Genomic DNA, 115277 nt, shown 5'->3' with positions numbered 1-115277 from the left:
ATGTAGAGAAGGAGCTGCTAATGAATTATTTCAAAACTCCTCCTCTTTTTAGTGCTCACTTTTTTTCAGTCTGTTCCCAAGTGTGCTTTCTTGTTCTGTAATTCTCACTTCTGTATATATTGAGATGTTCAGAGCAAATAATGTGAATTGGAATTGGAATCACAATGCAAGCTCTGCCTCTTATATACAATGGGTTGCTTTTGTCCCCTGAAGATGTCCTATTTACCATTTACAGTACATAGGCCTGGGACTCCTCCCACTGTGGTGAGAGAACAGTGGAGGCCAGCTGTTATTCCACATGGTTTCTACCATCTTTTTTACCATCTTTATTACAGAACTTTATTGGACCCCTACCCGGATACCAGTTCCATTTGGTCTTTTTGGTTGATGTATTTGGCGGCTGAGCTAATTGCACTGCGAGATACCCCCCTCTCGCAGATGTGGCCCTCCACACTATTGAGGGCCTACCTCAATGACGGGTGTTGGGACCCAGAGAGGTGGCATGTGAAAAAGAGGGGGTTGAGGGTTTTTTTAAAAAGGGTAGCAGAGACATTTTTAAGGGGACCCGGGAGGGGGGAAGGGGGCTGTAGAGATGAACTGGGGGGTCCATAAAGCCTCTGTGCGGGGTGGTGGGTTAGATGGGCGCAGCGGAGGAGAAGGGTAATCTGACAGGGGTGCCAGGGAGCGAAACGAAGGGCAGTTCCATCAAAGTGGTAAGTGGGAGGGGCAGGTATGACGGGCGCAGGGGGCCATATCAGGTTCTGGGGGTGGGCACGCGCTGTCTCCGAGCGATTGCACACTCTGGCCCCCATAGCATGGCTCGTGTCCTGGATTGCACAGAGTCTCAGGCCCTGGGTCCTCAACTGATATTATGTAATGCCAGGTCGGTAATTAATAAAGCCCCCCTCATTTGTGATCTTATTGTGGAGGGGGGTGTAGACCTGGCTGGGATTACGGAGACCTGGTTGGGCCAGGAGGGGGGTGTCTCTCTCGTTGAAATGTGCCCTCCAGGTTTCTGTGCATTTCATCAGCCGAGGGCTCAGGGGAGGGGTGGGGGAGTAGCAGCAATTATTAGAGAAGGTCTTTGTCCGAGGGAGGCCACTGTTCCTCAGATAGCCAGATGTGAGTCCCTTTTTGTGAAGTGGGGTCGTGGGGTGCAGATGGGTTTGCTGACTACGTACCTGGCTCCCTGCCACGTGGCGGAGACCCTGCCTGAGCTACTCGATGTGATTGCCGGGGTCGCGGTTGATACCCCCAGACTTATTGTTATGGGGGATTTCAACCTGCCATCCATCGGTGAGACATCAGAGGTGGCTCGGGAGTTCATGGCTTCCATGGTGGCCATGGACCTAACCAGTTAGTGCAAGGCCCCACTCACACAGGGGGACACACTCTGGACTTGATTTTCATCTCTGGTCAGTGGCTGAATGATCTTGGTAGAGGGGACCTAGACATTAAACCCTTGTCATGGGCAGATCATTCGCTCCTTCACTTAGACTTTCAAGCCGCTTTCCCCCGCCGCAGGGAGATGGAACCGATTAGATGGTTCCGTCCCAGGCGCCTGATGGATCCCGAAAGGTTCCAGATGGAGCTTGGGCCGTTTCCGGAGACTCTGGTACACGACTCGACTGAAGACCTGGTGGCCGCCTGGGATAATGCGGCAGCAGGGGCTTTGGACCGTGTCGTGCCTTTGCGGCCTCTGACCCGATGCCGATCTCAATTGGCTCCTTGGTTCTCCGAGGAGCTGAGAGAGATGAAGCACTGGAAAAGACGCCTAGAGAGTGTTTGGAGGACTAGTCAATCCGAATCTGACTGGACACAGGTGAGATCTTATATCAAGACTTACCTAGTGGTGATAAAAGCGGCAAAATCTAACTATTTTTCCGCTGTTATCGCATCTGCAGAGAATCGCCCAGCTGCTCTGTTCAGGATGACCCACTCCCTCCTTTGGGTGGAAGTGCAGGAAGATCCCTTGCAGGGTCGAGCTGAGGATTTTGTGCAATTCCTGCATGATAAAGTCGCTCAGATTCGAGAAGGCTTGGACTCCGACTGGGTGAGTCCGGGGAGGGAGGCGGAGGTGAGTCTGGAGAATTCTATCTGGGAAGAGTTTTACCCCGTGGCTCCTGAGGACGTGGACAGGATTCTGGGTAGGCTTGGTGTTGCCACATGTTTATTGGACCCGTGTCCCTTCTGGTTGGTATTGGCCTCCCGGGAGGTTACACGAGGCTGGCTCCAGGGGATTATAAATGCTTCTTTGAGTGAGGGTGCCATTCCCGCCGTCTTGAAAGAGGCGGTGGTGAGGCCCCTCCTCAAGAAGCCATCCCTGGACCTGGCTCTATTAGCAAATTATCGTCCAGTCTCCAACCTTCGTTTTGTGGCGAAGGTTGTCAAGAGTGTGGTGGCACGACAGCTACCCCAGTACCTGGAGGAAGCTGTCTATCTGGACCCATACCAGTCGGGCTTCAGGCAGGGGTACAGCACAGAAACGGCATTGGTCGCGTTGGTGGATGATCTCTGGAGGGCTTGGGACAGGGGTTGCTCCTCTGTCCTGGTCCTATTAGATCTCTCAGCGGCTTTTGATACCATCGACCATGGTATCATGCTGCAGCGGTTGAGGGGGTTAGGAATTGGAGGCACTGTGTTACAGTGGTTCTCCTCCTACCTCTCTGACCGCTCGCAGTTTGTGTTGGCAGGGGGGCAGAGGTCGACCTTGAGGCGCCTCGCTTGGGGAGTGCTGCAGGGGTCGGTCCTCTTGCCCCTTCTGTTCAACATTTATGTGAAGCCGCTGGGTGAGATCATCCGTGGTTTTGGGGTGAGAGTTCACCAGTATGCTGATGACACCCAGCTGTACATCTCCACCCCAAATCACCCCAATGATGCCCTTGAAGTGATGTCCCGCTGCCTGGAGGCCGTGCGGATCTGGATGGGGAAAAATAGGCTCAAGCTCAACCCTTCCAAGACTGAGTGGCTGTGGCTCCCGGCGTCCCGGTATAGTCAGCTGGTGCCATCGCTGACTATTGGGGGTGAATCTCTGCCCCCCACAGAGAGGGCTCACAATCTGGGTGTCCTCCTGGACTCACGGCTGTCTTTAGAAGAGCATATGACGGCCGTAGCCAGGGGGGCTTTTTAACAGGTTCGCCTGATCCGCCAGTTGCATCCCTTTCTGGACCGGGACGCCTTGCGCACGGTCACTCACACTCTCGTCACCTCCCGTCTGGACTATTGTAATGCTCTCTACATGGGGCTCCCTTGAAGAGCACTCGGAGGCTCCAACTGGTCCAGAATGCGGCCGCGTGGGTGGTTATCGGCGCACCTCGTTACGCCCATGTAACACCTCTCCTGCACGAGCTGCACTGGCTCCCAGTGGTCTTCCAAGTGCAATTCAAGGTGTTGGTCACCACCTTTAAAGCGCTCCATGGCAAGGACCAGGATATCTACGGGACTGCCTTCTGCCACCAACAGCCTCCCACTGACCAGTTCGCTCCCACAGAGAGGGACTCCTCAGGGTGCCGTCAGCCAAGTTATGTCGGCTGGTGACATCCAGGAGGAGACCCTTCTCTGTGGGAGCTCCTGCCCTCTGGAATGAATTGCCCCCGGATATTTGTAACATCTCTGACCTCCGGGTTTTCCGCTGTGCCCTCAAGACCCTACTGTTCTGACAGGCAGAGCTATCAAATTGAATGATTTTAAATTGTGTTTTAATTTTGGGTTTTAAAATTCGGCCAAACTATTTAATGATTTTAATTAATTTTAACTAGATATTGTATATTTGTATTTTAATTCTGGCTGTACACCGCCCTGAGTCCTTCGGGAGAATGGGCGGTATATAAATAAAATAATAATAATAATATTATAACTATATTATTATTATTATTATTATTATTATTATTATTATTATTATTATTATTATTATTATTATTATTATTATTATTATTATTATTATATCAGCATGATGTTGCCTTCATCTGAGGCCAGCCAATTGTGGAGGCACTTTGAAATAAGTCCTGCCTTATAAAATATGTATAATGGCTCACTGCACACTACATTGCATTTGAGATTGAACTTTTTCAGATGCTTGTTATTTATAATGAAAACACTACTATTTTGATGCTAAATAGTTCAAAGGAATACTCAGAAATGCTCCAAAGGATACCTTTACGCAAACTTTCAGTGTTAAATTGTAATTTTATGAGGTTAACATGCTGTTTTATTAGCAACATACACTCGATTCCCAACTTTTAAAACACATTTTCTTGTTTGTGTGTTATCAGCATATTTCACTTGGTTCTAGTACTTCTTATTATGTAATATTTACAGTTGAATCATTCACCTTCCTCTCATGACAGATGACTAGTATTATACTATTATATAATGGTTTATGATCAGCTAACAAAAATGTTTATCCTCAGAGATAAGTATTTAAAAAATATATAGTCCACATATACAGTACCAGTTAACAGTAAAATGACAGAACCAGCATAAAGCATAGAATGAGGGCAGCACAATTTAGGCCAGCATATTTTTCTACTAACATACAGATAGGATAAGCACTTGTTAATACATCTGTGAGGAAAACCCAACTGGCTAATTCAGTTGGGGGTGGGGGGGATAGTGCATTTCCTAGTTTCAAATTATGAAAGATAAAGAATAGCTGAAAAATCATGCCAAATATAAGTATGTTAACATTTTCTTCATCAAACCATAATTGTATCTTTAGGGCATAGGGTCTGTGCTTCAAGAAAATATAATTATGATTTCATTGTATTTTTAGCCCAATGTTCTATCCAGGATACAAAGTTTCAAGTTCCTTTTACACAGAAATTCACAAACATTACTGTCATATGAATATTTCTTACCTTTAAAAAAAGATATTATCTCTCATCACTAGCAAAAAGTAAATGGTAATATTGTAATATTTAGATGTGTATATTATATTATTATTCATTGTCAATATTTTTTTATGTACAGCTATTATTTCATACATTTCCAACATTAAAACCTGTAGTTAGTTCTAACTCTACCATGGTTTTACTGCTGCTGTTTCTCCATCAGTCTGCTTTCATTTAGCTCATATTTTTGTTCATGCAATCCACCAAAGTATAATCACAACAAGGATTTACAACACACTTTTTAATCATAATTACCATATTTTTCGTTCCATAAGATGCACTGGACCATAAAACGCACCTAGGTTTAGAGGAGAACAAAAATATCAAGTGGAGCCTGAGAGGACCACAGATAGGTGTCAATAGTGCTCTGCCTATTTACTCCTGCACTGTGGAAAAGAGACAGAAGAGGTAGGGTTCAGCACTGTAAAAGAAGCCTGCGCCGCAGCCCAGCAGCTATTCACCAAAGGACCGGCACCGTTTCCACCCACTTTGGGGGGGGGGGGAGAGTGGATCTTATGGAGCGAAAAATATGGTATATATTATTTTTAAAAAGAATGCCTTGTGACAAATTACAGTTGCATAGAATGGCATGAATTATAATGCTAATCATGTATTTGGAAATATTTTTACTCTATCATAATTTCAAACATAACATAATTTTCAATGTGTTTTTGGTAAATCAGTAGTGTTACTAAATGGAAATTGGCCTAAATGCGATTTTATATATCCTGGTGTGTTTGTTTTTAAGTTATTCACTTACCAGTTGTAGCAAACTGTAGATGATGTATTTTAAACATTCCTTCTTTCGGTGTTAAGTGAATTTTGTTGTATGGGTATACTGTGTATACACATACAATGACAATAAAGTTATTGTTTATTATTTATTTGCCAAAATTGTGTAAATTTTTATTAGAATGTTAATTCTAATAAAATAATTCCGAAATTGTCAAAATCTGTGGGCAGATAAACTAGGATTTTCATCTAGTAATAGGTTTTGGCTGATAAAAAAATCGCCAACAATACATTCTGTGACCTTCAGATGGTCTTCTATCAAGGCCAACCATTCTGTACAATATAAATTATGTAACTAAATAAAGATCAAGGCCAACTCAAAGTCATGACCAGACACTGATTCCCAAATAAGTATTCAAGACACATACCAAGTTTGTGGGAACACATGCTTTTCAGTTATTTTAGTCAGATATTATTAGGAAGGTATTTTAAGAATAAACTTTAATATTCAAACAAGATTTTGGAAACTCAACTCTAGCACATTTTTACCTACCTTAATTAATAGGATGACTTCTTTGTGCAACCCATAAAATTGGGTCATTCAAACATGTTTTAAATATTTATTTAAAATATTTACTTTGTTCATTATTTACTTTAGCAGAGCTGCAAAATATACTTCTTAAATTGTTGCTGACATTTGGAAATTTTATCTCTCTGAATATTTTATCAGTTATTAGAATACATTTTTAAATTCAGAATTCAAGAATAATATTTGTGGAAAATTTAAAATTTATGTCCTGTTTATTTGGAATGTTAACTAAGAGGCTTCTTTTTATATGATCTGATTTTCTTTAGCATTTTCTTTTTACCGTATTTTCCGGCGTATAAGACGACTGGGCGTATAAGACTTTTCCTGTTAAAATATAGGGTTTGGGCTATACTCACCGTATAAGACTACCCCTCTTCCAACGTACACCAAATAAAAATTAAAAAACATCAACTGACTCACCCACAATGTAAAAGCAGCTGTGCTAGACCCAAAATGGCCCCTGCAACAAGCAGGAACCTCACACAGCCACAAAAAGCCCCAAAAAACAACTTTCACACTTTACACACACACAACACAACTGGCTCACCCACAATGTAAAAGCAGCTGTGCTAGACCCAAAATGGCCCCTGCAACAAGCAGGAACCTCACACAGCCACAAAAAGCCCCAAAAAACAACTTTCACATGGAGAAACATGTTTTTTGAGGCAGGAGGCAGATTCACTCTTAATAGCCCCCACCCTCCTCAATAGCCCACAGCAGATGTCAGCACTTAAGAGATAAAAGAGATGGCTAGGTCTATTCATAAGCAAATGCCCTCATCTAAGATCCAGCAAAGGTAGGATTAGTCCTCAGCCACAATAGGAATTGCCCAAAGCCCCTTCATTACATCACCCAGCAAGATTCAACCAAGCCTGGGACAAAGACAGCCTACAAAGTTAGCTAAGACATCCGCCCCTGGGAGTCTGACAGCCAATAGGATACTTGCCCTTGCCACAGGAACAGGAAGCTCAAGTTCAAAGTCCAAGAGAGGGTATGAATAACACTCACTCTCCACTCTGTCAGCTACCCAGGACTTCAAAGCTATGTGTTCCTGTTCACCATTAAACCATCCTTCCAAGCAGCCTCCATATTTCCAGTGTCTTTCTCCCCACTTGGAACTGAACCCAGATAGATATTTCTTCCAACACTTTATCACCCCAATGGCATCTGTGGCCTCCTTTCACTTTCCTAATGACAAAAGCAATCTTGTGCCATTAACCTCATCTCTTTGGAGCCTGTGTGTAATAACATTACACATAAAAAGAGGGTGAGGCTTGTGATGCTTTTGTCATTCTAATCTTCTTTTCCCCATCCCTGGTGTCATCATAACATGGATAATTGATGAGAAAGTTAAAAGTTGTTCAGCTGCTGTAGAAAAGATTTTAATATGAAAGAATTGAATTTTAATTCAAAAATTAGATTTATTCCTATTGTGCCTCTGACACCCCCCCTTTGATCAGTAACATGACCCACAAAGCAGACTAGAAAACCATGTTGCAGAGTACAGTAATCCACTTCTTCCTCTGATAATCAATGATCAGAATAAACTAATTACCTGCACAAATAATAGCAGATAGAGAAAATCCCTTCACAATACAGTTTCCTTGGGTACAGAGGTGCATTGAAGCCAGTAGGCTTACATCAAAGGGAACAGATCTGCATATTCAGCAAAGTAAGATAAGAACATTTCCACCAGAGCTACAGATCCACCAAATTGAACATTACAGAGGGAATATTCACACATGCACCCACACACAAAAAAACGACCCCCTCCTATAAATATTTCCAGTTTGTACCCCAATCTTGTAGCTACTTTCGAGCCCTATCCTTTGTGCTCTTGAAATAAACCTTTTCCTCTTCAAGCAACGTGTCTGCATTTCATTCTGATTTGTTCTTGTGCAACCCCAGCTCATATTGGGACCTCAAATGCTTCTAATATTGCTTTAGTTTCATAATCTTGTTTCTTGTACATAAATCTGCATATTATCATTCTTCACATTATTTACCTCCTATCTAATGTAATTGTAATGTTACTAATGACAAACAGATATAATAAAAACTCAGAATATAAACCTAAGAAGTAACCTTAATCTCTGTGTAGTCATGATTTATCTACCTGCAAATGTATGGGAATAGAAGACCTATTGAGATAGGGCTACTGTACTTTCGCTGCCAGAATCCATACTGTGAATAGATGGCTGCAACACCTAATCCAATTGGTCTTCAGTATTTTGTAGCCCAGATAAGGTAGCCCCATTAATAAGAATTATCTTTCTACAGAAATTTCTCAACACATTCCTGTTTTTAAAAAGGCTGGATATTTTCTACTGTTGTGTTCCAAAGTGCTTAGCCAACAAAAAGTAGCTTTTCAAATATGCCAAATATTTATTATGAGGTACCTAGCTTTTGTGAAGATGAAAATCAGCTACTTCATTCTACGTGAAACTTGGGAAAGCTACCGCTCAAAATATTACTGAACTATAATTTCCAGAGATGTTGAGACCAGAAAGAATGTAAAATTCTCCACCCCTATCCTATTCTTTAACATGAACAGGGGAATAACTGTGGAAAATAAATGTTGGGAATTTTAACTTTGTGAATCATGTTTCAATGGACTTATTTGTGGAAAAATAACATTATACACCTACATAGCGAGGTGATGCAGAAATAACAATTACTTAAATGAACAATTCTAGAGGCAATGCAAAATGTTTGTTGCAATATTTTCAGGATCAGACTCAATAAAGATAATAGAAGTTAAAGCTTTAAATATATTTCCTTTTAATTATGATAGGCATTCTATATTCACTGAATATTCAAGGTAGAAGCAACGAGAATGGTGAGGGTGGCTCCTTATATATACAAGGGGTGGAGCTAGGAATGGGAGTGGTAAGTTATGAATATATTAAAGTCCAAAGAATAAGTTAACCTCTGATGTTCCATATATACATTATTTACACATTGGAGAATAAGGCATTTACATCTGACAAATCCCCCTCTAAATGCCGGTTCGTTACACAACACCAATTACATTCTGATTCAGGACAATATAATACATATAATTTAGAAGTTAAATATTTGTGTTGTTTAGAAGGTAAGGGTTTTGTTAATATGTCAGCTAATTGTTCAGAAGTATCGCAATGTATTGCTTTAATGAATCCGTCTTGAGACAGTTGTCTCACATGCTTAAACTTTATATCAATATGCCTGGACCTTTGTCCAATTGCATCGGATCTGGATATTTCAATGGCCGCTTTATTGTCTTCATGCATAATAAATGGTAAGGTGGGTTTCTTCCAAACATCAGTGATCAGATCATTGAACCATACAAGGTTATTTGCAGCTTTGGACAAACAAACATATTCCGCTTCTGTAGTAGAAGTGGCTACTAGTTCTTGTTTACCAGTATACCAGTAAACTGGACAATCATTCAATAGAAAAACATAACCAGAAGTACTCTTTCTGCATGATGTATCACCAGCCCAATCTGCATCAGCATAACAAGTAATTTTTGGTTCTCTGTCATTATTGGGTTCCAACATTAAACAAAAATCTAATGTACCCTTCAGATATCTTAGAATTCTTTTGACAGCTTCCCAATGATACAAGGTTGGTTTACTAACATATCTTGACAATAGATTGAGAGGTAATGCAATATCTGGCCTAGTCCAATTAGATATATAAAGGAGTGAACCTATAACTGATCTGTAAAATGTGTTGTCTTTAAACTCAGGGGAAGATTCATCAGTGTTTCTAAGAAAATCAGTTTGCATAGGGGTGTCACAGGTTTTAGCATTATTTAAGTTACATTTGTTTAGGAGTTCGATGATTTTATCTTTCTGTGTAAGTTTGAATCCCCTTTTAGTTTTGTTAATTTGCACACCAAGGTACTTATTCACTTTACCCAGAGATTTCAGTGAGAAGTGTTCATTTAACTTATTTACAAAGATTTCCCTGCTCTCTTTATGCTTTCCAATGTATAAAATATCGTCCACGTAAATTAATACAAATTCAATATGATCATTACTCTTTTTTACAAAGAAACAGTTATCAGCAGTGGTGGCGTTGAAATCCATGGTCTTAAGTACTTTTACCAAGCAATCGTACCATCTTTTGCCGGATTGCTTTAATCCGTACAGACTCTTATTTAATAACCAAATTTCGTTCTTATTAGTGTATTGACTGTGTGGTGCTCTTACATATATTTCCTTATCTAATTTTGCATGTAAGTATGCGGTCTGTATGTCATATTGGAATACGTCCAGATTGAGTGCAGATGCTACTACAAGGGCTGTTTTGACACTCTCAGTTCTCACTGTGGGTGAATATGTATCAGTATAGTCTTCTGGATATTTTTGTGCATAGCCTTGTGCAACTAGTCTAGCCTTGTATAAGGTATTGCCTCCTTCTAAGTTCTTAATTTTATAAATCCACCTGGTACCTATAATTGTTTTATCCTTAGGTGCGATCGCAGGTGTGAATACATTTAATCCTTGTAAACTTTCCATCTCTTTTTCCATAGCTAGTTCCCATTTTTCTCTTTCTTCATGTGGAAGTTTCAATACTTCTTCATATGTATTAGGTGTTATTTGTTCTCCATTCATATGCATTATGTAATCTTTGTATTTATTTGGTATTTGGTTTCTATTGTTTCTAATAGTTCTTTCAGGCTTGCTATGGTTATCATGCAAATATCTAGTTTCCTTTTTTGTTAATGTGTCTGTCTTTATTTTATGCTGACTATTAGTCCAAGTTTTGGTTTTGTTCTTACTTTTGTTAATATTTTGATTTTTTGTTGTTCCTTCCTCGCAAGATATCGTATCTTTACATTTATTAGGAAATATTTCATTAAGGTGCAATTTTGACCAATTGGCCTGTTCATGGAACACAGCTGTTCTGGATACTATAAATTTGTTATTACTATCAATAAATCTGTACCCTTTGGTTCCAGTTTCGTATCCCATGAATCTTAATCTCCTGGATACGTTTTCTCCCTTTCTCCTCAATTGTTTAGGTATGTGTACGTCTGCAGTGACTCCAAATATGTGCATGTGTGATAATTTGGGTTTTCTATTGTACATCACCTCATATGGTGTCTTATTCACAATACTGGACCAGGTTCTATTTTGAGTGTAATTCGAATAATGTAATGCCTCTGACCAAAATTGTTTGCCTAAACCAGCATCCTCTAATGTGCACCTAATCATGGTTTGTAGTGTGGAATTTTTCCTCTCTGCAACTCCATTTTGAAATGCAGAAAAAGGATTGGACGTGAAATGTAACATTCCTCTATCCTTTAACCATTGGGAGAATTCTTTAGACATGAACTCACATCCCCTATCTGTCATAATTTGCTTTATTCTGATATTATGTTGTGTTTCTATACGTTTGTAGAATTCCTTAAATTTCTGAAATGTTTCATCCTTGTGCTTTAATGTGTAAACAAAACCATATCGGCTGTAGTCATCCACTATAGTTAGGAAGTAACGTTTTCTATAGGTAATTGAGGGACTTAATGGACCAACTAAGTCCATATGTACCAAATCAAAAATATTGTTAGTTGATCTGTTAGATTTTTTTGGTCTGGGACTGGTTTTTAGTTTGGTGGACTTACATACTGAGCATTCCAAATAATTTTCACAATTTTTTATTTTGACACCTTCTGCGTGTTCAGTCATTTTTTGTACTACAGGAAAGCTTGCATGTCCTAACTTCCTGTGTAAGATGTGAGCACACTCATCATGAATTGGTTTACCTATTTTTGGTTTCTTTTCCTTGTATGTATTTTTGTGATCATGAGTTATTCTACACTCATCATTGTCACTGTTACTGACATTTTCATCATCTGCTTCAATACAATCTTCCATATTTGAATCAATGTTATGTAAACATCTTTCTTTAGTTATCAGATAGGGTAGACCTCCTTTTATCATTACAGTACCTACATTTGTTTTGTTCTTTTCTATAGTTGCTTTCCCCTTTGAGAAAACTATATTGATATCAGATTCTCTGCTTAATTTTATGGCACTTAGTATGTTGTGAGGTATTTCTGGGATTAATAATACCCCCTCTATTTTCCCTAGACCAGGCAAGGTCACATTTCCTTTGCCTAGTACTTGAACCTTTTCTTGATTAGCTACCTTTATCACAAACTTATCTTCTATGAATGAAGATAATATACTTTTGTTGTTGGTGGTGTGATTTGTTGCACCAGAATCAATAAGCCAATTGTTATTCTCATCCTGCTGTGTTCTGGTGCTGTCTTGTTTATTTAGCCCATTCAGTGACCCAGATTTCCTCTCTTTTGAATTTTCTCTACCCCCTCTACCTTCTTTGTAATTTGGTGGGCTTCTATATTTGTGTCTATCTGTGGAAGATTGTCTGTAATTATATTTGCTCCTATATTCTGGTCTATGTCTCTCTCTTGAGACTTTGGGGCAGTCTCTTCTACTATGTTCCCTGGATCCACAATTGTAGCATCTAAATGCCTCATTATGTTTATCTTGAAAGACTACTTTCCTAAAAGGTTTGTGGTCTGTTTGGTTACTGGATCGATTTTTTCTTGAATTGTCTTCTGCTATCAATTTGTTAGATAGACTTTCTATGGATAAATATCCCAAATTAATGGTATCTAAGTGTGACATAAAGCTATCCCATGATGGATCAAGTGAATTGATAATAACACTTTTCATTGTTTGATCTGAAATCACTTCCCCCCTCAATTGTAGCTCAGCTCTTATTTTGTTTAGATTTATCAAATGCTCACTTATAGAAACCCCTGGTTTTACTCTAGAGGAAAAGAAATCCTTAGATATTCTTGTGGTTGTAGCTACGCTATCGCTGTGAAATAGATTAAACATGCATTGAATTATTTCTGATACAGTTAGGTTTGGTTTGATGCTATGATACATTGCAGGAGACACGCTAGATATTATTATGAAAAATGCTCTATGATGTAAACAATCTATTTTTAAAGTCCAAGGTCTTCTTGGAGGGCTAGTTATAAAGAATAGTAAATTTTCTTTCATGAAAATAACCTGAAGCTGTTGATACCACTCTTGTAAATTAATGCCATCAATTCTAAGTTTTGGGAAGTCACTGGGTAAGTTACCTACATTATTCTGTCCATTACTTACAACCTGGGGCAGTCCGTGATCTCTCAAGTGCAGGAAATTACAGAACGGCATTGGGATGCTTGCAATGAGTCTGCGCGGTTCTCTGGCCAGTTCAAGTCCTTCTGGGTCATCTACGTAGTTTCGCACATGCGCGTTGCTCATTTCTTCTTTGGTGGCGTCGTGGAAGGTTCTCTCCCTTTCAGCTCTCTCGATCCGCTCCTCCTCAGATGAGTCGGTCTCTGGCTCGGTTTTTGGGGTTCTGGTGGTGGTGACGGTTCTTTTCTTCCTTTTGTGTGCGTTGGTATTCGATTTTGTCTGTGGTGTAGGGCGAAATCGGCATGGCTCTCTGGGCTCGGGCGTCGTCGCTTTCGAAGTCAGGATGGGAGCGTGCAGGTCTTGAGTCGCCGGTTTGATTTCTTGCTTCTTCGTAGATGTCTTGGTAATTTTCAGTCTTGGCCCAAAAGCAGCAAAAAGCGTTTTCATTGCTGATTTTACTTGAGATTTTGTTAAATCGTCTTCACTTTCTGATTTTGGATCATCTGAAGAGTTTGAGACTTCTTTCTCACTTTCTTCGTCTGATAGTGTTTTTCGCGCCAGAAATTTTGAACTGAGCGTTTTGATTGGCTCTGCTCCATTCTCTTTTGAAGTTCGTTGAAACCAAGATGGCTGCCATTCAAAATTTCGCGCGGGATCACATCTTTTCTTTTTAACAACTATTTTCTCAGTAGTCATCTCACTTACGATTTTTTGATCTTTGGGTTTTTCTTTAATGACGTTTTTCTCTCTCGCTGCTCCGCTGTTCTTCAGCATCTCCTGGAGGTCCGCGATGAGACTTTCATCATTCTTTTGGCTTTTTAGTATCTTTAATATCTCTGACCTGAGTTCGTTATTTTCTATTTCGATTTCTTTCTGGTCATTATTTTCACTCATTAGTTCTTCTTCTTCAGTGGTGTATTCTTCGGATTCTCTCGAAATCGCATTGGTGGATTCGTTGATCATCTCTTGATCAGTTTCTATTTCTTTGCTGTAGGCCCTGGTGTTGGGCCTATCTTTCTTGGACATTTTTAATTACTTATTGAGTCAATTAACCATCCTCTGCTACCAGCTTGTTGCAATATTTTCAGGATCAGACTCAATAAAGATAATAGAAGTTAAAGCTTTAAATATATTTCCTTTTAATTATGATAGGCATTCTATATTCACTGAATATTCAAGGTAGAAGCAACGAGAATGGTGAGGGTGGCTCCTTATATATACAAGGGCTGGAGCTAGGAATGGGAGTGGTAAGTTATGAATATATTAAAGTCCAAAGAATAAGTTAACCTCTGATGTTCCATATATACATTATTTACACATTGGAGAATAAGGCATTTACATCTGACAATGTTTTTCCTGGTGCAGGAGCTGATTACACTGCAGAATCAATTGGTTTATCTTTATAAGATAACTGGAAGCCTGTCATGGGAAATGTAAAGTTCCTCCAATCAGTACAGGTAGTCCTTAATGTAGAAACACAATTGAGTCCAGAATTTATATTGCTAAATGAAAAATTTGTTAAGTGGGTTTTGCCCCATTTTACGATTTTTCTTGCCACATTTGTTAAGTGAATCACTGCAATTGTTAAATTAATAACACGGTTGTTAAGTGAATCTAGCTTCCCCACTGACTTTGCTTGTCAGAAAGTCATGATGATCACATGACCCCAGGACACTGCAGCCTTCATAAATATGAAGTTGTCAAGCATCTGAATGTAAATCACATGACAATGGGAATGCTACAATGGTTATAAGTATGAAAAAATGGTCGTCTCTTTTTTTCAGTGTTCTTGTAACTTCGGTCACTAAATGAACTGTTATAAGTCGAGGAATAGGCCTTAATACAGGTAGTTCTCAACTTACAATAGTACAATAGTTCATTTAGTGTCAGTTCAAAGTTCAACAGCACTAAAAAAAGGGACTTACAACCATTTTTCACAACCCTTGCAGAATTCCCATGGTCACATGATCAAAATTTGGATGCTTGGCAGCTGTGGCAAGAAAAGTCGTAAAATGGGGCAAAACTCACTTAACAAATGCCTGTTAACAACAGAAATTTTGGGCTCAACTGTGGTAAATTGAGGATTACCTGTATTTCTATAGCTTTTATTGCATAAGCTGGAATTTAAAGGACAGAAAAGAATGCAAGGGGAAAAAAACTACTCAGTTTCCTCACTAAACAGTTACATGTGGCTATTCCTCTCTTCATTATGAAGAAAAACACTGCTTATATCTGCTCGAAAACTGTGTTTGGTATAATTACAATTGTATAAATATAGAATTAAACAATGCAATATAGTTTTGAACTGGATATCGAAACTACAGTAATTCAAATAATACGATAGTTAAATAATGGAGATGGGTAACAAGAAGGCGAAGCCAGCGCGTTTCTCAGTAGTCTTTTAGCGCCGCTTCCCGCCCGCCAGGCGGACAGCAGTTCTTCAAACCTGCCGAGAAAAAAACCGTTGATTTGTCATCCCACATGCTCCGCACCCCTCCCCTCCTTTTGTGTCAGCCATTTTGGTTAGCCGCGCCTCCTTCCTCTGCGCTTGCGTGTAAAGACGCGACCGAGCGTGGGCGAGTTGCGCGCATCGCCTCAGCCACAGGATCCACAGGCGTGCTGTCTCTGCTCGTGGCCTGAACGGGAGAAGATGGCGTTGCACGTTCCGAAGGCCCCTGGCTTTGCCCAGATGCTGAAGGAAGGAGCGAAGGTGAGCGGAGATACTCGCGGGGAAAGGCAGGAGGGCGGCGCTGGGGAAGAGGGAAGGTTCCAGAAGAGAAATCGCAGCCTGCGTTCTAGGCACCGGCTCCACGCGCCGATCAAAGAGGCGGGGCTATTGGGCCTCCCCGCCGTTACTACGGCTCGCGCTGGGGGCTGCGAGCGGCGCGGAGTTGATATGGAGCTCACTCTCGCTCGGGGGATTGTTCTCGACTCCGTTCTCAGCTCCGAATATGCAACTGCAACGCCCAAGGCGGCCTATCGCGGCATGCCGGGAATTCTGGAGTTGCGTTGCAGAGCCTGCTGACACCAGCAGGTCGGAGAAATCTCAAGGAGGCCATTCGATTTCTGCTAGTCTTTCTAGCTGTTTCCACTCACCCGGACGTTTATGGTTGCATGATTGTATTTGTTTCAACCTTGGAGCAAGTATTTTATTAAGAATTAAGGAATTGCTGTGAAAATTGTAGGACGGTTGTAACTTCGACTGGTTACTAAATGAATGATTGTAAGTCGAGGATCACATGTATTGGAAACTTCCTGCATCATCCAATATCTCCATGTTTCTTAGACATTTGTTTAGAACTCAAATGATTGGAAAAGAGCCAGTCTGATATTGGTTGGATGAATAGGCAAGTATAAAGCTCTCAGAGAAACAATTGGTGATAGTCACACAGCTTTTCTCTGCTTCTGTAAATTTAGCTGGAAACTAATAGTGTAATAGAGACGTTATCGTTTTAATATTTCCAACAATATTGGAAATTATGCAAAAGGATATTGGGATTTCTGTTTAATTGGCAGAATAACTCTTGAAAAAGAGATAGCATGGTTATATGTGATGTTATGGGGAAAGTAGCAGAAACAAAATAGTTTTGAAATGTGACAATCAGGTAAGAAAGAAACATGTCCATTAAACATCTCTCCAGATGTATGGCAGTTAAATTGTCTCTTGAAAGTCTTGCAAAGCCAAGTCCCTTTTTTCTGGTCACATTATCTGATTGCAGCCCTTACATTGTTGTTTTCCAGAGTATACAGAGATGCACATATACCTAAATCTTCACAGAGGCAATATAAGGGAAGAACAAAAATATGCAGAAGTGATATGTTTTGAAATAATAGAAGTGATGTGTTTTATCCCTGCCGCATCTTTGCACCCAAAGTAATACCTAAATAGATTTTCATGAGCATACATTCTCATTAGGCATTCTTTCAGAGACACAAGTCACTTCATTGAACAGAATAAAATACAGAAGCCTACAATGGTTGCTGCTGAAAAACCGAGCTGCAAGAATATCAGAAATAATGGTTTCGCTATTATTGTTTTAAGATATTTCCCTCTTAGTCTTCTTTTTTAAAAAATTCTGACAGCATTTAGTCCTTTTTGTCTTAAAATAGAATCAGAAGTGGTACTGTGTTTCCCCGAAAATAAGACCCTGTCTTATATTTTTTTGAACCCTGAAATAAGCACTTGGCCTTATTGCCATACCCTCAAAAGCCAGATTGGGTTTATTATCAGGCAATGTCTTATTTTGGAGGAAACAGGATAGAAAAATGGAAAATGAAGAGGGATTAAGGCACAAATATATAATTTTCAGAATTTTTATAAAATTCTGTATTATATTTCATGTAATCATCTCTTAATTCTGGCTTAAATTTTGTATGTCTAGCATTATTCTGGATTGGAAGAAGCTGTGTTTCGAAACATTCAAGCATGTAAAGAACTTGCTCAGACAACACGCACAGCCTATGGCCCAAATGGTAAGATGTCAATTTTTTAAAAAAGTGTTTAATTTTCTATTTACCTAAATAGTTCCATTACTAGTATTAAAAATTAACTGGGATTCTGTAAAGTTTAAAATTGTTTTATTATTTCTCAACTGCACTTTATTTTATTACATGAATAATATTCAACGCATTCAGTGTATTGGACAACTCACATAAAAACCCAAAACAAAAAACATCTAGAAAATAAACGTGTCTTTTGTTAAACTTTATCAAATTGTCCTATTTTATATGTTTTTGCTTGTTTTAGGGATGAACAAAATGGTTATTAATCATTTGGAAAAGCTTTTTGTTACTAATGATGCTGCTACCATTTTAAGAGAATTGCAGGTAACTTTATTGATACTCAAATTATCATTTATGATTACATTTTAATATATTTAATTGTACATTATTTCTTCATGAATTCATTTGCTAATGCAAATGAATGCTAATGCAGGCTTTTTGGGGGAGAGGTACATTTTTCTGTGAGATTCTGAAGTAATTAACACTAGAGAAGTGTGCTGGTAGTCTATGAGAGTCTGAAATTACTCTCAATGAAGATTTGAAGTAATTAAACGATACTACAGATATATGCTGGTGGCCTGCAAAAGGCAAGTTACATAGCATTTTTGTCCCATAAAAGATTCAGGAATAGTAACTGATATCTTGAATATGTATTATTAAATATGTTTTTTGATTGATTTTAATTGGATTTTAATATGCGTTCAATTGTTTCTTCTAATATAAAATATTCCATAGGTTCAGCATCCTGCAGCAAAAATGATTGTCATGGCTTCTCATATGCAAGAACAAGAAGTTGGTGACGGGACAAATTTTGTTCTTGTTTTTGCTGGTGCTCTTCTTGAACATGCTGAAGAACTTCTAAGAATGGGACTTTCTGTTTCAGAGGTATGGACATTTTGTTAGATAGAATTACATTTGTTAGTTAAAATTGCATTTCCAAAAATATTCCATTTCTAGATCATACAAAAATTAGTCTAACTGTTAAAGTTTATTACATATGAAATTTATTAAGTTTATTGGGGCTAATTTCCAAATAAACAGGAATACGATTATTGCTTCTGTCTTATTTCTAGTAATTAATTTAAAAACTTATTTGAAAATAATATCTTCTAATGCTGCCCCATACAAAGTAGAGTACCACATACATTCAAAATGTATGTGGTGCTCTGACAGACCACAAGCTTTTAGGAATATTTATGTGCTACAGAATAAGCATTTGCCTATATTTAATTGTAGGTGATTGAAGGCTATGAAAAAGCTTGCAGGAAAGCATTAGAAATTCTGCCTGATCTTGTGTGCTGCTCTGCAAAAAATCTTCGGGATGTTGGAGAAGTGGCATCCTTATTACAAACTTCAGTAATGAGTAAACAGTGTGGTAGTGAAAGCTTTCTAACACAGCTTATTGCTCAAGCATGTGGTAAGTAATTTTACTAGTGATCTACTTAATATATTGCTGGTATGGACGGAATATTTTTTTTTACCATAAACAACCAATGGAAAATCATTTCCAATCTTGTCTTAACTCTAGGAATTCCGGTTTTTGAATGTTTGGTTTTCAGATAAGACATCTACCTCTGCATCATTAGATCTGCAATCTTCCATGTAATAGGAAAATAATACACCTTTTATATTAAATAAAGCATATTTTCAATGAATCAATTTCCATACATTTATTCCAAATTAGCATATAATTTAAGATAGAAAAATAGAGATCTGAAAGCTAATAAACTTTACTAAAGTTATGTTTTTAATTCTTTCACAGTATCCATTTTTCCTGAATCGGGTCAGTTCAATGTTGATAATATCAGAGTGTGCAAAATCTTAGTAAGTTGTGATATTTATTTTTGGTAATACATAATGCAGATGTTCCAAACTTTCTTGAGACCCTTAGTGTCTAAGTAATCACTTCACAGTCCTCGTAGGCTAAAAGAAATAATAGCTGTTTATTAAATAGTTAGATCCAAATTTAAAATATCCTATATTATCTTCGTGGATTTAATATAAAATATGGAGTGCACAGTAGGAGACCTGTGGGGAGCTAAATATATTGTTTCCAGCTTCTGGCAAGTTGCAGGAATACTTTGAGGAGAGGTTTTAATCCTAAAACTCCCAATTTTAAGAAAAATGTTTCATTATCCAGTGTTGTTTTATTTATAAATTGTGATATTATTAAAGTTATTAAAGTTGATGTCATACATTGGATAGGATATGAAAAACAGTTTCTTAACATTCTTCAGGAATTACTGTTCCTATCTTTAAAATATTTGGTATCAAATTTTTGAAGCAGTGACAAATTGTATATTGAATGAATAATACATACATGACAGAAAAAGACAGTTCTAAATCAGCAAACAGTCTATATTTTGTATGGGTAAATGAGTCTAATTTGGAAAAAGGAAGAGTTTAATGTATTTATTCCTAAATAAATATATTCATTTATTTAAAATGTTAGCATTAAAATTGTTTTTAATTATTTAATTGGTGTGATTGTTATTTGTATTGTTTTCAGGGTTCTGGTATTAATGCATCCACTGTATTGTATGGCATGGTATTTAAAAAAGAAACTGAGGGTGATGTTACTTCTGTTAAAGATGCTAAAATAGCTGTCTACTCTTGTCCTTTTGATGGAATGATAACAGAAACTAAGGTATGTTATGATTAACTTTGAGTAGTAATTTTTGAGCTTGACAGGAAAAGCTTCTGTAATAGTTTACAATTAGTAACAGACAACATTTCTGGATTTCAAAGGACAACATAGAAAAGAGGAAAGCAAGAAAATTCAAGTAATTATTTAAATTCTGAGGTATATATAATAATCAGTTACATAAAGAAAGCATTGTTTTATTATGTGCTCCTATAGTGCCAGGAGTAATTTGCCTTTGATTACCAATTGGAGTAGGAACATTCTCATAGACTAAAGAGTTAAAAGCAACATACAGTGCCTTATTCAGTGACTCTTTGATGGTAATAATAAAAAACCATCATGATGGTGTTGAAAAACGAATATTAAGACCAATGCCCACATCTATAATTCATAATGTAACTGGGCAGCTTGACTATTTTATATCATTGGTCACATTTCCTGCATATCTTTTCTCTTATAAAATATTAAGTTCACCATTAACCTACCAAAAATGGACCATTCTTAATTTAAGTAACAAAACAAATACCGCTAACTATCTGTTAGCAATTCTTCCCTTCCTTATGAGGGAAGAATCACTCTGATCTGTATCCTTGTGCCTACTATTCAATTACTTCGATAAAGTCATCTCTAAGTTACATTAGCAAGGGAATGGATTAAGGGTTATTGCATGTTATTGCAGCTGCTATTCATCTAGTATTTCTGGAATATTTTATTTCCTAGTTCTCTTTTGCAATCGCTAAAACATTGAAAGGTAGTCCTTGATTTATGGCCACAATTGGGACCAGAATTTGTCCTAGCTTGATGCAATTGTAAATTTTATTGGCAATTTTACAGCATTCATTAAATAGATTTCACAGTTCTTAAGTGAATCTGGCTTCCCCAACTGATGTTGCTTGTTGGAAACTGGCTGAAAAGTTGCAAATTGTGATCATGTGACCACAGGAAGCTGCAAGCAGTTGTAAATGTGAACCTGCTTCCAACAGCCAAAATTACAATTGTGACTACGAGGATAGTGCAAGGGCCATATCTTTGAAGAAAGGTCATAAATCATCTTTTCTGAGGGCATTGTAACTTTGAATTGTCATTAAATGAATGAAGACTAATGAATTCTATCCGAAACAGGAAATAAACGATTATTTTTGGTAAGGCAAACATATAGCATACAAGTTTAATGAATACTAGGGAAAATGCTTTATTCTTGCAGGGCACAGTACTGATAAAAAATGCTGAAGAGCTGATGAATTTCAGCACAGGAGAAGAGAACTTAATGGAGCTACAGATCAAAGCTATTGCTGATGCTGGTGCAAATGTGGTAGTTTCAGGTGGAAAAGTGGCAGACATGGCGCTACATTATGCAAACAAATATAACCTTATGTTAATCCGGTAAGATTTACTAAAATGAGAAATCTAAATTTTCCATTTAGTTAAAATAGCACACCTTAAAAAAATCACATTGCCTTATGATTTCAAGTTACAATACAGATATGACTTAATTTCAAAAGCTAAGTTTTAATTTTTTTAATCATTTTATAACAAATTAATGCGAAATCAAAGTAGAGAGTCATGACTGGGAAGAATCAAATGCTTTCTTCTGTACCACTTACTTATTTTCCTCCTTAAAATGGTATTTCCTATTCCTATTTGGAACTAAAGTTAGATGTCCATTTTCAATTAACTTGATATAAGGTTTCTTAAATAATTGAAATACAAATTATAAAGAAATACGCACACCCTTGCAAAATGAACAGTTATGATATATTATTCGGTGCTTAGTTTTCTTACTCTGAGTCATGTACATTTGGAAAACTTCGATTAATGTTACATAATATAAATAGTGTGGAAAAAGTATTTTTGTATATCATGAGAATATGATGGGCACAATAGAAATCTGTTTACTAAAATGAACATAAATATTCCTGAAAAGTTTTATGTTGTAATAAGAATTTTTAAATTATAAAATGTTTTCCTTTTTGAAATATTCATATATTTTAAAGGCTGAATTCCAAATGGGACCTCAGGAGATTATGTAAAACAGTTGGTGCTACAGCTCTGCCCAGACTGGTATGTAATTAGCACTAATGTCTATTTCTAATGTGATAATAATTCTCGACATAACCATATTTTTTCTTTACTGTCACAGATTCCACCTAATTTAGAAGAAATGGGCCACTGCAATAGTGTGTATTTATCAGAAATTGGAGAAACACAAGTTGTTGTGTTTAAACATGGTATTTTTCTTTTTTTTAGTGTACCAGATTTTTTTTTGTTCTTAGAATTACATGTAGTCCTCTACTGTAGAGATAATACCTTACATACTGTATTTTTCATTGTATAAGACGCACCTTTTTACTCCCAAAAAGGGGATGAAAATCTGAGTGCGTCTTATATGCCGAATGTAGCCCCGCCCACCTACTGGCCCCCACCTTTCGGCCATTTTCAGGCAGTTCCAAGTGGCAGGGATCTGGATCGGGGCACAGCCTGAGGAACAACCCTCTTCAGGATGGTCGGGGGGGGGGGAGAAATCTGCCCGGCAGCTTTGGGGAACAAGCCGGGCGCCACGGTTTGCGGCTGGTCATCCCTCTGGCCGCCCAGCGGGCAGCTTAGGGCAGGCAATGGTCACAATGACTGACTCCCCAGCAATGTGAGAAGCCGCCGCCTAAGCCCTCTCCACGCCCAGGAGCCAAGCCGAGCGAAATGGGAGCTCCTAAAGTAAAACGTCCCTCCTTCTCTGCTACCGCTGCCCAGATTCTCCAATGCAATTTTCAGAGCTGCGTTTCAGACGGCAGATGGCCAGTTCCCCTGCAGTGTGCAGCGGGGAACTGGAAACTGTTTTGGATTTGGGGAACGGATTGCAGCGCTGCCACCTGAAAGTGCTTTTCTTCCCATTGCACATTCCCATTGCCGCAAGGCTCTGCAATGGGAAAAAAAGCACTTTCAGGCAGCAGCGCTGCAATCCCCTCCCCGAATCCAAAACTGTTCCCAGTTCCTCGCTGCGCATTGCAGGGAACTGGCCGCCCGCCGCCTGAAACGCGGCTCTGAAAATTGCATTGGGGAATCTCAGCAGCGATGGCTGGAAAGGAGGGATGTTTTACTTTAGGAGCTCCCATTTGGCTCGGCTTGGCTCATGGGCATGGAGAGGGCTTAGGCGGCGGCTCCTCGCATTGCTGATGAGTGAAGTCATTGCGACCATTGCCTGCCCTAAGCTGCCCGCTGGGCGGCCAGAGGGGTGACCAGCTGCAAATCGTGGCGCCCGGCTTTTTCTCCGAAGCTGCCAGGCAGATTCCCCTCCAGACCGTTTCAAAGAGGTTTGTTCCTCAGGCTCTGTTCTGTCCCTTCCCCCAGAGCATGTGAGGGGTCTCTGGGGGAAAGCGAGTAATCCCTGCACATCGCAGGAGCACCCTGATAAGTTTTCTGGAAAAGAACTTATCAATAAATTGACGCCCTCTTTCCCAGCCAAGTTTCTGAGGCACCTCTCGCTTGCAGGAGGACAAGGAGGGTGGCGCCACCTTAAATGCTGGTAGACAGAGGTAGAATTCTTGTTTTCTTGTTTTCCTCCCCCAAAATTAAGGTGCGTCTTATACTCCGGTGCGTCTTATACTCCGAAAAATACGGTAATACCTCTGTTGTATTATTACCATAATTAAGGCTATAATTTACATTATTAAGCAAGATAATTGTTAAATGAATTGTGCTTGATTTTATGATTTATTTATTTTTTTGCTACCATTTTTAAGCAAATCACTGCAGTTACTAAGTGAATATGGCTTCCCCCATTGACTTTCCTTCTCAAAAGCTAGCTGGGAAGGTCACAAATAGCAACCACATTGGGGTGCTACAACCATTGCAAATACATGACGGTTGCAGAGTATCTGAATTTTGATCAATTTACTATTGGGATACTGCATCAGTCATGTGAGGACTTGGTCTTAAGTCACTGTTTTCAGTGCTGTTGTAACTTTGGTCGCTAAATGAATGTTTGTAATCTGAGGACTATCTGTAATATTTACATATTTACATTTGTAAAATGTTTCTTGAAACTTTTTTTTTTTTTGCAGAAAAGGAAGATGGAGCTATCTCAACAATAGTAATTCGTGGTTCCACAGACAACCTAATGGATGATGTAGAAAGAGCAATTGATGATGGCGTAAATACTTTCAAAGTACTCACTCGGGTGAGTAAAGCCTTGGGGATCTATAATTTGGGGTTATTTTATAATGTGCATTTACAGAGTTGTTAATATTTTTGCTATCTTGTATATAATTGGTTGACTCACTCAAAAAGTTAGTCATGTCGGGAGTGATCAATGCTGGCTGGACACTTATAAAGGATGACACAGGGATGACCACAGTGGATCTGAAGGAAATGGTGCAAGACGGGCATGGAGAATGCTAATCCATAGTGTGTCCAAGGGTAGGACACAACTGAATGGTTGACAACAAGGATATAATTATATATTGATTGGCATATTATATTATGATTGGCATTCACACAATATGCTTATCTCATTTGTATCAACTTTATATACTGTTCTATTAAAATAATGCATTCATTGTGTTTTTAAAATGTTTTTAGAAATGAGTACTTCTTTGAAGTTTTTGTGTTTCAGTTTGTTTAGTTGGCATTTCATCCCAAGTATTTTACATTTCATTTTAATTTTGTAGGATAAGCGCCTTGTCCCAGGGGGTGGTGCAACTGAGATTGAATTGGCAAAACAGATAACGTCATACGGAGAGGTATGCTACAAACATATTTTTCAGTCAGATTTCTTTTGTAATTCAATGCAACTTAACAGTAACCCCCACCTCTGTTCAGACTTGCCCAGGTCTTGATCAGTATGCAATCAAGAAATTTGCGGAGGCATTTGAAGCTATTCCCCGAGCTCTAGCAGAAAATTCTGGAATTAAAGCAAATGAGCTTATTTCAAAGCTATATGCAGTACATCAAGAAGGCAATAAAAATGTTGGATTTGATATTGAGGTAAGACTAGCTACAAATTCACTATAATGTAAAGTAGAAAATCTTAAAATGATTTCAATATTTTTCTAAATATTAAAAAGTGGTGCCATTAACATTCACAATACGTTTAATAGGCTATAGCATTTTTCATGGCTGGGTATGTATAGAGAATGGGAGCATTAGGTACATACATCATGTTGAATGAACAAAAATAAAGTGATACCTAATTATGAATATTTTATAACTAAAACAAGAGAGGCAGTGACTGTATCACCCAAGTTATTTTTCTTGGCATCAGTAATAATACATTCAAGCAATTTTGAGCACCCCCATCTAGACAGAGGCAGACTACATATGTTTCTATGATCATGCTATAATGTCATTGTTTAACACAGAGATACAAGTAAGCATACAAATCTATAGTGCTAGTTCACCATTTGGGTGACACAGCAGATTTAGGGCCTGTAAATTAAGATGGGAGAAATAATAGTTTGTAATCAGAGACAAAGACAGTTAATCATTCTGACTTAATTTTAACAGGCTGAAGGTGCATCTGTGAAAGATATGTTGGAAGCAGGGGTATTAGATACACATCTTGGAAAATACTGGAGTATCAAACTGGCTACAAATGCTGCAGTAACAGTATTGAGAGTTGATCAGGTGAGTTGGCATTAGAGTGTTTTTAGTTTTGTACCATATTGGAATACTATTCCAAAAGTCAATTTTAACATTAAATAAATTTACAAAAATGTATTTATACTTGGAGTCATGCTTTTATAGTCTGCAGATGCCTGTTTGGACTATAGGTATTGACTTGTACAAACCAAATCAAGTGAATTCTTAGGTTCATAAGTATGACTTTTCAAATGAAACGTCAAAATGTGTATGTGATATAAAATTTCTATAGATTATTGTGGCCAAAGCAGCAGGTGGTCCGAAAGCCCCTAAAGCATCAGAGCACTGGGACAAGGATGACTGGAAAGATGCCCCTGAGCAATAGTGTACAGTAAGATAATGGCCTCATGTGTAATGTTGACAAGAGTGGAAACTGCATGAATGCTTTTTACACTCTGCCTGAAATGGATATGTTTTCTCCCATATTCACATATGCCTACGCCACAGCACTAATAATCTGTTTGAAATGTTAAAATAAAGCATCTTACATTAAAACCCTCTTTTAAGAATATTGAATTGATAGCACTAAAAGCATATGAATTAATTGCCAAAAATGACCAAAGGATGAGTATTCACTTTGTGAAAGAAGTTTTTAACTATGGCTGACTGGCAATATTATTATACCAGTCTACTTAAATATGCCTGAAAGAGTACCCTTGCTATTTAAATCTGTAAATGCAGCTGTTATTGTTGAAGCTATTTTAATTTCCTATTCTGTATGGATATAATTGTTCTGTAGCACAAACACCATTGCATGTTCCCTTGGTTGGCAACATCAGGTTTCAAACACAATTGGCCATGAAGGTAGCTTTCACTTTACTATTACGTTCATGAAACCTGAGAAAATTGAATAACCCTTAACTCTGCTCCAAAGACACTAGTATGCATGCAAAATCAAATACTTACTTTTTGTGTTTTCAAAATGCATTGTCAGTCTACCATGGCATAAAAGCCTGCATTTAAAGTATTAATAGATCTGCATATCTTTGTATTGACAATTTGAAATATCTTAATTTCTTTTATAGATTATCATGGCCAAACCAGCTGGTGGCCCTAAACCGCCATCAGGGAAAAAGGATTTGGATGATGACCAAAGTGACTGAAATAGTTAAGCACAAGTAGACATTGCTGTGTATCTTGCCAAATATGTTCAAATTACCTTTAAATTATGAAACTAATCTGTAATAGAAGTTACCTTGGAGCATTTCAATAAAAACAATTTCAGTAAACTGCCTTTTTGTCTGATTTAAAAGACATGGTTATTTAAAAGGTTGCCAGGTATACAAGTGTCTTTTGTAGGACCTTATTTAGTACTGCTACTAAATAGTCCTACACAAAGTACTTGCTACTTATTTCAGTACTGAACAGCCAGACAGACATTGAAGAATGCTGTTTCCCCCAAAATAAGACATCCCCTGATAATAAGCCCAATCAGGCTTTTGAACACATAGCAATAAGGCCAAGCGTTTATTTCAGGATTCAAAAAAATATAAGGGTCTTATATTTGGGGAAACAGAACTGTTCAAAGTGTTCAAAATAGATGTTTTTCAGTGCACAGGACCATAATGAGGAACCTATTTTTCACCTGTAGAAACAGATGAATCTTTTGCGAGAAATATGTGCATGTCCATATTTCCAGGTACATCTTAAACAAGTACACAAAGCTGTAAAAATGTGGTTACTTTAACAATTTGAAAATAAGTGCTTTGTACATATTTGTAGTCAAGGTGGTATTTTTACTGTTTTGCATAGCTCTAATACTTAATCTTTTATTAAATACAAAATAATTCTTGAACCTTTTGTTATGCACGAGACTTTTGGAAATGGCTGATTACATTATGTATTGCAGAAGATCAGGAAGTAGATTTAAACTGCATTTTTAATTTTAAAAAATCATGGCAACTACAATATGAAGAAATGATTCCTATTATATTACAAGAAGCATGTCTGCTATATTTATGAGATAACATTTGTTTATTTTCTCATTTATTAACTTACAAACAGCCCATTTCCCTCACAGAGGCACTCTTGGTGTACAAATAAAATGTTAAAAAACAACTGAGTATAAAAATTACTAGAGGAAAAATAGTAAAATTTAACATGAAAAGATAATCAAAAGGTGGTGGGGGTTGGGGGAAGACCTTCAGGGCATTAACTAGCCACAGCTACTGCTCTGTCAGGGCCAAAGGAGATGGCAGAGCCAGGTCTTTATAGACATTTTTGAAAAGCTGAGAGACGGGGGCCATCTTTGCCTCAGGAAAGTGTTGCAAAATACTATATAGAGGTGAACCGTGTTTTAGCTTTTTAAATAGGGTAGTCAAATATAATTTGACACTCCTGAATTGTGTTCTGCAGGCACCTCACTTATCATAACTTGTGAAAATAAATAGACAGTAAACTTTCGAACTATTTGTTAGCCCAATTTATCTTGCAGTAATGATAGATCTCTACATTACTGCGTCTTTTAGAATTTTTTTTTTAAATTGAAAATAATGATCTGAGTTTATGGATCAAGGAACATGCCCTCTATCATACTAATTCAGTGCATCGGATATTAACCAAACAATTACATATACATATACATATATACGTATGTATGTATTTAAAAAGAAGTTATGTTTAAATTCAGATTTAAGAAATAAACTCAACATGATAAAAGTTTGGTGAAACTTTCCTAGGTGGAATTTTTCCAATTTACAATATTCTTTCATAGAAGAGAAGATACGCTTGTGACTTCAGGACCTTGGATATGGATACTGCTTGCACATGACTGTCACTTACATGAAACCATTGTCTTCTGGGTGACTCAGATTCTGAAGCTGAAAATTTTTTAAAAAAGAGGAAATTTTCCTTATTAGTTTTCAACTGGTTCATAGGAATTTAATTTCAAAGTATTTTTCCAGGGTAAATTCCTTCTACTTACTTGGTTGAATTTTGTCATTGACAAGATCAGAAAGTTGGCTGGTGGTACTTGTCTTCACATAAGCAGTATAATGACCAGATCTCATAGTCCCACTATGTTCCACAATACCATATAACGAGTACAATACTTCTGAAGTCCCCTCTCTTGCATTCTGTAAAAGGAACATCAAGAGTATTGAAGTAGCCTTGTTGCTGGCCAGCAAAAAATAAAAAGTTGCACTTTAGTTTGTCCAAAGGTGCATTTTCAAGAGTCAACTGGGCTGCCTTTTTTTTTTTTTTTTTGAAGAAGTAGTCCAGTTGCCTCTTGAAAAAGCACCTTTGGACAACCATGACCATGACAGAATCTCCACAAACATTTGCACTTTAGTTTCTTTAAAAGTTGTATATTTTAGTAAAAAAACATAAAAGCAAGCCTAGTATTGCTGAGCACGGAAGAATATTAAGCATATTCATTTTGAAATAAAGTAAAATCACATCATTGAAGTAAAAACAATTATGGCTAGGTAAGATACAAAGGTGAATAATATAATGAACATGAGTGATGTATTTAAAAGGAAATAAGTGATCCTGAACATACTAATCTTCAGATTTTGACAAAATGACTTAACAGGGAGATGAGGGTACCTAAATTGGAGAAATCTCAGTGATACACCATATTTGAATCAGAAAGAAAGTTCTAGTAAAGAGATAGAACAGAACAGATAAGGATTACAGAAAAATACATATTGTATAAGATTACCAACAGAGGGAGGAAAAGGCAAAAAAAGTACTTGATCTTAAACCGAAACAATGAAAAACGTTTAGGTATTTACCACCACTTTTTTTTTTAATAAGTAATTCAAATTGGCACTCCTTCCTACCTTCTCCAAAACAACTCAGAGGTGGGTTGGGCTGAGTAACTAATTCAGTCATCCAGCCAGCTTTTATGTTTAAAATGGGACTAGATCTTGCAGTCTCCTGATTTCCGGTCTATTGCCTTAACTATTTGATGAAATTATTTATTTGTATACTGCTTTTATTATTTTTACAAATACCTCAAGGTGACAAACATATCTAAGACACCTCCCTTCTTCCATTTTGCCCATAATAACCCTGTGAGTTGGGCTGAGAAAGAATGACTGACCCAGTCACTCAGCTAAAGTGGGTCTGCTGCTTTCTAGCCTACTGCCTTAACTATTAGACCAAACTGGCTTTAACTGAAGTCAGAATCACATACATTTAGGCAAAAGACCAGTCAAAATTGTCAAGAGTGACGTTAAATTTTTTAGAAATAAAAGCAAAAAAGTCTTTTAATCTGACACCACCATTTTTACTAGTTCTGGCAGTCAGCCTAAAGTTAAAACTCCATGTAAGGATCAGGCACTTTTGATCAAATCAGTTTGCATACAACTATACTCCTCTGAGGAATCAGAACATCTTGAACTTTAAAGAAAACCTCTGCCTGCCTTCCTCCTTTCTGACATATAGTCAAGGGAACATTGTATATCAGTCTCCTAATCAAATGGAGTTATCCTACTCAGCTGCTTCATTCAAAGGCTGTGCTTTGTTACCTGCCGTGAACTGTAACATGTAATATAGATGTCAAAGTAGTAATGCAAATAACATAAGCACTTTACCTTGCACTTAATTGAGCAGAAAGGAGCCAAATCCATAACTTCAGGAAACGATATGTGCTTGTTTACTTTTTGGAGATTATATCCAGCCTTGAAAAGAACCAGAAAATGCAAAGTAAGATCAAAACTTGGCAATAAGCTTATATAGTCCAGAGGGTAATTCCCAGTTTTTCTAGCCTATATTGATAATGTAAAGGCTCTGTGGAATTTGTAATCCCAAGCACCGGGAGATCACTCAACTGTCTACCCAACGTAAAACTACAGAAGCAAATATCCTAGAAAATTAGGAAAAGAACCCACCCTATTCTTAAAGGGAAAAGGTCTAGTAATAAATTTAAGTTATTTTAAGGCTCAAATGTCATATGGCAATAAATAAGAATGTCCAATATATTGCTTCTCTTAATCACTTCCTACAAGTTGAATTAAACTAGGATAATTGAACTTAAGTCATTAATTATACCTGTTGAAATCTTTTTAAATGAAGGGTCAAAATTGGAGGAGCAAGAGAAATAAGCATTTGTTTTTTGGCATTAGTGTATACATATTTCTTGGAATCTGGAGAAAAAAAAGGAAAAACAAATCATGACTTAATAAATATTCAATAACATTACTTTTTATGCAATTGTTTAGATTTACTATGTATATGAGCTCTCATAATTTTGAATTTCCAGCATTATACACCTGAACATTCAGCCTCAATTATTTCTATGGGAAGGAAAAAGCAAATGCTCATGTTTTATAAAATCCAGAGAAAACTTACCAAGACTCAATACAGTTTCTGGAAACTGTATTTATGCCATTTTATTTTGATATTTATGGTAATTTAGGGTTTTGCTTATAATTTCAAAATAGGTTCAAAATAGTATGTAAATATTTTCATATCTTACAATAAATCAAGATATATTATCAGGCCTAATTCTGAAAGCCTTTGATTTCTTCAATTATTGCTTTCCTCCTTAAATTTAAATATATCTCTCTGAGAAATTTGCTTAGGTTCTAGGTTTTTTTTGTTTCATTATACAGATACAGGCATACAAAATTCAAAAATATTGTGTACCTATAATTCAAAAAAAACAAAAAGATATATATCTTCATAGTATTAGCAATTCTACCTGTACTGCTGGGAGTCCACTTATTTCAACTAAAGAATGAAACATATCATCATAAATATTTAAACAATGAATTCCACTCAGTCTTGCCATACAGTCCCTCGGGGTTTTCAAAGTTATATTCAAGTCATATTCAACATATAGTCACTTCAAACCGGCAATTTGTTTTTCTTTAGAGATACTTATGACAATGAGACAGTAACTTTTTATCCCTTTATAAAATGGTCATACATATAATACGGTGTTTCTCCAAAAAGACCGGGTCTTATTTTCTTTTGACCCCTACAAGAAACGGCTAGGCCTTCTTTTTGGAAGGTTCTAATTATTGACTCACCTCGCGGCGGTGCACCAACAGCCCCATCCCCATCCTAGTCTATTTTTAACCTGTGTCTTGCCACACACCCTGCACCCCGGGGTGGGCAGGGTCTTAATTAGGGTTAATTTTGTGGGTGGGGCTTAATTTGATTGCATGTGCTCAAAAATGTAATAGGGCTTTTCAAGGTGAGTCATCTTTTTGGAGAAACATGGTATTTCCTATCTAGTTCCATTAAAACAAGAAATTGCTCTTACTCAATGTCTTGATAAGAAAAATAAATTCAGTATTGAATTTTGAATAATTCAATAAATTGATTAAAAAACAATTTTAACATACTTATTTTATTAGTCTTGATTCCACAAAGTTGATTCCGTGTGCACACTTCGCAAAGCAATTTGTTGTTCTCACAAAGTTTCTCAATACGAGTAAACTGATTCAAGCAATGAAGAATTGAATTTTCTTCTATGTTTATAGTATTGCTGTCTGCAAGACTACAAAATGCTGTTTCTGGATCTTCATTTACTACTTCATATGTTTGTGTTTCAAAACCATAAAATTCATGCAAACTATCTGTATCATCACTCGGCTCTTCCTCCTCCAGGAATAATTTGCTGAAGTCACTGATAATATCGTCATCTTCCTCATCCTTATCTTCCTTAAGATGCAAATCATCAAACTTATTGACACACTCTGTAGCGGGAACAAACTCTTTTATAGAAACGTCCAAATTGACTTCATTATTTGCCTCTTGATCGCAACTGTCTGCATTTTCATCATGTTTTTCTGTGATCGGTACTTGAACTATACTTTCTGGCTCATCTACACATTTTTTATCCACACAATGCTCTTCACATGTGTTTAATGACTCTTCCTCTTCTGGTTTCAGACACCTTATGTCAGAGTTACTTTCTATTGTTTGTTTATTGCAATCATGATCAGCTTCAGTTTTTTCAGCGACATCATTATCTGTTAGATGAATAACTTTCTCCTGAAATTTCTGCTGATGACGTTGGTTCTGACAAATAAAATACAGAAAAAAGCATTTTGAAAAAATAGTAAACAGTAATGTATGCTGAAGATATATAAGCACTATTATTGTCTTTAAAATTGGAATAAATTGAATTAATGTATGAATTATAAAGAAAATTAACATATGAGTTACAAGCAATATGGTTGCATCCAAATTTAAAACTTAACACAGTCTGATGTTAATATGAATAAACAATAGTGAGCTTTGGATATCATTTTTATATTTGCATATTTCAAATTTCTCAGCAAAGCTATAACACATACTGTATATAAATGACATTCAAATATGAATTTGTCACTTTAGTTAATATCCAAATTAGACACCTCTCCTGCGCGAGCTGCACTGGCTCCCGGTGGTCTTCCAGGTGCGCTTCAAGGTTTTGGTTACCACCTTTAAAGCGCTTCATGGCTTAGGACCTGGTTATTTATGGGACCGCCTACTACCACCAATAGCCTCCCACAGGCCAGTACGCTCTCATAGAGAGGGACTCCTCCGGGTGCTGTCAGCCAAACAGTGTCGGCTGGCGGCCCTAGGGGGAGAGCCTTCTCTGTGGGGGCACCTACCGTCTGGAATGAGCTCCCCCCAGAGATACGGAGGATCCCGGATCTGCGCACCTTCCGCCGCGCTCTTAAGACCTTTTTATTCCATCAAGCGGGCTTGGCCTAATCTCCTCCCTCTTTTAATATGTAAATTTTAATCTGTTTTTAAATGATTGGGGTGTTTTAATCTGTCCGGGCCAAAATGATTTAATTTGATTTTATCTGGTTTTTAAATTTTGTGTATTTATGTATTTTATTGCTTGGCTGTTCACCGCCCTGAGTCCTTCGGGAGTAGGGCGGTATACAAATCAAATAAACCTAAACCTAAACCTAATATCCAAATTAGAATATAGCTGAGGAAAATGCTAAGCAACACTTCAGTTCCACTTACAAACCATCTTTAAGGCATGGTTTTATACTTTCCTATCCTCATGATTACTAACCTTTGCTTGCTTTCTGGCCATTTTCTTTGTCTTTTTCTGTAGATGCTTACTTGTAACAGGAATTTCATCTCTTTCTTTCACGTAACATTCATTTTCTATGTTTTCTTCACAAATGTCAATTTCTTTTTCCTGTAATTTTTTAACATTATTTTTCTTGCCATTCTTAAAAAAAGATAATTATAGATAGGTTAGAGAGGATACAAAGCCAATTCTACCATATATTTTATTATAGATTTCTGGCTGTTATTAAAAGGAATATGGAAAAAATAGCCAATATTCTTGTGATTATTGCTCAGTGTGGCTTGAGTTTTCTTTAATCCATCAAAATCTACACACACAAGACATGCTTACTTTTTTTTTTTACCAGTTTTACAAAAACTTTTTATCCATGAATGAATATGCATTGAATATCAAAGTTTGGGAATTCCTCTTACAGTAGTTACTGTAGCAGGAGAAAACAGAAAACAACTTCTGAAGTTTGAAGATTCTCAAATTAGTTGAAAGAAAAAGTCAGCAGCTACTCTTTATGAACTTTAAGAATTGCAGAATATTCTTCAAGCTAATGAAATCTTAAAATATTTGTTGCTATGTGTTTTTCTCAAGGAGTTCATTTATAATATCACATTGGCTACTGCACTTGACTATTTTATATGCAGAAAATTAGTCATTTCCCCAAGCTTTCAGTATCTTGGTAACAAGCCCTTAATTTTATCATCTAAAAGTAAACTTTTTACTTACCTGATCATTTAAGACGGGGAGTGACAAATCAAGAAATGGTTCATGTACCAAAGAAACCTGAAACAAACATTTTACCCTTTACAAAAGGAAAAAAAATATGTATAATGCCTCCAAAGACTAGAATATATATAATGGGGTATATAAAAATATAATTTCACTTTACACATAGTTTAATGATTTGAAAATATGCATTTGCACTCTTTTGAAAGTGACTATACTACATTTGTATGTTTCATCTTACTTTGTTTTGCTCCTGTTAGTCATGGGAAAGTCCTACATACTTAGTACAACTACTATAGCTTCTAACCTTTTTAAAATTGTGCATGGGCAGAACTTTACGAGACTGATATATTTATGATTTGCATTATTTGTGCTGAATAAGCCAAGATTGCCTAGATTCACACAAACATCGTTTAGCCTTTATTAACACAATCACAAGTCACTTTAAGTATAGCACAATGTTGAACCCTGTCAGAAGAAGATAATGGTAGTGACATTAGCTAGTATTACTGCCCCCCAAATTTATATACACATAAATGCATGCATGCATACATATATATATATAACTTACTGTTTGGCACTCTTCACACATGATTGTACTTGTTAATTCTCCACCAAAAATGCGGTCCACAAAACTATGCATTACCTTTTTCTTTTCATATTCTAAAATAAAAGACAAGATACCAACAATATACATTTTAATCTTCATTTAACTAATGATTACGCTGCTACACTGGTAGAAAAAAAATGTTTATTCCAGTATAGATGTGTATCTATACAGAAAAGAGAATGTAAGAATTTTATATTTGAAAAAATGAAGAGAGTAAATAGTTTCTAATAGCATTTTCTTCTCAATTTGTGCCCTAAAACCTATTGGTTTACAATATCTTTGCTATACTGCCAAGTCATAAAAGCCTATAGTCCAACATATCTGTAGAATGCCCCTATATTCCTGTTTTCTCAGTCTCCAGAGATACTTCAGAGAGTCCAACAATTTGGTTATATCCAAAGAATTATTTTTTTCAAAAGCAGAGTAGCTACTTTTGAAAATCTTTTCAATGTTTTATGTGATATTGAGGCTATTGCTTAGCAAAAGCAACAAAACCGAGGACTTCTGGTTTGGCGTCGCGGCAAGACAGTCGGGGAAATAGCAGGCTCTGATGCACCCCACGAAAACCCCGGCTGCCGAACCATCGCCGATGGGTCTTCGGACCGGAACCATCCTGCAGGGACAGGGGAAAAGGAGGGGCACCTCGGACGACCAAGAGGAACAGGCAAGTTCCTCAGAGGTCAGAGGGAACCCTCTGTGAGTTGGCGGCGGGGGGGTGGCAGCCGGGCAAGAAATATGCTGGAGGAATGTGGATAGAAACGGAGCTCTTTGAAGCCGGGTGAGTGACAACCAACCCAGGCTAGAACAATGCCTAGATTTTTTTACTTTATTCATAAAGTAAATTTATACAAAAGGGAGACAAATGAAAATTAATGTAAGTACAAATTGTTAATATACTGGAGTATTTGGGGAAGAACAACCAAATCCCTGCAGTGCTTATGTTTTTGGATGCAGAGAAAGCGTTTGATCGATTGAATTGGCAGTTTTTAGTGAAAGTAGCACAAAAGATGCAGTTGGGAGAGCATTTCATACAATCTATTAAGGCAATATACCAGAAACAAACAGCACAAATAATAGTTAATGGTAGTCTCACAGAAACTTTTAAAATTGAGAAAGGAACAAGACAGGGATGTCCCTTGTCTCCACTATTGTTTATTTTAACTTTGGAAGTAACTGCTGAATAAAATACGGGACTCGGATAACATACAGGGTATTAACATCAGGCAACAAGATTATATATTACGAGCATTTGCAGATGATTTGGTTGTAACTTTAACCCAACCAGTAAATTCAGTTACAGGCTTGATGGATATAATTAGGCAATATGGTCAAGTGTCAGGGTTTAAAATAAATATAGGGAAAACAAAGATGATAGTTAAGAATATGAATATAAATCAAAAAGAAGAATTGGAAAGAGTAACAGGATGCGAGATAGTGAAAAAGGTTAAGTACTTAGGAATCTTTATTACAACATCAAATGGGAAATTATACAAGTATAATTATGAATTGTTATGGCATAAAATACAGACAGAGATGGATAAATGGAAAAAATTACAACTGTCTTTGTTGGGAAGAATAGCAGCAGTTAAAATGAATGTTCTGCCCAAGTTTCTATTTCTCTTTCAAATGATACCAATACTTAAAAAGGATGCAAATTTGTACGGCTATAGAGACTAAATTGATTCTGAACTTAATAACTGCAGCAAGACTCTTGGTGGCGCAGTGCTGGAAGAAGGAAGATTTACCTACTATACAAGAATGCACATTAAAAGTAGTAAATTTAGCAGAAATGGCGAAAATTTCAGCATATCTAAAGGACCATTCAAATGAGAAATATATGTTAGAATGGAGAAGATGGATTGATTATATTCAAGGCAAATATCGGACTAAAAAATTTCAAATAGTTTATGAATGATCAAAGAGATCTTATAAAGTACTTAAATTTAGTTTAGTAAAAGGGGAGTTAAAAGTTCAAGAGGGGGATAGGAGGCTATAGATAATTAGCTTATGTTAGCTTATGATTGTCAAATGTTATACCCTGTATTTTGCTCTGGGAAGTGGGGGGGGGGGGAGGGAGAGGAAAGGGAGGGGTGGAAGGGGAGGAGGGAGGGGGAAGGGGAAATGTCTGTAAAACTTTTTAAAACTTTTCAATAAAAAAAATAAAACAATGTACAGGTGGATTGTAGTAATAAAGAGGAGGTTTTTACAGAAATTAAAAATGTTAACAGGAATTTATAAACATATTTAAAGGTATGTTTGAAGCAAGAATTATGTGTTAATGTTAAATTGGTATGAAATAGGATAAAGATAAATACGGTTAATTTAAAATGTTAATAGGAATTTATAAATATATTTCAAGGTATATTTTAAGCAAGAACCAAGTCTCAATGTTTGTTTTGTTTTGTTTTTTGTTTTTATTAAATTTATATACAGCCCTACTCCCAAAGGACTCAGGGCGGTGAACAGGCACAAAATAAAATACATAGATGTAAATGTTAAATTGTTATGAAAATGGATAAGGATAAATATGATTAACTGAAAATAAGCAATGTATAGATGGATGGAAACAACAAAGAAAGGATTAAGTAGGGATAGTTAAACCAACTATGATTATGATGTGTTTAACAGCCAAATAAAATGGATAATATGCTATGTAACAGCCAAAACATAAAAGGATATGCTGTGTAACGGCCCAAAAAAAATGAGCATGCTGTGTCTCAACAGCCAAACAAAAATGGTTATGCTGTGTAACAGCCAAAATAAAAATGGATATGCTGTATAACAGCCCAAAAACAAAAATGAGTATGCTGTATTTAACAGCCAGGAAATAAAAATGATTGGTTTAACAACAAAGATGAAGATAAAGATGTTGGGTTTTATAGCAAAATAAAATGAGGTGGGATAGCCAAATAAGGAGGAGTATGTTGAGATTAATAGTTAAAATGAAATGAATAAGTTAGATTTAATAACAGAAATAAAGACTATAAATGTTGAGTTCATTAGTAAAAATAAAATGATTATGTTGGAATTAATTACTTTATGAATGTTTATAATTGTGATGATTTATATTGTTAAAATATATCCATCTAAGCAAATGAAAGAGAAAAATGGAATTATAATTGGTTAGGATTTAAGATTTAAGGAACGGGTTTTTGGGGATAATGGCATAGTTAAATAGATAAAATTCAGGGAAATAACTGAGTAAAATATTAAATTGTATTAATTGAAAATTAAGATTTGTTAGTGATTTGTATTAATTTGTGACCGGATCAAAAGCTTTGTTTTGAAAAAATGTGTTTTATGTTTGTTTTTAAAAAATAATAAAAAACTTAAAAAAAAAAGAAAAGCAACAAAACCTAGAATTACGACGTGAGGAAATCTAGAGATCTGATTAGCTTAAGATAATCAAATACAGGTAATGGTCATTTACCAATTGCCTCATTCAATGACTTTTTCAAGTTACCACAGTGCTGTTCCCATCATGTGATCACCATTACAATCAGTACTCATTACCTGTTGTTTTTCTTGCCTTCCCCTTGAAGAACAGAGAGGCATACAATGGAGAATAAACCTAGCTAGCTCATGGCTGCCAATGCTAGTGCACTGCTTTTGATGTGTGCCCCGCATTTTGTATGCCTCTCTCATAATCCCTTTCACACTGGAAGGGCAGGGAAGTGATTAGGAAGCCAACAAAAGCTGAAGGTGTGAAACTGATTAGTCTTGTCAGTTTCAGTCTCAACATCCCTGGGGTGAACATTCCAAAAGGCAGTGGAATGTGAAAAGGAAGCATAGTCATAGTCATAGATTTCCTACTTAGTAACCACTTTGCTTAGTGACAGACTTGCCAGTGCCAACTGCGGGGCTAAAAGTCTACTTGTATACAAGCTTCATTTGCCATTTAATCAAATGAAACAAACAAAAAACATATGTAACAACAATTGACAAACTTCATACTGTAGATCAATTAACTTCGCAACTTTATGTCTTCCTTGCAGACATTAAGTTGAAGGGAAGAATTCAAAATTTGCAAGTATACCAATACGTAACATAAATGCCAAAATCAAATCAGATAATTTACAGACAGGTGTATATGGAAGCTGAACGTAACGAAGTATTGCTGGGAGAGAAGTCTAACCCTAAATTATGCTAGCTGAATATTAAGTAATAGAACTTTTTACATTATTATACTACTATTTAAATGAATATCAATTTTTAAAACAACTCTCATTCAAGGAAAGACAGGTTTACTTCATCCACAAAAATGGAAGATTCCACTTAAAAATATGCAAATGGTGGTAAGATAGGTCTGACTTACCTTTAACCTCTTTTTTCAACTGTTCATTTTCTTTGTCAGAATTATTCAGTGCCTTAAAAATTGCAGCACTTGTTCTCTAGAAATAAATATAATGAAGTATTTTAGTTCAACAATTGTATTTGTCGAAGAGAAATACTATTCATAGGTAAGTTTACTGATCAATAGAAAATATTAGCTTTAGTATTAGCGCGCATCTGCAACTCTGTAAAATAAACAAAAATGGTATTCCACATTTTCTACTTTGTACTTGTAACAAGTTTGAAGGGTTCTCCAATTCTCTGAGGAAGATTTAAAGGAGCTGGATGGGGAATGAAAATGAGATAGGTTGAATAAAAAGTCATCAAAATAATTTCTCATATTTTTGTACAAACCAGATTTTGGTGGATTAAATAACTTTCTTATGGTTAGAGGCCCATTGGTTTATGGTAGTCCTTGGGAATGATCAAGGGAATATTCCATTAAATTTAGAGTAAATTTTGTACATAAAAGTTCAATAGGCATTTTTCTTCATTAGAATGACAAAAATTGTGCACGTTTCGTTATCATGAATCATAGATCTACTGTCCACTAAATATGTACAAGATTGAAGCCCAGCTCATATCCATTTTTTAAAGAAGACTTCAGTTATTTAATATATAGATTTTGTCAGCTGATTTTCAGAAATAATTGATAGTTTCATTCTCATTAATATTTTTTGTAAATAAAGAAGAATGTGTCTTTCAGGATAAAATTACAATAATGATTCATCATGAAATATTTACTTGGATTTCTTCAGTCCTCATCCCATCCAATAGATATCTAAGCAACTCTTGGCTGTCCTGCTGCTGATATCCTTTGAATCGTGTTGCTCTATTGTAAAATATGCAGAGATACAGATTAAGGAAAGTGCAAATCGCACATGAACTTCATATTTCCAGACAGTGGAGGGCAGGATTGTAAATCAGAAGGTGTTATAATATTGTTGAAATTATTGAACAGATTATTTCATTGTACTATTCCTGATATAATCTGACAGTCAGAAAAATGTTGCTTAGAGATTCACATTATAATTTTATGCATATCTTTCTAAAATGCTGCATTAATTCCTTATTAAATGCATACAATACTAAAGCCTTTATATAAGTAAATTGTCATCTTGAAATTGTCTGAAAAAGGTGTGCATAGACATACACATATATAAACTGATAACTTCACTTTAATATTTAGCTGATCAGTTAAAGTTATAACAATTTAAATAAATTAGCATATAATCAATATAATACAATTATGACTAAGACATTGAGTATAATGTAAACTATAATAAATTCTACATACAGATATCTCTCTTAAATGGACATGCTGGCTTAGTATGTAATATTCTTCCAAAATTTAAGGTCCCAGTTCATTCTTACGATTGGATAAGAAGCTGATGTTGAATTAGATTAAAGTATTGGTTTAAGCCAATTGTAAAATATATATATATATTTAAAAAAAATAAAACAATCTGATAACTTTTGATCTGATCCAAATCTTTCTCTCTAGTTTGGATCTGCTCTAACAAATGATAAATATATAAATGTATAAGTATATAAATAAAAAAATGTAAATACTAGTTTTGTATTCTGATCAGTTTAAAATTAAATAGATCCAAAATGACAGAAAATGTATTTGCTTAAACAGTACTTTTACAATTTTATAAATAAAGTACTCACTTTTTACAAATCTGAGAGAAAAGTTCTCTAGGGGTCACAGATCCTTTTTTTGTCTCTTGCATTTCTGCAAGAAACTGGCACATTGCTAGGGTTAAAGGTCTTGGAGGATCAAGTATTACTACCAAAGGTTCCTAAAGACAATATAAAGAGACTATTATAAATTCATGCATATTTTATGCATTCATTTATGCTGCTTTTGTTTGGGGTTTATATATTTATATTTAGGGTTTGGTGCAGGGGTGAAATCCAGCAGGTTCTGGAGAACCAATAGCGGAAATTTTGAGTAGTTCGGAGAACCGGAAAATGCCACCTCTGGCTGGCCCCAGAGTGGGGTAGGAATGGAGATTTTGCAATATCCTTCCCCAGGAGTGGGGAGCGAATGGGGATATTGCAGTATCCTTCCCCTGGAGTGGGATGGGAATGGAGATTTTGCAATATCCTTCCCCTTTCATGCCCACCAAGCCACGCCCACCAAGCCAGGCCCACAGAATTGGTAGTAAAAAAATTTGGATTTCACCACTGGTTTGGTGTCATCTGCATGCTGATGATACCTAGTTATATCTTCTGACCCTGGTCTAACCAATTAAGGCTGTCAAGTTTGTCTGTGTGGATTTGGACAGGGAATCACTGTCTCCAACTGAGTCCTAACAAGACTGGGTGGGTCTGGGTATTTGGGCCACCTAGATCTGGGAATATCCACCTTTGATGTTGGATGGGGTAGCACTTCTGTCTTCAAAGTTGGTATGTAATCTGGGGTTTTTTCCTGGATTTGCAGAGCAGGTGGCAACTGTGGGCAGGAAGGGCTTTGCACAACATTAGGTATACCAGTTGCACCGTTTCCAAAATTAGAGAGCCTTCAAACATGACTCATGTCACCTCTCAGCTTGACTACATCAATATGCTCAACATGGAATTGTCCTTGACTACCACCACAAATTTCAACTGGTCTAGAATTCAGTAGTGTGAGCAGTGATGGACGTGCTTTGGTATGCCCATGTAACATCTCTGCTTTCTGAGCTACAGAACTTGACAGTTTGCTTCTGGGTGCAATTCAAAATGCTAGCTGTTATCTATAAACAGTGTACATGGTATAGGGCCTGATTATTTGAGAGATTCCTATCTCCCATAGTGTCTGCTTGGCCATTTCAATATTGCAGCGTTGACTTTCTTGAGGTTCCTTTGATTAAACAATGTCATCTATTGATCTTCTGGAAGTGCACCTTCACTGTAGCAGCAAAGAATGAGGTTTTCTGAGAGCTAGATGCCCCCCGCCCCTACAGTTCAGAACAGTGAAGACCTGGCTTTTAACCTAAGGCCTTTGGTGAGGGAGAGTGAGAACGCTTGCTTCATTCCATCTGATGTGTCCATTTACCATACTTTGCTAATTTTGTCGTAATTCCTTTGATTTTTGTGAGCCTCCCAAAGTTATTGGAAATTGTGTGGGTATAAGTTCGATAAATTATTATTGTTTCTTCTGATGTGAGCTGAATAAGCCAATCTGAGTCTCCGAAGCAAAAGAGGCATACATTTTTGTAGGAATAATGGGCTGAACACCAAAAAGGATTAAGAAAAACTCCAAGATCTTTCTTCATTTACACAGGATTCTCTTGATGATTATCGAGTACCTTAATGTTTAAGTTAACTCAGTTTAACTTAACTTTCTGGTACAATTTAAAGTACTGTAGTGGCTTGATATTACAACTTTGTGTCAGAAAAAATAAAGCATATGCAGTTACATGTGTTACAGCCCTGTACCATTTCTCTTCCCACCGCTAAGAATTTAATGTTTTTGACAGGCAAAGAGATAAATTATAGTTAACTTTGCCTAAAAAGGAAAAGCCAGTTTCAAAAAGCCAACTTCAGGGCCCTTGACTTAAGCATAATAAAAAGATCCTGTTATTCAACATTTTTAGTCTCTCCTCAGCCATTTCAATGAATGAATGAGAGGCATAAGTCTTTGTGCAAATAAACAATGCAATTTAGTAGGGTGCTTGAGTAAGATCAAAAAATAAACACCTTGATTATTTTCTGTCTTTAAAAACTATCTATGAAATAACAGCATCATTTGCTTAGTGAATTTAAATATATCCATACCGTTATTGAGAATTCTGGTGGTTTAAGTGTAATTGTTGAATCAGGCATTTTTACTTCTTTCAGCAACTCTCTCAGAACTGATGTTTGTGATAGATTCTATGAGAAAAGAGTGAATTGTTTGCAAATTGAAAAACTCAAGAGATATATATCTTTTATATATGTTCAAAAGGTTATGACACTATAATTTATTATATAAATTTAATAGAATTGGCTGTAAAACTGTCTTGCTCACCATAATTTTTCCACATTGCTTTTACAAGATTCTACTGATAGTTCTTGACTTATGACTCTCAAGGGTTGCTTTATGACTATTGAAAATTACAGCGACCACAGAATAGATGCTTTATGGTAAATATCATAAATATCCTAAGCATTACTGCATGTTAATTGGATCAGCTTTATGACCACTCACTGTGTTCTGTGGACACATGGCTGCAATTTCCCCCGTTTTTAGCTGGCTTCCAGCAAAAAAACTTACCCACTGAATGGGGTGGCTTAATGTCCATGGTGTTCACTTAATGAACCCCAGCAAAAAAAAAAAAAAGCTGGAAAATTAATTCCGGATATAGGGGTGCCTTAACTTACAACCATAACAACTTATGACTAGATTTTAGTGTAATGTAATTTAATAGCATTTAAATAAAATTTGAATAAAATTTTGTGACAAGACTTAATGAGACATACAAATTATCAGGTTTTATATATAAAATAGAATACACATTTAAAATAGAATTAAATGAAAGATGACCCAGTAAACATTACATGTTGTTTCTCAAACTTCTATAAATTTATGAACACCCACCATTTTTAACACACACAAATAAAGCTCTCCTAAGTGCTGATATTAAAAGGGCTCCCAAAATTAAAGAATCTGAAATGCAATTTCATAAGATAAGGATTTCCACATCAAAATTAGTAAAAAACAAAGCTAGTAAGTAGCAATACCTTACGATTGTGTTTTTTCCAGTACAATTGTAAGGTAAGACACAATAAAGTTCTGAGAAGTTGATTAATTTATATCACACCTGCAAAACCGCATTAAAAAAACATGTATTTCCTAGGTTGCTAAGACCTTTCACCGTCATTTCTGAATTGCCATTTAATTGATTTTTATTGTCTTTGAACAAGATTTCCTTCTTCTCCTTCTCTTCCTCATTTTTGTGGTCTTTAATTTTTTTGTTTTCCAAAGGTTTTTCTTCATTTTTAGTAGCTAAAAAATATTTTTTTAAAAATACAATAAATAAAAAGCAATAAAAATTGTTCAGCATCTCAAGGATAAAGTAGAGCGATTGCAAATGTTATTTAAAGCAAAAACAAGTACTATAAAACATATAATTTCACCGAGTTACCCTTCAAACAATTGATTTATTGGTAAAATAGGCTAGGTAGTTGGATTCATATATAGCTAATCAAAGCTGATACATTTAACTTTCAGCTGTATAGCTAACACAGAAAAAACAGGCTCTTTAAATAAGTCCATCAAGTTTCAATTAGCAGTACCATCCTAAGAAATTTTAGTCATTTAAAAATCTTTAGTATATTACTGTAATACTGTATGCATTTATACTACAGATTTTGCCCTATTGCATTATGAATAAGTGATAGTAAAGATGGACATTTCCTGCATGCTAGTAAAAACTGACTAGTAAAAATCTGATCTCCCAATGATGCCATTTAAAAAGAATGTACCGTATTTTCCGGCGTATAAGACTACTGGGCGTATAAGACGACCCCCTACTTTTCCTGTTAAAATATAGGGCTATACTCGCCGTATAAAACTACCCCTCTTCCAACGCACACCAAACTCTTTATTAACAACAAACTAACTTTTAATAAGGCACACAATTGACAACAGGTGGCCGACTGACAGCTGCTTAAATAGCAGCCTGTCAGGCGGAGGAAAACCAATAGGAGAACTGTGTTTTTTCCCGCAAAGAGCCTGCTTGCGTCTTAGCCAATTAGAGTAGGGCGGCAACAGTGATGACTGTGGGTAGGACGTAACCCTGAGGACTTAACAGAACCGGTACAGATACCTACGAGCCAGGCTGCCCACCTGTCAAGGTAACGGGCCACATGTATCAGCAAGAGGGCTATTTCGTACCGGGTTTTTTCCTGTCACCTGTCCTGTCACCCATGCAGCCTTGACGAGATCGGCACAGCTTCCCCTCAATGTTGTCGGCACTCCCGTAGCGTCATCGGTCAGTGCCAGCAACTCAGATTCGGGAAGCTGTGCTGATCTCGTCAAGGCTGCATGCCGCTCAATGCTGGACCCAGCTGGTTGCTGTGCGGAGCTTCCCCCACCGTCCCAGGCATCCAAGTGGATATTACCGACGCTCCGACTTCCCCAGAACCCCAGTGATGGCGAGCCCCAGCTGTCTGGGGAAGTCGGACAGTGGGGGAAGCTCCACGCAGCAACCAGCTGGGTCCAGCATTGAGCGGCATGCAGCCTTGACAAGATCGGCACAGCTTCCCCTCAATGTTTTCGGCGCTCCCGTAGCGTCATCGGTCAGCGCTGGCAACTCAGATTCGGGTTAGAAATCTCTAGCAATGACTAGAGATGGTAGTAGCCGCTCTTACCGCTTCCGTCAGTCTGTCAAGGTAGATATTGTAGGCTTATACCCGGCGTATAAGACAACCCCCGAATTTTGAGAAGATTTTCCTGTGTTAAAAAGTCGTCTTATACGCCGGAAAATACGGTATGTCAAACATTTATAGCCTGTCCCATTGTTTTAAAAATCTGGGTCAGAGAATGAAATGTGAAAGAAGAGAATTGTACTATTTACAGTAATTATTTGTCAAATTTATATGACTGCGTATCACACACAAATGACTATGGATGGTGTAGAATAAAACCAGCAATTGAAACACTCTACAAAACATAAACATAGATTAAAACAAGACCATGAGAGGGAAAATAATACACATAAGCCAATATTACAAGAGACACAATTTGTGTAGTGATATAGGCACAAGGCTAGAAACTGGAAGACTGTGAGTTCTAATGATGCTTTTGGCAAGAAGCTATTTGGGTGACCTGGAGCTAGTCACTCTTGCTCAGCCCCAAGAAAGGAAGCAATGCCAAAATCTTGCCAAGAAAACTGCACAGACCTGTCCAGGAAATTGCTTGGAGTCAACAGTATTTCAAAGGCACAAAAAACAAAAACAAATTTGTCTTGAGTCAATCAATATAATTTATGAAGGCAAGAAATGTATGGGGCTTTCAAATGTAGAATATATAGAATAAGGGATATTAGTACTTAAAATTCAATTTCAACCTAAGATTAGTTGCTACAAATTTAAATACAAGTATTAGTTCAAATTTTCACTAATTCCTTTCCCTCCAGTCACTGAAGACTACAGTATTCCTAATTTGTTTTAACATGTTAAAAATAGTTACATTTTTAAAATGTACTTTTTAAAAACAGTTGGTTATGCATTAAAATTTTTAGTACTCCCAATATCACTTAATGTAAGTGAATTATCATGTCTTATCAAGTTTGTGTTGACTCTTGATGATGACAGTTTCCCTTGAAAATAATGCAACTAGTACACCTTAAAAGGAGCTGACCTGTATTTGGAATGTTCACACAAGTTTGTTTTCTAATAAAATCCACAAGCTGGCCCAGTCGATTAGATGAATTATATTCTATTTCATCATCACATAAGTAGCACCTAGTTTGATTAAAGAATCCAGAAATGCACAATTAATAATTTGGTTTACATCAAACTAGAACAGTATGTGGTAGAACATAATTCACACATTTTTGAAATGCAAATATATTACTTTAACAGTCCTTACAAAAATACCTCATTCCAATTTGTGCTAAACATTTACCATTAGTCTAGTGGTTAAGGCACCAGGCTAGAAAGCAAGAAACTGTGAGTTCAAGTCCTGCCTTAATCATGAAAGACAGCTGGGTGATTTTAGGCCAGTCACTCTCTCTCACCCTAAGCCATCTCACAGGGTTATTGTTGTGAAAACAGGAGTTGAAAACAGGAATAGGAAGGTATAGTGGACATATTTGCTGTTTTGAGTTATTTGCAAAAATAGTAAAGGTGGGATACAAATAAATAATAAAAAAAATTTATATTGATAAAACTTACCAGACACACCAGTTTTCCACATTAAGAACCAAACAGTGAGGTTCTGATCTTGGTGTTTCATAATGTTTTAAGGCATGTTGCTCTTGACAATTTCTGCCACAACCCTGTAATGTAACATCACAAGTATGGAACTTTAACATTCACATACAATGTAAGGTATTTTGTTAAGGTGAAACAAAAATTGTTTTAGTTTACAGTTAAAAATGACTTCTGCAATTTAAGTACATCGTTATTATTTACATGAAGTCCTTGATAGATTCAAAATTAATTAAATAAAAGCCTGTATGACAAATTTGGGCAACCTGCCAGTTTGTTCAGTGTTCTGTTAATCCTGAATGAGGACAATCCTAGCTGAATGAGGACAATTCCACAACAATAACTTGTGATTGCAATTCTATCAACTTTCTCCAAGCAGTTGCTTGAGCATTTGAAAATGCCTCTAGAACATCTTGGTCCATGGTGTGAGGTTGGCCCCAACCCTCCTGACCGTCTATAAAAACCTAAAGACCTGGCTCTGTCAGCTAGCTTGTGGCACCAATGGGGAACATCACAGCGGAGGTGGTTGATTAACAGACTAACAACAAATTCCACCTTCTCCACATCTTGCCTCCTCCCCATCTTTAATTAGACTGTAATGTTTGGCTTGTTTATGTAATGTTTTGTGTGTGTGTGTGTGTGTGTGTGTGTGTGTGTGTGTGTGTGTGTATGTATGATTGTAAGTCACTCAGAGTTTTCCTATGGTAAGATGAGGCGCTGGTAAATTTCATAAATATATGGCAACTCACTCTTGCAAAGTAGAGAAAGGATGCACACTTACAACAAGATTTTCAAGCTAGCAATTTCAACAGTGAAAAATAGAAGTTACATAGAATTACTGAATTTGAAGCAAAAAGATCTGGAAGGCCACGAACAATGTTAGAATTTCTCAAAATGTAAGTGTTGCAAACAGAAGCTAAGATTATTGCTTAGATAGTACAAGTTAGATACTTTAGTAAGATGGTAATTTTATTGAATAATTTGAAATCAACCATGAAGTATTTATAAGAAATACATTTTTAAAAGGGGAAGGGGGTTCTAGAATGGCCATCAGAGTCTGCAGATTTTAAAATGATTGGCCATTTGGGGGGGATACTCATATACTGTATGCAATTTCAAAAGAAAGCCTAATATTATTTTTGAGCTAGAAGCAAAAGATTTGGACAGATATGGGAAACATTCAGAAATAATTGTATCTGCCCTAAGAGGTGTCATAAAGTATTGGCTGAAAGTCAGTCCAAAATTATGCATTTGTTTATTTACTCTTTTCTTGTTTTGAATCCGGAAATAATTGTGCGTTCAAATTTATAGAAAGAAGGTATGCTTAAATTTTCTACCACGTAGAGAATGTGTTGTGATGCTCGGATGGGTTTGTGTGACACAAAATTTTTTGGCTCTATTATTTTCCTCAGCAGGGATAAAATGAAATCCTAATTTAAAACATCTGCAATATATTTTCCATTGTCAGTAATAGTAACTGGGACATACCCTATGGCCACATTTTAAACATAACCATATTGATGGTTTGTCTTCTGCACTCCTATCAGATTTTTCATCTGTTTTATTGTCATCTATCTGGCAATCCTGGCAGGAATTCAAATCCACAGTCTGCAACACTTTTTTCAGAAGACCTTGTTCCAATCCTTTGCGAAGGTGCTTGCATGTTGGTCCTGTGAGAAATTTTACCCAGAATAAGAATCAACATTAAAGGGGCTTTAAATATATATTATTTAGAGTCCATAAGATATGGCCAAAGATCAGTTGGCTGTCAGTACCAAACGTCTGAGAAACTGACTACCCTATACATATACACATATACATATACACATATACATACAGAAAAGAAAAAGTAACAAATCCCCTTCAGAAATCTGATCCATTCATTTTGTGATGTGTTTGTCAATGGCTCTTAGCTATAGCACTTATTTGAAAAGTAGTTCCTGGATTTTAATTTGATGCGAATTACCTGAAAACTAGATTACTGAAACATATGGGTTTATGCCTTAAATATGGACTAAGATAAACATGTTTACCCATAAATATTGTTTTACTCTATATTAGTTGAACTTTAGTTGGATAAACATCTTCAAGGCCACATTAAGCATTTTGCTAAGGAGTAAAATCTTACTGTCTCCATAGCAGTGCAACTTAAATGAATTATCTGTATATGTTATGCATACCCAGTACATCTGGTGAGACATCTGCAGGAATATTTTTTCCTTTTGTTCGCTTCTTTCCCATTATAGCAATACAGGCTTTAATTTCACATCAAACTATAAAAGAAAACAAATTATTTTCCAATAAAATTTTAAAACCTGTAAATAGCAACTAATTTATTATATACAAGAAAGGATGAAATTTACATTTCTGCTTCCTTTCTATTGTACTTTTCAATGGAACTAAACATTTTAAATATATCTGATCAAAGCAAATTGTGACAAACTGTTTTGGAAAATATTCTATTATTTTAATACAGATTCATGGATGTCTCCATAGTAGCTTTTAAATACTTATCTTTGTGATTAAGCAAAGGGAATTTTAAATTCAGCAATAGAGTTTAAAGAAAAGCATAATTTTGTGTATATTGAATGGGATCAAGCCACAATCTCAAAATATCTAATTCAGAGCTAAAGATTGTTTAACACTGGGAAAATTAATAAACCTTATCAATGTATCTATGAAGAGATACACAAATACATTTGCAAATGTAATTGTACTTCAATAGTGATCATTCAAGGACAATAACTCCATCCTGTCCTACTTTACGGAATTGTTTTATGAATTTCTTTTTTTCCAGGGAAGTTCTTTGAATGTTTTTTATTCATGTTTTCATAACAAACATGTGGAACAGCCTAGAAAATAAAATGGCTTCTTTTACTAGTGAATTTTAGTTTTGTTTCTCGTATTTGACTAATATGAAGATATGAGTCAAAAGCATTTGACTTAAAACACTTTAAAGTGAAAACATAACATTAAGCACAGCAGTTTGGATATCTGTTTACATACTTTATTTTCCTTATACTTGCAAAATGGAAAGATAAAAAAAACCAAACCCCAAATCCATTCTTCTTAAACAGGAGCAATAACTCTTTAAATGGCCTAATTTTCTATGCTTTCAGGAGCAACCTGGAACATTCAATTAATTGCTCCATGCCAGGAAAAAGCTAGCATTTGCCTGTTCAGCAATAATTAAACAGAGCAAGAATTAGTTGCTAATAATTTAAAGGGTACGTCCAACCAAGCTCTGTTCTTGGATTGACAAGCAAATTTACTGAACTGCTGCACTTTCAAATATAATGTCCAATTTCCTGGCGGACGTGGGAGTTGGTTGGCAACTTCAGCCTACACCTGCCTCAGTCACAGGGAGGAGACAGAGAAACAGCTGGAAATGCCAAACGCCAGCACGAATTCTGGCAGGGAAACAGGAATGGCACCAGAAACGCGACCGGCTTCAGCCATTTCTGCCCGAACGCGCCGCGTAGTGCCATGTGAAGCAATCCAGCCGGCCTTTGATTGGCCACTTCAACTTTTTCGCAGCCCGCCTATTCGGCCTTTATTGACAACAGCCGAAACCAATAGTGAAACATTTCTTACCTTCTACGAATTAGAGACAGAAGTTCAAGGGGCCGCTGAGAAAAAAAAGTTCCACGCAGCGAGCTGGAAAAGATCTGCTGTCACTGCGCCTCGAGAAGAAACCTTCCGAATTTAAATATTTTACGACACATCCCTGCGACGCCAGTGGAGATTTACGACTCTCGGGCAATCCTGTTCAATATTAGTGGCATAGAGCGTTTGTTCCGGAGAGGCTCCTTTACTCGGCAGAAACTTCCGGTCCATTGGCTGTTGGGTAAGAACTCTCTACGAAAATGTAAGGCAAGGCGGCGGTGGCGGCGGAAGTGTGTAGTCAGCGGGGAGTCTTTGCTCTCCAGCTGATGACGCGGCGTAGCAAAAACGGGAACAACGCGACAACAAGCGCAGTGGCTTGCGATTGAGCGGTAGCGTGTGGCGTTTTTCGTTTTCCAGTGGAAGCAAAATAGACTCCCCCATCTCCGTCTTTAATATAAAAAAGGACCAGAATAGTGACATTTCATTAAAACTGGGATTTCTGCATTTTTAGAAAAGCGGTGTGTTCCCATGTAACGTAGCAGACACAATGGTTTGCAAGCAATTTTGTGTTTACATTTGGGCTACGAAGGTAGAAGTTGATAGTTTTTATGTAGGAATTTGGCTTGCAATCCAAATTGGGCTGATTCTCATTCCAACTTTCGATATTAACAATTACTATATTACAGAGCTTTATCGTCAGCCTTACTGCATTTAGGAAATAAGCTCTGCATTGACTTCTTCATCATTTAATGTGTTTTATATTTGTTAGTATATAAAATAATTGTAAAAAGACAAAGGTTAACTTGTAAAAAATATCTCTGCTAGAGTTAATAGTGTTCAGAAAAAGAAAAGTTAAGTATATTTTGGTTTTGCTATTCCTGCTGAGTGCTTCTCTGCTGGAATAGGAAGGGAAAATATATTTTGACCAAGTTGCATTGTGATTTCACATTTTATCTATGACCAGTTCTAAAGTCCAACTTTCAGGAGAACATGTGCTCATATTTAGTCATATTTGTATCAATCATTGACTTTTTTTTCTGCCTCCACTATTAGATGTAATAGGGAAAAAGGTCAACTTTCAAAGCATACTTAAAACATGTTCATGAATTCATGTACTCTAAGCAGTAAGTGAAGCCCAGAATGGGACTCTACATCCCGGTTTGGAACTTAATACTGCTAAAAACAAATGGGCTTCTATATATACACCTAACAATAGTTCTATTTCCTTTTGGGAAAAGCCATTTAATTTTATTAAACATTACAACATTAAATTGTTAAAACAGTAAGATAAAGAAATTAAAAAAAAAGATAAGAAAAAACAGCAATAAAGTAACAGTTCAGTGCAGGGGTGGGTTCTACTTACCTTTACTACTGGTTTGCAACGGGCTCGCGCACTCGCCTTGCTTCTGCGCAGATTGTCAATGATGACATACTGGGTGGTGGGTGGGGCCTCCCACAGGTTTTACTACTGGTTCTTGCCAACCAGTCTGAACCGGCGGCAACCCACCACTGGTTCAGTGGTTCAACACTATTCACTATACTTCTGTCTACCTTTGTAGTAGAATGCTACATAATTTCCCCCCAAAGTCATTATATTATCACCATTCCCTAGATTGAATATGCAATTACTTGTTTGGTCCAGTAGTTAAGGCACCTGGCAAGAAACTATGGCACTCTGACTTGTAGTCCCGCTTTAGGCATGAAAACCAGCTAGGTGACTTTGGGCCAGTCACATATTCTCAGCGCAACCTACCACCCAGAATTATTGTTGGAAAAATAGGAGGAAGGAGAGTTAGTTATATTCGCTGCCTTGAATTATTTCTAAAAATAATAAAGGCGGGATAAAAATAAACAATAATATCAGGACTTATGTAATGTTCTTGTCTACTGTTTTCACAAATGTATAGCATATCCATTTTTTCTATTGATTCATATTCTTGGCTATTTACTTTTCCTCAATCTCAATCTTTAATATGCCAGATTCTCATCGAGTGACCTGATAAGATATTGACTTCTATTACCCATCATGGTTTCAGTCAATCAGGACTTCAGCATATTGTCTTTCAATAAGATAATGAAAATACAGATTTGGTTACCAACCTTAATTGCATTTGCGTCACACATAGCATTCCTTGCTAATGTTACGGATAATGCTAATTAGTTTAATACAGTAGTGAAATTCAAAATTTTTACCTACCGGTTCTGTGGGCGTGGCTTGGTGGGCATGGCAGGGGAAGGATATTACAAAATTTCCATTCCCACCCCACTCTGGGGCCAGCCAGAGGTGGTATTTGCTGGTTCTCCGAACTACTCAAAATTTCTGCTACTGGTTCTCCAGAACCTGTTAGAACATGCTGGATTTCACCCCTGGTTTAATACATTCTTTGGGCAGAATGCCCCAAATGTAGGAAAAGCCCAAACAAATAGAGTCACTATTCTTTGCAAGATGGGAACTCTAATCTAGAGACTATCTTGAAAGCCAACATACTGTTGCTCTCCACCAGTTACAAGGTATGCACATTCAGAACTTGTTTTATACAGTGAATTACATTCTGACATTGCAGTAATAGGAAAACTAAATGTTCATTATTAAGAATAGTGTAAATACTTGTTTGCTAATAGATTGTATCATTATCTTGAAGCTATATAATTACAGTATACATTTAGGAACTGAAAATGTTTGACTCAATAGTTGTTTTTAAGAATTTAAAAGTGTACCCAATAACATTTTCTCCATTTCTTTATAGGAATTACATTAATACATCAAAAATGAGCAATTTGGAAGAAGCTGAACTACAACTTTCTGAATTAGATTTACTTTCTAGTATGTTTCCTAATGAAGATGACTTTAAGGTGACTGATCAGTTGGCTTTAGCAGAACTGAAAGATTATGTTGGAAAATGTACTTTAGAAGTGCCATCTTCGAAAATACAATTCATCTTATATTTAGATGTAGAAACTCCTGATGAAAATAAGGTAATGTATCCTTATATCAAAAGAAAAGTTCACAAATTGATTGCTAGTAGAATTTAAATATTTTTTTAACTTTTAAAAAACTTCTTTCTAGGTACCACTTACTTTGTGCTGTGCTTTCCCATTAAAATATCCAACTATTCTTCCAGAAATCACTATAAGGTACATTTTGATACATACAGGATAAGTAGGCTGAAAGATGAAATGCAGTATAATTTTAATAGGATACTATAATTCTCATATTGGTAAATAGAATGATCTTAGTTACATAATATAATCTCAAGAAGAGAAATATGTTGTTAAATTCATATGATCTGAAAAGTACAATATAAATCTAACAGATTTTCTGGAACTGTAATTCTTAATACTAAACATGAAATGCATTTATTTAATTAATTTGATTTTATTAATAAATATATATGACTTGGACCATTGCAATCTTCAGGACCATTTTCTTCAGCTCACATTATATGATCTATTCAGGAAAGGTTGCATTGGGAACTAACCCTCAGTGCTTAATCACTGAAGTTAAGTTGGTTCCCACCTTTTTATCTTTTGAGAAACAGTTGAAGATTGTGCTCTTGCCCAAGGCTTTAGGAGTATATTTGAAAGATACCATTTTTAAAAAAGAATTTAATATTCATTCTTTAATTGTTAACCTATATAGAGCTGTTCAAGTAAGCAACATAGAAATAATTGTAAATAAATATTGGCATATTACTGAGATATAGGAATGCAAAAGATGGCAAAAACCATACAACATTTGAAGAGTTGAGTAAAGATGCAAAAAGCAGGTATATTATTATTACTATGAATGTGTGTGTGTATGCATATGTGCCGGTATTTTATATCTGAGTTGCCTTATCAGTGAGAGGGGGAGTATATACCATAAGTAAACAAACAAATGTTATGAGATATGCTCCAGTTGATCTTGATTGACCTATTTTGGACCTTTCTGAATTGAGCCATACTTTCACCATTTTTTTTTTGATTAGGCATTTAATATATTCCTTCCTGTTGTCTGAGATACTGTGAAATATAGTTAAGTAAGTTTTTGCATGCATTTGACTTCAGTTGGCAAACTGACTTTTAATTAGTGGGCACCTGTGGGCAATTAGATCATTCTTTACTCTTTGGTTATAACATCTCTTGCTGCATTTATGATTAAATGAACACTTTTAATCTACATCCAATCTGTTACTGTCAATATAAAACAGTTAAGTATAATTGAGAACAAGTCTTTCTTTATATCAAAACAGATTTTTTAATTTTTTTACTTTATCTGTACTCAAAATGATGCCCTTTTTTAGATCTCCATTGTTAAGCCGATCACAGCAAGCTCAGATGAATGCAGATCTCATTACTTACTTGAAGAAACATTGTGCTGGTGATGTTTGCATATTAAATGCAAGAGAATGGGTTAAAGACCATGCTGCCATGTATATAAACAAAGGACCCTTACTGTCTACTGTTGAGAAATCAGATTTTCAGAAATCAGAATGTATTCTCACTAGACTCTGGATTTACAGTCATCATATATATAACAAACAGAAAAGAAAACATATAATTGATTGGTCTAAGGAACTCTCTCTTTCTGGATTCAGCATGCCTGGAAAACCAGGCATCATTTGCGTAGAAGGACCACAAAAGATGTGTGAAGAATTTTGGGCAAGGTAACATTTTTATCAAATTTCTTGTTCTCTAAGTAACAAAGGTATGAGTTTCTAATTTTGCTTGACTGACTCGGAAATATATCTTATATTTGCATTGGAGAGAAGATTCTGTTTAGCAGGGTGGAACATTTCCTTACCAAGAGATTGGATCGGAAAGATATTTTTTCTGTTTAAATTAGTGGAGATATTTACTTTTATTTATTTATTCATTCATTCAATTTGTAAGTTGCCTAACTCAAGGCAATTATAATAATACAGAATACAAAAATAACAGTAAACATGAAATTAATTCTAAAATTCTTGGATGCTTTTCCAAAAGCAGAGATATTGTGGGTTTAAAAGCAGTTATTAAGGAGAGCAGTTTTCAATGTGGGAATGGAATAGAAGACATGTTTCCTTGTGTACATAAAGTTTATGATAGCGGGAATAAAATTTTCTCCTATGAACTGTTGTCCCAGTGAACATTATCTATTGATTTCAATGGAAAATCATTACGGTAAATGTAACCTATACTTCCTGTGCTTCAAGAATTTATAATATTCTCATTGTGTTTAGAATAAGAAGATTATCATGGCAGCGAATTTTAATCCGTCACAGAGAAGACATTTCCATAGAAGGGACTGAAGCTGAAATGGAGAAAGAAAAGAAGTTTTTGATTTTTGAAGAAAAAATATTTGATGCACATGGTGCTAGAGGGAATCACATGGATTTGGGACAATTGTATCATTTTTTAATTGACAAGAGTTGTGGTGAAATATTTCAACTCTATTTTGGAGTTGAAGGACAATAAATTAAGGTGGGAAAAGCATTAAGGATCTAAACTAAGGATGTAGATTTTTTTCTTTTTATTTTATTGAAAGAATAGAATTCTAAAAGTTGTATTTTATACTTGAAAAATAAATCAATGGAATTGAAACTGGATGCCAGAAAATGTTATTTGCTTTGGTAATTTAAGTAAAGTTTCTGGATATATTATCAATACCTCATTGCTGTTTGTACTTCAGAAATAGCAAAGTTCTGTGCTTATATTACTCAGGGATAGAAGAAATGGCTATGTACGGTATCTGACCTTGGTTAAAATTAAGCCTTTTGCCAGCTTTACATTAAAAATATTTTAGTTCTCTTATAGTATTATGTGGATAAATAGTTCAGATTGCTATGAAATTTGTTTGCATTGCAAGATGCTTGAACATGTTCTCTGGAACACTGGCCAGATGTTTAGGACTTAATTCTGTCTTGAACCAAGAGGTGCAAGTCCTTTCCATTAGCTTGCAATTGATCAGGATTCTACTGAACAGCAGGTAATACATTTGCAAAGAACTCCATGATTCACAGGTGTATTCATGAATCTAAACTGAAAAATTACTTCCAAATCTACACTGTGCACATTGGGAAAAAGATATGGAAAAATAGGATGGCAGTGGGGATACTGACTTGATTGATTGAAGAAGATGAATTTCTAACATATTCTGGGCTTTCCTGGATCAGGAGTCCCTGTGCTCAGTCATTCAAAGGCTTGGTCATCTCATATCTGACTACTGCAAGGTGCTCTACATGAGGCTACCCCTGAAAAGCATTTGAAAACTACAACTGATGCAGAGTGCAGCAGAATGGGCAGCTTTTGGGCCCCCTAGAATTGCCCATGTTACACTGAAGTTTGTGAGCTGCACAGACTGGTAGTTTGCTTTTGGGTGCAATTTAAGGTTCCTATAAAGCCCTGCGTGGCATGGATCCAGGTTACCTGAAGAACCGTCTCATCCCAATGGGACAGCCCATTCCATGTGTGCCAACAATGCTGTGGATCCCGTCATTCAAGGAATTTTAGCTGGCAGAGTCCAGAAGAGCCTCCTCTGTTCTTTAAAATAACTTGCCCACCTGGGGTGAGACCTCTCTCATGCTCTTGACTTGGGTCTGAAAAACCTGGCTCTGCCAGTTGGGTTGGGGGGCTCTCATGCTGGAGGTAGTTGATAGACTAATAACAGATCTCATCTCACCCCTCCGTTCCTTGTTCCCTCCCTCTCCCTCTTCTATCTGCCTACCTACCTACCTAATTGCAACTATTTACAATTAAAATTATAGACCTTTTTCGTTTGTGGTAATTTTTCACTTAAAAAAAATCTTTGCTCAATATATTTTTATCCCTGTATTGTTTTTTTTTTTTTTGAGGGAGGGTTTTGTGGGTTTCTGTCAATGTTAAAAATATTAAATGAATAAAAAAAGTTATCCTAAATAAGCCTGGGCATATATCAATAAATGTTTTGGCTGCATGTTTTTTTAAATCTCTAGACAATCGTGATTTTCCTCCCTGAAGAACGCCTTTTGAGCTTTCTCATAAAGAGAGCATAAATTCTGTTGTTACCACAACATACTGCAAATGCAGTAAACCATCTTCAGCAGTGTAAAACGTAATTGGTACCGATTGGTGTACAAGCGTAATCAGTCAGAAGGGGGGGAGGATACGTAGTTACCAAAAAGAAGAGCTGACCTAAAACTATCATCTTAAAAGTGGCAATTAATTTAGAATAGTTAAAGTATCTACCAAGAATAAAAGCATCTTTTATATAAAAGCATCCGTCGAACTTCTTTCAGTGATTTCAGTAAATTCAGTAACTAGCTCATCAGCAATCATTCCCTCCAGAGCGTTCTGTTTCCCCCCCCCCCACACCCCCCACGTGGAATACTTTTTGTACCCTTCCCTAAACTGAGGGAGGAGCACTAAAGGGGAGGAGCCTCCGGACTTCGGCGTCCCTTCCGCCATTACCTTTACTTCCGTTTAACCCGGAAACAGCCTTTTTCCCCCTTCCTGTCCGTGGGACCAACTCTAACCCCTGCCCTCTGTTTTCCCTTTCCTTTTTTTCAAGTTTCTGACGACGTTGCAGGCGCTATCATGGGAGGCAAGAACAAGCAGCGAACTAAGGGCAACGTACGGGTAAGCGAGCTGATGCCGCCGGGAGGGGATTCGGTATTTCTGGAGAGGGGCCGGGTAGGCTTGCCTTTCCAGAGCTTTCGAACACGGAGGAGAGCTTTGCCTAACTTGTGGCTAAATAAAAAAGCAGCTTATTCCGCACCAAAAGGGACGCTGTCTCTAGACACTAGTTTTAAAGGTGTTGCTTTAATTGTCGCTGGCAGTTAAAGGGTAGCATCGGTTAGTGACTTCTCTAACAAGCCTTCGCAGGATTCTCCTTGCAAGTTTATTTTCCTGTATGGCGAATCTCTCCTTTTAAGGAATACAAATTGCTAAGGATGCCTGAACTTTCAAGAGGAGAAAAGAACCAGTAATATTTCGGCTTCTAAAAAGTAAATGGCTCGGAAGTGTTTGAAATGTCAAAAAATGAATTCAGATAAAAAATTATTCCCATATGGCGTTGGCTTTCTTGGTTGTGGACGGTGTCATATGCACATTTTTAATGCTGTATACCCCTTTCTATTTTAAATAGTTAGGGTTACATCCTTGTAGTTAGTGAATCTTGCTGTGTCCGGAGTGCCTTGTGTGAAAATTTTCAAACATTTAGTAGTTATTTTCTCAAAACTTGATGCACGCTTACTGATAACATGTTTTCTGTGGCAGATACTGTGAATATGTCTGGACTGTTGCTTGTTTGTTTTCTGTTAAGTCCTAAATATTAAGTCCTAACAAATTCTGTTAAGTCCTAAACATCCTAAATATTTAGGAATGAACAGTCTGTAGCATTGTGAAGGCCATCAGAGATTTAAATTGTGGTAGAAATCTTAACTTTGCTCTGTAGTAACATTTGTTCAGATATGCTTTTTGGAATTCATTCATAAAGCACTGTTAAGTAACACCAGCTGCCTGCAATTACTGCAAGTTCAAATCTCACCAGGCTCAAGGTTGACTCAGCCTTCCATCCTTTTGAGGTAGGTAAAATGAGGACCCGGATTGTGGGGGCAATAAGCTGACTTTGTATAAAAAAGAACACCACTTAGGGGGGGCCGAAAGCCCTACTAAGCAGGTATATACAAAAGTATGAAGGCTATTGCTTAACGCATTGTAAGCCGCCCTGAGTCTCTGGAAAAGGGCGGCATATAAATCGAACCAATAAATAAATAAAAACTCAAAAGTGATGAAAATAGGAAAAAAGTGGTAGATGAAGATAGGAAGAAGGAATGATGGTTAGGAATTAGAATATCAATTTATAGTGTATTTAACCAATGAGAAGTTCATTCAGAAAACCATCCAATTCTGATACATAGTTAATTTTTTAAATATAGCATTTTCTTTGGGAATCAGTTCCGCTTGTCTATATGTGTAATTGCCTTCAGAAATATAGGTGTTGACAGCATGGGAAAATTTGGTGACAGTGTATTAGTAATAGTTCAATTGTGAAATTGTCACCAGATATTAAGTTGCCTTATATTTTGTCAATGAGTAATGACAAAATAATTAATCTAATGTAACTTAATTTACAAATCATCCAATTACTATTTTACTTTATTGTTACTTTATTGTAAATTAATTTTTTAATATTTTGTAAACTTTAGCTTGGTTTTTTTTGGGGGGGGAGATAAAACAGTATTATTTGCTTTAACAATGTAAGGAATCAAGAAGCAAACCATAAAGTTAACAATTTGATATATATGTCGCCTTGAGTTTATAAAATAAAGATAGCATATAAATAATTAAAATAAAAATTGCAGTTTTGGACATAACAATGATTCCCAAGGAAGTTTGTTTAGGATTTTACAATTCTGAAACAGCAGTTCTTTTTCTCTCTTTCAAATATAGCCTTCTAGCAGTGGAAGAACAGCTGAACTTCTAGCTAAAGAACAAGGAACTGTTCCTGGATTTGTTGGCTTTGGCACCTCTTCAAGTGACCTGGGATACGTTCCTGCAGTTCAGGGAGCTGAAGAAATAGATAGCCTTATAGATGCTGATTTTCGTATGGTGCTAAGAAAACTTTCCAAAAGAGATGTCACAACCAAGTTAAAAGTAGGCTTGTTATATTATATTTAGAGGATCATTATATATTTACTTAAAGGATTAGTAATTGCTGTAACATTTTTGATGTTTTGTTTGTTTGTTCCTAACATATTCCTGCAAGTGCAGGGGTCTCTTTTTTCATATCAGTTGAGTGTTGATCCGTTGGTTGCATCAGAAATTGACTGACTGGCTTGCCACCCAAGCCTGATGTGGACTGAAAGAGAGTGACTGGCCCAAAGTCTTTTAAGCTCAACTTTTAAGGCTAAAACGGGGCTAGAAGTCACAGTCTCCTGGTTTTTAGCTTGGTGCTTATTCATTAGATCAAACTGGCTCTCAACTATAATATTTTTGATCTTATAATTTATTTATAATTTGTATTTTTTTAAAAAAAATAATTTTATATTATGTAAAAATAAAATATCAAAAAATAAAAGCTGAAAAATAACACACACATACACTGCATATAAAAGTCATTCAGCCAAGTTTTTAAACACACTTGATTGCATGGAGTATCATTGTTCTACTCTTCCATTACATCAGTAGAAAGCAGTTGAAAAACAAAGTGAATATTTAGCAATATTTCAAGGTTTTAAGCCTAGATTAAGTAATCTTTTTTGTTCTTTCCCATGCTAATCTAAAATTCCTCATTTATCACTTACGGTCCCAGATTTTAGATATATAATTCAGTATCGCATTATATTTTTACAACATTTTTTGTTATGCCATTTTAATAAACTTACGGATATTAAACCATGACAATGGGGCAAGGAACTTCCTGTTAGAGCTTGACTAACTTAAAAAGTTATAAAATTATTGTATAAATTTAATAAATGTTGATATAGAAAATACAGTATGTGTTATATGTATTAAATCAATATAATTGACGTACATACATCAATATATAGCACAATTATACTATTTATATAACTGCACATTTCACAGTGGTAACCTTGTTCAGAATAAGAAATTGTGCTCGGGTAGGGTGAGTTGGAGCCTGGAGATGGTTGTATTGTATTGTATAGTATTGTATTGTATTGGAGGAAAGTGGCTGAGATGCCAGGTTTTCCTTTAATTTTAAAGCTGCCAAGAGTTGTGCTTCTTAAAATAGGTGGCCATAGAAATCTAGTAAACTAATAGATTTTTTAAAAAAATCAATACTGTCTTGTACACACAGTATCAATTGGTAAAAATGAAGTTTTTTTTAATAATCACCATAACAGAAAGCATATAATAGTGGATAATCATCAGCTTTGTTTTTTTAAAAAAACTTAATTATTTTTAATTTTAGGCTATGCAAGAATTTGGGGCAATGTGCAAAGAAAGAGAGACGGAGATTGTTAAAGGAGTTCTACCTTACTGGCCTAGAATTTATTGTAAAATTTCTCTTGTAAGTACTGAAATTTATATTTATTGGAAGAGCTTGAACCAAGCCTGCTTTTAATTAGCTGCTGTAGTGGTCAGAGATGAATGCAGAGTTCTGTTGTACCTTTGATATGTTCTGCAAAAAACTTTGAATTAGATAAACCAGTGATAATGCTCTAGTGTGATATGGAAAGCCATAGAAAATAGGGCATTAATGTTATATATATTTTAGCTGTAAGATATGACTCAATAAAATTTGCTTTAGAGAAATAGGTAATCTAAAATTGTTCATATGTATAGTGAAATTATATAATTATTTTTGTACTTGCCAATGTTTATGGTAGGATCATGATCGCCGAGTCCGGGAAGCAACACAGCAAGCTTTTGAACAGCTTATTCTGAAAGTCAGAAAACATTTAGCTCCTCATTTAAAAAACATTATGGGATATTGGCTTATAGCTCAGTGTGATATTTACTCTCCAGCAGCATCAGCAGCAAAAGAGGCATTTGAAAAGGCCTTTCCACCAAGCAAACAACCTGAAGCCTTAATGTTTTGTAAAGATGAAATTTTAAATGTAAGTTCAAGTTTGTATGCTTTTTAATTTTTGTTAAATATGTAATTGAAAATTAACAGAGAAGGCTGTGGCTATCTAAGGAAATCCAACAGAAACAGTTTTTTGCTTTTATACTTGCTAGATGTTTTCATAGTTATCAAGTGTCCAGTCATTGCCACTTTTTAAAATGATGATGCTTTGTACTTTTGAGTTGTCCTTATGGCCTGGGACTTCCTGGATGAGTCCATGCAGTTTTCCTGTCAACAATTTTGCCATTACCTTCTTTTTACAGCTGAGATTGGCTCAAAAGCATCCAGTTGGTTTCACGCTTGAGGCAAGACTACCACTCACAGTCTTCCAGTTTGTTGCATGATGCTGTAGACTACTACTTTAAATATTATTTAAATCATAATAAATACATAAAATGATAAACGTTAACCTTAATTAATAACAATAACTTAAGTATAATGTCAGTTAAGATGTATTGCAATTCACACATACAATGAAAGAAAACCATTCTTTCTGAAATTATTTTGAATTTATTATGTGAAACTGAAATTTAGTAATAATATTTTATCTTCTTTATGTATGTTCCATGTATATGTTTGTATGTTACATATTTCCCAACCTGTTCATTTATTTGGCTTTTTTCTCTGGGTGGAGTGCTTTAGACATAATTATTAGATAATCTTTTTAAGCAGAATAAATATGCAAAGTTCCACTTATTTGGATTCATACCATAATAATTTTAAATTAAAGAAATGTACATTTGGCATTGTAATACTGCATTCTTATTCTTAAAAAAAACATTTACTTTTTATCTATAAATTGAGTATTTTTCCATTTAAGGATATCTGACTATTTTTGTCCAGGTACTACAGGATAATCTTTTGAAAGAAACTCCTGATACACTAAGTGATCCACAGTATGTACAGTATATTTTAATTTCTTTGGAAAAATAAATTTATATTAAGTATTTAAAAAGATATTCTTGAAATAAAGGAAATGAAAAATGTTGAAGGTCTATCATGTCAGGTGACATGAAATATTCTCCCAGTTAAGTTTTCTTTTTCGAGACCTCCTCTAGTAGTTTTAATAGATGGAAGAGATTTCTATGCAGAGAAACGTCTTCTGGCCATTGGTACTGCTGGTCAGAGCTTAAGTCCCTCTTCAAAATGAAGGTTGTTGCCTTTTCACATTAACGAGAACTGTGTTGTTTCTGCACAGTAAAAAACCTTGTTAACAAGAAGGTTGACTCGGCCATATTTTGATATCTTGGAATGTGCAGATTTTCTAACTGTGTTAATAAGAAATGATATGTATTAGGATGGTATGAAACTCCAATTGCCACTGACGTGCACTCAATTCTGTGACTTTAAACCTGACAAAACGGAAAGTTTGGAAGTTTCCTATTTGCAGTAATAATAGATCTGTGTAGTTGATGCATACATACAATTAAGATTCTGGTTTTCAGGATATGGGTGTGTTGTCTTTAATGGGATTTAAAATCAAATATGAAAAAATTTAGTGAAATTTGAATTTGTAAACCATGTTCCTGTGTTTTTTATTCAGAGCAGTTCCAGAAGAAGAAAGAGAAGCCAAGTTTCATCGAATTATAACTTCTTCTTTATTATCTTTAAAGAAATTGCTTTGTATGATGCCCGATAATGAGATTAAATCATTGGAAGAGAGACTTAAGACACTTCTCTCTCAAAACAAATTTTGGAAATATGGGAAACATAACATAGCACAGGTATCTTTACCATTTTGCTTTCCTCAAAAAACTATTCTGAAATATAATAAAGTTAAAATAAGAATCTTTATTGTATGCATGAAGACTGTTTTTTGTTTTAAACACAAAACATATGCTTCATATTTACTGGATTTAGCTGAAAAAATTCTTTGAAAAAAATCATTAAAATAACATCTAGCATTATTACAATTTTTAAACTGGCAATATTGTTTAAAATCCTTTAACAATGGTGATAAAGATTGCATTCCAATTTCCTAATGACTAAGTAGTATCTTATATCCCAACTCCTCAAATATTAGTCCTGGATAAGAACTATTTATGTGAAGAAGTTTTGAAGTATTAGTTTAAATGAAAGTACAACTATTATAATTATTAACATAGTTTCATATTTTTCTACTATATGTTATTTTGTATTTTAAAATGCTGCCTTTATTTTAAATAAATCATGAAATTTGAGGAGGGAGGTGAGTCCTTCTGCAGGAAGACTGCAGATTTGGTTTTTAACTGAAGTAGTTGCTAAATTAGAATTACTTGATTGCAAGTGGTCTTATGACTTTATTTCAGCTTTCCTTTGCTTTACAATGTCACAAGATATAATGGTATGTGGGAATGACCTTGGAAAGCAGGGCAAAGGGAACAATCAGATAAGGCAATTTAGCCAGCAGCAGGAATATGGGCAGGGTAAGCAGCTCATAAGAAACTCTTCCTAGTTTCTTCGGCTATAAAGGATGTGGGAGAGATGTCAACTTGTCAGACTTGCAAGATTTTGTTAATGTGACTACAGAGTAAAGTAGAATTGGTTCATCTAGCTATATTTCTGGTCTGGTCTACTTTGCAGGCTGACGGAAAGATATGATCCCAAACAATTGGGTTAGCCCAAACAATAGAGAAAGTTTCTGGAACTCAAAAAAGAGGGAAGAAACAGGGCAAAAGGGCAGATTGTTTGATCCTTCCCTCCCCCTCCCCCCCCAATGCTCACTTGGTGCTGCAATAATTAACAAAAATAGAATTAATGTTTGCATTTAGAATCACTGTAGAGGAAAGAATTGGAAGAGAGTAAGCAGGCACATACATAATGGGGAATATATTTCAAAAGGAGTTCTCTAGCATCAATGTTTCCTTGCTTAGGAGGCAAACAAAAGCCTTTAGTATGAAATGGGTTAGGGTCTTATGGCTCTTAGAAAATGGCTCATAGAATCAGGATTGGTAGTTGGTTTTCCATAATAATTTTAAGTGATTGTTATGGTATAGAGATAGTACAGATAGTCTTCACTTAACAACCACAATTGGGACCAGCAACTCTGTCACTAGGCAAGCAATTGCTAAGTGAAACGTGTCCACAATGGACGTATGACATTACTTTCCATTCAATCATTAAGCAAGTTACTGTAAGTTATTAATGAGACATCATATGACTGCAATTTGTGATTTTATTGCTACCTTCTCAATTAACTTGTTGGAAGTTGGTTGTGAAGCACACAAAAGGATGCTGCAACAATTATAAATGCCCACTGGTTGTGAACCACCTGAATGTCAATTATGTGGTCATGAGGATAGTGCAGCAGTCATAAATGCAAGGGCTGATCATAAAGTTTTTCAGCATTGTCATAACCTTGAATGGTTGCTTAACAGGATAGTCATTAAATGAGGTCTACTTGTACAGTAATCATATCAACATGAAAATATTCAGGTTTCCTCTTGTTTCTATTTTAGGTTCGTTCGGCTTTCTTTGAGGTAATTACTACTTTTTGTCAACATATTCCTGAGTCCATGAATGAAGAAGCATCAAGAGTTTGTCCAGCTGTTCTTCTTAGCATTGATGATAGTGATGCTATTGTATGCATTGCTCTTTGGGAAGCTGTACTTCATGTCCTTACTACTATTGAGGTAATCTGGAAGTCATTATGTCTTTAAGTCATTATACATTGAAATAATTACTTAACTCATAGGCACCTTTCAGATTATATATATATATATATATTAATCATTTTTATTTTATTGTATTCGAACTATTAAAATACAAACTCCAAAAAAAGAAAAAAATACAAAAGCAAAATAAAATTTGACAATACACAAAAAAGTACAAAAAAACAAAAAAACAAAACACATACACATAAATTGTCCATCCGAATTGAATACTGATAAATATACTTCAAAGATAATAACTCCTTCCCCCTTGAGAAGCAAGCATCCCACAATTTATAAATTTCTACCACACTGTTTACCCAAACCAATTAGTTTGACATCTATCTGCTATCTAGATACATAGTTGACAGGTAAAACCAACAGCTAAATTAAACTTCAAAACCCTCTGTTAACAGTCTATTTATTGTATTTCACTTGCAGAAAGTCCACAATGGCTTCTGGTCTACTTTAAGTCATCACAATCATTGCTTCTGATTCGTTCAGGATCAAATATCCTCAATTGGCTAATAATAATAAAGCTTATCCTTAAGATAACAGTTGGATTTTATTCCCTAAAGTCATAAAGTCTCTTGTATATATTTCCATAGCATTTGTTGTACCAAAATGTCTCCTGTAAATTGTAACATAGCATCTCTTAACATATCCTTTCTGATTGAGTATAATAAATCCATTTTCCAATCTCCTTTGATCTTCTTTGAACTCTGAAAAAGTCGAGTTCATCACCAGTCATTTCTATCAACTTTGAGTCTTTAAAATCCATACCTTTCTTGGAGTTCTCTAACCAACTTGTATTTTCCAAATCAACCTCATCTTTCAGGTCTGCCAGCAGCAAATTACATTCCAATATGTCAAGTTGTAAATCTTGTAGCGCATCTGATTATCATCTTTGAGTTGATTTAAAATCATAGTTACTTTATCAAGCTTTTTATCCAAATTTTCAAGTTGAACTTCTAAGTTAGAAAGTATTCTGTTTCTCCAACTTTCCCAAAAAGCTTTATCTTAATATATTGCCCGCATTTTGACTATATTTTGATATAGTTCGTAATACTTCTGTAGTTAAACTTCTACAGTTGAAACTTTTACAGTTGTAAACTGCTCCTCTCAAAGACACAAAAAGCACCATAGCAAATTAGCTTTAAAAAACAAGAGATTTCCCAGCAAAAAATTTCTATCCAAAATTAAAAAAAAAAAAAAGACAATTTTTTAAAATTTATAAAATATAAAATTCCTGTAGTGAAAGTTCAATAGAAATGTAAATCAAATCAGCTCTCTTTCACTATCCAAAGTTTGTCATGTGTTCCATTCGGAAGAAGTGGAAGTTATTTATGGCAGTCAATAAAACAATAAAAAGAACTTTAAAAAGACACTAAGATTCAGCAGGGGGTTAAATTATTCAGCATTCCCAGCTGTTTAACATTTGAAAGTAAAAATAAAAAAGGGAAATATATATATATATCAAAATGTGCTCTTAAAACTCAGGCATTCTTAAAACAGCAGGCAGCAGAAGGAAAAGATGGAAACACAATTTTCTGACTACTATCATTGAGAATTGCTACTTTCAAGGTTTTCTTTTCAGGTAGCTATTCACAGTTGACCAAGGGTCATCTTAAGTCATTCTTAGTAGCTCACTTTCAAATCTGGGAAACCTACTGCCAAAGAATCATCTGGAAAAAAAATTGAGACTGCTTAATGAATAATCATATCTCAGTTTGACTATGTTTTTATCTAATACAGCCAACATACATTGACTTTTCACTGATAATTTGGCAGAAGTTTTAAATGGGTAGGCATTATCTTTTCAGATCAACATTTTACAAATTTTCCCTTATGAACCAGTATAAATATCTTAGTTATGGATACCTTAATGTTTCTGTCTTCAGATAATTTATTTAATATCAAGATAAGGAAGTAGGATGGTTCATTTTCAGTATCTAGAAACTAAGTATTCTTTAATATACTGCTTTACGTTTATTACTCTGCAGGATTGTTGGAGCCATGTAAATGCAAAAAAAGGAGTTCTACCAAAATTATGGACAGTGCTTCAAGAAGGAGGAAGAGGACTTGCTACTGTTATATATCCTAATATCTTGCCATTTATTAGCAAGGTGCCTCATAATGTTGCAGATCCAAAGTTGAATTATTCAACAACATTCTTCACTTCTATAATTAAAGGGTATGATAATTAGCTCATGCTTTTTTAATCAAATAATGGTTATGTGTTTAAAGTTTGTTAAGTTTATATTTTAAGTGTGTGTGTATGTGTAGATAGTATTTGTGTTTTATTTAAAGGGAAAGAACAAGAAATAGTTGAATTTGAAAGCTGCAAATACTAGGTCTTCTGAGAATTGTAATGAAACTGTTGAAATAATATTTTGATGATGATATTTGTAAAATTTCCTCCGTGTAGCATTTTTTTATTTTGTTATGTTTTGGTGCTAATTTTTCAGTTGCTGCCACTAAAAACACCCTATAAATCTAATTATTGACTATAGCATTATTTAATCCAATGTGAATATGGAAATTAACTTAATTAATTAATTGGTAGAAAATAATTAGTTAATTAATTCCTGCCTTTTTTGTTTTTACAAATAAGTCAAGGCGGTGTTCATTCTGATCCTTGATCTTCTGTTTGCTTAGGCTATTCACCGAAAGAGCGATGGTTTGTCGTTCAGAATCTTCAGCAATCATATCAACTTTTATGGAGTGTTTACAATTTACAGTCCTACAGAATATTGGTGAAGAAGAAGAAGAAGTTAAAATACAAGAAATGCTTATAAATATCCAGGTATGTTAGCATGGCAAAAATAAAATATTGGATTATCTTTGAAAGTTTTAATTGATTTTTATATTAATACTAGATTGTTGAGTTCAGTTTGCACCAAATATTAATGGTTTGAACAGTTTCCAGTTGAAATATGCTCTTATGAAGCAACAAAAATGTTATCTGAAAAAAACATGTTTTTCATAAAATTTGCTTCTGTTTGCTCCTCCTATTAAAAATTTCCCCTTTACATGGCAAAGAGGCTTCTATTTTCTCTAATTATATTATTGTTGGATTGTATACAGCATCGACCTGGATACAGGTAATCCTTGATTTAGAACCATTCGTTTAGTGACCGTTTGAAGTTACAGTGGCACTGAAAAAAGTGATGTATGACTGTTTTTCCCACAGTCATATGTTCACAATTCGGATGCTTAACAATTGGCATGTATTTATGACAGTTGCATTGTCCTGAGGTCATATGATCCCTTTTTATGACCTTCTGACAAGCAAAGTCAATGGGGAAGCCAGATTCACTTAACAACCCTGTTACTTACTTAACATCTGTAGAAATTCACTTAACTTTGTCAAGAAAGGTCACAAAATGGAGCAAAATGCATTTAACAACTGTCTTGCTTAGCAACAGAAATTTGGGACTCAAATGTGGTCATAAGTTAAGGACTACCTTCACCTACCTATTCCCTCTGTCCCACTTCTGCTCATGAGATGAACTTTATTCATATGGGCTTGTAAAAAATAACTAAAAATAAAAGGAATATGCTGCATAGGTTGAAACAGTTTTCAGAAAAGGTATTAATACATGTTGAGATTAAAATGCATTTGTTTTTTTCTTTACAGTTAATTCCTCTCATTGATACAGTAATTAAAGAGCCCAAGTTACAAAATGGATCTTTGTTTTATGAGATAGCAGACATGCTGAATGTTTGGAAAACAAAAGCAGAAATAACTAATGATGATAGAACATCCATCACTTTTCAGAGAATGTTATCTAACTTTTGGGATGGCCTTTCAAATATATGTGTGGGACATGTTGCTGTAATGGATGCAGATGAGAAATCGTTGGCTGCTGTGTCTTCTTTGTTGCAAATTCTTCAGAACCCAGAAAACAAGATGAAAACAAGTAGAAAAAAAGCTGTAAATGTAAGATTTGTAGAAGACAGAAAAGTTGAAATTAACGCCGAACGTGAGAATTTTGTTGACATGAGAACTAGCAATGAATCCAGTAATGTTATTCATGAAATTCATAGGAAACATACTTTTCCTCTACAGAATGAATCTTTAGAAGGTTTAGTTTGTAAACTTTCAGAACTAAGCATAGGGTACACCAGCCAACAGACATCTGACCAACACTTAAAGTTCCTCTCTGCTCTACTCAGCACCTTTGCTTCCCATAAAGTTTTCCAGGTGCTTATAGAAGAAAGCGATGATGTTCAGTATGAAAATCCATCTATTCAGTTTCTGCACGAAAAGTTAATTGTTTGGCTGAAAGAAGATTGGAGAAAAGAGACAGACTTCCTGGTTGATATTTTATATAGCATTCTCCATTGCTGCAGCAGTCCCATAGAGAGGGAAAATATTCTCAATGATTTAACAAAGGTACAGTTTTCTTATGCAGTAAATTGATTTTATTAAATTTGTTTTAATGCATTCTGTTAGACTAATTAGCGTTTGGAAGAGTAACATTTGTACTTGCACCTTGGTAGCTATGGCTTATCAAGTAACATGCATAAATGTCTTAATATTTGGAAATAGAATTGCATTAGGACAGTTATAAAATACTTTTAATTATCCTTTAAAAGTATCTGTTTTTTATCTGTTACTAATTTTGCTTATTTATTCATTTCCTGGTACAGTTTATAATCAGTTATATATTTTAAACAATATCATTAAGAGCAGCACAAACACCATCTTGCTAATCAGGGAAGCTGCAAATCAATTAGTATTGAAGTCCCACTTAGCACATTGTAAGCCGCCCTGAGTCTCCGGAGAAGGGCGGCATATAAATCAAATTAAAAAAAAAACCAAAAAAAAAACCAATGTATTTCCTAGGTTTTGGATGGTCAATTAAGAGAGAGCCAACATCTGTCTTCTGAGACATAGTTTCACACTCTAGGTATTGTGAACATTCAGGTTTTTGTATATTTTCACTGGCCATACTTTCTGATAAGACAAATAAAGTACTATGCTTAAGGGCGAAGATTAAGTTTTCTTCAAGTACACATTTTCTGAGATCTAGTTTCACCACAGGCTAAAGAGTCTGTGGTGAGGCATACCCAATGACACTAGATCTCATGAAAATCTAGCCTAGTTTTCATGTTAAATAAAACATGTTATGCATGGGCCATATGTATATACATATTTCTTCAGAAAAGTAGTAGAAATACCAATAGCACTTAGACTTATATACTGCTTCACAGGGCTTTACAGCCCTCTCTAAGCAGTTTACAGAGTCAGCATATTGCCCCCAACAATTTGGGTTCTCATTTTACCCACTTCGGAAGGATGGAAGGCTGAGTCAACCTTGAGCCTGGTGAGATTTGAACTGCCAAATTGCAGGCAGCTGGCAGTTAGCTAAAATAGCCGGCAGTACTGCACTCTAAACACTACGCCACCGTACTACTCAAGACTGTGTTTACAATATTAAGTAGAGCTATGCAGCTGTCTAATTTGTACAGCAAAGGTGATTGAGAGTGTATGTAGATGAAAGTGTTGTACATGTTAGCACCTCCTTAGATCAAATAATTATTTTTCTGAGATTGTGCAGCTAATTTCAAAGCCAGGAAAAAAATGATTTTAAAGGAGTGGCCAGTAGGTATAACATCCATGGCCATTCATTCCCAGATTTCCTTTGAATCCATATCCCTCTCTAATATTACATGATTCTGGGAAATTATCCAGTTTTGTTGTCATGTTTTAATGTTATTTCTTTTTCTTTTCAAGATGGATCTAAAATGGAGTATTCTTCTTCAAATAATCCAAAAGGTACATTCAAATCCCCTCTCCCACCCCCCATTTGCATTTGTATTAGTCTGGGATCCAGAGATGAACTAAGTTGCATCGGTATACATGGACATTTTAGTTGTTCCTTCTACTTATGGCTTGCTGAGTTACTGTTCTGTTGGAGTGAATGAACTCAAATTACTTGGTAGCAAAACCAGCTGTTTCCCCACATTGGCCTGTTTGTGGGTAATTTTTCATTGCATAAATGTTTCTGACTACCAAATATATTTATCTTATTATATTAAAGTGACTGTTTTGGTTACATATTATATAGGTAGATGATTTGGAAATAAACGTTTAAGAAAAATTAGATGAGAACAGCCAAGAGTGCATTGCTTGATTTTTCTTTTCTGCTGCACCTCTGAGAATAGTGAAATGGAAAGGGAATACATCAATTAAAAAGAAGGAAGTGCAAAATATTATCTTTTCCATTTAACCTTCAAGACAGACAGAGAAGATAGCTGATAGTGACATTGGGTCAATCATTTGTCCCAACCCACCTCGCAAGGGTTGATTCCTTTCAAGATGGAACATTTTAAGTATCTTTGATTTAACCAAGTCTTTAAACTGAATATTTAGTATTTTTGATTATAAGTATTTCTCTGCCCGGGGGGAGGGGGGCAGGCACATGCGCACATGCATATCTATCTATCTATCTATCTATCTATCTATCTATCTATCTATCTATCTATCTATCTATCTATCTATCATCTATCTATCTATCTCTTGATCTTACCTTTTATATATAATGCTTTTATGGATCTTATTGATCTGATGCTTTGAAGAGTACATGTTTTTTTGATGCAGATTTTTATAACAAACCAAGAGGTATATTTTGAGATTAAAAGAGTAAACAACTACTTTGAAAAATATTTGTGTATTTTCTAAACCTTAGGCTTGTTCAAGCTCTGAAAAACATTCCTTAAGTTCTACATGGCTAAAAGGAGATGTATTAGGTGAGAAGCTTGTGACTCTGGCCCATGATCTGTGTAACATCAGCTTGAAGATGACAGTAACTTCAGCTGAATCATTTCATTCAGAACAATGGACTCTCCTAAGCTTGGTATTATCTCAGTTAATTAAAAATGGTAAGTGGTACAGACTTTTCTAATGAGTAGTAGACTTCTAGGAGAATTAGAAGGCTAGCTTGCCATGGATAGAAAATTTGAGGCACTGGTGTAGATACGTTAGACAGTATAGTATTTATCATGTGTGCTAATAATAAAAAGCCAAGAGTTTTTTTCAGGACACTAAAAATGAGGACTCAGATAGTAGTAGAGATATGACGGCCGTGGCCAGGGGGGCCTTTTATCAGGTTCGCCTGATTCGCCAGTTGCAGCCCTTTCTGGACCGGGACGCCCTGCGCACAGTCACTCACGCCCTTGTTACCTCCCGGTTGGACTATTGTAATGCTCTCTACATGGGGCTCCCCTTGAAGAGCACTCGGAGGCTCCAACTGGTCCAGAATGCGGCTGCGCGGGTGGTTATGGGTGCAACCGGTTGCGCCCACGTGACACCCCTCCTGCGCGAGCTGCAGTGGCTCCCAGTGGTCTTCCGGTTGCGATTCAAGGTGTTGGTCACCACCTTTAAAGCGCTCCATGGCATAGGACCCGGGTACCTTCGAGACCGACTTCTGCCACCAATAGCCTCCCACCGGCCAGTCCGCTCCCACAGAGAGGGTCTCCTCAGGGTGCCATCGGCCAAGTCATGTTGGCTGGCGACACCCAGGGGGAGGGCCTTCTCTGTGGGAGCCCCAGCCCTGTGGAATGAACTGCCCCCGGAAATTTGTAAGATTTCTGACCTTCGGGTATTTCGCTGCGCACTCAAGACCCTGTTGTTCCGCAAGGCTGGGTTAGCAACATAATTTTAAATTAGATGTTTTAAATTGGGGGTTTTAAATTAAGCCAAATTTATTTAATATTTTTAAATTATTTTAAATCGATGTTTATTCTGTTTTTAAATAGGCTGTACACCGCCCTGAGTCCTTCGGGAGAAGGGCGGTATAGAAATAAAATTATTATTATTAGTAGTAGTAGAGCTGGTGGTTTTATGATTATGTAATGTCTCTTTTAATCCATAGAGTCCTTAATTGGTGAAGTTTATGTTAAAAGAATAATTGACAAACTTCAAGCCGCTCTGTCAAAAGCTAAGGATCTTTCAGAAGCTGGAAATACAGAACTATCAGTGTCTTTCATCTGTGACATAGCCTCCAGTTTTTTCACTTCGGTTAAAGGATGTTTAATGATGCCATCCTCTGAAGATTTATTATTCACTATTTTCCAGTTATGTGCACAGACCCAGGATATAACACGTTTATCAGGTACAGTTGCTTTGTATGTATGACCAATTCCAAATTGATTTTTTGGGTATATTTCTTACCACCTATTTGTAACTAAAAATTGCAAGTTCATATACATACATACATACATACATACATACATACATACATACACATAATAATATACATTTATATATACACATGCTATATATATAAGTATACATAAACACATATACACACATACAGAATCAAATATTACAAAAATGGTGATCATGTTTTCAGGTAGAAATATTGAGAAAATAGAATTTCTGCATTTAAGTGTATGTTTGAATGTACATAATAAATTGTTTAAACAGGAACTAGAATTACACCTTTTTCAATTGAGAAATATGCAGTTTCTTTCAAAAAACAATTTTGGCAGAAACATAAATAATTTAATTCTGTAAAACAGAATAAGGATGGATCAGGCCTGGTACTATTCAGCAAGCAGATACAGCAATGTGTTTTTTTTATTAAAAAAGTTTTACAATTACATTTTCAGCCCATTTTCCCCCCCACCCTCCCTAACCCCCCCTAACCCTCCCTAACCCACCCCTCCCCCCGGACTTCCACAAAATATAATCCAAATCAAAATCCCCTTTTTATAAAACTTGAACCCCTCCAACCCCAATATATTTTCCATCTTAACAAAATCCACATATTTCTATCTCTATTTCTATCTCTATATAACACTTTCAATTAAAAGCAATGTGTTTTTCATGGTTAAGACATCTAATCTGTAATTGAATGCATATTAACTTTTATGAAGTATAAATTGATAAACCTTTTTATCATTTATCCATAAAATACTTTCATTGGAAAATAAAGACATAGCTTTGTTACTTAAGTGATGAAAACATGATTCTGTTCATAAGATTTCAGTTTTACAGCATGATTAATGTGTATCAATTTGTTTAATAGTCAAAATCCAGACTCATTTTTTCTTCATGTAGATTTCCTTGTAAATAAATTGAAGCATACTTGGATGTGTGGCATCACTTCACTTGTGTGTCAGCGTAGCATTCTGCATAAGGAGAGCAGCTTCCTACAGAAATCTGCATTCTGGGTCAAGAACCAGCTTCAGACATCAGTATTGGATATAAAAAGGTAGCTTTAGAATGCACTGCATAATCTATTTGCTCAAAGCTAGCCATTACTCAGATTACTGATAATTTTAAAATATCCTGTAAGTAGGATTTCATATTTCATTCTGAGATCAATATTTATTTTGTTTGAAAGCATGACCACAATTGGGACTGGACTTCCATCATTAAACGATGCGGTTGTTAAGTGAATTATCACTTGACCGTGCACAGCATTATGATCTTTTTTGCTATGGTTGTTATACAAATCATTCAGTTGCTGAGTGAATCTGGCTTTCCCCCTTGATTTTGCTTGTTGAAAGATGGTTGGGAAGGTCGCAAATGGAGATCTCATGATCCCAGGATGCTGCAACTCTTGTAAATGTATACTGGTTGTCAAGTGCTGGAATCATGAACATGTGACTATGGGGATGCTGGATTGGTCATAAGTGCAAGGACCGGTCATGTCACCTTTTTCAACAGCTTCATAACTTCAGACTAAATGAATGGTGGTGCCGCCCTGAGTCTTCGGAGAGGGGCGGCAAATAAATTGAATAAATTAAATTAAATTAAATTAAATTAATTAAATTATTAAATTAAATTAAATTATGGACTACCTGAACTTCATTTTTCCCATCCCATTTTGGTTCTTGTTCCTTTTGTTATAAAATAAGTTTTATTGAGATAAAGTGACTAGTAATCACTTAATAAACTTTACCATTGTCAGCTTTTACCACACTGCCTTGTCTTCCATGGATATTCTGTATGTTCTGTTGTGTTGTTGTTAAAATGCGTAGGCTGCCAAATCATCCAGATTTACCTTCCAAATCATTACAGAAATTATTTTATGCTCATTTATGCCTGAGGTTTGCTCTGGCTCATTTTACTAAATGATGGTTTCATTGTTAATCTTAGTCAGATTGCATCTATATATGTGTTTTTCGTATGAACAGGTGTTTTGCTATCTGAATTCTGTATCAAGCAAAAAGTTGGTTTATTTTCAGTTTGCAGGTTTTGATCTCTGTGGTCAATAATTTGTTGACTACATTGCTAGAAGCTGAAGATGTTTCTGCTTGTGTTCTGAATGATTATGTTGAATGGCTTACTCCAACTCAGACTGAATGGGAAAAGATGCGGGAATCTCTGTCCACTGAGGTATGTAAGCTAAAGCAAAATTGATACACGGTAGAGTAATCTTCAATATATTTTACCTGCTTAGATTTTTTTCATCTAAGGATCCTGCATTAATTATTCTAAGCTTAAAATAAATGAAAGGTGTAAGAATTGCTTTCAACATACTCATTTGAAATATATTTTAAGTATAGCAATAATAATTTTCTCCATGTATGAAATATACTTTACATATATAATTATACATTATATTTATAATGTATATTTTATTTATGTGTAATGTAAATATATCCCTTGACAATTAGTGCTATATCTAGCTTTAATTATCATGAATTAAATGTTAAATCTTCATAAAATTTTATATAAGTATGGAATGAAATTTTGCTTTTCTCAAAGGAAGATATAATACTTTAATGTATGTTTTTTTATATGTCATTACAGTGGTTGAGGAAACCACTTCTGGAAGGAAGACTAAGTATTAATTGTGAATTACCTGGAATAGATCATAAATTTTCTATCCCAGCTAAACTTCCAAGTCATCTTTGTACTGCAGCTCTGCTTAGTAGAATGGCATTATTGATACTGGAAAAGAAGGCTGTGTTTGAAAATTCTGAAATAGAAAGAAGAAAAATTGATAATATCAGTAAGTGATAGCAAAAAAATAATAATAATTAAACCTGTGTGTGACAATCTATTATATTCTTTTTTTCTGTTATTGCCATTTTGCCAAATAGAAATGTGACTTATGTTACATTAAATATATAATAAAATTATATTTAAAATTCAGGGGTTGATAATGACCTATTGGGATAAATAATTGAATGTCACAACCCATATATTATGATGGAACAGCCCTGTTTTGCATTAATTAATAGGTGCCATCCACATTGATATTTCCAGGTTCTAAGCCAGGATTTCTCAACTAGAGAAATGAAACCCGAGTGTTCTGCTACAAGTCACTATGGGTTCATCAAGAGAATATGATTGAAAAAAAATGTTTTTTTAAACTTATCTACGCCATGTAATGCTCGTGCTTGTGGCAGTGTAATTTTTACCCCCTGTGACTTAGCTGTGGGCATATTGCTTTGCTGTTGGGACATGAAAACAATTCATTTCTAACCTACACAACTCAAAATGTTTACAATCTGAATTGTGTAGATTAAAAGTGAATAGTTTTGTGTGGTTTTAATATTTTTTCCAATTTTTATACAGGGGTTTCCTAAGATCTGAAAATTATTTTAAGGCTTTCTCCAAGTTAAAAAGGTTGAGAAAGACTACTCTATGCCAGTGTTTTCTTACTTAATAAAACCATAAAGAGTTAAATAAGTGTATATATCTAATTAGTTACTGTTAAATTATAGCAATATAATATATATTTGTGTTTTTCTAGTTGTAGAACAGCTGTATGCCTTACAGTGGATTGAAGAATTAGCAAACCCATCTGGTTTGCTACTTGAATTTCTTCATAATACTGAAGTAATGAAAATTTCACATGAAAATTTCTATCTACTCAATATTTCCCAACTTTTACAAATATTGTTCAATAGGTAAGTATTGAAGGAAAAATATGTATTTCTCATAAGGCTTTTATTAGAAATCATCTTGATTTATTTATTATAAATGTACATAGTGCCTTTATATAAACAATTATCGCCTAAAATAAATACAAATGATTTTATTGTACTCATATATAAACCATGTTAATCTTAGAAATTTTGTATTCTTTGTAGATCAAAAGAGAGTGGACGACTTTGGGCTTTAACAATGGTTAAATTGATAAATACAAAAAACTTTGCACCCTCTGAGATTAAAGCACTTTTTGATTCATTTGAGAGGTACGATAGATAGTAAATTGGGACTATGTGGGAACTATAATTTTTTGTCCTACTATTAGTGATTAAATCAAGACAGGAAAAAAGGCTGTATAGAATGTTTTCCATTGCAAACAGAGATGATGTTGCTATTATCATTATTGGTCTCAAACAGAAGAAACTTTGTCCTTTTCTGTAGAGCTGAACATGTGTATGTATGTATGTGTCTGTTTTTATATGTGTGTATTTGTATACACATATATACATAGGATAATAATAGTTGTCTATTGCATCTGAATCTTATATTAACTAATAGCCAACAGTAACACACACACCTTCAATTCTCTAATGGCTTTTTATCCTATATTACTTAACATCTAGACCCATGACTGTTTCAGATAAATGGTGCAGCTGTCCAAAATGTCTTACTTTCTTGTGTTTTGCTGCTCATAAGAGTTCTGCATATAACGATCTCTCTCATTCTGATTTTTGAATTTTTTTATCAATATAAAAAGCTTTATACTGATTCCCTAATTTTCTTTTTCCCATGAACAGCTTTTTCCCATTAACTGAAGGAAACCTGCATACACTTCAGAGTCTGTCTCCAGTTTTATCCGAGGAAGATAAGGAAGAACTTGTCATTAGATTCACAGCTAAACTAATGACATGTAATGGAACTGATCTCTTCGGTACTGAGGGTCAGTGTCTTAAATAATTTCTCCAATGCTACATTGAGTTGGAAGAGGTAGGACGTTTAGTGCACACAATCACATATTTATTTGCAATTAATAATTGCAAAACTATTTTAATGGATCTTGTTACTTTACTAGAATTGTCAGTATTCAATTTTGATCACTAAAAACTTTTCTTTTTGTTTTCTTATACTCTAAGACATTTGATAACTTATTAAACTGATATTTCACACAATTCAGGAGCATTTGGATATCTTGGCATTTTAAATTCCTGCTTGAATACTCAAGATACTGATTATGGAGAAGTAATGGCTGGAATATTGAAGGTCATCGTATCTTGGCGCAGTGATTATGAAGATAGTTTTCTTTTCAGCTGGTGAATTATTTAATTTTCTTATTTTTCAAAGATAATTCATAGAATAACAAATAGGTTTGCTCACATTATAATAGTTGAATTTTATTTATTTTAATCTACGATTTTAGTCCAATAATTGGAAGCTTGTCTTGTATCAGGTTTGTCAAACTGGTCCTCTATAGATGTTCTAGCATTTGAATGCATTTTGTTTTAGAAAAGACATCATGTGTAACAGGAATAAGAGTGCATCTTAATACACTCTTATTGTTCACAGATTATAATGAGTATTACACTTTTAAAAAAACTTGTACAATCAATTATTTCATTAAATATATTCAATTTTTTTGATTGAAAGCTGCAATTGTGATACAAAAGAACTTAATTTCAGTATATACTTTTGTGGTTTGAGAATGTTGATTTTTACCAGAGAGATAGCTTAATATATCTCATAAGACAAGCTGAGCTGTCCATAAATCAGGTACTGTTTGTGGAGTTCTTGGTACTCTCTAAGCTTGATTATTTGCTTGTAGATGTTTCATTACCCAACCAGATAACATCATGTTTTTTGGTGTTGGGTATTGAAACATTTGCAAGCAAACAACTAAGCTCACAGAGTACCAATAATTCCACACTGCAATACTGTACTGCAGATACTTTTTTCTTTTGGAAATATGTTTTTGTTGTTTGCATTCTTGTTTGTTTTGAACTTTCTCACCTGAATGTTTTCTTTAGTAAATGAAATCTTGACAGAAGAAAAAATGGAGGTGTTGGTTTTATTGTAATACAAACATTTGTCTTGCCCTTTCATTTTAGTTTATCTTCTGAACATTTTCTTAATTTTTTGCCCCAGCAATCTACAAGAAACAAATCCACAGCTGCTTGGTTTAAATATAGAAATGATCCGTTTCATTTCTCTGTTGCTGAAGAAGCCTGTCTCCTTATTGGAGAGTGAATGGGATTTTGTCATGTGCTCCATGCTAGCATGGTTAGAAGTAAGTAACAAACATAAAAAGAATGATAATAGTTTCTGCATTTAAAGAATTTCACATTCCTTGTGGGAAAAAAATCTCTTATTTTGGAAATGTAAAATATGATGAAAAAGCTTATGTAAACCAGTAAGGTTTATTACATGATCAATATTCTATGATTCTGGTAATAAAATGTTTAAGATTTTTGTAGAACTAAATTAACCCAGAATTCTATACTAATTTAAAGTAGTATCGATTAAAATATAGAAATATGTATATTGTTTAAAAAGTCATCTGTTAACTGCTAGAATCTACACTGGAGCACAAATCATTGTTTTGATTTGTTATAAAATGGTAGATTTTTTTAAGGTATAGCTGAAGAGTTACGTAAGAAATATTTGAGGTGACATGTTTTAAAATTTGCTATGAAAAAGAATAATTTAATTTAATTGTTTGCAGACAACCTGTGAAAACCCAGAAGTCTTTCCTGCCGCACAGGTACAAGTCTTTGCTTCTGTTAGCTGTGACCTGAGTGCTTCTCTAAGTGCATACTTCCAGGCAGCAACTCCTGAAATCGTTGAAAAATTTCCAGAAAACCTCATGTCTGAATGGCGGGACTTCTTTTCAGAAGGCATTCATAGCTTGCTTCTGCCTCTGTTGGCAAAAATCACCAGTAAGTTTGTGACGAAGGGTAAATATAGACAGGCAATGTACAGCCATAACATAAAAATACTTTGACAGGCTATTTAACACTCCAGGTTTTTGTTAGTAAATATTTAATTGTACTATTGGCAGTATAAAATATGTAGGTATATTTTGTGGTTTCCAGGATGATATAAAGAAAAAATCTGCATATAATTGCAAGATATTGCTTTTCTTTCATAGTTTCCATTCTTTCAGAATTCTTTGAATGTATTTCAGTTTTTTTATTTCATCATGTAAAACTATCACTTTGAAAGTATGACTGAATATTACTTATGGCACTTTAGATGAAAATAATTATTTATAATTGCTACTTGAATATTATATTTAATATTCAAGTTATGATAGTTTCAGGCTGTGAATTATCTTATACTTTCTATACAGGAAAAGAACAAGATGTAATGGAAACATCATTTCAGAACTCCATGTTGAAATCTTTGGGTAAAGCTTTAACATATATATCAAAGGATCAGTTACTGAACCACAGGCTTCCTGCCAAATTTGTTGCTGGTCAGAAAACAAATCTCCCTGACAATATACAGACTTTGTTAAATACTTTTTCTCCATTATTACTCTTCAGAGCTAGACCTGTTCAAATTACAGTGTACCACATGCTAAACAAGTAAGTTATTTCCAATTTCCTTAGAGCATGCTGTGATCTAGTTCTTTTTAATTTTATCAGTATAAGAAATACTTTAAAGCTAGGGAATATAGAAATACTATTCTTTATCACAGTAAAAAATATACATTTTCTATATACAGTACTAATAATTTCTTAATCATCCTAGGCTTTGTTTTCAGTGGAAGATAACCGAACTAGTGATTATAACTTCAAGGCCATATAGTTCAGAATTTATTATGAGCTGGATAGAGTAGTACACTATAGAGATATTTACTGCTGTAGTCTTTTGAGCTCCCTTTAATAACTTCTTCATAGATATTGCATGTGTAAGAATCTGACGGAGGAGGGAGCAAAATTAAAATAGACTTCTAGTTCATTGTACTGCGAAAGTACTCTATGATTGTATTCTAGATATGTACAATATGAATCTTATAGGCACCAGTGTGACTCAATTAATCATCTTGGCCATTCCTTGCCCTGCCTGACTTATTTTTCATTCAATAAGAATCTGGCATTCTTCAAAGCCATAAGCATCTAATTTAATATGTATCAGCAGATATATCTTTCTGCCTCATAGAAATCCCTCACCACCTGGAATGTAAATAGTATCTAAAATGATTGGTGAATTGGTAGTTTGTGACTGGCCCTGCTCAACAAGGCAACTACTTAATATAAAAATCAAGTCTGTCACTGTTGCCTTTTAATGACTGGGTCTATCATATACCAAAAATTAATGTTTTAATATGAAATCATTTGATTATGGTTATTTCTCAAAGTCAGATAAATATTTATGCTATAAAAATATAAATAGGTTCTTCTCATGTCTTTATTTCATATTCTAGGATAATGTCTGATTTACCTAAATTTGACAACGTGGATCTCAGATCTTATGGTGATGAAGAGGAGGAACTATTATTGTATGTTTCATTTTATATTTACGATGATTTATAGAGCTCCTTGTCTGAGTGACTTTGGGCCAGTTACTCTCTCTCAGCCCAACCCACTCATAGGGTTGTTGTTGTGGGGAAAATGGGAGAAGGGAGGTATGTTGGATATGTTTACTACCTTGCGTTATTTGTAAAAATGATAAAGGTGAGATACAAATAAATACATAAATAATTTCAACTATTTGCCTTGAGGTATTTGTAAAAATAAAAAAGGTAAGAATAAATACAGGTCTTTATTTTCTTTTGGGCCCCAACATAAGCAGTAGGACTTATTTTCAGGGGATGTCTTTATTTTTTCTTCATGTACAGGAGGCCTTCTTCTTCTGCTTGCTCATGAGGGGGCAGGAGGCTATGTGGTGCACTAGTGCCATTGCCACGAGGCAGGGCAGTGGAACTGCCGCACACGCCCCACACCACCTTATGTCTGGGCCCCTGCAGCAAGGCCACCCATGCCCTGACACCTGCCTTGCTTTACAGAGGTGGCTCCAGCCGCCCCATCAGGCAAGACCCTGTGTGGCCACTGGCCCACTTCTTCTGCTTGCTCACGGCCACAACAGAGTAGGAGGCCGAAGATCACACCAGTGCTGTGACTACAAGGCGAGGCGGGGGGGTGAAGCTGCTCCATGTGCCATGCACTTACCTCAGGACCCCCGCAGCCAGGCCATCCGCGACATATGCCTCACCTTGCGGCCATGGCACCAACGCCAGCACACCACTCTGCCTTCTGCTCCGTTGTGGCTGCGAACAAGCAGAAGTGGGCCTGTGGCCATGCGGGCTCCTAGTGCACATGGCTATTGTTGCAGCCACTGTGCGGCAGGTGTTGGAGCATGGATGGCCTGGCTGCAGAGGCCCTGAGGTAAGCTGGTGCAAGGTGCATGAGGCAGCTCCACACACACCCTGCCTCGTGACCACAGCACTGCCAACCACCAGTTGGAATGGGTGACTGGGTGGCTGTGCAGACTCTTATGTACGGCTTATTTTGCAGGTAAGGCTTATTTCCGGGGAAACGATAGTTTCAACCACTTGCCATGTTTTTACCCCATCTGCTTTTTTTTTTTTTTTTTTGAAGAAACAAAATTAGAATCATTTTTAATATCAGAAGTTAGAAATCAGTGTAGTAGGGTAAAACAAATACTATTTTAGCAATGATGAGTTTTATATATAGGAAAAATCATAACATTAAACATTTTGTAAATGAAGATGTTTATGTAAATATGTTAAATTCCTGTTACCAAATTCCAGTATTCCATGAACTCAATTTTCTGAACATGAATTTAAATCAGATAGAGATTTTTGAAGACTAATTCTATTTTGCTTATGTATTAAAAAGGTATGCAATCATCAGTTTGATCACTTATCTTCTAAGAGACCTAGGTCTTTTTCTTTAGGTTGGAGGAAATTATGGCCATTAGTCATGGTTACTAGAAACAAATAGAGAAAAAAAATTATTTGGAAAGAAATATGAGATAAGCCTTCCTTACACTAACACATTTTGGAACTTCCTGTTGGATGTCTGCACACTAGAAAAGCGTATGCTGTGGAGGAAGATATATGAGCTTTTAAACTCAAATGAAAAGTTATATGTGTGAGAATCGTATTAGTCTGTATATGGATGTCCAAGGATTGAAAATACAGTAAAGTACTATGTCATGAAAGTTACTCCTACTATTGCTGAATATTTTAAGCAATAAGGCTCTCTTAATGTATATGTGTGTGTATTTCTGTATGTAGAAAATAGATTGTTTTCTACATACAATATTTCCTCCCTTTATTTTATTTAGGTCCCCACCAGCAGCACTTATGACTGTTCTTACCACTCAGGAAGATTTACTAGAAAACATCCTAGAATGCATTCCAGTTGGAGAATTTGCAGAAATTCAGCCAATGAGTGATGAGTTTTGCCTTATTTTAGGATACCTTCTTACCTGGAAATTAATTCTTTCTTTCTTCAAAGGAGCTTCTTCCCAGGTAAAATTATTTATTTTCCACCCACCATCCTATGGACCCTTCAGGTAGCAAGTCAGTTACAGTGCTGACTTGTGTACATAAAGATTTTACTATTAGCAATAGAGATAAATTCATTGTAAGTTGTTTGGTCAGGAATTAGGAGCTAGGAACTTAAAAGTATTCTCATGTCTAGCCATAAGAGCATGGAAGAAAATTATTCCACCCCTAGCAATAGGAAAGCAATATTGAGCTTTCGGGCTATTTTTATTATTGTTTTGTTGTTAATAATGAAATGTAAACTGTTTGGTAGACAAAAATAAGATGAAATAAAAATAAATTTTGATAGACAATTTAAAATAAGATTTGATAGTCATTCAGTCTTGTCTGTAAACACGACACATAATCTCAGGTTGCTTAGGAGATATAAAGGTAGGTTGATATAATATTATATATGGATGTAAAGTTTATCCGTCATCTGTACTCATGCTAACACCTGACAATTTTACCTGTTGTCAGGAATAAAATGTTACCTATGTTCTCTAGTATGATGTAGTGCTTTTTTGCATGGGCCTTTCTACAGGGGCCACAAGGGCTCACTAGATGCTGAGAGTAGAAATAAAATAAAATGAAAACATACTTTTAAATGAACCTTTCTGTATTCCAATTACTTCATGGTCTATTGATGCAGGGGCTTTAGGGTCATTTTCCAGTAAGAATTCTTATTTTATTAAAATGTTTCATAATTCATGGGAATTATTTTACATGTTATTTTTCCTCCAGCTTCGAGCTCTTTATTCACAATGCCTTCGAAGAACTAAGAGTTTGAATAAACTATTATATCACTTGTTCAGGCTTATGCCAGAAAACCCAACTTTTCCTGGATCAATATCAGAGCTTTCAAATAAAGATGTAAAAACATATTTTACTGAAGAGCTTGATTTAGACATCAAAGGCAAGTCAAAATATTCTTAATTTTTCTGTATTTTATTATTTAAAGAGATTTTTTTTTTGTTAGGACTCCTCTAGGGTAGTCATTGTCCTCTAAAATGTTGCCCTATTTTCAGGTGGTTTAATGGCAGAACAAATACCTCCTAAAATATCCTTAGTTTATATTGCAATAATACATGAACAATCAGCACAAAATGGCTGACACTCTGTGTTGAATAGGTCCCAGTTAAAGCGGTTTCTTTGACTTGCCAAACCCTGCAGTGTTTTCATAGATTTTTTTTTTCTTTTGAAATTCAAAGCTGAAAGAATCTCTGCATGCTTCTGTATGGTCACTATCCCGTGTTCAAAGAGAAATCTGGCATGATTGCTAAAACTGTCTGAATGATTGTGAGGCATTTCACTGCCTCTAATCTAGAAAGAAGTCAGAATTCTTAATATGTGCAGTAACAGGTAATGCCTCTAAATGTGTTGAATTCCCAGAATTCCCAGTCAGCACGGCCGTGGGGATGTGGATACCATTTTGAGAGAAGAGAGAAAAATAGTTTTCTGTCATGTAATAGGTTTGACATATAGGCAGCTTGGAATTAAAATAATTTTGAAAGCAATTCTCTATTCCTAGCTTAGAATAAGCCCTAGTGAATTTAGTAATTCAAGTAAGAATGTATACTATTTTACTCACATTACTAAGAAATGGAAATACTGTAACTGAAAGCATGAAACTCCAGCACTTTTTAAACTGGCTTTATTTCTATATTTTTTCCATTTGTCCTATAGACACACTAGCAATGTCTTCACACATTCCACATTTGGCTTGCACTGTCTATTGTATGACCTTAAAAGATTTGCCAGCTATGGTTCGTCTTTGGTGGAACAGTTGTGAGAAGCGAGTCTTCAACGTTGTAGATAAATTTACAAGCAAATACGTTAGTGGTATATTGTCTTCCCAAGAAATATCTTCTGTGCAGACCAGTACCCAGTTGTTTAATGGCATGACGGTTTGTATCATCTTTTTATTATCTCGCTGTCTGTATGTATTTGTGTGCATTTCATTGTGTGGTATGCTTGATTAAATACAGTGATACAACTGTTTTCTGAGAATTGATTGGAAGTATTGAGGTGTTCTTAGGGCTGCTCTCAAAAAATGCAGGGAAATCTGCAGCTTAAGCATTCGTCTATGAAGCATTTCTGTTCTAAGAAGTACCTAAGTTGTTTACATTACTAAATGAAAAAATGCAGCAGCCCCCAGCCTTGTTGGCACCAGGGACGTTTTGTGGAAGGCATTTTTTCTTTTCCACGGGAGGGGGGGGGAACGCAATCTAGATCTTGCGTATGCAGAGTTTTGTTCGCCTGCCACTCGGCTCCAGCTGTGCAGCCCAGTTCTTAACAGGTCATGGACTGGTCTGCAGCCTGGGGATTGGGGAACCCTGCCTTAGAATATATGCAGAAACCTAGCTATTGTTGGGTAGTGCCTCTCCCTCAAATAATGGCTTATCTTGTAGAAATAAATTCCAGATGACAATACAATTCCACATGTACCTACAGTATTTGGGATTATTTGATATGTCCTCTATTAAATATATAGATGCAATTAAAATAAAGCAAAAGAAGTTTATTAGTTAGAGCCTACATTTACTTATAAGAAATATGAAGTTATGATTACCAAGCATATGAATTGTGCTGCGATTTTTCTTCACAGAAAAATTAAGCTCAGTCATAACAATACAGAATCCATTGTTTTTAAAAACTCTTCAATATAGTATTTACATAAGTAAGCATCTATCTTGTAAATGTTACTTTTATCGTTTGTATAGGTTTGTGTTCTAAACAGTCTTAATGTTAGACTCAGATTATTAATTAAAATATTGAATAATGCATACAGGTAGTCCTCAATTTACGACAACAATTGAGCCCAAAATTTTTGTTGCTAAGTGAAACATTTGTTAAGTGAGTTTTGCCCCATTTTACAACTTTTCATGCCTCAGTTGTTAAGTGAATCACTGCAGTTGTTAAGTTAGTAACACCATTATTAAATGAATCTGGCTTTGCTTGTCAGGTCACAAAAGGGGATAACGTAATCCAATTGCCAAGCGCCTGAATTTTGATTTCATGACTTTGGGCAGGGTGCAACGGTTGTGTGAAAAACTACCATGTTACTTTTTTCTGTGCCGTTGTAACTTTGAACGGTCACTAAATGAACTGCTGTAAGTTGAAGACTACTTGTATTGTGGAATAGGAAGTATAACTGACTATCTATTAATACTAATTCAGCCTAGGTGGAAACATGTTCACTGTGCTATATTATTATAAACATGGTTTTCATTGTTGCTTAAAAATAAAATTTGAAAAAAAAAATCAGGTACAGGTTGTCCTCACTTAGTAACCATTTATCCAGCAACTCTTCAAAGTTATGACAACACTGAATGAATGGTAAATATGTCTGGTCCTTGGAGTTACAGCCATTGCAGTGCCCTTGCGGTCATGTGATCAATATTCAGTGGCTTGGCAGCACCTTATGATCGCAGTGTACATTTCAACTGCTCTTGCCCATCTCTTCCATCTCTGCCCTTTTAGTTCTGCTGCACTCCCACCTGCTCCTGCCAACCTTTGCCATTTTCTTCCTCCTGCTGCTGCTGCCAAGGCACACCCAGTCAAGGCAGGTGTTGGGTTTTGTATGGCCTCCATGAAACCTTGTAAAGTTTTAGGAAGGCAACGCAAGGGTTGCCTTCCTAAATAACTGCCTCAGCTGGGCAGAAGGAAAATAGCAAAAGTCAGTGGCAGTGGCAGGGGTGTAGATCCCAGGGCAACCAAAAGGACAGAGATGGGGTGGGAAATAGATGAATGGAGTTGAAATGGAGGTCAGACAGGTAGCAAAAACGAAAGGAGACCCTTGTCTAACTATTTCAACTGGAACTGCCATCACTAAAAGTTAGGGTCATGTGATGGTTCACCTAATTACTTCACTTAGTGATGGAAATTTCGGTCACAGTTAGGGTCTTTAAGTTAGGTCTTGAAAGTAGGATCGAAACATTTTTGCTATAATAAATGGTAACATTTTTGTTTTCACAGGTAAAAGCTCGATCTGCCACTCGAGAAGTCATTGCTACTTACTCAGTTGATGATATATTCATTGAACTGATCATACAGCTTCCCCCAAATTATCCTTTGGGCTCCATAGCTGTAGAGAGTGGGAAAAGGGTTGGTGTAGCAGTTCAGCAATGGCGCAATTGGATGCTGCAGCTTAGCACTTACCTCACTCATCAGGTACTTTTTTCATATACAGTCTTGACTCTGGTCATATGAATTAGATCTGCTATAAATAACAGGTACCTGAACTATTTGAAAGGTTAAAAAAAATTGTCTGGAACTCAAAGCGGTACTTGTTGGACAGTTTATAAAGCAGTTGCATTCTTCCCGGATCACATAACTGAGCTCCAGTGCTGCAACAATATCCCAGGAAGGCATATAGTAGGTAAAACTGATTATTCAACACATCAACACTACATAAAAACCTTACTGTATATATTATATACTGCATTATGAATTATATTACATGCATTTGCAGGAAATTGTAAAAGATGGAAAATTGGGATTAAAAATCTCTGAAAGGTGGTATTGCACAAAACTGAAATGCATTATTTTCCCAACAGAATGGAAGCATTATGGAAGGGCTAGCATTGTGGAAAAACAATGTGGATAAACGATTTGAGGGTGTTGAAGACTGCATGATCTGTTTCTCAGTTATACATGGCTCCAACTACTCCCTTCCCAAAAAAGCTTGCAGAACATGCAAGAAAAAGTTCCATTCAGCCTGCCTGGTAAGTATATTGTCTAGTTATTATTTCTGAAGGAAAACAAGTCTGAAATTTATATGTCTTTAATGCTATTAGTAGTCATATGAACATTTAATAAATAGCTTAATAAAATAGTTTATTGTTAATTTTGTAAAGGGAGCTTTTAAGAAAATTCTAGGATCCTTTAAATTGAAATGATTTACTGTTTTCAGAGGGGCAATAGAAGTTTTTATTTTTCAGGGTTTTTTATATCTTTGATGTAGATCAGAGCTTAAAGGAAACGGGCTAGTTGAAAGACAGTTACTATTTCATGGAGTAGCCTAGTATTGTTGGCTACTAGACTATTCCATGAAAATACTTCATTACAAATAGGCACTAAATATTTAGAGATAGATTTAAAGATGCCATAAAGTATTCAGTCTTGACTGGCTAGTGTTTAATTGCAAATAGTAAATGCTAGACTATTCTTAATATTTGCTTTCTAAATTTCTCTAGTACAAATGGTTTACATCTAGCAACAAATCCACTTGCCCTCTTTGCCGAGAGACTTTCTTCTGATATACATCATTTTTCTGCTTCAGTGAGCCTAAAGAAGCAATTGAAAACCATCATACTTGGACTGAGCAGTAAAACCTTAATTTCTTCACTTACAATAAAAAGTTTGAACTGATTGATCATTTATTAGTATTACTTACTATCTTTTAATTAAAATATTCAGATATGAAATGTAGAAATGGGTGACATGTAACAGTTTTTGACCTCTGGCTGTTTTGTAGTATATCCTGTCTTACATAAGCCCTGTTAAGGTCGAAAGATTTTAGCAGCATGAAGAGCAATTTAATAGTTTGTTCAATTAGAGATCATGATTAGAATTGGCATTAAAGGTTCAAAATGAGAGGGATATACACACATTTGGGATACCCACAGAAGCATCTGTGGTACTGATTCTTAAACTATATATTGAACTTGAGGTAGCGGTAAACAATATTGTGAGCCAGCTAGTGCAACTTATAGCAGTTGCTAGTACTGTAGTAGGGACCAGTGATGTGCAAAAGATTCTGAATTTAAACATTCAAGTTTGAAACAGTTCCAATCATATTTTAAGTATTCTAACTATCTAATGATATTCTAAACCTGAAACAGTGTGAAATTGAAATAACTATTTCAAAGTTGAAACAGTTGTTTTTACTTAAAACTTGCAGGTGCTTGTTCTTATTTCTACCAAACCAATGTGGAATACCAATAAGTATTCTAAACTTGAAACATTTCTTGTAACATTGAAAAAGCCATTTCAAACTTGAAACAGTTATTTTTACCTAAACTTTGCAAGCCCCAGAATATGCAACAAAAAACAAAAGAATAAACTCCATGCTAAATTCATCATTCAGAATCTCAGATGATAAAAAGAAGCAATTTAGGACAACAGCCACAATTTCTCTCCTAGGTAACTGTATGATAGGATTATAACAACGTTTATGCAGTATTTTACATTCCACTTTTATAAATTTATTGCAAAAATTTTGATTTTACACATGGAAATATGCATATTTTTGAATTAAGATAATCTGCTAATGTGTACTTGTTGACAATAGATAAAATTTAATCTTAATTAAATGTAACAAATTAATCCAAGATAGTATTTTAGAGCAAAGAGTCTACTATATGAAGATTCCTCCAGAAGCCAGCTTCAGGATTTGTAGAATTTCAGAACTGAGAGATACTCCCTCCCTGCTTGTCTGGAAATTACTTTACTGCCATTTAAACCACATTTCTGCAATATTTTAATAATTTCATCTGCAATTTAAAAAGAGATTATCATTCAGTTTAGAAACAACAACTGACTTTACTGCTAACCTAACTGAATCTTGGGGAATGGGGGTGGGGGTGGGGGGGAGGATGACAGTGCACTGGAGCCATTTCCATGTATTTTATCTCTATATAATAAAAAGAAAGTTAGCCTATTTCTTTAGATCTTAATATCCTGTGCTGACTATAACCTTATGCATTCTGTGCAGGTTAAATAAGTTTATCTGCCCAATGTATGAATGTCAGAAAACTAGTCCCTGTGCTTCATTTCATTTTATAATTTCTCTCTACATTTGAAAGGGCATCTATGTTCTTTTGTTGATTGTGTTTAATAACAACATAGTAATATAGATAATAAAGCTCAGACCTGCATCTACTACAATAAAATTTGAAATAGAATTTTTATCCAGGACTCAAAGATTTTACATAATTATTAAAAAGTATTTTGCATGACAACCACCCCAATATTAAAAAGAAATTGAGATATGGTTACCTGGATTATTTTCTTTAATTGTAACTAAATAAAACAATCCTCTCGCCGATAGTAAGTCTGACACAAGTGGAAAGAGTCTATCCATAACCTCTCTGCCATTTTTACCTCCAGCCCAGGTGGCCTCTATTCCATGAGTTTGTATCTAGAACAAATAAAATATGGAAAATTGAGCTGAAAGGTCATACAGAAGACAGGGTAGACTTGTTCAAGGTTATTTCAAAAAAGAGGGCAAGGAATAATAATAATGCATATCTCTATTGGACAATACATATTTAAGAATTGTTCTGCAGTTCTTGTTCTGTGTTTTTTGGGAAGATTCTTCTTCAGTTGTTAGATGCTGCAATAGTGGATTTTTTCAATGGACAGGGAGCTAAATTAGATCATCTCCAAGATATAGTCAATTATTATCTTCTATGCTTCTATGGAATTGGGATTAAGCCACAAATATCAAAAGAAGATGTAGAAACAAGCAAAAGCAGAAGTGAAGGATGATAATGTTCTATGTATAAGTAATTATTTAGAAATACAAAAGCTGGGGTGTGAAAAAATCAATTTCCAACTAATTGATTTTTTTCAATACTAGTGATACTTTACTAGTGAAACTTTACAGAAGCTGTAAATTATTGGTAATTGGTAAATAGTTAATTGGTAATCTTAAATCTCATATGATCATACCTCAGCAGAAGGGGTTACCACATAAGGTGGGTTAAATAACAGCAAATCAACTTTTCCATGTAATCGTGGCGACAATCCTGTTACCTGAACATAAATAAAAACATTAGCATTTATGTAATGCATACGATTATGCAGGTTCACTACAAAAGATATTGAAAGATACAGGTTCCTTCTTACAGATGCATAATCTAATTCAAAGAAGAAACAAGGAAAAAAGTGAAAAGCAGGTATTGGAGAGATTTTACCAAGCATATAAATTTTGCCAAGCATATAAAATCTAATGCAAGCTAATCTTATTCCCAAACCACTTGTCTACCAGTGCTTATTCCAGGAAAACTACAATGTTTAAAATACATCTATTCAATACCAGCTAAGTTTCATATTATAATTAAAATATATCATGCAACCTAATAAATTGGTTTATCATATATTATATAATGGATAAAGGAGCCTGCATATAATAACTTTTTTCTATCATTCACATGTTTTAGATAGCTCTACTGCTAAGAAGTTTCACTCATTCTACACCCAAGATAGAATACACTGAGGTATCAAGCACCACTAACATTATTCAAGCTAACATATAGTGAGTCACTTGAAAATATCAGAGCAGCACAGATCACAACTTGTATTATGAAATCAGCTGTGTTGTGCCTGTTGGTCACTGGTCCCTCCAGCAGCCAAATCTTGAAGAGGCGGCGTGGGAGTCAGGGTCAGCATCAAGGCAATCTGAGAGCTCCGAGGGGGAAGAGGGAATGGAGCTGGCAGAGAGAGAGACAGAGGCGGAGCCTGAGCTGTCCATCAGCCCTCAAATGGAGAGTCAACAGCCCCCAGGTCTGGAGGTGGCTGATGAGGAAGTGGAGGAACAGCTGGGTCCAGTGCCTGACGCACGGATGTGCAGAAGGCAGAGGAGAGGAGAGCAGTGGAAATCTGTGGGCCAATCTTGGGAAGGAAGAGCCACCGCTGCTAGCGAAGCCCCACCCTAGCTCTGAGGATAAATGCAGGGGACAGAGATGAATAGATGTGGCAGACAACTATTCATCTCCCTGCTGGACAGACTTGTTAGCCTGTGGTGAGAGAAACTTTGCCAGGGCTGCTGGTGCTCTTAATAAAGGAATCTGAGTTAACTTCAGAGCGTTTGTCATGTTTGGGGATCTGGGTCAGAACAAGCTGATTGGTGCACAGGCAAGCAGAAGAGCTCAATTACTTCTAGACATTCATATTATAAATAGCCATTCTTACCCTAAAATTTAACGTAAATGATGTTTGAATATTGATAACATTTTAAAATTTGCTGACCAAAGCAATTAATTATAATTTGTCTTACCAGGTCAGTAATTACTGGCTGAATGTGAACACTATTTTCTCTAGCTGTCTCTACTGTGCATAGACCAGCCACAGGGTTGATATCAGTACACCTGTATGCACAAAATTATATTTTAGTAAACAGAAGCTATCTTTGGTTACCTTAGAAAATAATTGGTCAAATATAATTTAGATCAGATATTTGATTGCACTGCCATCTTGATTTTTCTGATGCCTTCCACAGATACCCCCATTTTTTTGAAATACGTAAGTCCTTGGTTAACCACTTGTTCAGTGATCAAGGTGATGTGGTTTTGTGCACTGCCTGCATCTCACAAATGAGGCTGTGCTTGTTTGCGTAGTCTAGTTTCTGGCATGCTGCAGAACAGTACCAGTCTACGGACCAGGGATTGGGGACCCCTGATTTACAACAGCACTAAACAAATGGAAATTGACTGATTCTCAACATTCCAGCCATCTGATTCAGTGTAATGCCTTTTATGTGCTATACCTTAAATGTACACGACTATGTAAGAAAGTGCTACTGTATACACATACAGTATGGACACATTAAAGCAGATAAATATTGGTTTCTAAAACAATAGTGAAATACAAGCAACAGTTCTGAACTGAGCCATTATCTTGTAGAACTGTCAGATACACTATTTAACACCAAATTGTATTTCTTTTATCTAATGTTTTTTTACCAAGTGAAGAATTATACCATTGACATAATCCAAATTTATATGTAATAGCTCATATTCACATTCCAAAGACTATGCTGCATTATTTAACTAACAAAAATTATGCATCAGAATTATGTTACCTTATATAACTCAAATGCCATATAAATACTTACATGTAAAATGCTTCGGATCCAACAATTGAAGCTAAAAAAGTTGAAACTACTCCAGATCCAGATCCTACTTCAAGGCAAATATCAATGCTAGATGAATGCAAAAATAATAGTTGAGATTAAAATGAGAATTACAATGTAACATACAAAACATACATGGTTTAATGTATACATTTCTGAACTATCAGTTTTCAAATTAAAAATCAGATCCAGCAGTCAATGAATAATGTCAGATTAATAAATGTAATCTGAAACTATAAAATAATTACAAGATCCAACCTGGGTCAGTCAACCTCTGGTCTCGGTGACTGACCCAGACTGGATTTTGCAACATTATCCTGGGACAATTATATTTGCCTTCACTTGTAAAAAATCATTGCCATAATTGCAATTTAAATAACTATATCTGTATGCTTACCAGAGCTGTTCAGTGTTAGGTGGCATCCAACTTTAATAAATTACTGTATTATTACTATTATTCAACTTTGCTGATTTCTAAGACTGATTAAATTCTACCTGCAATGCTATTTTACACATCAATAAGGAAGCATGTTATATTTCCGGGTAACCTAAGTCTAGAAGCTTTATAGATTTTATTATATTTATGTCTGGATTTTATTTGTACATTAACATTTCAGAGATGCTTATTTGCTTTATTCTTAGACCCTGCAGCTAGATACAATTGTAGCAAAATCAAGCAGCTGGGGTGGGGGGTGTAATACACACACACACACACAACCTTTCTTTCTAAAGTTCATCTGAACTCTTCCCAGCAAAAAATACTGTCACTTGATGCAATAATGGCCAAACAATTCTTCTGCAGAACAGAATTGCAATTCTTCTGCAGAACAGAATTGCAGCATGAACAGTAGATGGTATTTGCTGCATATTGCTTTGGAAAATAGATAACAGGCCACAAGTTAACCAGAAAGTTTATACATTATGGTGAGTTGTATGTTATTTAATAGATGACAAAAACCTCCTTTTAAGGATTCCATGTAGCTTCTTGCCACTGTCTTTGTCCAGAGTCCTTCCCCCATCCCCCCTGTTCTGTCAAGCTCTGCCTTTTCCTGATGGCTTCCCTGTCAAATGTTCGTCCCTGACGAACCCTACTTAAACTTTTCAAGTCAATGATAACTGGGTGATCTATTTACTCTTTAAATCGTCTCATGTATGATGAGTACCAGCTTAATTCTCCCGGACGTTCATTATTAATGAACTGTATTAATGACTGTATTAACTCATTAATTAATGAGCTATTAAAAAAAGAAAAGCTTCAATGTGCACCGTGGATCTTATGCACACCTCAGGCCAAGTTTACCCATTTCGTTAAACTCGACTATGTACATTGCAATGCGTAGCAATGTTTCCCTTGCCAAGCCCGCCCGTGCGCAGTCCCCGAACTCTTCTCCTGCTTGCGCAGGGCCGCCGATCGCCGCCTCACCCGGCGCTTCTCAGAGCTTCGGCATCCCGCTCGAGGGCGTCGAGCAGCAAGTAAGTGTCTTCGGCGGGCTCATAAACAGCGCTGAAGGGACCCTCTGGACCCACGTGCTGGTGCCGCGGGGTTGGGATCATCGCCGCCGCGGTTCTTCTCCCGGCCCCGAAGGTGAGCCTAAAGCAGCCATAGACCTGCAGAACAAAAAACCAATTTCTCTTTATTCCCGACTTAGCGAATCGCACGCCTCGCTTTCAACGAGGGCAAGAGAAACTAGGAACAAGAAAGAAGAAAGCGCTGCTTTCACGCCTGCGCTTGGTCAGAAACGCCCAATGGTCGAGGCAGAGACACTAGAGCCCGCCCCTTGCAAGGAACAGACGCCACCGATTCGTCGGTCTTAGAGATGGAAAGGTTAGTATCTGCTGTTCAGGCTCACCCGTTGAGGGAGGGTCATTTGCCTCCTGTGTAGTAGGTTTATTTGTTTTTATTTACTTATATGCCATTTTTATTATTTTTATAAATGACTCAAGGCGGCAAACATACCAACAACACATTGTGATGGGTTGAGAAAGAAACAGCTGCTGGCGCAGTGGCTATTTCTCCAAGCACTAGGACCAGGATCGTAATGCAACTCTAGTGTGCTAGTATGCCTCTTATATTGCTACTGGTATTTATTTAGGAGCCTTGGATTTGTGTGTGTGTGTGTGTGTGTGTGTAGGCGGATAAATATATCTAATAAAAAAAAATAATAAACAAATCCAAACACAACACAAACACACACAATATTAATGTATGCAAACATAAGAATAGAACAAGGAAATAAATATATACAATATATTGTAATCCAAATTTATAAATAGTTCTGGTAAAGTCTTCTTCAAATATTGAAAAAGACACCAGTCTTTCAAATGATTGCATAATTGTTGGGAAATGGTTTTCTTTTAGCCTTATATTTTTAAACAATAAAAATGCACTATAAATAAATAAATGTTTACACATTTATTTGTAACATTTACACAATAAATGTTGTAAGGATAATAAATGGATGTTTCCATTTATTATCCTTACAACATAAAATAAGAAGTACTGCTACATAACTGATATCCTGTACTATACTGTTGCCAAAAAATGAGTATCAAGTTCAATCTTTTAGATCAGGAGTCCCCAACCTTTTGGACCTCGGGGACCACTAAATTCATAATTTTAAATCCCACGAACTACTAATATGATTGCTACTCTACAAGAAAAGTATATTTTGATACATCTACTGTCAGTAAATGATTGTCAGTAGATGACTAATTAACATTTTATGACTTGTCAAAACATGTGCTGACAAATCTATAAATTAGAATGTTGGGTATTTTTAGCCTGTTAAAGATAAGATAATAATTTTGCTTAAATGTATGCTAGAAATAATACTGTGATACAAAACCGCAATAGTTTGGTCAAAATGATATATACTCAGGTCATATTTAAAGTCCACAGTTGGCTTTGTGCTTAAGACACAACTAGAAGTCAGTCTCACAGTTTCTAGTCTGGTGCCTTAATCACTACATCAAGCTTACATCTTACTGTGTTCTTGCTATGTTTTTTATGTTCCCTACCTTGAGCCACACTCAATGAAAAATATGTTCATATGTTTATATGACCAGTTCATGATTTCTTGATGGAAACTTAATATATACCATTTATGAGTAGTTTAAACCTGGTTCAGGATGCTGTTCACACTTTAGAAAAGCTGAGAACCAATGACACAATATGGGAAGGATGTTTTCTTTATTTGTTTTTTTCAGGCCAGGCTTATACTGAAGAGATGCCAGAGAATGTGTATATGACCAGGTGGAGTTTGAGACTAGGAGTCTAGGAGGATCCTCAAATTGTGCACTGGGTCTGTCTGGGGCACTGCTATTCCATTCACAGCTAAAGATGTTAAACTTCTTCATCCTAAAGCTCCATGTACCCAGAGCCACTCAGGATAGTAGTGAATTTCTTGGAAAAATTATTCAGATACCATGATATATCCATATTTACAAAAATCAAAATCCTGTAGGCAACAGTGTTATCTATGACGTTGTGTGGAAGTAAAAGTTGAGTTTGAAAGAGCAAGGTAGAAGGAATATTGATACTTTTGGAACTTTGTTGTGGGAGAAAACTCCTGTTAATATAAAATTATTTTATTTTGTACACATTTATCAAATTGCATCTGGGAAGTCTATAATGCTGGAGAAGAGAAGTGGATGATCAGCAGCAAGATGGATGGACCAATTACTTTTTTGATGGGTGCACCTTTGGGAGACCTGAAGTAGCGGTTGGGAACAGATCATTCTGGAGAAAGTCTATCTGTATAGTTGCTAACAGTCAACACTGTCAATCTATGCCATCTATAATTTGTAAGTCTATATACATACAGTATATAAAAAGGAGAAGTGCAGAATAAAATGAAGCAGTACAGGTAGTTCTCGACTTATGACCACAATTGACCCCAAAATTCCTGTTGTTAAGTGAGACATTTGTTAAGTGAGTTTTGTCCCATTTTATGACCTTTCTTGCTTCTGTTGTTAAGTGAATCACTGCAGTTGATAAGTTAGTAACCTGGTTATTAAGTGAATCTGGCTTTCCCATTGACTTTGCTTGTCAAGAGGCCGCAAAAGGTGATCACATACCCTGGGACACTGCCACCATCATAAATATGAAACAGTAGCCAAGCAGCTGAATTTTGATCACATGACCATAAGGATACTGCAAAGGTTGTAACTCTGAAAAACGGTCATAAGTCACTTTTTTCAGTGCTGTTATAACTTTGAATGGTCACTAAATGAACTGTTGTAAATCAAAGACAATCTGTATTTGCCTATAAATAATGCCCATTCATCACCCTAGAATCCTACAACTAGAATAATGTTCTTAATATGTTTAAGTGATCTTAGTGATTTTAGCTGAGATGAATAAATAACATTCTGCTCTTTCTTCTAAGTCTGTCTTGTAAATTATTTTGAACTTGTTTGGGATATTATAGCTGGAGAAAGGACTGATCTGATTGTGCAGTGTCTGGTGTTCCTTTTAGATAAATGCCTAGGGTATCTAACTAAATTTCGTTGCCTATTCATCAGGAAGCAACTATGTACTGTATATATCACTTAAAATGTCCAAATATTTATTTTCCCTAAATGTCCCCAAGAATGGAACTAAGTAACATTAAAACATATTGTGCAATTATTGTATTCTTTGTTGGCAGGAAAAACTGTTTTGCTTCTGATGTAAGGAATGTTAAAGCAGTGCTCATAAAACTGAATATGAAAATGATTTGGGGAAGTACATTTTCTCAGGAATACCTAATAGTTAACTGGATCTTAGTGAAAAGTAAAAAATGTTTTTGTTAAATGCACAGTCAAGTGGTTTTAGATTTCATTTAAGTCTGCATTTGCAGAAATAACTGTATTTTGGTTTTTGCCCTTCATCAAATTATTGTAGTTAGTTTGCATATTTAAAGAGTCCAACAATTTCATTTTGTTGAGTAAAATATTCCAGATGACGACCATTAGAAACTTTAGAGGTTTTTGGACAGAGAAACTCAGTCAGGAAAGCCACAAGAATGTAGTGTATCCTTAAAATGTATATTTATTAATGATAATTGGTTTGATGAAGTGGCTTCTTTTGGGTAATATATATTCAATTGTTCTGTCTTTAAAAAAATCTGGAAATGTTTTTAAAATTATATCCAGAGATCCTACATTCTTTTGGTTAAAGTATGAAGTTGAATATAAACTACTGTATATGTTATGTGAAGTCACCATAACATTGTACTTTAAAGGATACAGCTAAAAATGTCAACATATATTACAGTTTACTTTAGTGCATTTTTAATAAACTTGCTTGAATTCCTTTAATAGAGGTACAGTTCACCTTTGGTAATATACCTAATAAATTTTCACCTGTCCCCAATGACTAAATACATAAAATGGATTCTAATCTAGATTAAAATCACAGCTAAATTAATTAATTCATGAGTTAAATTCTTTTATGTGAACCTGGTTCACTTGTAGGAAAAATACTTTTAAATGTATAAATCTTTAATACAAACAAAGAAAAAATATTCATCAGCAAAATAAGTTACACTTACTTTTTTTTTGTTAGATTATTAGTTGTGAATTGGAAGAGATTATTTATAGTAATTGTGAATGTAATGGTAAACAATACTGTTGGAGGTGTGCATATGTTGCAAAATTTCTGGAAGTAAAAGATATTAAACTTATTTGAATTTACTAGAAAATAAAAATTGCTTGATTTGTGATTGCATCATTAAACAAAAGGACCTATAGGCCTATTTCAGTTTTGCAAAGAGAAATGAAGAAACCACCTTTAATATTTCAAAAATACTTTCTTCTCCAGTTTGTTCTCCAATTTACATGACATAAACTGAACTAAGATGCAAATACAGCAAAGTAGCAGTGTATGCATAATTACCTGGGAGTAAGAGGACTTTAATTCTTTTTTTAAAAATTCCCTGCTTGTATATTGTTTTATGTGTGAAAGAAAGAAATTATATGGGAATTATTTTATAGGAGGTAACTTTAATTCATTAATTGAATTAACATTAACTTAATTTTATTCTGACCTTCTACTGTGTCTTTTTTGGAAAGAAACATCTGGCTAATGTGCATGTACACATTGATCTGTGGACCATCACACTCCCATACACATAAATATTACAAATAGACATATTTATGTGAAAAAAACCCACAGGGTTTATGTCAGTATCATTGATTTATTGATTATCTCTACAACCTTCATTTTTGGGGGGAACAATTTAAATTCAAGGTAGCTATGCCATTTGGAATACTGTATTTAGAGTAAATAAGACAGGAAAGAAATAATTAATATACTGTAGAGCTATTAATTTAACAGGTGGGAAAAGTATATATGGAATCCACGATTTGAATATGGCTCTCCAACCTCATGGAGACTGACTAACCCAACATGCTTTCATGATCACATTGACAACACTTTTGATGTGATAGCCTACACATTAACAGTTGTTCTAAGGAGAAGCAAATGTTGCTTATTAAATATAGGGGTCATATTTTACTTTTAACATTTGCAACTGCTTTTTATTGCAGCTTTATCAGCAATTCTCTGCAAAAGATATATGATCTTAAGTCTACCTTTTAAAAATCACTGAATATTTACCTATCAAGTCAGCACATTCCATTGCTTGTGGAATGGTACAAAAGTTTGTGTACCATTTATTCTCCTGCTTTATTTCTTTTTTACTTCCAAATAAACATTCCTGGCATGGAAGTCAGACACTATTAAGTGAGCTTCAAATATGTTTCATGTACGCTTAGATAATTTTCCATTGCTGTAAATAACTTTCAGTTGCTAGGAAAATATATGATCTCCTTTCTAAAGGAAGACATTGGATGTTATATGTTCAGAACATAATAAACATTTTCATAAAATAAAAATTCATGATTAACTCAAGTCCCTTTTTCCTTCATTCCAAAATTTTATATAAATGCTTAAGAGGATAGAACAACTATTAAAACTCTCCAGTAAACTTATTTGTTTTCCAATTTGACTCTAATATATTCTCAAAGATTTTTTGTGGTCAAGATATATACCCTGTTTCCCAAAAATAAGACCTATGCCAAAAATAAGACCTAGCATGGTCTTATAAGCCCTACTTAAGAGCCTCTGCAGCTGGCTGGTTGGCCGTTCCATCTGGTTGCTCATGGTGCTGTGACCATGAAGTGAGGTGGGGTGGTGGTGGAGCTGCCCCACAAACCCCGTACCAGCTTAGCTCAGGGCCCCCACAGCCAGGCCATCAATGCCCTGACATCTGCCTCATGGCAGCCCCAGCAGCCATGTCCAGCAGGAGCCCACGTGGCTGCCAGCCCACTTCTGCTTGAGGCCGCAATAGAGCAGGAGTCTGAGTAGTCTGCCATGGCCCTGAAGCAAGACAGGTCCCGACACCTGCTCTGTTGCGGCAGCGAGCAAGTAAAAGAAGTGGGCTGATGGTCATGTGGACTTATGCTGGACAGGGATGCTGGAGCCAGCACTGTGAGGCAAGGCAGGTGTCGGGGTGTGGGTGGCCTGGCTGTGGGGGCCCTGAGGTAAACTGGTGCAGGGTCTGTGAGGCAGCTCCACACACACCCCTCGTGGTAGTGGCACTGGCATGCTGCACTGCCTCTTGCCGTGCTGCAAGCAAGCAGAAGAAGTGGGTCTGCCATACATGGAAAAAAATAAGACCCCCCTGAAAATAAGGCAGAGTGCCTATTTTGGGGGTTCCCCCAAAAATAAGATCCGGTCTTATTTTCAGTAAAACATGGGTATTTGGGGCTTGGGGCCCATTTTAAGTACTTAAGCAAGAAAATTATGATTAGCATATGATATGATCAGGAAAAAACAGGTTCAGATCCCACACATAATGAAGGCCTCTGAGCAATCACTAATTCCTACCCTAAACCTAGATAACAAGGTTGTCGTGAGAAGAAAATGTGAGAGCTAGGAGAAAATCACATAGTTCTCAAACTCTTGAAGTAAAGAAGGGATTAAAAAAATGAGTAAAATATAGTTATGTAAGTCACTTAAATGTGAACTTTGTAAAGTTCAGCTCAACCAGTATAATGTTTGTATATAAATTATATGTCTTAGCATAATAATTTGTTTTAGCCATTATATTTTCTTATTACAGGAATGAAAGAACAATCACAACTTCTAAGGTAATTGATATTATTAGCAAAATAGTTTAACTGTTTCTTAAACAGATCCCATAATCTGATAATCTAGTTACTTTAGGCTAATCACTGCTCACTCCAGGAGTTCGATTCTGAGCGTCTCAAGGGTGACTCAGACTTCCATCCTTCCGAGATCAGTCAAATGAGGACCCAGATTGTTGGGGGCAATATGATTCTGTAAACTGCTTAGACAGAGTTGTAAAGCACTGTGAAGTGGTATATAAATGCTATTGCTATTTCTAGTTTTAGGGAAATTTAATTATCTATAGTAGTATCAGGTTATTTTATATATATATTATATAATATTTTATAGCTCATGTTTTTGGTTCTAATCTTCCTCTTGGTATTTTTAGCTCATCAAGGTAAACTAGTAAGATTTTCAAGTTAATCTAAACTTCAATAAATCTTCAATTAATTACTTAATTTAAAACATTTGCAAACTACTTTTTATTATGAAGCTTCAGCAGTTAGCAGAAACTGGTCTGGATAGGAGAACTACACATTGCTTTGTAAAAACCTTTACCTTTACCTAAAAAGCTGGAATTCATTCTTTGTTTTTGGAAGCTAGTTGATTTGGAATTGCTAGTTCAGTTTGGTTGAGGTTTTTCTGCATTTAACCATCTGTCACTCAGTAAACTGAGAAATTTAAACAAGCCACAGAATATATGTACTTGTCTCTGGTTTAGATAGATTAACAAGGCATGTGTCAGAGTTATATGTTACTGACTATTTATCTGTAAAAAAGCAGAGATAAGAGCATTATAAAATATATTTGTCATCTTGACATGAATGACTTTCTGAAGTGTTCCCAAAAGAATTAAATTAACCAAGTCATTATCAAAAGAATAATTTAAGAGGTAGTATGGGCACTGGCCAAAACTCCCTTAGTGAAAACTGCATTAAGAAGTTAGGCAACAAATGTAGACAATTTAAATACTTTGTCTTTTAAGATAACATTATTTGGCAGTTAATTTTGAAAATGTTTCTGCATTCAAACAAATATTTTACCATTGATAATACTTAAATGCTTTTTTTTTTTGGCTGCTGAATACAAAACTGGACCATATATACAGTTTCTTCTTCTTATGTTTAACTTGACTTAAACTTATGCTAAGGTTGCCAGGTGTCCACTATTTGAGCAGACAGTCCACTTTTTTCACATTATGTTCACTATTTTTTTTCACAAAATAGTGGACATTTTTTTTATTCAAAAGCTTTATGATGAAATGGTACGTAATCTAAAGCTGTACAGTCTAAGAGAATAAGGATAGGAGAATCGCGTTTTGTCTTTTTTTTTCATAAGTTAGAATGAGACAAAGATCGAATGCTCATTGCAATAATCACATTTTACACAACAGCGCAAAAAATGCATTAAAGCAGTTATCTTTTGATATCGAAAATGTAGTGCTGAAGGTTTTTGCCGAATTTTCGAATTCTGCAAAGAAACGAGAAGAGTTGAAATCATTTTTTGAGTTTTGCGAGTCAGAATTCCATGAAGTTTTGCGCCATGTTCCAACACGTTGGTTAAGTTTGTTTAAAGCGGTCGAAAGATTTCTTTTAAACTAGATACCTCTAAAATCGTATTTTATTTCTCTTGGATCTGATGACTGCCATAAGGTTATCTGGAACCTTATTTCGGATCAGGAAAATGAACTCGCAAAGGACGACGAGCCAACAATTTCAGAATTGTATTTATATTTCATGCACTTCTTCATGTCAATAATGCAAGACTGAAGCTGGAAAGCAAGAAAATTCTTGCATGTGATCTTCACATGTGTAAGCTGCGTGATTCTTTGCAAAAAAAAATACGATGAGCAGTTTTTGGGAATGAAAGTTTTATTTGCCTTATGTAAAAAACATTTGCCTGAGAATGCCGTGCAAAAGTTCAAGAAAGAAGCCATCAATGTGTATCAAAGAGCCATTGCATACCTAGAAAAGTGGTATAATTTCACCGATTCAGTATATGAGACTCTAAGTTGTTTCAATCTAATTGATTGCAATAATCCTCCAACTTTAGAAGAAATGACGAACATCTGGTTATTATCACCATGGCGAGAAGAACTTTCACCCAACACTCTCTTCGATGAAATTTCTGCCTTAGAAGAAGTTTATGTTCATCTGCAGGGCGATTCATCCCTTGATAAGTGGACGTACTTTTTCAAGAAAGAGCCAGCTCCGAGTTTACTGAAACTGTTCCAGTATTGTGTATTAATTCCGGTATCAAATGCAAACGTTGAACGAATTTTCAGCGTCATGGGAAATTTATGGACTGACAAACGTAACCGACTGCTTGTACTATCAGTTCGAAGTGAACTTTGTATATTTTTTAATATTTCTCAACGTTGTGCTGAAATTAAAGAATTATTCCTAAAACACAAAGAATTGATCAAAGCTGCGCAGTCAAATAAAAAATACACACGACAGCAAAATAAAATGTAATTTAATATTTTACATATTATTATAATATATTTGATGTTTTGAATTTTAAGTAAAGTTTTGAAGTGATTATTTTAATACGTGTTAAAATGTTTGTAAGAAAATATATAATTTAATTGTAATTTTTTTTATTTTTTTACTACTTAACATCCCCCCACCCCGCTTGTCCGCTATTTTTTGGAAGCAGACCTGGCAACCCTAAACTTATCACTAAACTTTCTTAAAGTACAGTATAGTACAACATTATGCTTTACTAAGAGCTGTTTTCACCCACCCATTGGTAATATATTATGGTAACATAAATAATAATGTTATTATTTATGTTATGGTACTAACAAATAATATATCATAACTGAGAATAGTAAATAAAACCCTCTCTATTTTAATTATTTTACAATTCAATAGCATACAAGATTTTTTAAACATTTTTGGACTGGCTTAAATAACTGCACCAATTTCATTAGGAGCATCAGCTGAGTGTTCTTTGAACAGGTTAACAAAGTCCTTTTTGAAACTAAGATAAATCTGAAAACGGATTCAAACAGAACAGGAAGATTTGCTGCTCAAAAAGTTAATTATGAAAACTGTGTATTTAAGTTCCCAGATATATACTACAGTTTTTTCAGTTCACCAATTTTAGTATAAAGCAGCATCATTTTTAAAATACCACATTGCATACATTTCGGATTACTCATTGGATTGGACTATAATTATAATTTGGAAATAATGATTTTTTAATTTTTTTTTTTTAGACCCAGTGATGGGTCAGCTGCTCATCATTCATTGTATTTCCCAGGTCTGAAAAATGAAAGCTCATCACATGTGAAATGGGAATGCCTACTTACAAATATAAGGGCCCATAACAAGTCATAATGAAATCAAAGTAATGACCTTATGATTATGTGATTTGTATCAATCGTTATGATATTTGATGCAAGTCCTTAAGTAGCATCATTTGCACTATGTTGGCATTTGCACTTCCTTGCCCCCCTCCGTCACAGATATCAAAATACTAAAGCGAATTAAAACTTAATGCAGTGATTAGGCATTGTGCTCTGAAATGCACATGTCTAATAATACTTTTATGTCTCCTGATTATTTCATCTTTAATAATAGCCCTTTAAAAAGAGTATGAGTTTCTGGCTCTGAGTATTTCTGAATAGAATATTTCATATCAAACTTATTCTAAACTGGCTGTTAACTCCATATAATATGTGTGGTATGAGGACAGCAGCACCTAGCAATTAGGAATGCAAAATGCCCTTTGAACATAAATCTCCTTCCCACATCTTTGATTTTACTTTAACTTTGTTATATCTGTGTATATATGAGAGTAAATAATGGAGTACACCAAGTAGTAAAACTTCTTTAGTAATAAATAAAAATAGCCAGAAATTGGATATTCCCAAGTTGTAGTATGCTGATGTAATTGGAACATAAACTTGCCATTACATTGCGGTTTTACAAAACAAGTTCTTAAATTCTGAAGTGCCTTGTAAACACAAAAGTATTTTCCAACATAGTTAAGAAAGAATATCAGTTTTGCCTTTGGCTTTTCTAATTTTTTAGATGATTTAATTTTCATATTTTCAGTGTTAAATAGGGTTATATGTTACTTTTATGGAAAATATAACAGCCTGGTTTCAGAAATCTGAATAATGTCACTCTGGAAGTATTAATATATCAAACCCTAAGCTAGCATTTTGCAAGCATTAAATGAAAGATCCAATATGAAACTTGGGTGGGATAGTAAAACATCTAAATTACTGAGGGACATTCCACTGATAACAATGAAAACATATATGGAAAGCTGTTCCAGCCATCTCCACCTCAGTGTGTATGCATAGCCACTTTGCTTTGTTGGAAAAATAATTGAAAATGGCTGTGCATGCATATATATACAGATAAAGCCAAGAACAATCTATGAGGCCTAGAAAACAGATGCTTTAACAATTGAAGAAGAGGTGCTTCATATGTCCCCTAGGTGTTCCACAGCCCCTTTTTCAAAGGATTTATACAACCTGATTTTCTAGCTTACCTGCATATAATGTAGTAGTATTCAGATTCAACTTACTTCCTGTGTGACTAAAACAAAGCAAATACTAAATGAACCTTTGACTATGTAAGGATTGTCTTCTTTATGAAATGAAGCTATCCTTGTTTATTTTATGACAAGTTATGTGTTTGAGATGCTAGTATGTGATCAATGAAATTATTGCTTATTTGGAATTTCTTAGGTGAAAATATCCATAATTAAATATATTTTCATTACAACCAAGTATCAGTAATGAAATTAAGCGTAGATGTAGTATGCATCAGCATCTCAGGAGCGGAATATTCTGATGCAATTTTTCCCACAGTAAGCTTGTTTGTAATAATCATAATTTTATCTGTTAGCAAGAAAGCACTATAAAATAGCTTAGAAAGAACAACCACTGATGACCTGGAAAAAGAAATCTACTTGTGCATCTGTAGAATTTTCTCTGTGTGGACCTGAGATTGTAGGCTAAGGTGAAACTGGACCATGGAAGTCAGAATTATAGGAACCTACACTATGTTTTTTAAATCATATATGTTTTATTCAAACATGAATAAAACAAAGTAAGATTTATGAGTATGTAAGGAAATACAGTTCTCTTGCTTCATGGAATGAATGAGGCTAGATAACATCATGCAGTATATTTATTAGTGAAATAAGAAATAAATCCAAAATCTCTATTAAGGCAATAACTTTATTACGACAATTAAAGTTTAGAGTACAGTGTGCAAGAGTTTGAAAAGATCCAAGATTTTCAAAAGGAGGAATAGATCCAGGGACAAAAACAACTAGGGAGGGAAAGAGAATATGCTGAACTGGATTTCTTCTCAGATGGAATACAGGAGAAATTGGCAGATAGATAGGCTGGGCCCTATTAAATATAGCAGTGGTATCAGGTTGTTCCAATAGTCAGTATATATAATATATCTCTCACTTTGTTTAAAACTATAAATATGGCAACTGTAAATGTGTAACTGAAACCCAGCCCTTTTTGTTTGTGGCTCACTTGGTTTGTGGCTTAATGTATGGTTTTAATTCCCAGATGGATATTTTATTATGGCTGCGGAATAAAGTACTTGGAGCTGGATTGCTGAATTTTCTGTGGTTTCAAAAGGAAACTGAGGTAAATTCGTACAGGAATGAAACATTAGAACATTACACTGTTGTGGTGAGACAAAGCATACTCCTCCTTACTGAACCTGATCCTGATTTCCATTTGAAAACTGCTCATACAAAATGCTCCAGCATATGTTCTGTGGCACATTAAATACAAACAGCATTATTGTTTCAACGTATGCTACATTAGTAGACAAATCCATTAGTAGACAAATGGATGTATTGTTAAACTTATGTCACAATATTGGAAAGATTTAGGATAAACAAACAAACAAAACAGTGCATTCTGTTGAAACTTGAAATTCAATTCAAGTTGAATTTTATAAACTATAGCAGAAGATTGAAATCCAGATCCAAAGTCATAGATCCAGCCATTTCAGTGCTAACCAAAGATGCTATTTTGTCATAGGCATGGGGAAAATTGTTACACAAATTTCTCTTTCTTTGCAAAATAGTATTTCCTCTAAGAAAGCCTGTTATTTCCTGAACAAGCCACTTGATGGCAGTCTCACTACATAAATGTAGAATATGATGTTTAAATTTTGATTCAAAGCAAGTTTTATTTTAAATGTTAGGATGTGACTGAACAGTGTGCTACCCACCAAACATATATCAGATGTCGAATAACATCTGAAGCTGTCAAAATGGATATTATCAAGCACTGCTGGTCAGAATTATTGTCTAGTAGTGTCTACAGAGTTTGATGAGTCACGGGTTTTGAAAGTGTAGCAGTATCTATGTTTTCTGTTTGCTGTTCTGACGTACTTAGCTTTCTGTAATTTACTGCTCTCCAGTTGTAAGACTACCTATTCCAAGAGCATTTGCAACATGAATATTGAGGACCATCCCATTTTTCCTGCAGACTGTTTAAGATATGAATCAAATGTTAGTATTGTGTCTCTGGATTCTGATTGGTACATAAATCTGGACCAATCACTTTCATCTCTGGTTTATAGTTAAGAGACAATCAATATACTGAATTTTATCAAAGTGAAGTATCTCTTGGATTTAGTTCAGTAACTAGTCCCTGAGAAACATTGCCTCTGTTATTGTGTTTAAATGGTTTAAGATTACAGGCTAATTTATTTATGCATAGGCTAAAGTTAGCTGCAGCCTACAATAGCACACATTACGCATTGACTATGCTGGTATTTAACATGCCTCAGGCTGGTAGTTCAGTAACTCTTTACAGACTTATAAGGTAGTAAGTTCCATTGAAATTCTAAGGCTCTCACTGAACTATGTGAAATTAAATGTGTGTTAAGACTAGACATTACGGAATTCATACTGACTATTATTTTATTGCTGAAGACAACCAAGTATGGGAACTTGCTTCAAAATTTGGCATCCGTGAAATGCTGCAGAGGCAATAAGACCAAATTTACAGAGACATGCACAGATGTTGTGGTAGACAAGTCTTCAGTCCTTTAATATCCTGGGCCATTTATGATGACTGTTTAATCTTATATATAATGCCAAATTTTTAGAGACTCTTTTAGGGTTATATTATATGCTAATGCAGATGCTGTATATACTTTGTATACTTCAATGAAGGTTTAATAATATAACTTCTTTAAAAATATATGTTTCATTTTTATTTTAGAAACTTGTTCTCTCTAATTTATTCTATATTCTAAAAATGTAAATTTTCTGTGAGTTTTTCCATTAAAATAAATGATTCCATAAATGCAAATGCATATAGAAAAATACCAGAATGAATCTTGAGCTCACATTGTAGCTGATCACAGTTAATAAACAAACATTTATCTGCAATAAATCAATAGTTTTATATATTTTTCAGTTTTTTTATAGTGTGCAAGTTCTACCTTTGCTCAGTTTGATATTACTGTATACTTTGATACTTCAAAATAGTCAAACTACATGGAAACTTAGCATCTTTCAATACTTTAAATAGTAAGATCGAGTTGAGCAAGTGTAGAACTTGCACACTAAAAAATTAGTCAAAAATAGTTAAATGAAAATATCCTTTAAGTGAAGAAGAAGGTGAAATTCAGTAAATTATGCTTAAAATATCCTGAATGGCTGGTTAAGTTACTAAAATTAATGCGCTGGTTGTCACTAAAATATAATTTATAGCAGTGATATTTCAGCACATACGTGTAGAATTCTATAAAACATTTTACATGAACATTGTAAAGAGAATATATTGAGACAAAGAGGCAGAGATAGAAAACAGCTCTTTATTTATAGAGACACTCATTATCATGCTCTGTACTGCATGTGATCAATATGTAGCCAAGGGCTTAGGCAAACTATATTGGGTTCTCCTTCTTAATAAAAAAATTCAATTCCTGTTAGCAACCAGAAATATATTCATCATATATTAAATCTTTTTCTGGAATGTCACTGACTTAGTAATAAGGAATTTCTCTTGGGAATAATATTCTGGATTTACAATTCATCAAGTTCTTTCAATGTTGGGTTTTCTAGCCTTTCTCTTTTCTAGCCTTGACTTTTATTTCAGCACTTTTATTTTTTTCTAGTTGTGAAAGGGATGGCTGAGACATTTTAAAGACTGGCCCACACATACCTCATCTGGCAGTGACATTGCCTATGGAGACCTCACAGTATGTTGATTCAGGTACACTGCCACTCTTCCATGACAGGAGGCAGGATCTTTTACAGTACACTTGAGTATCAAAATACCAGTTACACATCAGCACCACATCTGGATTATTTCTGTTGACTTAAAAAACTCTTTAAATACTTAACACTCCAGTTGTAAACAAGCTTGCTTGAAATTACGTTTATCTTTCTAGTAGAATTTACTTTAAAGTAAACATGTCCTTAGGATTCCAGCCATGTGTAAGACAGATGAATATTTGTTTAAAAGAAGCAATGTATTTTTTACGCATTGGGATATATAGCTGTTTCAATGGTTGGCTGACCTAACGAAACATTATGCAATTTTTATATAATCTCTTATTCAGAGTTCTGATTTAGGAGCAAAATAATAAAACATTTGGATCAGGAAGGAATTCTTCATTCATTCTCCAGTTCCTACCTCTGTGCTCCTATATGTGGTATTCATGGCTATTAGTTAGTCAGCTTGATCTCATGCAGGCTAGTGAAAAAAGTTAAATTTAATGGAACTGTCATATATGTTTGTGGCTGGGCTAATTGTTTCCATGTCTGATATCAGCAGTATGAAGCACATACCATTTTTTAAAATACAAATATGCAACCCGGCAAACAGTAGTACCTCTCTTGGGGAGACGGGCGGTTCAGAAATGTGAAATATAAACAAACAAGCAAACAAATTTAAACGATAGTTTATGCCTCAAGGCATCTGATTACTTGTTAACCAATATTGACTTTTTCTTTCCATAGTTGTGCCAAGAAATACAACAGAGGGCCAAAGAGCTATAATGAGAGATAACTGACTCAAAGCTTTTCAGCCTTATTCTACTGACTATCACCAATGGACTCAAAAAAAAAAAAGGGGGGGGGCGGGATTGAGAAAGATAAATAGTGTTCAAAAATAGTGCTAAAAAATCTTACTGTATATGTAATATACCCACTACCCATTTTTATGAAAAACATTTTTTTAACTATGTTTACATAATACGTCCATCTGCTGTATAACTGAAGATGGCAGTAGAAGACTGAAAGACAGGGCATTTCTATAAGAGGAGGGAAAATATGTTCTATCTCAGCCTTTTGTTTCACAGTTTTATTCATTTTTCATTGGCATTGTTAAATTTCCTGGAGCCTTATTTTTATTATTATTTTCATCATCGTCATCATCACTTATGAGAAACTTTACTGTATTATCAAGCTATTGTTTGTGTAGATTCTGATCTTTGCTTCTATGGTCATATGAACTTCCCTTGCAGCAATAGAAATGTTTATTATTTATTAATTTATTTATAGTGACCTCATTTTGGTTCCTGGAAGTTTGTCATCTACTTTTGATTTCTACTTCCGTTAGCCTTTTTGTGATAATGCCTATCTTAAATTGTGAGTATTTAAATCAGCTATTCCAAATCCTACATCTGTGAGGGGTCAAGATAATGCTAAAGAAAGAGAAAGGGGAAAAAAATCTGGCAGACTGACCTGGGACTATGACATATTTAATCCATGATCAGGAAGCACAGTATTCACTCTATGGTTTGGACACATCCTATATTCTAGAAATAATTTTGAAATGGCTCTAAACTGCAAGCACGTTAGATGCTTACTTTGCATTCTCATGGGCTAGCAGAGTAACTGCTCATTTCAATTTTTAGTCCAGATTATCTTTCCCTGCACAGCAGTTCTAAAACTTAAATTTCACATGTACTGTATTGCAACTGATGTGTCATGGGAAGGGTAAGGGTTACTTCATTGTTGAAAAAGAGGTATTTTTAAAAAAACATTTTGATGCTTTGACATGTTGTCTATGCTGGATTTGATTTATAGGACTTAGTTCATGGACCCAATAGGATAGGATATTTTACCAATATTATCTAACTTATACCATAGCATATGCATTAGAATCTTATAAAGGAAAAAGCTCACTTTTTGCAGAAGCAAGGAGAGGGACATAGGACCCAGGATTTCCAAAAATCTTCTTATTGACAGTTTATTCCCAAATTCCACTAGAAGGCTGATCTCTTTTAAATTTGAAAAATCAACACAATAATAGTAATGCTTGTATTGTCCATTCCTGAACTCTACAATTAGTAATGGACAAGCATTATTCTTTGAACTTCCTTTCACTAAAAATAATAGGCTGCTTTCACTGATTTTTTTTTTAGGTCCATCCATCACCATTCTATATGCCGGTAGCTATCTTCTTAATTGTACAGATGTTAATGTTAACAGGTGGTCAATTCAGAGTCCTAGGAAACTGCTTGTTGTGTTTCCCAAATGTTTTGCAGTGGTAGCAGTGTCATCTGTAGGAGAAGGGCATGTCAAAAAAGGTAGGATGATTGATTGATTGATTGATTGTAACATAGTTGCCATTTAATTGCAACTGAATCTGGGCAGTTCAAAATAAATAACATAAAAACAGCAGAAAACAGAAATTAATCAAAATAGCACAAAAATAACAGGCAGTTCCCAATTTATGATTGCAATTGGGATTGGATTTATGGTCATAAGTTACTACAGTCATAGGTTGAGGAACCCCCATGACTGGACCTGTATTTATGACATTTTTTTTTGCTGTGGTCATTAAGCAGTACCCACAGTCTTAAGTGCAAACCCATTCTTCTAAAACCAACAAAAAACCCCACCAGAAACTGGCAAAAAACTTGGCAAATCACAGTCATGTCACCAGGGGATGCTGCAACTGGTCATAAAGACAAGCTGGTTGTCAAATGTCCAGATTGGGGTCCACCTGACCGCAGGGGTGTGTGCATGTGTGTGGCGTGACATTTTACAATGGCCAGAAGTGCTTTACAGGCCATAAAGGACTTGTTCTGGGCCTGTTGTAATTTCAAACAATTGTTAAACAACCAGTCATAAGCCAAGGGTACAAAATAACCACCATTTGGCAACTAAAGGACAAAGCAAACAAATATATCATAACCAACATGGTTGTGACTTTGTGATTGATGCTTTTTTCTATGTGCATCAACACTCACATGTGCAAAAAATAGCTTCAGTTATGCATTCATAACTGCCACACTACCTTTTAAATATCCTTTCTTCCTAAAGATGTTAAAAGATAGTAGAATCTCTAAATGCTCTAATACTCTGTTCTGCAAGGGGTTGCTAAACATCTGTTCATTACTTTCATATTCCAGTCACTTGGAATGTTGTTCTGATTTTAAATTCCTTTACTTGTTAAATTTATTTGCTGCCTATCTTACTGTGGGGCTTGGAACAATAAACAATAAAACAACAGAGAAATGAAAGGAAGTGTAAACTATTGGGGGTGAATCATTGGCCCCCACGGAGAGGGCGCGCAACTTGGGCGTCCTCCTGGATTCATGGCTGTCTTTAGAAGAGCACTTGACGGCCGTGACCAGGAGGATTTTTCATCAGGTCCGCCTGATTCTCCAGTTGCGTCCCTTTATGGATCGGGACTCCTTACGCACGGTCACTCATGCCCTCGTCACCTCCCACCTGGACTATTGTAACACTCTCTACATGGGGCTCCCCTTGAGGAGCACCCGGAGGCTCCAACTGGCGCAGAGTGTGGCTGCGCGGGTGGTAATGGGAGCGACATGGCGCTCCCATGTAACACCCCTCCTGAGCAAGCTGCACTGGCTCCCGGTGGTCTTCCGGGTGCGCTTCAAGGTTTTGGTTACCACCTTTAAAGCGCTCCATGGCTCAGGACCTGGGTACTTGCGGGACCGCCTACTACCACCAATAGCGTCCCAGTGGCCGGTACGCTCTCATAGAGAGGGGCTCCTCCAGGTGCCGTTGGCCAAACAATGTCGACTGGCGGCCCCCAGGGGGAGAGCCTTCTCTGTGGGGGCACCTACTATCAGGAATGAGCTTCCCCCGGAGATACGGAGGATCCTGGATCTGCACACCTTCCGCCATGCTCTAAAGACCTTTTTATTTCACCAGGTGGGCCTGGCCTAACTTTCTCCCTCTTTTTAAACAATTTTAATATTTTAATATTTTTAATATCTTTAATCCTCAAAGTTTAAATTTGTTTTAAATTGATTGGGGTTTTAATCTGTCTATGCCAAACTATTTAATTCGATTTTATTTCTGCTTTTTAAATTTTGTATGTATGTATTTTATTGTTGGCTGTTCACCGCCCTGAGTCCTTCGGGAGTAGGGCGGTATACAAATCAAATAAAAGTAAAGTAAAAGTAAAGTAAACACAATATTAACAG

General features: G+C 35.6%; 5 protein-coding genes and 1 long non-coding RNA gene across 14 annotated transcripts; 4 read left to right on the top strand and 2 right to left on the bottom strand.

Annotated features, from left to right (window-relative positions):
- The first annotated feature begins 15788 nt into the window (after positions 1–15788).
- On the top strand, positions 15789–27368 carry CCT8 (chaperonin containing TCP1 subunit 8). Of its 2 annotated transcripts, XM_034429055.3 has the most exons (16): positions 15843–16071; positions 17744–17834; positions 18109–18188; positions 18600–18749; positions 19101–19281; positions 19627–19688; positions 20374–20511; positions 21713–21891; positions 22503–22569; positions 22649–22736; positions 24564–24679; positions 25170–25241; positions 25321–25485; positions 26005–26124; positions 26372–26470; positions 27165–27368. In XM_034429055.3, exons 1-15 carry the CDS (start codon positions 16012–16014, stop codon positions 26462–26464), a joined length of 1662 nt encoding a protein of 553 aa, XP_034284946.1. In that variant the 5' UTR covers positions 15843–16011; the 3' UTR covers positions 26465–26470; positions 27165–27368. The 2 variants fall into 2 exon arrangements, with proteins under 2 accessions (XP_034285012.1, XP_034284946.1); XM_034429121.3 differs by lacking the exon at positions 26372–26470 and having other exon boundaries at positions 15789–16071.
- Positions 27369–28000: 632 nt separating this feature from the next.
- On the bottom strand, positions 28001–51541 carry USP16 (ubiquitin specific peptidase 16). 3 transcript variants are annotated; one of them, XM_034428980.2, is made up of 18 exons: positions 51294–51541; positions 49880–49972; positions 49188–49369; positions 47664–47767; positions 47128–47231; positions 44585–44769; positions 43560–43655; positions 41466–41596; positions 40536–40623; positions 39775–39850; positions 35421–35512; positions 34850–34906; positions 34112–34273; positions 32436–33114; positions 31135–31229; positions 30678–30764; positions 29063–29213; positions 28001–28958 (listed from the first exon to the last, which is right to left on the bottom strand). In XM_034428980.2, exons 2-18 carry the CDS (start codon positions 49938–49940, stop codon positions 28834–28836), a joined length of 2475 nt encoding a protein of 824 aa, XP_034284871.2. In that variant the 5' UTR covers positions 49941–49972; positions 51294–51541; the 3' UTR covers positions 28001–28833. The 3 variants fall into 3 exon arrangements, with proteins under 3 accessions (XP_034284871.2, XP_060542363.2, XP_087751180.1); XM_060686380.2 differs by lacking the exon at positions 51294–51541 and adding an exon at positions 50706–51166; XM_087895054.1 differs by lacking the exon at positions 30678–30764 and having other exon boundaries at positions 28095–28958; positions 51294–51521.
- Positions 51420–56867, top strand: RWDD2B (RWD domain containing 2B). Of its 5 annotated transcripts, none has more exons than XM_034429331.3 (5): positions 51420–51546; positions 54053–54281; positions 54373–54440; positions 55589–55951; positions 56507–56867. In XM_034429331.3, the coding sequence occupies exons 2-5, from the start codon at positions 54075–54077 to the stop codon at positions 56739–56741; spliced, it is 873 nt and encodes a 290-aa protein (XP_034285222.1). In that variant the 5' UTR covers positions 51420–51546; positions 54053–54074; the 3' UTR covers positions 56742–56867. The 5 variants fall into 5 exon arrangements, with proteins under 5 accessions (XP_034285222.1, XP_034285139.1, XP_034285306.1 ...); XM_034429248.3 differs by lacking the exon at positions 51420–51546 and adding an exon at positions 51556–51694; XM_034429415.3 differs by lacking the exon at positions 51420–51546 and adding an exon at positions 51606–51823.
- Positions 56868–58701: 1834 nt separating this feature from the next.
- Positions 58702–90250, top strand: LTN1 (listerin E3 ubiquitin protein ligase 1). The gene is made up of 30 exons (XM_034428638.3): positions 58702–58880; positions 60696–60899; positions 62179–62277; positions 62597–62827; positions 63679–63731; positions 64379–64559; positions 66273–66446; positions 68468–68658; positions 69123–69270; positions 70105–70863; positions 72208–72249; positions 73163–73355; positions 74348–74587; positions 75538–75691; positions 76671–76821; positions 77239–77440; positions 78188–78344; positions 78528–78632; positions 79164–79306; positions 79541–79676; positions 80506–80647; positions 81083–81296; positions 81710–81947; positions 82790–82864; positions 84676–84862; positions 85622–85793; positions 86564–86784; positions 88856–89050; positions 89437–89604; positions 90076–90250. The coding sequence occupies exons 1-30, from the start codon at positions 58839–58841 to the stop codon at positions 90136–90138; spliced, it is 5280 nt and encodes a 1759-aa protein (XP_034284529.2). The 5' UTR covers positions 58702–58838; the 3' UTR covers positions 90139–90250.
- HEMK2 (HemK methyltransferase 2, ETF1 glutamine and histone H4 lysine) lies at positions 87384–96488 on the bottom strand. 2 transcript variants are annotated; one of them, XM_034428763.3, is made up of 6 exons: positions 96160–96488; positions 94719–94805; positions 93882–93972; positions 92555–92638; positions 91880–92021; positions 87384–91374 (listed from the first exon to the last, which is right to left on the bottom strand). In XM_034428763.3, exons 1-6 carry the CDS (start codon positions 96288–96290, stop codon positions 91268–91270), a joined length of 642 nt encoding a protein of 213 aa, XP_034284654.1. In that variant the 5' UTR covers positions 96291–96488; the 3' UTR covers positions 87384–91267. The 2 variants fall into 2 exon arrangements, with proteins under 2 accessions (XP_034284654.1, XP_034284746.1); XM_034428855.3 differs by having other exon boundaries at positions 96021–96433.
- Positions 96386–100426, top strand: LOC148113360 (uncharacterized). The gene is made up of 2 exons (XR_015734467.1): positions 96386–96561; positions 97944–100426. It is a non-coding gene; the product is annotated as an uncharacterized LOC148113360 (long non-coding RNA).
- Positions 100427–115277: the final 14851 nt, after the last annotated feature.

This window comes from Pantherophis guttatus, chromosome 5, assembly GCF_059756535.1.
Source record: "Pantherophis guttatus breed Tessera chromosome 5, ASM5975653v1, whole genome shotgun sequence".
NCBI classification, from domain to species: domain Eukaryota; kingdom Metazoa; phylum Chordata; class Lepidosauria; order Squamata; family Colubridae; genus Pantherophis; species Pantherophis guttatus.
This window is presented reverse-complemented; position numbering and strand designations above follow the sequence as displayed.

Excerpts from the sequence above, each read along its gene's own strand:
- LTN1 (XM_034428638.3), top strand. The coding sequence starts at position 58,839 with ATGGGAGGCAAGAACAAGCAGCGAACTAAGGGCAACGTACGG. Across the intron at positions 79,677-80,505 it reads GATAGTTTTCTTTTCAGCTG|CAATCTACAAGAAACAAATC; the intron begins GTGAATTATTTA and ends TTTTTGCCCCAG. Across the intron at positions 89,051-89,436 it reads GCACTTACCTCACTCATCAG|AATGGAAGCATTATGGAAGG; the intron begins GTACTTTTTTCA and ends TTTTCCCAACAG.
- RWDD2B (XM_087895055.1), top strand. The coding sequence starts at position 53,982 with ATGTTTGACTCAATAGTTGTTTTTAAGAATTTAAAAGTGTACCCAATA. Across the intron at positions 54,441-55,588 it reads CTTCCAGAAATCACTATAAG|ATCTCCATTGTTAAGCCGAT; the intron begins GTACATTTTGAT and ends GCCCTTTTTTAG. Across the intron at positions 55,952-56,506 it reads TGTGAAGAATTTTGGGCAAG|AATAAGAAGATTATCATGGC; the intron begins GTAACATTTTTA and ends CATTGTGTTTAG.
- HEMK2 (XM_034428763.3), bottom strand. The coding sequence starts at position 96,290 with ATGATCCCAACCCCGCGGCACCAGCACGTGGGTCCAGAGGGTCCCTTC. Across the intron at positions 94,806-96,159 it reads GAAGCTCTGAGAAGCGCCGG|CATTGATATTTGCCTTGAAG; the intron begins GTGAGGCGGCGA and ends GCATTCATCTAG. Across the intron at positions 93,973-94,718 it reads GGATCCGAAGCATTTTACAT|GTGTACTGATATCAACCCTG; the intron begins GTAAGTATTTAT and ends TTGTGCATACAG.
- USP16 (XM_034428980.2), bottom strand. The coding sequence starts at position 49,940 with ATGGGAAAGAAGCGAACAAAAGGAAAAAATATTCCTGCAGATGTCTCA. Across the intron at positions 41,597-43,559 it reads CACCAGAATTCTCAATAACG|GAACCTTTGGTAGTAATACT; the intron begins GTATGGATATAT and ends TATTGTCTTTAG. Across the intron at positions 39,851-40,535 it reads TGAGGACTGAAGAAATCCAA|AGAACAAGTGCTGCAATTTT; the intron begins GTAAATATTTCA and ends ATTTATTTCTAG.
- CCT8 (XM_034429055.3), top strand. The coding sequence starts at position 16,012 with ATGGCGTTGCACGTTCCGAAGGCCCCTGGCTTTGCCCAGATGCTGAAG. Across the intron at positions 19,282-19,626 it reads GCTTATTGCTCAAGCATGTG|TATCCATTTTTCCTGAATCG; the intron begins GTAAGTAATTTT and ends ATTCTTTCACAG. Across the intron at positions 22,570-22,648 it reads CTACAGCTCTGCCCAGACTG|ATTCCACCTAATTTAGAAGA; the intron begins GTATGTAATTAG and ends TTACTGTCACAG.